Source organism: Anopheles coustani, chromosome 2, assembly GCF_943734705.1.
Source record: "Anopheles coustani chromosome 2, idAnoCousDA_361_x.2, whole genome shotgun sequence".
Taxonomy (NCBI): Eukaryota; Metazoa; Arthropoda; class Insecta; order Diptera; family Culicidae; genus Anopheles; species Anopheles coustani.
The window spans coordinates 52,259,134-52,369,049 of record NC_071289.1 but is presented as its reverse complement, the minus strand read 5'-3'; the positions used below and the strand labels follow the sequence as shown (position 1 = coordinate 52,369,049).

General features: G+C 40.6%; 6 protein-coding genes across 9 annotated transcripts; 3 read left to right on the top strand and 3 right to left on the bottom strand.

Annotated features, from left to right (window-relative positions):
* Positions 1-1,823: 1,823 nt before the first annotated feature.
* On the top strand, positions 1,824-5,094 carry LOC131264607 (protein toll-like). The gene is made up of 2 exons (XM_058266883.1): positions 1,824-1,846; positions 1,953-5,094. The coding sequence occupies exons 1-2, from the start codon at positions 1,824-1,826 to the stop codon at positions 5,092-5,094; spliced, it is 3,165 nt and encodes a 1,054-aa protein (XP_058122866.1).
* A 13,431-nt stretch (positions 5,095-18,525) lies between these two features.
* On the bottom strand, positions 18,526-20,749 carry LOC131264606 (chitotriosidase-1-like). Its single transcript, XM_058266882.1, has 7 exons — positions 20,695-20,749; positions 19,946-20,101; positions 19,742-19,839; positions 19,473-19,580; positions 19,276-19,394; positions 19,058-19,169; positions 18,526-18,960 (listed from the first exon to the last, which is right to left on the bottom strand). Exons 1-7 carry the CDS (start codon positions 20,747-20,749, stop codon positions 18,526-18,528), a joined length of 1,083 nt encoding a protein of 360 aa, XP_058122865.1.
* Positions 20,750-27,977: 7,228 nt separating this feature from the next.
* On the top strand, positions 27,978-30,827 carry LOC131264310 (muscle M-line assembly protein unc-89). Of its 4 annotated transcripts, none has more exons than XM_058266598.1 (3): positions 27,978-28,040; positions 28,248-29,859; positions 30,066-30,827. In XM_058266598.1, exons 1-2 carry the CDS (start codon positions 28,015-28,017, stop codon positions 29,791-29,793), a joined length of 1,572 nt encoding a protein of 523 aa, XP_058122581.1. In that variant the 5' UTR covers positions 27,978-28,014; the 3' UTR covers positions 29,794-29,859; positions 30,066-30,827. The 4 variants fall into 4 exon arrangements, with proteins under 4 accessions (XP_058122581.1, XP_058122583.1, XP_058122585.1 ...); XM_058266602.1 differs by having other exon boundaries at positions 27,982-28,112; XM_058266601.1 differs by having other exon boundaries at positions 28,007-28,112; positions 28,228-29,859.
* A 9,734-nt stretch (positions 30,828-40,561) lies between these two features.
* Positions 40,562-54,473, top strand: LOC131264344 (G-protein coupled receptor dmsr-1). Its single transcript, XM_058266648.1, has 6 exons — positions 40,562-40,648; positions 44,653-44,821; positions 49,236-49,362; positions 50,812-51,006; positions 52,341-52,542; positions 54,162-54,473. The coding sequence occupies exons 2-6, from the start codon at positions 44,713-44,715 to the stop codon at positions 54,471-54,473; spliced, it is 945 nt and encodes a 314-aa protein (XP_058122631.1). The 5' UTR covers positions 40,562-40,648; positions 44,653-44,712.
* Positions 54,474-58,979: 4,506 nt separating this feature from the next.
* Positions 58,980-62,957, bottom strand: LOC131264605 (Bardet-Biedl syndrome 4 protein homolog). Its single transcript, XM_058266881.1, has 9 exons — positions 62,870-62,957; positions 62,485-62,743; positions 62,083-62,356; positions 61,860-62,012; positions 60,475-60,597; positions 59,831-59,915; positions 59,619-59,705; positions 59,336-59,535; positions 58,980-59,198 (listed from the first exon to the last, which is right to left on the bottom strand). Exons 1-9 carry the CDS (start codon positions 62,955-62,957, stop codon positions 58,980-58,982), a joined length of 1,488 nt encoding a protein of 495 aa, XP_058122864.1.
* A 3,501-nt stretch (positions 62,958-66,458) lies between these two features.
* On the bottom strand, positions 66,459-107,900 carry LOC131264294 (protein qui-1). The gene is made up of 18 exons (XM_058266576.1): positions 107,786-107,900; positions 107,095-107,174; positions 106,851-106,985; positions 105,026-105,198; positions 103,723-103,925; positions 98,941-99,082; positions 98,400-98,559; positions 96,153-97,086; positions 95,878-96,078; positions 85,039-85,208; positions 84,825-84,971; positions 84,457-84,754; positions 82,650-82,767; positions 78,703-78,814; positions 78,439-78,621; positions 78,127-78,222; positions 67,103-68,737; positions 66,459-67,031 (listed from the first exon to the last, which is right to left on the bottom strand). Exons 1-18 carry the CDS (start codon positions 107,898-107,900, stop codon positions 66,459-66,461), a joined length of 5,475 nt encoding a protein of 1,824 aa, XP_058122559.1.
* Between the last annotated feature and the right edge of the window lie 2,016 nt (positions 107,901-109,916).

Sequence of the window (109,916 nt, the reverse complement as noted above, 5' to 3'; positions counted from 1 at the left end):
TAGCAGCGAACTCTAGGGATTGGCTTATGTTTCTTTCACCGGGGTGATTACCGTGAAGCGCTAATTATATTACCGTTGGGATGGGAATGGGTCCGCCCGCGTGTGTGTTTATGTGTACATTTACTGCCCTTGCGTCTGTTGAACAAATTACATCGGAGAGGCCTCCCCCGAAACGGGTTTGTACGGATGCGAGTGCGCTGGGATATTCTGAGATAAGCGAGATTTATGCGACGATACCGAAAAAATGGGTAGCGGGAAGCAGTTCGCGTAAATTAAATATACATAAAAGCCCATTGTATGTGCATGATTGAGAACAATTCCACCGAAAATCATTTGGCAGTTAGCCTTTAAGTGGAATTTTGCATCCATGTTGAAATATGAAACTTGCACCCCGAATAACTATAAATTTGTTTAATTTGTTGCTGAACAATACTACAAAACTCTGCTCACTGTTGATTTACGAATAGTTTGTCGCATATGTTGTTAGTAAGGTGATATGAGGCCATATGACCTCTTCAAGCGGAAAACTGTTATTTCTCGCAATCTCAAATAACGAAGATTCTTAGGAGCACTTTTTATCTCCAACAGAATGTAGAATATGTGTATAACTGTAATTTAATGTGATTTCAATCCAATTGTTTACAGTATTTGTTAAATAACATATTGAGGTACTTGATGAATGTGTACGTAATTCCCATATTTTATTTTGACACAGGATTTCACTCATAATTAGTTTTATCCTGTTTTATACTATTTTCTCGGATGAATCTTAGTTTCGAGCTGTGAAATTCATATTGGATGTATTAGACACGCCACGCTTTTTTTATTATGTCTTAATTCAGTGAAAATCATGCCGGTGCATTTTATCCCACCGAGGCATCTTGTTACACATTCCCCTGCTAATGTTGTGAACCATATAAACATTGTTATCCTCGTAAGGTTTCCGTTCGATGCAGGGCTTTGTAAACAACTGTAAAGTAATTACATTGAGAGGCTTTATTATTTGTTCCGCACAAACAAGCATCCAAGAAACCAAATTAATTCGATTTGATGAAGTATTTGATTCTGATCGCAACTTTTGAAACCCACCGTTACACTACCAACCCGCCACAAAATTTTCAATTTTACACGAATTCCTGAACGAGGCTTAGCAGCCCGAATAATGATTAGGGTTATATATTGATATCCTACCAAATCATCTCGTTATGTCAGATGTCAAACTGTACTCTTGTGGTCCAGAGATTGAAACCAGAGCTAGTTCCTAGTTCGCAAATTCCCTGACCAGCATGAGTTTTAGCGTTCGGGGCAAAATCCATCACGTGCCAGCGATCTATTGACCTGCAAGCTAGAGCTGGCCATCAGGAGATTAGTTCCACGAAAACATAATCAAATGAGTTCGTTAATTTCGACCAAAATTATCTCGAAACCTGTCCGTCCAGCCGGGTTCAGCCAACCAAGCTCAAGCCCATTGGTTGTGAAACAGGAGTAACAGGCACTATCAAGCCAGTTGTCCAATAATCGCAACCGCCCGGACATCGCGCAAAATTTCTCGTCCAACCTCGCGAGTTCAAGGGCGAAACCGAATCGGGCTGATAATTTGCGCGGCCCAACGTAGGCCAAAGAGTACTCTAGTAATTGCGTGCACGGGCTTGGTCCACTCAGTCGTTTGGCTGCCGTTGCCGACGTGCCGTGTCAATTACCACAAAGTTGGGAGTTAACGAAGCTCCAAAGCATTCCTGTAAACGACAGTTGCCGGTGCGGTGAATTTTGGGCCACTTGTAGGAAATCTCGCTTCCCGATTTGGTCGAGTTGAAGGAAGCAATATGCGGGGATCCGTTTTGTTGCAGTAAGTAATAAGTGCATGAGCGAGGTTTGTTCCTCCGACTCTTTGCCAACGGGGGTGATTTGGTCTGTTTATTTGTTTGTTTGTTATGTCCTAAACATTTCCGCAGACTCCGGCAGCTCGTGCTGATCGTGGCGTTGCTTGCCGGAAGCCGTATTTCCGCCGGCGAAGCCACAGGAACCGCGATAAGTTGCATCAACAAGGGCAACCGATGCACCGTCACCAACGCCACCGTGCGCGTTAGCGATCCGAAAAACTTGCCCTACTACCAGCTGGTGCTAACTGGTGGCGACGGCGAAACATCCGATTTCGGATCGGTTCTGTTCACCGATAGCGTGCTCGAGTACGTGCCAGGCCGTGCGTTCGCTCTGCTCGGGAATGCGACCATCATCCGGCTATTCCAGACGCACACGCGGCTGCTGGATGAAGACGCCTTCCAAGGTCTAGGGCGAGTGTCGGCCATCATGATTGCGGAGAACCCGCTGGAGGCGTTACCGAAAGGCATCTTCCGCGGGCTCGGAACGCTCAAGACGTTGAAATTGATCGATATAGGGTTGGACGTGCTGTCGCCGGAATGGTTCCGTGATTTGGTGAACCTGAACTACTTGACGGTGTCGAAAAATCGTATCCGCACCTTCGCAGCCGGCGTGTTTCAGCAGAGTACGAAAATCTGGAACTTGGACCTGTCGCACAACGCCATCGAGAGCCTGCCGGAAACGGTGTTCGACCCGTTGGTTGACGTGGAATCGATAAAGCTGGACAGTAATCAGCTGGAAGAAGTGCACGAGAACCTGTTCGCCAACAATGGTGACCTTAAGGTGTTAACGCTCAGCAACAACTCGTTATCGCTGATTCCTCCCCTACTGCTGCGAAATCTCAGCCGACTCGAGGAGCTACAGCTGCGCTGGAATCGCATCGAGGAGTTCCAGCTGCTGCTGTTTCCGTCCGTCGAGCCGTTCTCCCTTGACCTACGGAATAATTTGTTGATGGCGTTCAATCGCAGCACCCTGACCGCGCTGGAAAACCTTGACACTATCCTGCTAAACGACAACCGTCTCACGCACATCGCGCCCGATACGTTCCACGATGCGGTCAACACGACGCTGATCGAGCTGGACGATAACTACCTCGAGGAGCTGCCGGGGGAACTGCTGGCTGGACTCACGTATCTGCGAGTGTTTTCGGCAAGTAGCAACAAAATCAAGACCGTCCCGGAGGAGCTATTCCTGGAGAATATGGAGGTGAAAGAGATCCGTCTGCTGAACAACCTTATCGAAACGCTGCCAGATAGGTTCCTGGCCGAGCTACCGCTATTGGAGGAACTGGACCTGGGTCAGAACCTGCTGGGCCGTCTGTCTGAAGATGCGCTCGTCGATAGCCCAAAACTGCGCGTCATTCACCTACAGCATAACCGACTCGCGGCGCTTTCTGACCAATTCTTCAAGCGCCAAAACAATAGCGTCCAGACGCTCGAACTCCAGGGCAACCGTTTCTCGAGGATTGAATTCCTAGCCGGTCTGAAGCGACTGACGCAAGTGAACCTCGCCGGCAATATGCTGGAGGTAGTACCGAGCGGCCTCTTCGAAGCATCTCCTTTCCTGACGCATCTGCATATCGGATCGAATCACCTCCAGATGCTACTCTTCGACACCTTCGACGGTCTCGGCAAGCTGAAGATGCTGAACGTGTCGAACAACGCTATCTCCTTCGTCGCTCCGGGTTCGTTTGCGACCGTGCCGAGCCTGAACGAGCTGTACTTGCACGACAATCAGATCGAGAACCTTCCGGATGGAATATTCGCACCTCTCAGTACCCTGAAGAGGTTGACGCTGAACAACAACTTCCTTAACCAGCTAGACCCCACGATGCTGCAGAGCATGCCCAAGCTCCTAGCGCTAGATGTGTCTAACAATCCGCTCACCGATTTGCCCAACACCTTCCTGCTGCAGAGTGTCAACCTGGAGACCGTTTCGATGAACGGCATTCGCTTGCCTACACTGCCGAAACATTTCCTTCTCAAGCCCCGGGCAGTAAAGTTCCTAAGCCTGGAGGAGTGCAGCATTGCGGAGATCGACCCAGGAACGTTCTGGTTGTTCGGCTCCCTAAATCCGACGGTATTGTTTCTGCGGGGAAATATAATCACTGCGCTCCCGGAAGGATTGTTCCGCACCTCACGGAAGTTGGTGGTACTGGATCTATCGTATAACCAGCTGACACGGGTCGGCTCGGAGGCCTTCACCAACGATAACTCACTGCAGGAGCTTTACCTCGAAGGAAATCAAATCCACCAGCTGAAGGATGGCGATTTTGCCAAATTCACCAGCCTTAAAGTACTAAACTTGCAAAGCAATGGCATCGAGGAGCTGTCGAGTGGTTTGTTTGAGGGCCTCGAAAGTCTTAAGGTGCTTACCTTGGGTGAGAACAAACTGACCCAACTCCCGGCGTCCATTTTTGACAAATTGCAAAACTTGGAGACAATCGGGCTGAACTCGCTGCAGTTGACCAACCTGGATAAGGCCGTCTTTAACAACCAACCCAATCTACAGTCGTTGTATCTGCAGAACAATCAGCTGCACGACCTGGACACGGAGCTGTTCCGCAAAAATCCTTCGTTGATTAATTTGAACATTGCCAACAACGGACTAACCCGCTTCGTGTTGACCGAGTTCAGTCAGCTGAACGAATCGCTTCGACAACTGGATGTCGCTGATAACAAGCTTGAATCGTTCGCCTTCACCACGACTCTGCAGGATCTGCGAGCGTCGCGCAATTCGATTGCAAACATCGTTGCCCCGTCGGCTGGACAAGAGTTTTCGCTCGTTAACATTGATCTATCGTCCAACCAGCTGCCCTCCATCCAGTCCCTGCTGCCGTTCGTCCATCTCGAGTCGTTGGATATCTCCGATAACCCCCTAGATCCCCAGCTGGAGTTTATTTTGATCGGTCATTTTTACAACCTCACGCGTCTGAATGTCTCGTCGTTGCAGCTGACCGCAACGGATCTGAACACCGATGGACTGCTGTTGCCAACCATCGTTAGCCTCGATTTGTCCAGCAACGGTCTGCATTTTGTGCCAACGGAGTTTTTGCGTAGCTTCCCCAACCTGGAGGAGCTGCTGCTGTCGAACAATCCTTTCGGCCATCTTGAATATTCGACATTCTTCGCTGCGCTGCCGTCGTTGAGAGTACTTGGATTGGACCCGGAACCTGAGAACGATGCTGAGGTCAATCTTGTTGAGATAACCAAATAGCACGCAGATACTCGAAGTTAGCTTACAGCATCTTGAAAATGACGATACCGATTTCGATTTATGAATTGAACATAATATAAAACTAATAGCACAGACTGTGTGGCTTTTTAATTATCAGCTGTCTGGAATGCCGAATAACTTTCACCTAAACAATATTTCGTACGTGACATCGGTAACCGCAAAGATAAAATCACACAAACTTGAGTATTGATGAAGATTCAACTGAGCAAGGTACATGTTTTAGTCAGTTCTACCTGTGTCAAACGAAATATATCCGGTACGTACCAACTTAGAAATATTGCCGGTAAACGTGGCCATTCTCGGAACCCCAACCTGGTTGGATTGTAAGGCTGAGAAGTTTCTTATTGTTTTGACACCATGCTATCTGACATACATCTGCTAATTGAAAATTGAGCAACAAATTTAGGATGAACTCAAAGTTTGCTGCAGTGAAATTACCTATGTGAAATAGAACATTTGTATCTGTGAATAGCATGATGAGCAACAGTGGATACATCTTTTTCCACCATACTTCTGTTTTACACGTGCGTACCAGCGAACGATAAACGTTCGATCCGACGCTTCGTTAAGACAGTAGAAGTATTTCATGCAAGATATGGCGCTTTGTTTCGAGAGTTTCCTTAGAACTTCACCAGTTCATTTCGCAGGAAGTCCTTTATCTTATGCGACAAAATTTGGGTTGTAGGCACTAATCTACAGCCAAAAGCCTTCGTTCGTACCGTACCGTTTTTTTTACCCTGTTCTGTTTGTCAACAAATTCTCACCTTTTTACCATTTTTCTACTGGTGCCTGTGGTACAATTTCCTGTTCCCGTGAGGAAAACAGGGAAAACAATCACTTCAGTTCAAGTCAGGTGAAAAACGTTTATTTTTTTCCCTCTTCTTTTCGTTCGTAAACAGCCCGAAAAGTGTTGCTTCACGATAAATGAGCTGGACACTTCCGCGCTGGAAAAGGTATCCTTTGAAATACTTCCTTCTAATTGGGTTAGCTAGGAGAGGGCAAGAGAGCTAAAATGGGTCGTGTTTCTTGAGGTTCGTGTTGTTTCCGTTTTGGAAAACAATAAAGTTCCACGAAGGATAGGCCACAGATTACAGCGAGCAATACTTTTGTGGTATGGAGCGTTACGAAATTAAAGTCAAATTGTACACAATGATAACCTTTATTAAAGAGAGCGATCGACAAAGCAACGCTAACGGAGAAACAAAAATACCCCGTTTATATACACTGTGCATGATTACATTAAAACATTTACAAATTCTTGTAACGTGAAACAAATGGAAAATGCTACAGGCTGGGCACGTCTGTCTTTGACCTTCGATAGAATGTTTGTTTACTTATAAAGTACACAAAACAATTGTGCAAAAATTCAATCGCTGCTTCCTGTTTATCTTCGCCATGAATCTAAAACGTACGTATATTACCCAGCATCAATTCCACATTGCGTGGTACCGGCTTTTCCTTTTTTCTTGTAATGTTTTCAGCTTCTTCTCCAACACCTCTCCGGTGGTAGAAAATGGTGCTTCTACTTTCTGGGCTTTCTTATCGCTGACATCACGCATCCGGTCTAAGACGTATGAGCATCACGTCTGTTGCAAGCGTAGGAAAACGCCCACGACCTACGCCTATCGATTGCTTTTCCCTTAAGGTTTTTTTATGGAGCATACTACGGTAGAGAGATTTGCCAATCGACTTTTCATCGAAACGATCGATCTCAATTTTTCAAATATTTCAATAAACCATTATGAAGACAGTTGATGTGCTCCATGTCAGTGCCGTCGACTGCTTAGTAAATATTATTAAAACGGGATTTATGCACACATGTATCGTTGAAAAATCCAAAAAATTGAACAGCAGCAAGAATATGCAAGAAACCAACCCTCAGTCTTGTAAGTCCGGAAAGATGATTGTTGAACCACATCAAAATTTTTAATAACGAAAAACCTTTTATCTCGACATGGAATGCTTCCATGATTTCAAATTATTTTCTATCATTCTATAGAATGCGAAAGCTCACATTAGAAAGTAAAATCCATCAACTTAATAAATCAATTGTGGCATCTGCTGCAAAACATGCTTTTTAGGGAAAATTTATGGTAATCGAAGGTGAAATTTTACTGATCAATTTTACGATGAAACAACTTTTTCACAGAAAGACAAAATTAATCTCGACGAGCACCCGTCATTTTCAGTCATTTTATATGGATTATTCCAAACCGATTTCGCTAAGTTTATCAGGGAACGTTCGACTAGACAATGTGTCGGTTCAGATCGGCACGGATGGATTGTATCCACACGACATTGTGAGTTTCTTATCAATCATGCGCTGTTATGCATTACTGAAGCCGCCAGCTGGAAGCAAATCTATCCGTTGTGAATCCAATCTAGGCTTGCTGCTGGTACGTTCGCTCTGCTCATGCAGAAATAAGGCACCCGGTTGTTACACCAGGTTTGCAGAAAATTTTCTTACCAAAATTGATTCTTGCCTCATTGCAAAAGCATCAATCAAACGAAAGATTATGCAATAGAGACACACTTTATGTAAAACGCACAGTAAAAGGTATTGGCTCCACATTTCCGGTTGAATGATCTATTTTTAAGCATTTATTTTTACGTGACGAAATGTTGTTGCCCTTTGCCATATTTGTTTACTTTTTCGCGTTAACCTAAGACGGAGTACTGTGTGAAGTCAGCCAAAAATATTCAACGAATTAGTTGTATTAATTTTTTTCTAAGATAGCAGAATGACTTTATTCGGTTTTAAATAAACCAAACTATGCATTCCTACCTTTAAGCCGTCTCTCTAACCGAGGAGCGACTCCAAATAAACATAAACAACGAACGAAACCCGGCATTCTGTATCGTTTCTTGTCACTGTAATGCCCCAGGCGGAAATCCTTCAAATGGTGGGCAGGAAAACACTATCCTAAAAGCAGGAAACATTATTCACCTGGCAACATTAAGTATCAACCCTTCTTTCCGTCGGCGACGGTTGTGTTGTGTTGTCCGTAGAAGTCCATTAAAAATATTATTGCGATGTAAAAGAAAGGTTAAATCTAACGACCTCATCCGGGCAAAAAAGATTTATCACTTTTCAGAGAATTAAATCGACCGACAACCATCCATCGTGAGAAGGATGCTGTAGCGTATGGCTTTCTGCACCGCATCGCAGATCACTGGTGTAACGGAGCGGGAAAAAGATTCCCATGAAATGCGAACGAATTGCCGATTGAAATACTTTTAATACCGTGTTGCATGCTGGCGGGAACCAATTAACTATTGGAAATTAGTGCAAGCTTTGTTGTTGGTATCTTCTCGGAAACAGCTGGTGATGAGAAAAGCGTATCAGGTGGGCAGATTTTATCCTTCTTAATTCCTCTAATTAAGCGAAATGAGACGTTGTTGCCTTCGGCGAAGCTAATTGCCCCGGAGGGCTCCATTGTTTTTCGGTTTTTAGTAAACTCTAGATTCAATTACAACACAAAATAAAACATTGGTGAGGAAACCAGTATCTTTTAGTAGTGTGCTTCGATAATAAGGGTAAATATGATTCTTTGGATCTATGTGAAACATAGCCCATGGTTTATCATTCCTCCTTTATAGCACCCTTTTACCATTCCTCCTCAGTTGACTTGGTTGACGTACTGTAACGGATGCTCCTGCTTAGAGCCATGCATTTTAGCAATTCCTATCAGTCTCATAACTCTTCTTCTTCTTTTTGGCGTAACGACCTCTTGGTCATGCATACCCGTTAAGGGCTTACGAGACTTGTTTCCCTGTTTTACGTGGATAGTCAGTCCTCTCGTACAGGGGAGGGTCCGTTCTCAGTTGGGATTCGAACCCACGCCGTCGAGGTGGTGAGCCCCGGCGCTCATGGGGCGATTTTCTAACCGGCGCTACCGATCGGCTGTCGCGCCCCCAGTCTCAAAATTATACATTTTAATTTGGGTAGCTGATTATTTATTTTTAATTCTTCAGCATAAAAACTGTATAATGGTAATAAATAATTAATTTATATAACATATATATTAGTAACACACAAACAAACAAAACGGGGTTTGATATTCGGCTAATAAGCGCTCGTGCTTCATATACTTTAGAGTACCGAGGATTATTTCTTCATGGTGCATGCGTCTAGTGATGCCTACGATAGAAGTCTATAGTAATAAACTTATTTTATGGCAAAATGATGCTTTTATTCGAAATTGTGAATAAAATTGGGATAAAAATCACATCAATTTATCGACCCGCTCGCGGCTCTCATCGTCGGCCATTGAGCACATTTTTGAGTTGAGCCGAAACATATCCCATACAAAAAAGGGGAGCAATGAAGACCGGCAAACGAAACGTTTCCTGCAGTTTTCGCTTCGTCAATCCTTCTCACGGCAAAACCAGAACCATGAAGAGCGTCTTGCACTTCGCCAAGAGTCGCAGGTGTAAAAAGACGATGCTAGCGAGAGAAGTTAGCTTCTGCTTGACCAACCTAAGGAATCGTAAAAAAACACATAGCCAACCATAAAACCTTAAAAGGATGGTTTGATCTTCTTTCATCAGATTTCAAACATATTTGAGCATACAAGCGGCGAAATGTGCTCAAAAGTTCATCCAACGGATTCAAACGAAAGAAAGAATTTTGTGAAATGTTCTCATGATCCGCTCAACCGAAGGTTACTCTCAACGAATATATGATTTTTTTCAAAAAGATGTTTCAGATAAATCTTGATTTTTTCATATATTTTACAATTACAAATTTATTTCACAATGGTTTGGTGAAATCAAAATCGCAAAAGGACTTTTATCTAAAAAAAAATCCCCAAGTCACGTAAAGAACGAGTTTCAATAGTTTACGCATGTATAGTTAAAATAACTTATGTAAAAAAAGAAGGAGCGGTCTCGCTTATAGAACTTCCATCTTAATGCAAATGAGCTTAACGTTATGTATTACGCTCTTCAATGTCATCTGCTTCTGATGAATTACTTCTTCAAATACAAAACTGTCATATGCAACGACGTGCAAACGTGTTCACATGCGCGAAATTTGCAGTCGAATGGTTCCATTTTCATTCATAACGGAAAGGACACACTAATGAATTCACAGATATGATGAGCTTACAGCACCATTACTTACACTTGAATAGACAGTTTCTCAACACGCGCTTTGGTTAGTAAAAAAAATGTATGTAAATGTAAAAATGTAAGAAAGAATTCAGTGATGCCTTATACATCGTAAACTCAGGCAGCAAAATTCATAAAAAATAAACCAATTTTAATTAAATTTATGTCGAAACCTTTCATCTTCAGGCATTGTGCACAGAAAATGTGTGCAGTTGACTTCATAAAAAAATTATACGTAATCTCATATAACATTTGAATGAATGAATGCTGAGAATCTCGCTATTGTTAGTATGTACCACAATCAAGCATTAGTATTTTTAAAAAAGGAAACCGTTTCCCACATTGGTCATCTTGCCTATGCTTTGTGTGGTAGAAGTAGTAGGTTACGTATTTCAATCGGGTAACAAAATGAAACGTGAGTGATCAAATAATACTTTTTGACAATAGGATATTCGTTGTCTAAGTATACCATAGGTTTGTCAGGCTTAAGACCTGGAGCAAGAAAGAAACTAAATACACATATAATATACATATTCGACGTCGTCAAAATAAACATTTAAGAGGATATCTTAGGGTGATTTAAATCGTATGCCTATCTCTATTATTTGTATTCTGTTACAACATTGTCATGATACCAAGAATTACATTATTTACAAATACCTAAAGGGTAGAAATGCCGTCAACCATGCTTATTTACTTTTTTAGACGCTTCTCGATGTTTCTCCATTGTCTTCAACGGTTGCCTGTATTCAAAGTCAAATATGCAGGAAGAACTAGGGAATTTTATTAAATATAGGATTAACTATAAGTTTTAGTGTTGAAAGCTTTTTCTCGTTCATAAAATCGATTTAAAGCATGAATTTCAGTCATCAATTTAATAATGTAAATATTGTTCCAGGCAATGAAATTATGGTTTATCTTGGGACGGTAAAAAGCTGAACCATATAACAGAGTTAACTCATAGTTCATTCAGTTCAGTCAACTGATTGTCAGTGTATCACACCAAACAAATATGAACATTGTCTCTACAATAATACAATTTACGCAGGAAGCGTGTCATTACAATATTTTTTTCGATTATTTCATTGAATTTTTGTCAACGAACAACTATGATGCTCTGTATCCTTCAAGCAAATTATTCCATTTGCTTCCCAAAGCAACCTGGATTCGGATGAGTCAACCCTGTCACAATGCAATATTATCATGGATCTGATAGCTGGAAATATTTCTCTTTGCCAGGTGGTCAGTTGATTAGTGTCTAGGATGTGCTGGTTGGATGAATATTAAGTAGCCCAATCCGAACTGACACATGATCGGGAAAACTGGGTTGAACGAGTTTGGTATAGTGTGGGTTGATGAGGTTAGAGTATGAATAGAAACTTGCTACAAATAGTATCAATGCATTCTGCTTGACTTAACTATATGCGGTTTTCATTCCCTTTTAATCAATCGAAATCAATGAAATGTTAGCCGCATTGAATCATTTGACACCTAGAGATTACTTTTGTAGCTCTCAGGTATATGGCGTTTAATTGTCCAAACATGAAGCTTATATAAGCAGTATAAGTTTGTTTGTTAGCTATTGTTGCATGCCTTTCTATACTTCTAACGTAAGTTATTTCTTTATGGCTTATAAAGCATTTCACTATGTTGATTTGACTCGAATAGATAAACATATTTTTTTGTTTGCCTTTCTTTTGATTGAAGTTAGTCATATTGCCAATCCGAAAATCAAATTGCAATAAAGAACTTAATTACTCATAACTAATGGTATGCGATCGTTGCTTTGCTATTAGGGACATTACTACTCAATTTCATTTTCTATTTACACTATTTCAATAAAATAACTTAAATCGGCAAACAAACTAAGAAAACGGACTCTACTTTAGTACAGTTTCTCAGATGCTGCGAGCTTTGATTTTTTAATTATAACGTTCATTTCAATAACGAAAAAACATGTTAAAGTTTTCATCATAAGAGTGTATGCATCACACAGCAGCAAACTTCATACTAACTGGCTTCATGTTCAGAAAAAAATCTACTCTCTTCTATTATAAACGAGTTGCCGCCGATTTCAGACCAGCGGAAGCGATCCGGAAAATATTTTTATGAACTCTTTTCTGAGAATTCCAAAGGGTTTTCATGCGGTGACGCGAAAAAAATGCCTTTCCCCATATTTCGTTCTTTCCTGGAACCTTCACACCCATTTCACATCATTTTAGCACCGCATCGACATGAAAATGTTCATTTGCAAGTGTGAAATTAATAAGATGCCGCATAGGCACGTGCCTTCACCCCGCACTTGCAAGTTGAATTACATTTGAAGGATACCCTGTAGGTGCATAAGCGCCAACGAAATTACCGCTGCGTATATTAGGGGAATTGGAAGGATAAGAACGAGAGAGGTATGTGACATAGTACCTTGCTCTCCATTCGAGGTAGAGGAATTATGCTGGATGCGTGTTAATATAAGTAAGAGCTTAATTGGTCATTTAAAATAGCATTTTACCCTACGGTTGTGAATAATGTGGAACTTAGAGCTAGCACTGGGGTGTGCTAATGAAACTGTAGTTATGTAAATTTGTCATTACTTACAACCTTTTCTTAACTTTTTTTTCTTCTTCTGTGATTTGTATGTGTTGTAGAAGCTCATTTTCCGTAGAAGTTTAGTGCCATGTTTAGTGTATTTGGTAGCTAGATCAAAATAAATATGAGCTTTGATTTCACCGACTCCTGTATGTATTTTCTGGGACGTAATAACAATGAGGTATTGTCGCTATTTAATCAACTCTGGTTCTATTATCTTTTTCGAAACCATTGCTCGTAAATCAATGAAAAGTAAAACTATCAATGCTCTCAGTCGTAAAAATAAAATAAATGTTGCATGATTGTTAATGCATGATTGTTAAAGTCATATTTCTCTTGATTACCAATTTGACTTGATTACCATTTTTGAATTTCGACACATTAAACGATGAATTAAGTTGAGTGAAACGATGCTACATAGAAAGAGAATATTCATATTTTTAAGTATTTAATTTTCTTTTCATTTAGTTATTTTCAAAAAATGTTTAAACAATGTTCCCTCTCCGTTAGATTTGTTGTGCTGTGTACCTTCTTCAGTAAGCAATCTAACAGTATCTTGGCTTTTGAAGCTTTCGCCTGTGGTGCGGTTTCTCGTACCTTCGGAGCGATTTATCTATTGCCTTGGTAACTTTTAATACACAGCATGTGGCAAACCGACAAGGAATGCAATGTAAGAGCTTGTTCGTCCGTTGATTAGTAGACTGCCTCTAGCAAGCGTAAACATGAACATCGCACATGGGTTTATTTACGGCGTGGTTATGTACCATGACTGTGGAGTTTGCTTTTAAACGGGCAGAGTGTCTGCTATTTAATTGTAGGAAGAAAAACGATGAAAAGTTTTTAGAGTATCATTTGACATGAATTATTATTTACCGCTTTTATAAAGTAATGCACACTGTTTAAATCCAATTTTTAATGATTAGTGCCACAATCCATTCAATGCTTACAACTCGATGGTCATGGGAGTTACTATTAAAAAAATTTTTTTTTTGTTTCGACCCATTGACAATAACTTTTTACCGTGAATGATACCGGGATCTAGTAGAAGTACTCAGCGCTCATTATTATTTTTGTTAATTACTACCGCAAACCAACGCCGAAATCGACTCGGCTTATATATCTAACGTATCATCTAAATTATGAATGTGTTCAAAAAGATTATATTTGTTTATTTGTTAAACATTACATTGACATACTTCGAAGAAAGTACACATATATAAAAAATCCTCAAGAACAAATTTACACAATCTAATATTAGTTACTCTTTGTCGTAAATTATTAATTGATAATAAACTTTATACATCAAACTTGCTTGATTACTCTCCAAAACATATCATTACGGCTTCGTATGGAACTAAAGTTTTGCTATCAGCAATAATTAGCTCCACCTGCTTCAATCTACATCTTGTCAAACTAATGTTTTGGGGTACCTTTGGGCCTTCGCTATACCTCATTAGTTATTATCAGATTTAATAATATATTCTTATTCGTTTAGCTTAATCGTGAGAAAAGAAGAAACCAAAGGACTAGGAAGTTTGGGAATGTGATTGGTTGAACATTGCATACCATTACTCCCTACAAGAGGTGTCCATTAAAAGTTCATGGAAAAGAAAAAAATGATTTAATACAAAACCTAGAGTAGCCCTAATAGGATTAAATGGATTAATGAGCAGTAAACAAAGCCCTTAAGTGTTTCGGAAACACTGCTCGTCGATAGGAAATCCATAGGAATTACGAACCTTTGGTGGATTTGAGAGCGTGCAGGAAGCGTATTATGACTTAAATTGGCTGATTAGATGTGCTGGTCGACAGTGAATAATGAACCCGAATGACATTCATTAGTGTCGAAAGTCGTAAATCCCGACAACAGCGGAATCCAATCTGATAAGTTTAAATGTGTTATTTATTGATCACCTTCCGTTTCTACATCATGGTCGAAAAACAACTTTGAAGAATTGTGAGGAGTTAAGACACGTTAGTTTTTAATGAAGCATTTTCTCATTTATTTGATTTGAGAAAAATAATTTGAGATCATTAAAAAAAACTTTCATAAATTTTATTTCGTTAGTTACAAAAATTGGAATTGCCTGTAATAGCATCAAATTACCAAATATCTAGGCAAAAGTGAATTATGTTTTGAATGAAATAGTTTATTGAAGCGTGTACATTAATACACCATTATAACCAAATATTGAAGAAGGAAGGGTTTCTGAAAACATACAACGTGATTGATTTGCTTCACGAATTCCTGGAAAACACCCATGATTATAAACTGAGCCCTCTCCTGAGTGAATTTTGAGTGAATTCTTCGCCAAATGGAATTTTACAAGCTATTTAAGAATGCTTGTTTTATCCTTTTGGAATCGTTGGAAACCTTGTTAGAAGCCCTTTGATAGACGGAACATTTATTTTTCTAGATTTGGATAAAACATTGTCATGGAGATTTGAAGTGTTTGTGTTGAGCTCAAGTACTTTATTTATTTGTTGTTTTAGTGGTTTTTTTTCTTATTTATTCATGAATTCCTTTTTACGCTAGTAATTGCTAGATTAGTTTCGTGGTAAAAAATTATTGCATAAATATAGTTTTAAACTGTTTTTGCTAGAATTTTCAGCTTACTGGCTTTTTTATTTGCTGTACAATGTACGAGTAAATGTCGTAATTCAAGTCAAACACGTTAACTAAAATGGCCTTTGGTTGAAAAACGAATCTTATTTTCATTATTTTATGTAACGATTAAAACAAAATATTTCGTGTACTTTATTTGAAGGCAACACTTCCGATTTGCTAGAACGGATGTGCATGTTTGTGCACCTATGAAAATTAATTATTTTTCGTTTTAGTGTTTATAATTATACTACTAAATATAGTAGGCGTTATAGTGTTCACAAAAAAAGACTGAACTAAATTTTGGTTTTGATCTTACCATTTAGAGAGACTTAATATCTACTATTTTCGTTTTTGGTTGGAAAGAATGAAGTCCCTGAATCCTTTGTTTCCGTTTTATACATTGAGTAATTTTCTCTTTGTGCTAAACCTTGCCATCCATCAAAATGTTTTTTTGGGATTCTTTAAGAATAAATTTACTAAACATCTTTTTGATTAAATTCATGACCGCGTTCACAAAACTATGAACATGTAAACCTAACAGGACCGATGTTGTTGACGAGTTTTCATTGCTAATTGTATGAAGATAAGTAGCTCAATGTATAGTTAAATATTAAAAAAAAAACCTTGTGTCGACTCAAAAATAACTTATCTCATCCTACTAAGCGTTTTTTGGAATCAAACGGCTTCCTGTAAATTGATAGCCCTTTTTATTACCGATATTAAATATTCTCTCACCCTGACTGAAAGCTTTCTAACACGTTTTCATTAGCTTGAAACGGTTGAATAATTTGTGACGCCGAGTGTTTAGCAGCGTAGCTGATTAGAATGCTAATTCATCCCAGTGAGCAACCATACTGGCAATCGGTAGGAATGAGTTCATTATTTCCGAGAATCAAAACTTTAGCGTATCGCGACGCGCACACAGCGTCTGTGTCGTATATTTTACACCTGTTAGGCATCAAGCTACGTTAGATGTTAATGAAAATTGCCAAGGGAAACACTTTCGTCAGCATGTTATTTGTAGGGCTTCCCACTACTTTCCGAACAAAAAAAAAACGAAAGAAGGAAGATGAAAATTAAACCGCTTTCTAAACATTTCGACAAAAATAAACATGATTGCCCCTAGCTCGCTGTATAAAAGGGTTGGCCCGCATGATGCGTATCAAATGTTACACATTGAAATCATTATAACACGCAGCGAACCAAGCTGACACGCGTAGGAGAAAGCAACACATAATCCTCGTTTTCCGATGTTTCCGGCGTCCCAAACTGGTAGCATCATCGCCCCAAGTAAACGGACGGCACGGTTTCGCGTTACAGCTTCAATGGATCGCATTCACGAAAGGGAGTGTGCCGTCGAGAGGCAAATGGAAAAACAAAATCTAACATGTAAAAATATTAGACCTCGCTCGTCGTTCCGCATTCAACGGAGCCAGCAGTTGTCTGCTATGCCCAACGCTTTCATTGATTGTACGCGACTCAAAAAGTTCCCGTATTTCACTCGTGCGGGCTCTTGGGTTACACTTGGTGGCATGGAATTGATCACAACAACATTGCACTGTTTGAGTGTGGCCGAGAGCGCCTACAGCCTAGGCTTCGTTGAATCGGACCCTTTCGGTGCAGGTGTGACGGTGCAATCAGTATAAGCCAGCGGGTCCCACACAATCGTTGCCATGGTTAAGTATTATTACTTCACGAAATTGGCTATCCTTAAACTAACAAGCATGTCGATTGCCTCTAGAGGGCGAAGGCAGGTAAAAATCTCCAGTGCAGGGGTTGGCAAAGTCTGACCGGCGGGTTGAATCAGTAACGCACGGTAAAGCCAGCCCACAGTTCCAATTTGTTATCAAAAACACCATGGAGATAGGATGTATGATAACATTTTTTTTTTCAAAGTTTCCCGGGGTCGACATGAATATTGTCGTATTTCGTTGATATTCTAATGTTAGCTACTTTTAAACTACAAAAACAATATCAGCATAACGAAGTATAATGATACGAACATTGCTGTGTAGTCCTCACATTTGTTGTATTCATTTTTCTTCATAACGTTGTTTTTGCTTTGATATTTTCATAGCAGATTGACGATTGTGGAACACAGTAATTGAAGTTCAATTAAAATGTATTTCTTAGTAGAATTTAATCCTTTGCCATGAATTTTATTCTTAATGCAACGGTTTTTATGGAATGTGCTATACAGTTTAATTTTAAATTTGCATTTTAACATTAAAATCTTGCAAAGTCAGTTTTTTCTAGATATTTAACTCGTAAGAGATGTAAAATGTTTTAACCAGACGAACCAATACGGCCAGGCCGTTTCTTCTGAAAATAAATAAATAAATAAATAAATTAAACATGAATAATAATAATGTATGTAGTTACACTTCCAGCCAGAATTTCTGTATAATTAATCGTATCCTTTTTCTTTTCAGATTCCTGAAGGGCATTGAAAACAATATGTAAGTTTTAAATTGTCCACTACTTTTTACTTTTGGCTACATTTTCTCTCTATCCAACACTACAAAAATACATAAAAACACTTGTAAATAACAACCACACACAAATTACTTTTTCTCTTGTAAATATATGTGCCTTCGCACAGACCTTTGTAAATATATTGTAAATAAATCCCCTCTGCCCTTTTTCATAACAATAGATGTTTAAGAAAGTTTGATCAATTTTTGGTGAATACAGTTTCAGACAAATATTATCGGTATGCGTCCTTTATTTGTTGTGTATTACCGTTAAAGTACATTCAACCCGTTGGTGATGGTAACGGGTTTGGCGTAGAAAGATTTTCCCCAAATAGCTGTGCATATCAAAGGATTCATTATCGAAACATCAAACAGGATTTTCGGCCGAAGAAAGCGTATAAACTGGAATAACATGCAGCACCGGGTAGAGCCACTTAAGCTGTCAGTGGAGCTGTTATGGATGGAAAGATAGCTGGAATCAATTTTCATTAGCGTTATTTGTAAGGTTCCGATGGTTTTCGCCTGTCCTTTCCCGTCCCACGAGAGACGCCGAATGGTTTCCGAGTTGCCAGCGAACCTCTGTCGGTGTTTACCTTTATTGCCAAATATTACCCAACTGTTACGCCAGTGTTACGCGCCGTTGAAATACTGGTACGCCAGCTCCGCCACCCGGTACGCCCCCTTGGAGCACGCGTTGGTAGCGTCGTCCAGGTCGAGCGTGTAGATGCCCACTCCGGCCAGCCCATTATCCAGGACATAGGTATATTTCTGGACCAACGTGTCCTCCGTCTCGATGCTGACCCAGTTCTTGCCGCTGAAGAAGTACGCGGTGGCCGCATTCGCATCGGTTGCCGGGGTGTAGGACGCGAGCGTGCAGAATTCGTAGAGGGCGAGCAGTCCGGCCCGCTTCGTATTTGGTCCGGCCGCACCGGGACCGATGGCGCTAGCTCCGACGCCATTCTGGGCTTCGCTTGTCAGCACATACGTCTGACCGTACGCGGCCACCACAAGATTTATCTTGTTGCGTCGAGCGCCCGCCGTTAGCCAAGACGTAAGCGTTGAGTTCTGCAATTTCGCGAAAACCCGAAGGGGGGGAGAATGGTTTGAAATGCATCACTGATTGGCACTTGGCAAGCGGAAGTACACCGACGGAAAAACTCACCACGCTGACGGCCGAGGTGGCAGAACCGGCCGAAAAGAGTGGAGCAAGATTGGCGGTCCTGGTGAACGAGCCGGTGAAGTTGTAGGCGTGAAAGTTTATCATGTCGGCGTACCTAAGAATCAGTGAATCGTTAATCCGGTTAAACAAGTAGGCTTCGATACGCCAGTTCTCAGTCATCCTCCAGTTTGGCGGTCGGGGAAAAGTTCCAACCCACTTACAGGCTTAGGGAGGTGATATCGTACGCATCGATCAGCTGGGCCGAAACGGACACGGACAGCTGCTTGTTCATCATGTACAGCCGGGCCCGGAGTCGGTTGATGAATCTCGCCAGCGCTCCCTAAACGTTGCAGAAGGATAATAACAAATCAAACCCCAAACACGACGTCCAAGGCTTCAGTCGCAAATATCCCCCTACCTTATCGAAGTCATTGGTTCGTCGGTCGATTTCTACGCCATCGAAGTTGTACTGCTCCAGGAAGATGGCGACGCTGTTCACCAGCCTCTCACAGCGTCCAGCGATGGCCTACGCAAAAGCGGAACAAACATCGGAAAAAGTTTTCGTCAGATTTATGCCCCACCAGGGTCGAGTTCAGGTTCCCTTCCCTTTCCTCCTCCACGCTTTCCGAACCCTTCCGGAAGGTGAAAGTGGTGCTACCGTTTTATATCACTTTCGCTATACATTACGTTCGTCAAACTTTTACTGCCGTCGCGCTCCGAGCCGAGCTGCACGAACAGTTTGATGTTGGCGTTCTTGCGCAGGGCCTGGAAATCGGCAAACCCAGCTGTGGGAGGGGGCGAGAGGATAAGGACATGGGGAATTAGTAAGGCCCTAAGCAGCCCGGTCCTCCAGGGACGCTCTGGACTTCATTACGATCCACTGTGCGTTACATGATGTATCGTAGCTGCTGAGGACGCGCACATCCCCAAGACTCGTCACACCGATGCCGTCGTAGATGTAATGGGTGCAGTGTGTTGTGCTGAAATTGCTCGGATACGTCGGAGTGCTATAGCTGGCCGCACGGCTGTCGTAGTAGCACACGATGTCTGTAAAGGAGGGAACGAGACAATGCTTGTAGAGAAGCGAACAGACTTGGAGCCTTGACTTTAGGCAAGGCGTTGAGTTGCTGTCATAAATTTATGCTGATCGGCTGCTGACGTCTCTCCCTGCTATATGCAGCTTTTCCCGAACACTGCTCGGATTGACTATTATCCCTTCGCTTCGTGGAATCCCTCCTTACGGTCTTTAAATATTAAAGTGTCTCATTATGTTTCACCTCCCAGGAGGTGTTTGTATTGTTGTCAGAAGTGGAGCATACACCCTACACATTACAAAGAGAGCCCAAGGGAAACTAAGAAGGAGGGATTATCGCGGAAGATAAAGGATGTATCTATTTTTACTGGAAGCACAATACGCCAAGATTGCTAATTATTTACTAATCGTGCGTAGTCCCTGATCCTACCCTCAATCTGACACCGATATTTAGGGTTAACCCGAACACGCAACAGGCGAAAAAGGACCCATATTAAACGTGTCGTTAATGTTCCATTTTCAACGTCACGTGAGGGTGTTGGTGGTGGTTTTTTGACACACAAACACGCAGGACAAGATCGCGCGTCACTCAAAACTCTCTACTCACTCTGTGCCACGACTGACGTGATGCATATCAAAACTACTGCCAAAACCGCTTTCATGATTATTTTTCCCGATGTTTCGTACAGCAACTGCCGGCTGGTGTACGCGTGTGTGTATGTCTGTTTCCTGCGAGTTGCTTTAATTAACTGCCGTCTATCATGCGGTTGCGATCGACCGAAACGATCAAACTCTGTGGCAGCTCCACATTCGTTCTCTTTCTGCCCTTCTCCTTCTCCCAGCCTCCCTTCGTCCGACGAAGCGACAAACTTTTCGTCTTTATTGACACAGTTTGTCCGCAGCATCGTTTCGTTTGGTGTCATGGTTGAAGGTGTTGTATTTTTCGGCACATTACGGTACAATTTAGAGGTTCCTTTCGTCACCGGCGATGGCGTGCCAGTTGCAGCGGCCGCGATCCTAAGTTTTTACGTCACCGTCATGTGTCTTTACGGGCACGAAAACAACTTTCAAACGCACTCGGCTACAGCAGGAGCCGTTGCGACCCGTGAACTCAACGGTTCTGGCAAACGTAACACCCCGCCTGACCGCCCTGTGACACGGGAGTTCACCTCCGCCCCCATCGCCGGTTGGGTGAAATGTTGCTGTTTCCTGGGAAAATTTACATCAGGAATTCGCTCCCTGCTTGCTTCGGGTAAAAGCAGCATCAAAATGAGCTTTTGCCCGAGCGGCCAAACGATGGACCGGAAGCGAAGGTGCACGCAGTAGGGACGGGGAAAATTTCGTTTGGGAAATGACGCGAACAGAGAGCGGGATTTTTATAACACTTTTTTATCTGTTCAGCTTGTTTTTCTTTCAACTTTGGGCGTGATACTTTTTCATGGGAAACTTTTTTGTAAAAATGAGAAAGGGCGGGAGGGAAAAGTTGCATACATTTTATATAACGGTAAGGTTTTGCTCCATCGGGTAGCTTCCTATATCGTCTTTCGTTTCACTGCGCTAGAAGATGGCGGATGTGGGAAGGTTTCAGTGGAGCGACGAAGAAATTTGACCAATTCCAAAAATAGTTCACCATATTGTTCTGATTGAAAAGTACAATAAAATGTGGATCAATAAAAGTGCCTTTGGTTTCTATGGGCTGTTTGTTTTATTTTTATTCGAATCAAACGTTCGACGGATGAACTAGAAATTCATAAACAACCTATCTGATAACCAGTGCGACAATATTTGTCCGTACACGAAATCGTACAGGATGTTTAATATTCATCTAGAGTTTTCGGTCAACAGGCAATAAAAGAGCCCGCTCGCCGTTTAATGGTGCGACTGGAAAGTCGCGTGAAAAATGGTTTTATAATGCAAAGCAAGACAACCACGCTCCGGGTCGGGTCTCGTTGATTTGACAACACACTTCGCGGAAGTATTTTCAGTTTCCTAAGCAAACAATGTTCCAGAAGGAAGCACGCTGTTAAAACGGTGCACAAACAACTGCCCCTCCGTGGCCGAGGACGTCAAAGAATAGGCCCAACGGAGCTTGTTGGTATATTTGACCCAATCCGTGCCCGGGAAACGGGCACCAAACGTGACCTACGGCATCAAAAAGAGAAAAATATTGATGTGGCAGTGGGATCTATCAGAAACAGCCAAGCAACTCTTTTACCAAAGTTCATTGCACCTATTAATTTTCGAAACACGTCTGTTGATGAAATTGATACCAATCAGATCGTTGATTGCATTTACAAAAAAGGATTTGTTATAGAAATACTATATCAAAAATTTACATCATTCAATTTGAAATACATTAGTTTTGCTAGCCAATTTCCTAGGATGAATATTTTCTCTTGCAAATAACGAAAACGAAAAAAGCGCCATGCAGTTCAAGTGCGTTTACTTCGAACCCTATTTGTGCTTCACGAAGCAATCTTATCCGAGGACAACAAATTGAGTGGATATTGCCATGCCTCCCGTTTATTTTCTCCATTGGTTTTCTTTTTTTTTTTGAAAAAAAAACAAAAAGCAAAATTGGAATCCTTATAAATCACCCATCGCTAAACCCGATAATGTACGGTAAAGTAATTCAACCGCTTTGTGCCTTCGCACAGCTTCCACCAACATCGTTAGATTAAAGTATTAATGCGCATTTATCATCCATTATTTGGGTAGAAGCATTTGCTTTCGACATCCGGCAGCGGAAAGCAGTTTGTAAGGCACTTGCGATGCCGACTGCTTGAGAGCAGTTTGTAAGGCACTTGGGATGCAATGTGAACCATGTTTTTTGCTTATGTTTGTGTATGTACAACAACGAAGTGTTTTGCGCCACGAACGTGCTTCCATTTCCGGCGCCTCGAAACAATCCGCACAATGGTAACTGCCGATCTTTGCCATTCTTGGAAGGGAAACAAACAAATTTCGTATCGGCAGCAAACGTACAATGAGTAGCGATTTTTTTTAAATTTTCGACGGACTTTTTAATGCTTCAACTACACGTAAACGCAAGATTTCGCGTTAAAACACATTTGCAAAATGCTATTGATTGATATGTTCGTAAACTGTTTTGTTTGTAACAAAAAATGATGAGCTTTTGATAGAGGCTTGTTCGTTGGAAAAATAATCAAAGAAGGAACATAATACGATATAACATTATGAGCTTTGGAAAGGACGTTTTCATAAAACTATCATGAATAATACCACAAGCTCGGTAGCACGCGAAATAAATTGATTCCTTTCAATTCCGCGCCATACGCCGCATTCAATGTCGGCCCAGAGTTACAGAGTCGCCTTCCACAAGCTCGTTGGAAGGAAGCAACAAACCTATACAAGGCATACGCTTTCATTGCAACAACCGTACATCCGAAACATCAACGTCGGAAAAATCCCCTCAGCTGGACCGTATTCATTACGGAGACTTCTCTTAGGCCCCGGGGCTCTTAGTGTAGGGTTGGTTACCAATGCTCCTGCCAAAAAGTTCGTAATTGGGTGGTGAAAGTTTTATCGTTTCTTTAGCGCAAATTCACCGAAAGCGGAACGTGTTTAGTAATGTCAAACTGCTTCTGCGGCCGCAAGCATTGAAGACAGGAAGGACCTATGTGGTTGGTGATTAGGGTCAAAGTTCCAGGAAGAACGCAGATTGATCGGACCTGCGAAATTATCACTATCCGCTGCGGTTGATGTTTTCTCCGCCTGAGCAAGACGATAAAACATCGGACAACACTTCAACATCAGTGAAGCGACGAGCAAAACAAGGGCGTGCTCGAAATATTAAACATAACTAAGTACGTGTATAATGTGTTCGATGTAGTGTTCTATTTAAAAAAATCGATCTGATACATGTTACTTGTTCCCTTTCTTTGATGTAGTTGAACCTCCTCAATGATTACTTTACAATTCTTTCCCCATCAACTCTATATGGCCCCAAACAGTACATGTTTATTCATTTATCATACATGTTAGACCAGTTCCTGGACCTAATGTGTGCCCGTAGCCCTCCCTAAAAACTCGCTCATTTATCCATTACCCGTAAAGCACCCATGTACAGCATGTTAATCGTGTTTTCTAAGGCAATGTTTCACCGAACGACTAAGACTCTTTTTCTCTCAGTTCTACGAAGATACGTAATTTTGCTTGATCCTTGATAACACAAAAAAACTGTTAATAATGTTTATGTTTCCCAAAGCTTCGGTATTACGTAGAATTCAAAACATGGATCCTCATTCCTTCCGGCGACCGATGTTCGACGTGTAGTGATGGTGTTTCGATGGTCTCAATGTGCCTCTCACGGGCAGACTTTTCCGTTCATTAATCCCTTCGAAATCGTTCTACTTCACCAAACTCTCTTCCAGGGCGACTCCTTCATATACGGTGATTAAATCATTCAGTTCGGTCAGGTACGTACACCCGCAAGCAAACCGTTTGTTTTCCAACGAAACAATCCTGGTTTCGCGCAAACATCGTTTTAAAGGTTTTACTGGAAGTAGTCGTATTTCAATGGTATTTATGTAAAAAACGTTTGCCGAACTTAAAACTATTTTTAATATCGGGTTTTTCTTATAAACATATGTTCAAAATTTAGTATCTTCTTCTTCTTGGCGTAACGACCTCTTGGCCATGCCCGCCCGTAAAGGGCTTACGAGACTTGTTTCCCTATTGCACGTGGATAGTCAGTCCTCTCGTACAGGGGAGGGTCCGGTCTCGGTTGGGATTCGAACCCACGCCGTCAAGGTGGTGAGCCTTGGCGCTTATGGGCCGATTTTCTAACCGGCGCTACCGCTCGGCTGTCGCGGACCGCGTATCAAGCAGTATAGTGATGTCTTTTTCGAAACGCGTTAACCCAGCCTTTATTTTAATTGATGAGATGCTCATTGCTTCGCTTCATTAAGGAATTGGAGACGCTTTTTTTGTTCGTTGAAATTTGCTTCTCCTAAAAGAAACATTCCCCGTAGGCTGTGTTGCTCTGTGCTGACACTTAAATTAATCAAATCGTGGAACATTAAAAAAAAAAGAAGTTTCAAAGCTACTTAGTGTTTGTGTGCATGGACGAGAGCAAATATCACCAATTTCAAAATGTAATCTCGGTAAATTAGAACCGAGAAATTTTTGCTAAGCTAAACCGAAAGTTTCCGGCCTCGATGGTAGCCGGCCGCAACGTAGATATGGGTGTAGGTGTGTGTTTGTGTGCTGGAAACTCTTTCGCCTAAAGGCTGCGGATGGACCGACGGAGAAGCTACCGAAACTTCCGAGGGAAGTAATTGGACTTTTCGTTTACTTTTGCCAACATACTCACCAACCGATACGCGAGTCACGCTTTGTCGATGCCAAGGGACGGTCCTGTGGTTCTGCGGCAAGCAATCGCAGCAGATACAGTATTTACTGTGGCGCTGTGGTTGATTCTGAATAATTTACACTGTTCCATTTGTGACACCAACATTTGTGCCCTTCCGCCGAAAGCTTCTGGTGCGTTAATTGCGTTCCCTAGGAGAAGGGCTTATTTGCAGCTATTAAATCACTTTCCAAAGTTTCGTCTTCAGACAAATCAACTTCCAACATAAACATTAAAACTACTTCCAAACCACATCTTAACCCAGTGGTGGGTAAATAGCCCCTCATGGCTAGCCAAATAGTTACGAGAAAATGTTCAAGTTTTTTCTGCATTTGGACAGTCGATGAAAACTAACTTACTAATGAAGCTGCATCCTATCAATGATTTTTGAAAAATCCTCATATAAAACGAAATTGACCGATTTAAGTGTTTTTTTTTTACCCCTTTTCCCGTACAATATGGTTAGGACTATCGATTTGGTAGCTGGTTTCTTTTTCCTGGTGCGGGAAATGCGATCAAATATGGGAATCATTTTCTCTGTATTAGTCACCCGCTGCAGTGTAATTGAAGAGAAAATAATCAAATTCTCAGGAATACCTCACTCGAGAATCACTAATTGGATATCCGTGGGGATTAATCGTACGTATCTGAAGCCATTTTACGGATCACCGCGACGCTCAAATGGCGTGTGAACTTGCTAGCAACTCGGTAATCATGTATTGTGCGGACTTCACGTGCGAACCTGAGAGATGGTGAAACATTTTCATTTAACGCTGGGAATTTAGTTCGTTTCAATTATAATAATAATTGCTATTTTGCATGTACAGCTTGCTCAGATAATGATTTAAAAAATACTTTCATTCATTTTTTATTAATGATGAGTGATGTAAGAGTTTTATTAACTGCCAACTTTATATCGGTAAGTTTCTCTTACATATGGTTCATAATTTATGATTGGGTTTTCTGTCTGCTTATCATTTTAATTTAATTTAATTTAGAATGAAACTAAATCAAATGAGAGCGTGCTTAGTACTTTCCGACTAATATAGGTGCTTTGGGATGGCCGACAATCTAATGGGATGGCATTGTATGTTTGTGGCACAACATGCCCATGAGTAATGTTGGACCAATTCAATCTATAACCATTAATAATGGAGTTCGAAAATGTTCGTAATGAGGTTTATTGGTATTATTGGAATCAACTGTTATGATAGAAAAAAAAAATAGACTTACAGTAGATCGTAAATTTGTATAATGCTGAATAATAAATAACTAAACAAATAAACATCACATTAACATTGCTAACGCAGTTGTCTCAGATATATTTAAAATAATGTAATGTTACGCTATTATCAAATTTCATGTATAGATCAGCTATGCTGTTGACAAAAGCAGGAACACTCAAATAATTTCCAGCTCGCGTAAATACCTATTTGACATTATGGAAATCAAGTATGAATATAGTGAAGAGTGCACAACAATTGGGAAAAATTGAATGATGAGAAATCGGATTATGTTAAACAAGATTTAGTTTCAATGTGGGCTTAATCTTTACGATTAACATGATTCGCAGGTAACATTTAAATTGATTTATTCGATGTTATAGGACCAAACAAGTTGGGGCTATTCTTAAAAGGAAAACCAGGATTTTACGTTCGTACGCAAATTGATGGCAAATTGATGGTAAATTGAATCAAATTCTTAATCTCTTTGAAGCTATTTGTAACACATCTTGCGCAGCATTCCGAATGCAGGAATATTTGGCGGAATAGTCTCATTTTATCTCGTTTCATCAGTCCACTGTTGAATGTTGAGATAATCCTAGCATCAAAGAAAGCTTTCTTGAACCGGAAGAATAAACTCGTCTATCACCCTCGTTTATGCTTTTGCAGACGTCATGGTCGTGCTGGTTTTTCTCTCTATTGCAGCTGAGAACTACTTAACGATCAAATCGGCCATAAAACTTCCGGATGCTGTTCGGAGAACCCTGTCGAATATACGATAGTAGTGTAAATGACTGACTCACTGGAAGTGATTGGTTTCTCGTTGGTCGTTTTTTATTTCATATAAAATGTGCAAAATTGTATCATGCTTGCGACGCACATGAACTAAGATACAAGATTTATGAATGAAATACTATCTTATTGATGAATTTAGAACGTTCTTTTTATTTATAATACGTACGAAACGTGAGACATTTTTAATTTCTTCTGCACGTGTTGCAGCAGCATTTTGAAACATTTCACAAACCGCCTTACAGGCGAAATTGAAAAATTGCGTTTTCATTAGTTTGATTGTGTGCGTGAAATCTACGTACGGTTAGTGACCTACACATGCAACGGGCGGCTACGGTTGGTCTATCGAACCGGTCAAATGACCTCTGTTTCGAAGGGTTTTATTTGAGCAGATGTCATTGAAACGGTCAAACCGGTTCAGTTACCGTTTCACTTACCGGTAATAACCAAATTGGCAGCACTGCTTTTATTTAGTTGACTGACAAAAATGGCGTCCTAGAAAAAAATAGAATCGAATGCTATCTGCGCGGCACCGAGTGAAATGCAAATATTTAACCGTAATTGGTGGTAAAAAGTGTGATTTTTGTTATCATTTGACTACTTCGTTGCAGGTGAACGGTATCAGCAGTGAAAGTTCCTGTAGGTGGTTGAAAATTTAGCCGAAAAGAGTGTTTGCAAGTGCTCGGTACATTGTGCTCCGCGCGCTTCTTCTAGTTGTGTTTGTTTATAAACGAAAGTTGTTGATGCATTTTAGCTGAAAATATTCGATTTCAGCATGTACAACAACTCGAACGGTAGTGTTGAGCATGGCGATGCGGATCCCAGTCAGAAGGGGCCAGATTCTACGCCGGAAGGTCCCGATCCGAAAAATGTGGCCAACGATGAGGACAAGCCAGCCGAAAGTGAATGCACGGATGACCGAGAAGAAGAAAAGGAAGAAGATGCGGGTGCTACGGATCCGGTGGATAAAGAATCTTCCGTTGCGTCCGACCTGAACAACACGGCCGAATCCGTTCTAAACCCGGAAGAGGCTAGCGGAGGGGAGGACAAAGAAGAATGCATCGAAAAGAAAAACACAGATCCGGAGGTAAAAGCGGATGACGGTGCACCCGAAGAAGATGTTTCGGAAGACAAACCTTCGAAAGAAGAGTTGGAGGGAGAGAGCGACGTCAAGGATGAAACGGTGGAAGTGCTAACGGAGGAGCTCGAAAAGAAAGAAGAGGTGCCCTATACACCGGCTAAGGAAAAGGTGACCGTTAATCTGGACCTATGTCGGGTGTGTATGGGAAAAGAGGATTTGACCGACATCTTTCAGCTAGAAGGACCGGTGCGTATCAGTGATATCATTATGAAGGTGTGCACCAATGTACGCATCACAGCGCGAGATCATTTGCCGCACAAAATTTGCGAACGTTGCCTTGGACAGGTGCGGATCGTGAATGAGTTCAAAATCCGGTGCGAAGCTTCGGACAAAGAGCTGCGGAAAACTTTATCTCGTAGCTCCAACAAAACTCGCCGGCCAGTAATAGTGGTCAACTGCCCGATGTCGGATTCTGAGAACGAGGATGAGCCAGTTGACGACGACGAGTACCAGGTGTCACAGTCGGAGGTGGAATCGGAGCCGGCCACCTCGGACGACAGCTTCTCGCCACCCACCAAGCGGAGACGAACGCCAGCAAAGCGTGGACGCAAACCGGCGCAATACAGTACACCACCGGCTCGCAGAGGCAGACCCGGACGGAAGCCGAAAAACATGGCCATCGAAACACCACCCGTACAGACACCCACGCCTAAGCGTGGCCCTGGAAGACCACCGAAAAATCCGAAAACTCCCACCCTATCGAACATCGTGTATATCGAGGCGCCGGAGGACAGTTCGAGTTCCGATGAGGTTAGCGAGCAGAAACGGCGGCGCAGGAAGCGTGGGGACAATCCGTGCCCCAAATGTGACGAAGTCTTTCCCTCCCAGTTAGCCCTCAAGCAGCACCTGAAAACGCATCCTGCAGATGTGTTCAACTGTGACCGTTGCCCGCTATGGTTCAGAACGCAGCAAGCCCTGACGAACCACATAGAGCGACACAAAAAGGCTGATAGGATGCGGGATGAGAAGCGTAGGGAGCGCGAGCAGCGTCAGGATCAACGGTACCGGGAACCCAATCGCTCGTCCGATCCGGATGACAGGAAAGCCGGGACTCAATTTAGCTCGAGCACGGAGAAAAAGAAAAAACTAGATGTCGCCCCCACCAGTACCGGAAGGGATCTCTTCAAATGTGTTGCTCCACTGACGTCCACGTACTGGAGTGATAGCTTCTCAGAATAAGCGGTCTTTTTGGCAAACTAGAATCACCACGATGTAAGGAATATATTTTCCTTAAAAAAGAGTGAGGTAAGTTTTCCTTTAATCTAATAAAAATAATCTTTAGCTTTACGTTTTTTTTAACGTTAACTGCTGAACCGTATCAGAATCTTGATTTTGTTAATCCAACATAAATTTCCCAGTTTAACCCCTTTAGTTTGATTTTATTTATTAATTTTGTTTGCCTAAAGCAAAATTGTCTCCTGTTAATGAGCTTTTTTTCTGTGCTTTTTCAGGATCAAATAAAAGTTTGGAGTATGCGTCTTGATTTAGTGTAGGTGGTTAAGACAGCCATTTTTGCAAAGTAAAAATTGTCATAGCTAAGCAACTTTTTGGTAAAAGTAAGACAAATCGCTTATAGTCGAAATAGACAAACTTTGTTTTTCAGTTCGTGGAATGCAGAAAACACTACTAATTGTAAGATATAGAGTAAATTGAATAATATTCAAGTGCGGCCCCCATTTTTCAGCAGCTCCACAGTACTTTAAAGTTTAGACATACACCGACGGTTTGAATTTGAAAACCCAAACCAAAGTAGGGTTTTGAACAAATCGAAAGTCATCAATGCAATGCATCAATCGGTATGGGAGGAATTCATCAATAATGACAGGAGTTTGATCAAAAGTTCTTCGAGAAGCATCGGTTTTAGACAGATTTTAGGTTATACTATGCGTGCAATTTTTTTTAAATCAAATCTTATTTAACAGTCTTTCAACTCATTCTACTCACCACCGGCAGAAAAAAACTTTACTAACAAAACGAAAAATGCTAAACAATCACAGTTTAATTATAAATAATGCTATTATTACGTCCAGAACAACGTTGCAGTGTAAGTGTTCGACATATTTTACATACGGTTGATTGCGAATCGTATTGGAGGAGGTGATTGTATAATGTAAGTGTCCTTTTATTCAGTTGCGTCATGCAAGACATGATAAGGGACGATATTTTCTACTTTAGCTGGTCTGTACAATAAAAAAGGCTTGTCAATCTAACCCCATGGAAAACTTCTTTTAATGACCGCCCCTAGCGATACAAAAATGAAAGAACACGACTTTCCCTGACGGCAGATTTCAAAGGTAACACTTTCAGCGTTTTCGATTATCGCATTTATTTCATTGCTCGTCGCTCCACTTCTAGGTTGGACTAATAAATCTCGAAACAACAGTTGGTCGATCATCGGCAAGCTCGTGTGGGTATATATTGTTTATACTGGCCACTTGATGGCAGAAACTCTTCAAGGTCGGCCAGGCAAGATACAGCGATTAGGGTTAAAATCATCAAGGGTCCTATCTGCGGATGTCTGGTTCGTTAGTGGGTCATGCTTCTACACATCCTTCGATAGGTTGTCCGTTCATCCACAAAAGATTGTGAAACAAAAGCTGTTCTCGGTCGGACATGGTTAACATGGCCGCCAACCGAAAACAAATCTTACGAATAAAAGTTTATTGACCAATTTAGAACTGATGTTACCAAATTACCTTTCAGCCATGGAAACAGCAGCTTTCGTTCACTTTTTCTTCACTAACGATTCTGTCGGAAGAATATTCCGCCTAGGCGGTTTTACGTAATTTCTCAATCTTTAATTTGTTAGTTTAGATTTTTTTGAGAAATTAAAACATTACACGATAATTCTATTATTCCGTTTATGTCTTGCGTAAATGAACTGTTACATAACTTAAAAGCCATGCTAATGATAAATTATGTATTTCAATTTTGGCATATTTATTGACTGTACCCCTACTTCATTTCATGTCACTTTTTCTTGATACCATATTTCCATAGCTACATAAGCAAAGGATGAACAACATCCTTCCGAGACTAGTTACTCGGTATTTTAAGAGAGTTTTACTAAAACAACATATTTTTGCCATTTTATATGCCAAACAAAGGTTTGTTTCACTTTTTATGGGAAAGAATATCTTGATTATTAAGTTTGAATTTAAATTTATATTTGATTGTTAAGAAAGATTAAACAATGTAGCTTATATGTACAAAATCAAGTCGGTTTATGGTTTCGGCTTCAGACGTATAGTATTTGTCATTTTCTAAAAAACATGGCCAACAAATAGACAAGGTAGATTAAAATTGGATAAGCTTATAATTTTATAAAAATGTCCTGACTCTGTAGCTGCTTTGCCTTTAGTAAGACGCATTTGTACAGACGTGCACAAAGAAACGGTGAGCTTCTACTCTTATCCTGACACATACGAATCTCCTGCAAATGCATGTGTTGTTTGCACTGGTATAAAAGGTACCTTTTTGTTGCATGTCCTTAAGAGCTTTTCTTAGAAGCAATGCTAGCCAAGATTTGCCATCACATGCAATAAGCGTGCCATTATCCGTTTCTAAGAAGGTTAGATTTGCCCTGTAATAGAACAGCGAGTGGATGGGAAGAAAGGTGCGTTGCGGTGTCTCACTTTTCTATCCTTCTATATTTTTCCATGAAATGTGTGGCATTTGTTTTTCTTGTTGTACAAGTAAAACGATTGCACCTGCGAAAAGCGCCATTCTTCGAAGCAAAGTATCCTATCTGAGAGAATCTTTATTCAATCAACTAATGATGGTTCAATAGTTAGTGAGCGCGAACTTTCAAAAACACTGAAAAACGCGTATATTATTAGGAATGATACGATACACAATAAAAAATTACAATAGAAAAGATACTTAGCGTTACTTAATAGATAAATGTTTTAATATAAACACATACAGATATATGCCGGCGTAAAACAAGCAACATTCATTTTTGTTTTTAGCAGTGGCGTCTCGTCCACCTGAGCAACCTGTGCACTGCACAGTCATTCATTTATAAAAAGAATCACAAAATTATTTGTTTAGTTATGGTATTGTAATTTCCACCCGCAATAGTTGCGTTCAAAATCTATTTATCGCTTTACAACGTTGCGTTGGGCACTTCTGCTGGTGCACCGCTGCTACAAACGAGCATCTTTAATCAAATAAGAACATTTCTCTTAACCACAGTCTCATAATACCATCCTCATTACGAACGGTGAAGAAGCGCTAGTTTTCTTATTAGCAAGAGTCAAAATCCAGTTGGAAAGTCGATCAGTTTTGTTTACGGGTGGGCACTTCTGCCAGTGCACCAGCCAATCGTATATGTACACATTAGTTCTCTCGTGCATGTGTTGAATGCGTCCATGTGAAATTGTCGATGGATAGGTGCCTTTCCTGTGCACATTAGATTGTACCCAGGCCGGACCCGAAGTGAGTCTGACTTGCCAAATAAGAATTTGATTCACAGACATTGACTAACCGCGGATATATTTATCGAGTAGATATTGACGTTCGTGAAGTAAATTTGGAAGAAAATAAAACTTTGGAATAAAATCGAAGAAACAAACACGCAAATATAGCCAACAATTAAAAGCTAATTAAAAAATGTCTAAGCACTGGGCAATACTGCTGGTGCACACAGTTTCATTCGAATGATTTTCATGCAATTGTTCTATTTAGGGTGAAATTACCAGTCAATGTATACATCAACATTGAGCAGGACATCGTAGATGAGCTGTTAAACTCGTTTTTCATGTAGATCCATTTAGTAGCAATTAAAGATTGCAGAGCTAAATAGACCATTCACGGTTCCTCAAACTATTCTTTTACTTAACATCCTGACCAAATTCGTCCTCGTGTGTCGTGTCGTTCTGGTTCTAATAAACCATGTTATATGGTTTACCTAAGAAGGTATTACTTTTTTTGAAGGTGCACAACCATCTCATTTTCTCACGAGACGCCACTGGTTTTTAGTGAAAAACATGGATAACCTACAAAATACAGCTAAATGGGGGTGGCTCTATAAAAACTAGACGCTATAGGTATATAACAACAATAGGTAGCAAAATGTTGTCAGAAAAAGTCTTCTCGTACATATAAGTGTGTTTTATCCGGACGAGATGACCACGTGGTTTACGAAAACGCATTTTTCTCCTGTCGAACAGCAACAAATCTCATTCCTAATTTTAAAACAGTAGAGCAAAGTAAGGAGAGTGGATTAAAAAATGTAACTCATGATTTAATGAACGCGCGTTTGTTTAAAAAAAGTGTCATGTTATGCTTCCGAACTAAGCTGCGCAGCTTATTGTTGTTTCTCGATACAGAAGGGGAAAGTGGAGTGAAGTTGTTTCATCAGCGTTGATTAAAGTTCCACACGGTGTAGTGAATTCGATCGCTAAAGGACGGTTTTCTTTGACAACCATCAAACGTATCAGCTTTGTTCACTGCTGTGAAGTAGCATGATAATTATCTATTCCAATCGAGCCAATGGTTCCCTACGGCATAGCAAAGTTCGCAGGGCAAATCTGGAACATTAAATCGTCCGTAGCAAGTTTGACATATGTTTCCGATATTCCCGACCTCGGGAGGACATAAGTTGTCAGATTTGAGATATGAAGGATGATTGCGTCAAGGAGCTTTCACTTGGGACCAATTAATGATTCCGATCGGGGCGCTTGAAGCACACGAATGATGATAGGCCAACGATTATCTGTCGATGGAAACAAACCTCAGGCAATCTATTTCGTCTATACGTTCAACGGCCAACAATATATTATGGATGAATAATATCGGACGATGGAATGATTTGTGCGTGATGAATTAAGCACACAACAGTTGCTTTTGCTTATTGAGAGCAAATACTATTATGTAAGAACATTTCCGATGAGTGCCTCCATTTCATTTACACCAATTCTATGGAAAGAAAAACCATCAATCGAATGCTCAGACCATTAATACTACAGCCAGTGTTTATTGTGCTGTGTTTTTTCGGACATTTTTCGATTCTAGGGAAGGGTAATCAAATTATAAAAGAACAGTTTTATGATACCGGACCTAACCACAATCGAGCAACTCGTGTTAAATGTAATCTGTGTAAGGAAAAGGAATACGAAGACGTTGTGGAAAGAAAAAGGTAGCAGTTCTGTGATCTTCAATCAATCGTTTGGAGTTAATTTTACCGGTTAAGCTCAGCAGACCACCAGGTTTCATTGCCATCCTTCCGACGTACTAGAACAAGCCACTTCCGGGGTAGTAGTATTTGGTTCATCCATCAAAATCATCGCGATTTAAGTACTCGGGTCGAACATTTATCACCACGTCTGTTACACTTCACGCACTAACTGACCGTACGTGTTCGGCATTAAGCGGATGTGGAATGCAATTCGTTACCGCGATTGGATGCACGTAAAGGATTTTCGACACCTTTATGGGCGCGAACAAAGGTGGATGTTATCGGAGGGAAGGAATCGATGAAACAGGAATAGTATCGAGGTTTAACATCACTTCAGATTTCTTGACGGTTGAAATTACGCACTGACCAACACTTGGTTAAGTGGAACGCCGCAAGAGTCATTACGGGTCGTTAAGATGGGAAAGGAAATAAAGAGGGTAACTAAAAACATTTTGCTCCGCTTGTTACATCAAAACGGTGTACTCATGCTCGGTTTACGTGAAACGAGGTCAATTAATGGTTTTTGTTTCCGGTTTTAATTGTATCCTAAAGCGTAAAACATAAAATAGTGGTACTTAACGTTATTTCATGATTCAGTAGCAATTGGTTGGAATTGGGTTATATTGATGATCCAAACTATAAATAGTTTAAAATATCAGTTTCTTAAATTTTCACAACCTCGTTACGGTCCTAAATAAATATTGCATCAATAAATACTGGTCAGTAATACATATTTAGAGTTGTATTTTTGTATTGTGAGAATCAGTAAAGTTCAATGGAAATAAAAAGCTAAAGTGAAAGTCTTTACATTAAACTCTTCACAGCTGATGTGCTTGTAAACAACGAACTTCTTAGACTCTATCTCTTTCCCGACATAGTCTTTCTTCTATTTTCTTTGGTTTTCTCCTATATTTGTTTTGCCTTGCTATATCTCGGTCATAAATATCGTTCGAAACATTGATTCCATGTGGTCGTGTGGAAGATTGTTTCATTTTTTTTTGTCATTATGTACAATCAATTCAACATGTTACTGCAAAAATAGTAACCACCACGCACGTTACTGGCTGATGGTTGTAATTCTTTTTCTTTGTTACGGCGTGGACCTAAGGACACCCATGTCATGCAGAACATTATTTATGGTGTGGTATTTTCACGCTGTCGGTCAACCGATGAGCGTACACGAACTCTGATTCCCAGCGTGTTGGGCATGATGAATGGTTTTTGTCCCTGAAATCTGTGTCGCTAGCCTATAGCGCAGGAATAAGTAAGCGTACTTATAGAACTCTAAAATAAATCGCACAACGATTTTTTTTTTGGTATTATTATACATGCGTAATAATTTAAGAACATTTTCGAAACCCTCGAAAGTTAACTGGTTTAACTTCTTAATCTTGGGTTGTGATCACCTTATTCGTATTTGTAAGGTATTTCTAACCTCATCCGAAAAACGAGTTTTAATAGTGTTGTAAATTTGGCAATTGTCTTTTCTTTAGGTTAAACATTTTTTTAGAAATAAGGCTAATGAATTCAGTTTCTTTTGTATTCATATGTTTCTATTAATATTTCTTAAAACAAAATCAAATCAATCAACTTGGCCTATTCGCATTCTTCTGTTTTCCTATAACTGCATAAATAATTGTAAAGTTTGTTTTGAACAATGTAACTGAGTTTGGTTGCAATGTAATTTGGTTGTTATCTTCAAATTCTTCTATATTCGTATAGTTGCGTAAACATTTCTAAAGATTTTCGAAACAATGTAACTGAGCTATCTTTGTGTTTGAGGTTGTTATCATCGCATTCGCATTTGTATGATTTTTCTCGTCTCACGTCTCAAGAAAAAATCTTAGTAATGATGGCAATTTGACCGTGGTTTTTTCGATCTATTTCTCTCTTCGAGGTTTACTTTATCAACAAATAGCATTTTACGATTCTGCTTGCAGAAAGCTGAGTTTAATGTTGGTTGAGGTTGGAATGAAGCTGAAGTAAAAATGTCTCAAAATTTGCTGTAAATTACGCAATACAAATTGGTGACCTTTTTTCTCGCGGCATCAAACAATCAACCTCAACAATGATCCCTTTATGGACCGGGAGTATAAACGTCCGAGCTATAACCAGCAAACGACGCGCTGGGATCGGTAAATGTTTCATTTGGCGCGCGGCCATTCTTCAGTCCATAAATTGAGCGATATCTTGATTGACTGAAAATCTCCACCAAATTGAGCTTTATAAACACATACGAAGCAGCATATAAAAGGCCAGTATCCTGCGATAATAAAGGAAACAATTCGAAAATCCCCGGTTTTTTTCAGTTACCTTTTGCAGTCTTTGCTCCTGATTGCATTCAAGGGACGGTCGTCGGGTTAAGCGACCCTCGTTTTCTTCCACACTCAGGGAATCTTTTGTCGCATGAAATTTCATTGCAAAAGCTGGGGCTTGCTTTCCCTCGCCCGCAAAACATTGGGACCGTTTCCGTTGATTACGGAAAAGCATGCTTTTACCGCACACCAGATTGAACAGTATTTTTATTTTAATGTCTTTTATAGCTTTCTTTTCGCTTTCTTTATTACTGCTGTAGGAAATATGCTTCTCCGTTCGCTATCGTCGAGTGCAGCAGGTGTGCAATTGCTTTCCTTTCTTTGCCCTTAACCTTTACGAGCCTTTAAAGTTTGCATCATCAGCTTTTTCCTGTACGGGATGACTTTAAGCTACAGGGAACTTTTTCCACTTTCGTGCTTTATTGCCACGCACTTAGAAGTAAACTTAATCTTTTGCGTTGAATTACTTTCATTGTTTTATCCGGAACGAAGGTTTAGGTAGTCCTAGACTTTTAATAAAAAGTAAAACTACAGTTTGGAATGAGAAAATGTGTTTAATGAAGAAAAACATTTCATAAGCATTGAAAGCATTCAAGCTGATGAACTGGAAAATCAATTTGACTTCATTGTATATCTTGTTATACTTATTTTGAGCGTTTATACGCGTTTGTCATAGATGCCTTTACACATGGAATACTATCAGGCATTCTAGTAAATTCAATCTAGAACAATATAAACCGTATTATATTTCATGTTTTAACCACATAAATGCTTTAACTAACATCAATCATCAATTAATGTAAGGGGGTGTTTCTTTTTGTTTTATTGAAGTTGAGTTGAACAGTATAAATCAAAACTTAAAATGCTACATTGCGTGAAAGAGTTTTGAAGTGTTCTTGTTTACACCATTTTTGTTTAACAATTTATCATTTAAAAAATGTCCCCTTAACTTTGTGGTAATATTCATACATTAAGGAAAACTTTGTGCTTTTTTTCCCTTTAAATTGTGGAAAATCCCAATCCTAAATTCGTTTTTTTCTCTATGTACCGATTATTAGGAAAATGGATCATTTGTAAATAAAGCCTTCACCTTAACATTTTTCTTCTTTTCAAACCAAATCTGTCGGTCTTTACAGTAGATTTAATTAGCCAACAATCTCTCACAGGTTATAGTGCGGTCTAACGCAGTGTAGTTTTAGTATTTATCATATAAAATAGCTAACTAATTATTATTTATCATATAAAATAGTTATAGGGTAACGGAATCAATAGTGGTGCACTTAGTAATGTAACTAACAATATGATGTAATTTATAAGTGTTAAGAATACAATATTTTACGTATTTGTACCAATTATGATCGAAACACGACTTTTCTTCAGGAAAACATCTATTTTCACCGCAAACCATTGAAAATACACGAAAAAAGCGTATATTTCTTCCGAAGTTGGTTGCTTCTATAATGGTGGTATGGTTCCTATAGTTGTGGTATCGTGTTCCTATAGTGGTGGAAGTACTTGGAAATAACTGAATATATTTTGACTGTGACTTATTTTTGACACATATTAAAACAGAACGGTAAAATTACTCATAGGTCAATGGATTGTCTTGGTCATAGACCAATGCATTGGGCTCGTAGACCTCTCATAAACCAATGCATTTTGCAGTGATGTATAGTCTTAAGGAATCAAGGCATACCTGAAAAATTCTTAAGAAATCCTGCTTATTAGTACAACCTGTTCGGAAAATATTAATTTTGAAACCTTAATTTAATAGATGAGAAGGTTTATCGTTTAAACACTTCGCAGAAAATCAAAAAACATTTCATAGAAGAACAAATACCTCCATTGTATTTATTTCGTCGTAGAGCCAGAATTTTATTCTACTACATCCACTATTGGTACTAGCATCACTATAGGAGCACTTACCCTGCTAAGTTAAATTAAATTTTACATTGAAATGCTTAGTTAAATTAAGTTTCACATTCAAAGTGCGAATGATTATTGGTTTCTCGCAACAAATCATTTCAACTGTCCCATAAATACTATGATATGAATTCAGTTATATTTAAATGCCTAATTTATGCATATTATTTTGTTCATTAAAATTCACTCACTCCTTCAATATAAAATTTACCACTCACTTCATTTGCAATTACTTTGCAATCCTCTTGTCGACTGCCCTTCAATTTAGAGCGAAATTTATTATTTACCAGACAAGAGCTTACATTTTACAAGCGCTTTGTCCATTTCACGTTTTCCTTAGCAATCCGCTTAAGTAGCGCGTCCACTTCGGGATGCAGCCATCTCTAAATGATGTTCCCCCTTTTCGATTGGCGTACTTTCTGGATTCGGCTACTTTAAAATGCATGAGCAATTCGTTCCGGAATCAATTTACCCACAGCCACACAGAAGTGCGCTGCCTTCAACCTCGTCCGTAATCCTGCGGGCAGCGAGCAAAGTATTTCTCAACTTGACCGACTTTCCAAAGCAGTCGGGGGTGACCGACTCGATCAGTTACATCCCGCCGTCGTTTATTTGCCGATACCGCCTTCCCCGGCGAAGGAAATGAGCCCCAACGAACGAAGTGGGAAGCCAAATTGGCCTGGAAAAATTTACATCCCACGAGCGGATTAACTGTAAATACGAAAAGGCATGTCAATATAATCACTTTCGAGGCAGGGATTTTAGTAGCTGCCTGTCAAAAGTACTTCGAACCTTAGCCCGAGCGACCCACTTCAAACTGGGATCCTTCTCAGCTCGGCTCTGCACGTACACACACTCACTCACACTTCACACACACACACACACACACACACACACCACCAGATACTCAGGGCTATTTTCCCAAAACCGTCCAACCGACCGCAGCGGAACGAAATGAAACTCGCCACCGTATCGGATGGGAAAATGAAATTTGTTTGCCATGAAGGTTTCACTAACGATACGTTTTATTATTCGCTCGTTTCCAATCGTGGTCATCCTCGACGATGGTCCCAAAACCCCCGGGGGGAAACGGAGCGGAAACGGACGGCTTCTCGGCTGCAGACAATGGATCCTTCAGGCATCGGGAACGGTCGGTACGATCTAACGCCGCCTGGCGGCGTTGATTGATCCTGGCAGCATGGAGCGCAGCGTGGAAGAGCGTGTCCTAGAATGGTTACACTACATCTACAGCAACGATACCGCCACGGCCGTCGTGCTGAACGTCACTGAGTTTCGCCGCCGCCTGCTGTACATCCTCGATACGCGATTCGGGCCCGCCATGGACGAACCGGGCGTAAAGGCTGGCGCCGGGAGCGTGAACTTCTACCGGCACGCGTTCGAGTTCCACAACATCACCGAGCACAACATCACCCAGGAGTACGTGAACGACTTCCTGGAGAAGCTGTTCCAGTCGCTGAACCGCCTCAACCGAACGACACCGGAGCTGCCGGACGCAGACGACGTCGATCCGACGAACTGCAGCGACTACTGCAAGGGCGCCGTCCGGGAAATCCTGCTCGAGTACAAACTGCTGCACGGTTACATTTCACTTGTGGTAAGTTGAACGCATGATTGCTACGCATGATGTGAGGGGCTCCCTCTGGGCGTTCCGGGAATAGCCCGAGATGGTTTGCGCTTCGCTCGATCAATCATATTCCCGATCTAATGATGCACGAACTTAATCACCGTTGGTCGAAGCTTTTCCATTTGCATCGTGTTTCGTACTCGTCTCAATCAGATTCTCAATTGTCGAAACAAATTCCCGCTGCGGAGCAGGTCCTAACGGAAGAATCTAAGAACACCTACCGTTGGTGAAGAGGAGCTTTCAAGTATTTTGCTTGTGCCGACTAGGAAACATACACTTTACATTGATTTACCTGTCCAATTTGGGATGTTTCCACTAGCTTTATCCTTCCAAACAGGGCTGGTTAAAGAATGATTTCTACGAGATTCTTCCCCTGACTTCTTCTGCATTAAGTACATCTTCTTGGTAAATAAATGTAGTTTGAGACTTATTACGGGCTAGTCCTAACCCACTGTTGGTTGAAATAGTGCAGCAATTCTCTTCTCTATGGTATTTGTTCGCAGCGGCGGATTAAACGTTCTAGGGGCCCCAAGCAGTTATAAAATGAAGGCTCTAAAACATACGCTACATTTAACATACATTTATTTATTTTAATAAATGTTTTTATTATAATAAAAATTTCAATTAGGATTCATCCTAATCAATCAAATTTCAATTCAATCAAAATTTCAATTAGATTTGCTACAACTTACCTCCCTTCATTCAAATGTACTTTTATTTGGCTTATTTTATGCGAAATCATCAATAACTTTCCGAAAGAACCCATAATATAATTTTTTATGGAGAAAATATATTTTTTACTTTTTAATCTTCTTTTTGGCGTAAACGACCTCTTGGTCATGCCTGCCCGTTAAGGGCTTACGAGACTTGTTTCCCTGTGGTACGTGGATAGTCAGTCCTCTCGTACAGGGGAGGGTCCGGTCTCGGTTGGGATTCGAACCCACGCCGTCGAGGTGGTGAGCCCCGGCGCTCATGGGCCGATTTTCTAACCGGCGCTACCGCTCGGCTGTCGCGGACCCCCTACTTTTTAATAAAATACCTTTTTAGTCGTTTTAAAACTGAAATGGTCCTTTTTTGTGAAAAAATGAAAAATAATTTTAATATGTGCAGGACACTATTTTTGTTAATCAATCTTTTTATTTTAATCCAAGGAGTACATTTCTCCTTGAAATAAATTTTCGGGCAAACAAAATCAGTTCATGTCAGTTTTTTTTCTCACTCAAGTAGTTAACAATTATGTTTTACTTTTCAATTTTTGCAGTTTGCCTGATAGAAGGAGTATAATTTAGTATTTTACCTTTCAAAAAACAATAAATTTGATGAGAGTGATTGAATAGCTCAGTGCAGCAGCATGCAGCATTGGAAACGAAACAATGGCGTGAACGCGGTCAATCAGCAACGCTTCAAACATAGCTTATGAAATCCAGAAAATGTTTCTTTAATAACAGAAAGACTAATTGCATAAAAAAAAACTGAAATGCAGTATTTAAATTCGAATAAATTGAAATGTTCAATTTTACTCGTGAGAGCACGAACTTTAGATTTAAACAGTTCTTCAGGGTGTATCCATTGATGGACCATCGATGATGGTAATGATAATCCTATATAATATTAAAATAAATTTGTAAAGAAAACTTTGCTTACAAAAATATGCAGTCCGAAATGTCGGTAAAATGTTTGTGGCTAGTTTAGTTCATTTTGAAAAATTCCGAAGATGTTGGTTTAGAAAGCACTTAATATAGCAAATTTAAATATTTTCTTTTGTATTTATAAATTTATATTTTGTATAAAATGCGATAAATCAATCAATTGGTTCTGATAGAAGAAAGCATTTACATTCATTTGAAACTGTAAGTAGAAGACACCGAACTCCGTCGACCTAAAGTTGTGAAACCCTTTTTTATATTCTAACGAAAAAATATACATGTATTTTAGAATCAAACGCTTCTTTGAAACGGACCACATGTTTGACACCTTTGCTCTAAAGCAACCATTCTTGACTCTATCGCATCAAACAGTCGCTCAATTTAAATTTCATCCCTGTCTAAAAAAATATTGAGCACGATCGTTATCGTTTACATTAAAATGACCAACAAAATTGCCGTAAGACAAAATTATTAATAAGATAAAAATTCATATGTCTTCCTTTTTGTTTAAATTTATCCAAAATAGGTTTAAAATTATAAAAATATATGGCCGAAAAAAAAATGGATGCGTTTTGTCCAAAGAATATGCCTTAGGAACAAAATTGATGCGCTTTTGAAAAAATAGTACCATGGAGATCTGCTTTCGGGACCAAATTTACTGGTCACGGCTATGATATGATAAATAAAATGGTAGAAAAAACTCCATTGCAAAAGAACCTATGAATAAATATGCGCGGAATGAATGGACGTACGGCATTATGCGTCAGAACAAAATGAAGCAAACAAATTCCTCATGCCAAATCTAACTAGCTTTCCACCGGAAATGGTGTATGATTTGTCTGGCGATGAAGGGATTAGGAATATATATAGGGCACTGCTGCGTGGGCAAATGGTTTCGCGGTTGTCTGGCCGTGCTTGATGTATTATTTTGGTGCCTCGTAACCCAAAGGGATATCCTGCTTCGCGGAATACATCTAACGTATTTGTGCACTGCTGTGCGATGCACAATGCATGCGGGCGATTAGTCTGCTAGTTGTGCAACGAGTAAAAGCATTCGCGGTAAAAGCGCATTTGCCAATGGAAACGGATAGGGCAGTGCGAATTTTGATAAAGCATGGCCGTTCAACACGCTCTATGAAAATAAAACTAATGTTTATAACGCCTAAATTCAAGAAGCATTTAGTAGAGAATGTATTCATCTGAAGTACGATAACGTAGTTTATGGTTAAAGTTACACATCGTCAACAAATATCCAAAAAGGCTTACCTCAGCAATCCAATCAAGCAATCCATGTTTAATATACGATACATGCCATGGAATTGAACCTTTGAAGCGAACCCAGTTTAAAAATGAGGCTATATTTGTACATAATTTATGACACTATAGAAATGTTAATATTTATGCAGTTAGATCAAGAAAAATGCAGTAAAAGATGCGTTCTCGGATGATAATCTGTTGAGAAGGATAACGCAAAACTATAACAAAGCCTCAACCTAGCGCATTCCTTGTATTTTTCCTATTCAGCAATACACCATTACAGGCAAATAAAGTAAATCCTTACCCCGAGTTCGCCAAGTTGCTAAGCTGTGGGAAAATGCGAAATAAAACATGCTCCTCCCTGAGCTACAGCACGTCGGCAACAGCGAAAGCATAAGTCTTGAACTTACCCACGGTACCAACTTTACCATCAGCCGCCTCGGGGAATTAATATGTCAGCAGGAAGACTCTCGTGCACGCGGAAAATGTTACCGTTTTGTTTGTGTTGCTGGTGATGTTATTGTTGTTTTTTATTTGCGTGGCGTCGTTTTTCCACCAGACATAAATTTAACGTTTTCATTGAAGCACTCAATGATAAACCTCTCGTGATTCGGCGGTGCGCTCATGTGGGCGATGCATAAATAGCTTTCGGGCTACCGCCGGCCAATACCACGCCTCCGAGGTCGCTGAGGAGTGGGACGGTATCAACAGCAACCGAAATAAATTTGCCTACATCACGTTTAACGTAGTTATGCACGTTGTTTCGCATGAATTATGGACATTTCCCATTCTTCCCTTGAAAAGCGCCATGATCCGCAAGGTCCGGCATGGGAAAGCAAACACCACGACAAGTATGTTGCTAATTGGATTGGGTGGGGTTTTAATACTCGATCGAGACACATCGAACAGATCTCAACAACGAATCAATCGTGATCTGTCCGTAGTAAATGCAACTCGAGCGTCGCTGTGTACATAAACCATTTCGCTAGGTTTCAAAATTGCATTTAGAAAGATAAGAACACAACAAACAAACAGGCATAATCATATTTTCTTTTATCTTTGTTCTTCCAGATATGCTTCTTCGGTACCATAGCCAATATTCTCAACATTATAGTGCTCACGAGGAAGGACATGACCAAAGTGCCCATCAATCGCATTCTAAAGTGGCTCTCGGTGACGGATATGTTCGTCATGATTGAGTATATACCGTTCGCATTTTATATGTACCTAATTCTACCAGGTAAGCGTTGTGAACCTATCTAATCGTACTGGCGGTGACACTTTTACAAAGTAACAAAATGACCCGTCATTTTTCGTCCTGACCACAAGTTGCTCGTCCACATTTATTGGAATTCTTTTTTCACTTATTTTGTTTTGATTATCTACTTCATCTGCGTGTTTGTATATATGATAGGTAGAACAGGATAATGATGTGTTTTGATAAAATTCAAAACATTTAGACTCATCGCTGAAGCATACTTTCCTACAGAACTTTCACGTGCTTGTTTATCCTGCCTACATGAGATGTCTCATTTAGTAACGAAACACGAAACACTGCAATAGTCAAATCCTTATCAATGGTTCACTAGCTGAAACTGCTAACGGAAGTAGTAGCGCTTTGTAGGAAACGGAACATGACTGCCTGGAAGCTGGATTTTTTGAATAATTTACTTATCGGTTTTTTTTTACGGCCGTATGCTTTAAATATGCTAATCACAAGCGAGACAGCTCCCATCAGATGCTGATGCCATGATAAGCGTATGCTTATGTTTATTTCAATTTCGACTCGTGCCTTCACGTTCACCACGCGTTTAGCACAAAATGTATTTCACTAGCACTGGTCAATGGCAGACTGTCAAAAAGAAGCGCAATGCGATGTTATAGTTCAACTGTTTTCGAAAATGAGATTGACGCACTGGAGCTGCAAACCGTCGTGAATTTAAATATGCCAAACTACTTGTAAATGCACCAAGTTTAGGCAGTTCAAGTGTTCAGTATTGTTCAGTGCTTGGACTTTGAGGAACTCATTGAAGGTTTTAAAGTCCCTACGAGCTATTGTTGTATGTAACCTCCAATGATCAAATCCGCACTATATTTTCCGGTTTGTTTGTATTTCCAGCAACTATTGTGTTTTGACTTTTTCCTATTCGATATCGATCCGAATACAACTAGCTTTCCAAATCCATTGTTCAGTTTTTTAAAAGTTGAATTATCATCAATTTTCTTTTGGCTCATTCCTTATCATCATTCGAAGCTGAGATTTCCTTTGTTTTCCTTACGCATTATGTTGTGTAAGGATCGTCATGAATATGCTGCACTTCCTGCTGTACGCTACGTGTTTATCCATTTCATGTTTTTAAAGGATAAACATAATTTCTACGTTCTTTTCTCCATCGCTCATGTGCCATCCTCGTGTAGGAGCCCATAGGGCCGAGTGTTTACCAGATTAATGCAAATCCCTCGCGAAAATCTGGGGCTGCTTTAGGTAGAACAAAAAAAAAGTACTTCGGTACTTACATTCCAAGAATTGCTGATCTTGGTTCGCCCCGCTAAGCCTGTGATGGCTTGTCAGATCGAGGCAGCTTAGCAGAACAAACAATTTGCGCTGCACATCCACGAATTCACCGGCAAACAGTCAAGACTGAGGGCGGCATGTATGATGATGTTTGACGTCTCAGAAAATCTCACCGTTCACCGTACCGAAGACCGTTTGCAACGAAACAACGATCCACATATTTTATCGTTCAACGCCGCCAGGGAAGGAAATTAAGATTTCCCACCCATCATCCGAGCCGACCGGGGTAGGACAGCAAAGGTTTTCTTATCGATGCGATATCGATAGATTTTATAACCAATCGATGTCGGTTGTGGGGTGTTTGTTTCGAGACCCGAAAACCATAACAACATCCCGTCAACACGTCAATTTATCAAGCTCGATGACACGTGGAAAATAAGCGGACTTCCTGGAGATGATAAATGAATCAAAAATGACGCAATCCTCTGCGCGGGGGCGATAGGAAAACGAATAACACATTCTATATTCGTTACCATTCTTTTTTAGCGAACCGAGCGGAAAAGAGTTAAAATGCTATTCAGACAAACATATTTCATAGGTTTTTGCTTCACGCCAATCGAATCGAATTCGCAACGACTTTGAAATCGCTTTGATAATTTCTTTGCTCGAGTCTGAAGAAATCACAAAACGCTTGAGGTTCATTTGAAATTTGGTTAATTCCCACTTCGAATTACAGCTATAGTTTTTTCTGGAAACAAAAGGAAACGATCAGCTAAGAAGGGACCAACTCCCAACCTTGATCATGGTTATCGCATTTTAGAGCTGAGTTTTGTTTCTAAGTTATTTTGTATTTTTCTTATAAAAACCTTCGAAGATCCGTGTAATGCTACAGGTTTCATTCACATGTGCATTAGTTAGGCTTCTTTGAGTGTATTTCTTCAGCTTTTTTGTTTCCATTTTGTATGACGATTAGACAGTATTACGGATATGAACTATTTGATAAAGCTTGGTGAGGAAGACAGTAAACAAACATCATCAGAGATTTGCATGTTTTTGGTGTCTATGAATTTGCAAACAGAAACTACCAAAATTTGAACCGCCTTAGGTTGACCAATCGTACAAAATGCAGGAAGGAACTGGTGGATAAATGCAGACAACTTATATGAAGATGATTTACATAAAATTCGATAACATAAAAATAAAAAAATACATTATTTTCATATTAAATATATCAACATGCCTAGTACAACTTACATTCTTTCTAAAATAACTTTTTTATTAACACCAGACTTGACCAGAAAAATTACATGAAAATTGACAAACCGCTTGCCTTGAATGATATCTATTAAATTTGAGGGAGCACCGGGGAGCTTTATTGACTCCGTGATATGCAAAAACCCTCGGAAGGATGAAGCATGAGTGCTTAAAAAGTTAGAAAGCAACAGTTGGCAGTCGCCCGGTGAAAGGAAACGATTCTATTAATGGGCACGTGTGGCGTAACGTGGTTGGTTCGTTGGCCAAGTTTTTGACATTGTGGCTGCCCTTACAATAATCGAAGTTGGCGCACGAATAAACGAATAAAGTTCCATCATCCTAAAAACGCAGGTCGGTCCCAAATCGCTCCTTCCGATCGGAAAGAAATGTTTTGTTATGGATATCAGTAGCTCAGCAGCAGCAGCAGCAGGTGCAAGCCATTAGGGAGTGAAATGATACGATAACTCCGATAAGCATACAATAAATACGTGTCACATAGAGGGTGATGCTTTTCATCAGAATCCATTCGCAAGGGGAGCAACACTCTTCTGCTGAACGATAAGACGTTTTACTTCCAGGAAGAGATCTGAAGGCAATTATGAAGAGCTGTAGGGGAAAAGGGGTTAATATGTACCGACAAAGTAAAATGCATTCGCACATTTTGAGTTGACTATTCAATCTCTTAATTCACTTAGTTCACCCAAACTGATGTTTTAAGTATTGTATGGATATAAATGATAGATTACAATCTTGTTAGTTTATGAATAACAATAAGAACAAGTTTTCACACAAAATCAAAAGTAAGGTAGAATATCTTCTCCCATGGAAAATATAAATCATCTTTTGCTTGGCAAAACAGTCTAGTACGAGCATTCAAACCCTAAGCAATGAGAGAATGTCCAACAATAGTCCTTTACTGTCTTTTACTCAAAGTGATGCATATTTTACCATTATAAGCTACAATCTATTTAATAGACAATCTTTAATATTTATTTCTGATACCAGACATTAGATTATTCATTATTCATTGAATTATTTATTACAAAGATTGTTAGAAATTATGTGTCTTACGTCCAATGGATTTAGTACCTATTATGCCTCACCTTCCCCTTTTTGCAGCAATCAAATGGGTTCAGTATATCAAGGACACATCCAGGACACTTTTACCATGTGTACACGGTGTCCAATATATTATCATACAAATTGAAACATCTATTATTTCTTACCACCAAACAGTTTCATACGACACGCACGATTTCCATCACTATTTTCTCGCAATTTCGAACGAACTGGGCCAAAATCAACTAGTTTTGCTTGCTTATATTAGAAAGTCAAATTTACTCATTATCACATATGGATCAAAAAGTAGTGTCAAAAGATATTGAAACCGCTTCCTAACATGCTGAAAACAACCCATTACAGAATTTATAACGTTTTTTTTATATACACCTCTAAAACATGGGGGGAGCGGAGTTTTGGTACCATAACCATATAAAGTCCAAATATGTAATTTAGAACAGCCTGGGATTGCTGTAGAGAAATTACTTTCTTAGTGACAGACGTTCTCCGAGCATGCAGCGGAAGCGTTGTTCCGTCTCAGTCCGGCACTATTTCATCTTTCATTTAATATGAAAAATAGATGTAAATATTCAAACACAAATTTTAATGTCTTATTTAAACACATTAAACTGTTTCAAAAATATGTAGAAAGTGTAGAACTCGATGAAAAAAGTGTATGAGAATATATCGGACACCGTGTATACAGCTACAGCCATTTGTTACGTGGTCTATCTCGTTACTCTAAGAAAAAATCATTTCCTAACATGAAAATTAATGCATCAGCTAGCAATAGTATAACGATTCGCCTCAAACATCCTACTTTCAGATCGTCGGGACTATCCATACTCCTGGGCCGCATATCTGATGTTTCACATGCACTTCACTCAAATTCTGCACACCATCTCCATCCTGCTCACGGTAACACTCGCCATATGGAGATACATAGCAATTAAGTAAGTTAATGACCAGAATAATTAATTCGCATGACTTAGTACGAATATATTCTTCGCATCCTTTCTTAGAAAGCCGGAGGTTTTGAAATGATTTATGTTTGTTATATACCGTTAAGATCTGAATGTGCCAATCGACTTGCTATCAACATGTTTAACGACGAACATTGTAAATGTAAGTCTAGTTGACCTTACCGAATCTTTTGCCCTCGTTTTTATTGAAAAGATCTAGGTTATCTGCGGCGTTCAGGATTCACTCAGATCAAAGTCGCCATCCTAACCGGTCCCATTACCGAATTTGACAGTTTTTCTTCCCAGAAAGGGTTATATATGTTTGATTAGTATTTAAATTGAATTTCGCCTCGCTTCTACGACCTTCGGTGGGTTTTTGATGGATGACCGCAATATAAACGGCACTCAATTGCTTCACCTGCACCGCAATTTACGCCGCCCGAATAAAGTTTTTAAAGCCCCGCTCCGACCCCTTGCTAAAATCGTTATCAACATCAAACCCCGTCCGATCGCTGGGAAGGTTTGCATCGAGGCCATTGAGGCTGCCCGGGACTCCGTTCGATGTCGAAGCGTCCGGCGTAATGGCAGAAGATGAAAGCGAGCGCTACTGAAAAACAACAGGGTTTACATTATTTTCCATGCCTCCATTTCCACCCTTTGCCCACACGAATGAGGTTAATTGATGTCGTTCTGTCGTCGGAAGCGACTTTCCAACGATTTGGAGCGAACGGAAAAGCACCACTGGCACCGGGTTTTGTCCGCTTCCGAACGCCCGGCAAAAAGTACGAGTGAAATAAGAGGCTGCTAATGACTTCACGCTCGGTGTTGCTATCCTGGTCGTTAAAGTAGTTATTGCAGCCTTCCACGTGCCGATTCCGGTTTTCGCGTGAAGAGAAAAACCAAGGGCTGCTTTCTTGGTACGCTGTAAGGACCATGCATTTTAACGTAGCCTGCCAGAAGTTTACAGCTGGTCTTAGAAGTTTGATGCGTCTACGTTTTCTTTTTTCCGTTTCTTCGTTTGGGAACTTGGTAGTTTGCCCAATTCGCCCCTGGGATGCTTCAAAGATGATGGAGGAATAAATACATGAGAGAGCTTACGTTTGTAAGAAAAATAGAAATTTGTAGCAAAAGTCACAAGAGAATGGTTAGTTTTATTTAAATAAAAAACAAACCAAACAGTGGGTAAATACTATATTTTATAATGACAAAACTTTGGCAACAAAAGAACGTTTGTGGGAAACTACCGTGTATTTGAATTCAGCTAGTACCTGCATAAGAGGCAGCTTGTCTTATGTGCAGTAAAGTCCAGAAAGTGTGTACTTCATGCAGTTATGCTATAAACAAAGCGAACCCGTTTTTCACAACTTTTCCAAGTGTACTTTGAAGCACATTTCATTCGATGTCGTCGATTCAAAGTTCTCTCCTCCCCGTTCACATCAGACATCCGCACGGGTCGCTGGCCATTTACGCCCAGTCAAACTACGGCCAGGCCATCGCACTGTGCTACATTCTGGCGCCGATCCTGTGCTTCCCGACCTACTTCGTCTTCACGATACGGCAGACGTTCGTCTTCGAGGGCGACACCCAGCTGGTGCTGTACCACTTGGACACGGATGAGAGCGCCATCGTCTATCGGTGAGTGGGACAATACTCATAACAAAAATAAGGTAAGATGAGGCAATATGCACCCCGTAAGAGTGAAAAGTAACAATAATTTCTAGCAGTCTATTCGAGAAATGTAACCACAATTTTCACAGTTCGATTCTGCAACTTGTCTTCTATTACCAAAAAATAGAGGTTATCATGAGATAACGACGCAATCTGTCAGTTTTATCGGTGCTCGTCAGTTTTCTCGCGGTATTTTTCCGAATTGTAGGCGCTAAATGGCCCAAACTGTGAGGCGCAAACCCCGTTAATAATTATTCAGCAAGCACACAGCTTCATGTTAGAATTTGAAAAACTACGTAACATCTCTAAAAACAATCATGAAAAAACTGTTTATACTTCGGTCAACTAATTTTTTTCCCATTTTGATGCGTAGATTTCAAATAATCATGACCATTATTAAATTAAATGCTTGGTATGGCTATGTGTACATAGCCATTTGCATCTGTACATAATTTCCCTACACAACCGTCTCTCACAAATAGTGTACTGGTAGACGTGCTCGAGTTTTGCGTCAGAGGTTTGGTGTTCGAATCCCATTTGGAAAATATTCTTTATTGTGTCTTAATAAAAGTTTTCTTCAAAATCAACGTTTACCATTCACGAAGCGATATTTCCCGTTTCCACTTAGAACCATTTAAAAAAAAGCATGCTTCACGTATACTTTAAAAATGTAGGGTTTATTGCCTCATCTCATCACGGAACTTTGAAATTGAGAATTATAAAAGTAAAAATGAATGAAGAATATGTACAACCTTATGCTAATTTAGTTTGGACACTAGCAAATAAGTTTAGAAACATTCAGTATTTTGCTATTTTTGCCAGAACCGAAGCACTCTGTCCCACATACGCTGTCTCCATACAAAATTCCTCTTGTTGAGCATATTTATGGTTTTTCTCTGTATAACCAGAATGATTATGGATTATGAGTCTTATTCTTTTTTTATTCTTTGTTTTATATTGTAGCTTGATTGCAATATCGCAAATTAATTGTTTATACCTTAAACTTACGAGGCAATCTCACAAGATCGTAGACTTATCCTGCTTTATCCTGTTTTCTCTGTCAAATTTTAAGAGAAATGAAATTATAATAGGATGTACTAAACACTTAATGATATGTTCTATATCAAATATCACACATAACTTAACATATTTTAAATTACGTAATTCAACTTAAAACATGTAGGTGCATCTTGCCCCACTTTCCTCTTTAGAACCTAACCCCCTTACTTCCTTTTTCTGTAAGCGAAAGCTTAGGATATTTGTTTGATGATTTCAATGCTACCTTTTTATTCCCACATCAGGTACAACTTCTGGATCCACTCGGTGATAATCAAACTGATACCCTGCACCATCCTGACCGTCATCAGCTGCGTGCTAATACAGGTCCTGTGGAAAGCTAGTAAGAGGCGTATAAAGTTGAAACAGGGTGGAAATTATCCGAAAAACGGAGCCCCATCGGTTACGCCACAGAGTGGCGGTACTAGCACGGGGAACCCACCATCCGTCACCAATGGAAACCGGTAAGGATAGTTAGTAGTAAAGGAAGCGAACCGCAAGTGAAACAAGTTTCAGGCGGAAACCCTAGGAGAGACTATTTAGTACCGAATCTGGTTTACTCTGCTGTGGTAGTGTCTTTTCTTTTTCGTTTTGGCTATTTATTATTCAGTGCGAAAGGCGACATTGAAATATGAAACAAGGAATAAAACATAAAAGGCAACGATACAAGGAATAAAACATAAAAGGCAACAATAAACGCATTTCATCGTTTATTTTCAATTAGTATACAGTGACAGACATTTGAGGTTTTTTTTTCTATACCAACTGTAGTTTAGCGATCTTAGTATTAGTTAGTACAATAACGTTAATATTAGTTGGTATAATGATAGTTCAACATGTAATATTTTTTTAGGACCCGTTAATCAGAAAACATTGTTGTAAAATCGGAGTGTTATGAATACTTTGTATGCCCCTGTTTGTATTCCAACCATATTTTTCTTTCATAACTTTGTTATTTTGTTCATTCAAATTTTGCAAATTACTGAATTGACACCTAGCTCAATTTCTACAAACAACAGTCAAGTGTTTAACGTTATAACATTGTATATTTGCTGCAAAGTATCACAAAGTCAACCTTCCCATAATGAGAGAAAATGTTTGATAATGATTCCAATCTGTTTTTTATCACTGTCGGTCCAGCAATCCCATCCGATCAGTTCTAGGAAAACTTAATATACCATCATATAATTAAACCCGTGACGTCCCAGATCGCCATGCAGGTTTTTTCATTCTGACCACGCTTTTCATGCCGAGACTAGGGAAAAAGTGCGAACCCTGCCACAGCAGTTCGTTTTTTTGACGAGGGTAATACAATGAAGAAAGGAATATTTGGTCGCGCCACTTTTCGTGGAACTGATATTTTTATCCTTATTCACAAGCTGTAATGTTGCACGCGTGTGTTGTAAATGTGTTGTACAGATTGCGTCTGGTTTGTCAAAGCTAAAGTACAAAAATACCTACTTCCAGTTCCATGCCGAATGTCCGCTCATTGAGCGAAAATAAACATGACACTCTGCATTCAAAGGGAATTGCAACTGTCTGGCAAACATTCATCATTCAATCGCAGTAACTTTCTATTTCTGATTCGTTTTATTTTTAGATTGTTTATGGCTAGTATTAAGCTTAAAAACAGAAAAGCTATCTCAATCATCTATGAATATTGGAGATTTGAATATAAACGCACTTTGAGTTGTGAAATAAGCCTCGACTGTAAAGGAAAAACAGGAATAAAAAATACTTAAAACAACTGTTCAGCGGGATCTGCAACGAATTTTGCTTTTCCCCAAGATTCGTTAAAATGAACAAATTATTACAAGGAATAATAATGAAGTACGTAATCAAAAGTTTTAGAGAGGCAACGATGTTAAACTAGTTTACATTATTTTAACCATTTTTATTATTACTGTTGTTATTAGTTATTATGCATTATAATCACCTCGTTTTATCTGCTTCAACAATAATTTGCTTGTCGCGCGTGAAAAATCTATTCGTCAGTTAATTAAAATCTGGTTTTATCCTTCTCGCCTATCCGCATCCCTTTCTCGCTCCGTTCCAGCCACCCGAAGACGGATCGACGGGCGGATCGAACCACCACGCTTCTCGTGGCAGTCCTGCTGCTGTTTCTGTTCACCGAGTTTCCCCAGGGCATTCTCGGGCTGCTCAGTGGCATGCTGGAAAAGTGTTTCTTCCGCCGCTGCTACGGTCTGTTCGGCGAGGTGATGGACCTGCTAGCCTTAATTAACGCTGCCATCGGGTTCGTCCTGTACGGGCTGATGTCCAAGCAGTTCCGCACGAGCTTCAAGTCGGTTTTTTTCAAAACTCCAACCCATAGGGCCGAGAATACGCGTATGACCGGCATCACGACAACCTGTGTCTGATCGTGTCATCAGACCATGCACTTCCATCATCACTACCACCACCCGCACCACCCGCACCGCCACCATCATCATCACCAACATCGAAATGATCCAAATCGCCACTGCCTTTAAAGGCCGCAATCACATCCACAAATCGTGTAATTACTGCCTGATGCCGCAAGACCTGCTGGACTTTCAACAAATGCTTTCTCGAACGCTATCATTGCCTCGAAGCAACCGTTCGAGGTACAGTCAAACAATAAAGTTTCCGTACAGTCTACAATTTTAACTTTAACCCAGATTATATCAGGAAATACTTGACCTAGGACAACAATTTAACAGGCATGGTGTAGATAAACTTCTACTCTATCCAATGGGGTCACGTATTGTCCAAGAATGGCAACCGTATGAGGTAATACAAATGTAGACGATACTTCCAATGGTTTCGGAACAGAACTCTCTAGAATGATTGTTGTAACATGGTTTGTGGGCCATTAACTAAATCTTGGTAGACCTGTATGAACAAATTGTTTAAACATGGGAAAAAAACAATTTGAAATAAAACCTGGCTTAAAAGATGCATTGGTACTTGTAGGCTATCATTTGATGAAATATAGGCCACACCAAAATACTCTTCATGTACGGATACTTTTTAATAAGTAACTTTGAGTAACTTTGTCAAAATGTTTTAAACTTATAGGATAGAGTAGAAGTATATTCACAACATACCGTTTAACTGTTTGTCCTAGGTCGTGTTTCGCGGCAATAACCAGGTTTTAAAATCAAAATCGCACCCTGTGTGGATACTTTTATGTCTGACTGTACGTCTGGAATGCTTCGGTTTGTATTGAACCGTACCCTATGGGTGCGATAGGAGTAGCGGTAGTTTTCGACATATTCAACGATGAGGACACTAGGTCCCGGGCCGTGAAACGTTGTACAGCAACTAGTTTACAACGGCACAAACGAACGGAAAGGAAAGCATATTACACGCCCCGATCGCCAGCCGTGTGGGTTGGAGTTGTGATTTTTACCGAAAACTAGAAAATGAATCTTAGTGTACATAGGTTTCTATGCAGAAGGAGATGTCACGAAAGGAGGGTTAATTGATTGTAGAAAAGCTTACGAAGTAGACACAAAATATAACCGATTAAAGCGCAATGTACAGCGGTATAGAACATTAATTGCAGATGTTAGATTGTTAAGATTTTGTAATCATAAAAATAGATTTAACAAACGTTGGATTTGACGTCGTTATGTAATCGAGCTGTGTAATAACGGTTCATCACTTTTGATGAATTTCCATTCTAGGTGTTGGAGATAAGGCAATAGCTATATTTTGCTACTTATTGACAGTGGATACGCTGGAGGTTGTTTGATATTTCAGCAAATCAAAACGACGTCCATGATGACGGCACACACACTTAGAGTCGCCGAAATTAACGAAACTCTGACCTGCACTGTCCGTTGGACGCCTTTGAACCCCTTTAAGTTGTAGCAATTGTTCATTAGTCGAGCCCACTCGACTGCCCCGAACGGCAGGTGAAGGAACCCTGCCATCTGCTGTCCTCGGTCGCAGATTGCCGAGTGCGGACGATGGGTTTGGTTCATGCTGGCCGCAACACTAGAATATAATATCCTACACAAGGTCCACCGAGCCCAAACGCCTTTTCATGGATATTGAGTGACAGTGTCGTGGCAATATGAATAATGACAGATGACAACGAAGACAGGTTCATGGCCATCCCCACCCGTTTTATCCGTTCCTCCCACATCCACCCCTCTCCCTCCTCCTCGCCATCGTCGATCAACAAACCGCGTTATGTAAGTGAATCGCAACGATTTGGACCAAAAAAGGCACTTCCCATAGGGAGCCGTTGAAATTTCGATGAAGTTGGTTTTGCATCTCCTGAGAGCACGTGAATCTTTCGGTTGCGAAACGGATAAACTTTTACAAAAGAATCTAATCGCTAGAACCCTAAGAAAAGTCATTTGAATACGTTAAGATGGGTGGATTTCGCGAATCAAAAGGAAGCGCTAGCGCCTGTGGAATGTTTAGCAGAGACAAACAAAACAATTAAATTAATTAAAAATGTAAAGAGTAAGTAAATGGAAATTAGATTGAAGAAAAACACCGAACGCTCTGCCTCTGTACGCTCAAAATGTTGCTAGGTTACGAGCAAGAACAAACTTGACATACCGAACGTACCGATAGAACCGGCAGTTAGGACATGCACGCGCGTCGTATGCATCTCGTACGGTTTTTGCTAGAGTTTATACAGCAGAATGAACGTAAGTTAAAAAAAAAAAGAAAGCTTAACTTACCGACTCAAATTATTCAAGAGTAAAAGAGAGGGATATCGAATTTATAATGACTAATATACTAAGCGAACTTACGGTCATTTTGCGTCGATTCGAACCGGAAAATCGAAGATGGAAATGAGCAGAAACTGTGTATTTTAATTGAAATATAGTTGTAGCGATAAAACTAGAACGGTTTCGTTGAACATTTGAAAGAACTTCTTAGCACGGCGTCATCCCCGCGTTCTTGTACAGGTTTTTTATTGGAATTCTCTGCTTGTGAAGTGCTTGTCGTTTGTATCTCTTCAATTTTGTTTTTAATTTTAATTAGCAAGAAAAACGTGATGTTATTTGTTTGAGGTTAAAAGTAATCAGTTTTTGACAAGAATATTTCAATGTTCTTGCACACTTATTTTACTACACACAATTTAACGTTTACATTAAAAAATAGACAAATTTTAACGACTTTTCATGCACAAACGGAAAGCGCTGGTAACTTTCTGTTGAAAGCATACATAATAAAGAGTAGCATTTCTTATAAAATTTCAAAGTTTGACAAGTTTAGACATTTAAATTGTCGATCGAGGTCAGTAACTCAAACAAAACGGCTCGAAGCTCCTGCCAAACATGTCTTCGGAAAATCGCAACAACGTGACAAGCATGGATGTTGTAGCTTATTTGAAGCTATAGCTCATAGACGGCGGTGAGTGGTAAAAAAAACTGGTACTTTATGTTTCTCTTTAAGCATGTTACAGTATATTTCAAATGTGTTGGGGCCCCTAATTCCCATAGAAGGATATGCACAAAGTCGCTGTTCTTCCTATCAAGACTTCCGGCTAGTGATGAGTCTTACGATTCTTTTCACGGATCGACCCGGAATCGATTCCGTCTCTAGAAGAATCGATTCCGACCCGTAGGTGCAACGAGTTCGGGTCGACCCGAACCAACGGGTCGAACTCGCATATGGACAGCTGCACCCACTGGTCGACCCGGAGTCGTTGCACCTACGGGTCGACCCGAACCAACGGGTCGAACTCGCATATGGACAGCTGCACCCACGGGTCGACCCGGAGTCGTTGGAATCGGGAATAAGACCCGAACCGCTCCGGGTCGCTTACGGATCGCTCCGACCCGATAGGTTCGGGTCGACCCGCTCATCACTACTTCCGTCGTATGGAGAAGTGTATAGAGTGAAATGCCTTCCGGAATTAAACAACTTTATCAAAAGACATCATAGAGAGACGATGCAGAGATTTGGACATACCTGGCCACAGGAAATAATGCCCAAAGAACATCGGAGGAGTTGAACCAATCAAATATAATTAATATACCCAACACTGCTAACCCTCCTTACGCCTCTCAACTATAACCAATCGGAAAAACATGCTCAACTCTTAAAGGTACGACCTATTTCAGCACTTTAAAGCCCAAACGGAGTAGCATTTGGTCATGAATGCCTCACAACAACTGAAAAACATCCCTACAATAATGGTCTTGTCGGCTATAGCAAAAATTGCGGCCAAGTACCGTAAGGCCGCCTTAATGGCCGTCAGAGTATTTTTCAAAGTACTTAAAAGATATAACTTAGCAAAAAAAATTACTTCATTCAATTAGCTTTATTCTCTTTTTTCTTATTAGCGATGAAGAATTGTCGATATTTTTTAATGCAAACGTTATATATCAAGACAAATGTTTCTGCATCATTCGGATGAGAATGCATCGTTTCAGTTTATTGTAGAGATTATGCTTTCTTCTCATTTACCACGTTTGGCATAATTTATTAACAAAAGAAATTTGCTCGACATCTTGCCCTCATCAACTATCCGGACAGCGTAAACTCTAGCTCGATCCAAACCGCTCCAAACTTCCTCACCGAGAATATAACCGGGAACGGACACTTTTCCTTCGGTGTTGCTCGGCAGTGCGGAAGATAAGGATATAACCTAGTGCGTCCTTTATGAAAATTATCGCTCCAAATGCGCAAATTATGCATTGCCACAGCACCGACGCTGGACCCGCTCGGTGGCAGTTTACTTTATGCCCTGCCAGGAATCCGAGCCGAAAGTCGTCCGTCATACCAAGAACGATGACATGAAGGATACGGCTAGGACGAAAAAGGAAAAACAGGAAAGGACACGCGGAGTATACAAGGGGTCGGGGCAATCCTTTCTTGCTAATCCTTTCATGAAGTCTGCATCCTTCCAGTGGTTTGATTTGACGTCCACATCAGCAGAGATCGCCGTCAGTTCCGCTCCGGTCCTCGGCACCGCGTCGTTCGCCCGATTTCGGCTCCGAAGAGGCGGCTAAGGTTTCATCCGCTTCCTGGTGGTCCTTCTCGGTAGCGTCGGGATCGCCCGGGCGTCTTTGCGTTTCCGGCACCGGCAAGTTGTGGCTCCGGGCGGACATCGCCAGTGCCGTATTCAGTCTCTCCGCCATCTTCAGGTACTGCACACAATGTAATAATCAGAAGACATTTGCAAAATAAACCTTCACCGATGGTAAAGAAAAAGGAGCTGAAACACTCGTCCATTATGCCGACGGGTCATTCGGTAATGGTTCGCGCAATCAACTCATACACTTGCCTCGCGGTGGACGGTAATGTGTTGCGTCATCTCGAGAAAGTTACTCAGATGAAGTACGGACTGGTCCGATTTGCCGACCTCGTAGCAGTACAGGGCAAAGTTGAGATAGATCAGTGGGTTCTTGATGGCATCCGGCAGCATGGTTGACTTTTCCAGCGAAAGGTAAGCATTTCCGGGATCGTTCAGATGTCGCAAACACGCTGAGGTGGAGAAGTGAGAGAACAGATACACAAGCTTTACACGATACAGAAAAAAAGAGAACTGCACTTCCGGTTGAACTTACTGCCAAGCAGCATGTAGCATTCGGCGTGCTCCGGACGCAGACTGATGGCGGCCGCAAGCGTCTGAAACGCGCTAACGTACTGCTGAGCTGAAATTTAATTGAGAAACTGATCAGGTCCGAACCACGCGAGAGTGGAAAGCATATTCACCCTCCCCGTTACCCGGAAGAGGTTTGATGAGTTTTCTTTCGGTTTTTCCCCAGCTAAAACTTACCCGTAACAAGAACCAGGCCAAGGTTGTAGAGCGCGTTGAAGTTTAATGGCGATATCCAGGCAGCTTTCTTCAGGCACGATATACCCTGACGGACAGAAATCGTTATGATAAGCCCAGGCTTTAGAACTTGGAGCAATTTCTTTTCAACTCTTCTCTTCGATATGAAAAGTTTAAGCTGTGGAGGTTTGTTTGACATAAGTAAAACCTGAAGGGGGGCACGCAAAGAGAATAAGTCTGGTAAGCCCCTAAAGTAAGAAGAAGAAACCTGACGAAGAACTGAAATGATACACTTTTCGTTGATTATGTTCATGAACACTTTGCCATCTTAATGAGCGTACGCTTCTATTATTGTAGTTCAAGGAATACAAATCGGTCTTGAGCGCCTAAACCTACTTCAATTATTGCATCATCATTACCATCATCATGTTTGGCAGAAAGGCTGATGATCGGTACGAAATTAGTACGAAACAGGTCTATGAATTTTCAATTAACGCCAGGGATTACATGAACCCCGGTGCCCTGTTAATAGACTAGACGCAAGGCAAGGAATTAATTGCAAACCACGTTTGCATGAATGTAGCAACCTTGCCGCACAATCACACGGTAAAGCGTATTGCGGCGAGACTGTGGAGGAGCATACTTACTGCAATAAACTTTTGCTTTTTGAAGAAACACAGCCCAATGTTGCTCCACACCTCGGAGCTCTCCTCCGGGAGGTTTGACATTCTCTTGTATTTGTTCAACGCACCGTCGATATCGTTTTTGGACTGGAGGGGAAAATGGAAAGGAAAAAAAAATCCTTACTGGTCAAAGATTTAATAAGTTTGGCAAGTGCAAAGCGAAATTGAATTTAAATATGATTAGTAACAAGATCATGAATGTACTGTAGAATCGCTTATATGGTTTATCGTGGTTTCTTTTGAAGCACTCTATTACAAGATAATTGTTAAACGAATAGTGTTGATCAATTATTAGTGGCAATGAGAAATTAAAGTTCAGCTCTCGTCTGGTTTTAAAAATCTATCTTCGAATCCGTGGAGCAACTGCAGTTTGCTTGATCGAATTTCTTAGGAATCGCCAGCAAATATGCAGATGACTGACAGTTAATTTAAAACAGTTTAATTTAAAAGTTTAATTTTAAACTTAAGTTAAGTTTAAGTTGAAGTTAAAATGAACATCCACGGCATTACAATAATATTTAACGGTGAAAACAGGATAAAACTAATAATGCCAAAAATTATGTAAGATTTTACCACGATGGTTTATGCTATAAAAAGTGTTAAAACAAAATATTGAACAGCAATTGTGGAGATAAAAATTAAAACATCGTCATTCCCAGACATTACAAAAATGACTGACATATTCTACTTTGTGATGGAAATTTGGAGTATGTTCCATGGTTGGACTGTGAAAACCTCACATGTGTGCCTCACATTACCTTCTTTGATTTCTAGATTCGATTTTAAAATTAGAAAGGAAATAATATCCAATCGCGTAATCATATGTTTTGGGAGGGAAGTTGAAGGATCTACTTCGAATGAGACCCTCTAAATTTGCGACTGAAAGTGTGGAGTGCTAAATATATTAATAATTATTCAATATTAAACGGTACCAAAATTACCTTTTGGTTTTCTTTTTATGAAGTTTTTATTGAGTAAGTACTTAAGTATTTAAGATGAAATTAAAAGTTATGAGTGCAGTAAATATTAAAGTAAATGTTAAAAATATAACGAATGTGTACAAACGCTGAAGAAGATTGAGGATAAAATCATCAAATAAATAAGGAAATATAATAATATAGTATCAACTTGAAATAAGATTTGTAATGGGAGTTGATGTGAAACAAGAACATAAATATTGATTCCTCTATCCAGTATTATAAATAAAATCAACAAATTTTTTATCAATGCTGATTACAGCCTGTCCCACCGTGCAGAAATATTTAAATTAAATGTTCACAAAAGCAATAATAATTATGCAATTAAGGAAAATGTTTTGGAAAAAGAACAATTTAAACCAACATACATACCTGCAAAATGGAACCAAGAGCCAGGAGGGCGCTGGTGTGTTTGGAATCGGTCGCCGTGGCATCGAGCAGCTTCTCGAAGGCTCGCTGATACTCGTTGATTTTTAAATACAGTATACCTATTTGAGTCATCAGAGCCACATCGATCGTGGTAAAGAGCGAGGGAAGAGGAGAATATGTTTAAGCAACGTCTTGCAAATGATTCACGGAAATGGTTCAAGACTTACTGCAAACAACTCTCAATCATTTCTATCGCTTTAATGCTATCCCCTTCCTCGATGTAGATTTCCGCAAGAATCTTATAGCTGGCCACGTGTTTACCGCAGGTGATGGCTTGCTTAAGATATTCCTTCGCCTCGCCCCGGCCGGCCTTCGGCTGGCCAAAGTTTTTATAGTACAGCTCGCCGATGTGGTGGTAGATCTCGTGGTCCGGCCGCTCCAGCAAAGTTTCTGCCTTAAGGAACACTTCTAGGGCATTCTTGAACTTTCCCATCGAATAGCTGTCCAAAAGGTGGGGGATAGAAAATCTCAGTACCGGTGCGAATTCCCGTGCAGACAACATTCCACCTTCGGGGGGACAAATTCCCCTTGCTCCCCCCATCCCAATCTCTCGTCCCCTGACACATACAGCGTTTTGGCAAGCTCCTTGTAGTTTTCCGGTTCCTTCCTGTTCAGCGCAATGGCCTGTTGGAAACACTGTGTGGCTTCGGTGGCGTTGTTTTCCTCCCGCAGCAGCAACCCTTTCATGTAGTACAGATACTCCTTGTCGTAGCAGATGGCCAGCTGGCGATCAATCAACTTTCCACACTGCACAAAGTGCTTCCTGCTGTACAGCGCGTGTATCAGCCAGTTCATGTGACGATTCGTGACACTTTGCGGCTTCATGGCTGGATTGGAAACACGTTAAATGGCTGATGATATTTCTCGGGAAACGAAAACAACCCAACCGCCTCGAACCGCTTGGAAGGTTCGAGGTGGGAAAATGTTGTATGTTCAAGTATCGGAATATTTACCAGCCGTCGACGAAGGTTGTTTACCAGCTCCCACACTAGACGTCGCCTCGTGAGCTCGACCATTGCAGTAAACGTAGCGGTCGGTCATTCTTCCCCTTTTTGGTCGATAGAGAAGGTTACACAAGCTTTAAGGTAACTTTTTCACGAAACTGTGGACACAACTAACTTAGCTCAAGACTGGCAAAATAAATGGTAGCTTCAAGCAAGCGATTTGTTTGTTTTGTTTCTAGGTTACCCTTGGCAACCATACTGCGCAAGGTATCACCAACCACATCATAACTGGCAGAAAGGTGTTTTCAGCTGTCGAACACATATCGGATTAACAGAAAAACTCAAAATTGTGATAAATTTTTCTCACCAGCATATTTTGTTTTTGTTTCGGATATTTTGTTATTTTGTGTTTCTCATGAAAAAGGCATACTTTGCCACAGCTTTGAGGGTATTTTATTTATGATATCTCACTTTAAATGATTGACATTCTTCACTACAGGTTACATTGTTTAAAGTTCTTCGGTTCTTCTTATTCAATCTGAATGATCACGCTTCGATCCTGAAGTAACAGAAAATAAATTACTATAAATTCTATGCAATTATCACTTATGACTCGACCAACAAATGGTAAGAATTTCGACAACGAATATGTTTTGCTGCACAAATAAACAACTTAAAGTTCCAATCATAACGAGGAGTTTGGTAATCATTATAAATAATTTACAAAAAATGCTTATTGCGCCAATTAAGCAAAACAGTTACAATTTGATTTAATTTATTACACCAACTACCCATCACAAATTAGTGAAAAGTTATCCATCGTGTTGATACTTGACTGGAGTCCTACAAGTAAACAAATCTGGTACGACATTTTTCGGTTACTGTTCTTCAATTGAATATGTTATACATAATAATGCAGTAAATTTCTCTACACTGCTTCGATAAATGTGTTCGCGTATCGTGTGTATCTTCCAACGCTACGGTAATATTAAACAGCTCTAAAACATCTCATTTACTAGCCAAGATACAACGGGACAAACGATGCTCCTATATAATAATTTAGCGGGTTTGTTTTTTTCTTCTGCCTCAGAAAGTTATCGATTTGTAGAAATCGGTCAACAAACAATCATGATTGTCGGTGCTAGTAAAAGGTTCAGTACACTACAAAGACTTCTATCTCTCTTAAAAGGTATCTCAGATCAGTGCCGGTGAAGAAAAATATCTAAAACTACCCATGTTTGGTGGTTTTTCTTATACTGGAAGGTTACTTTTTACTCGCTATCTCAAAACGCTCGATTGGATTTATATTATGTTGCTTTAGACACCACACGTTGACACTACTCCATCGACTCGCGATGTCATTTTGCCGTAGTTTAACATGCACTCCCTCCGCAGTTCCTTTCAATAAAACCGTTAGACACTTATCGCCACGAAAGGACGTTTAACTCTACCTCAAACGAGCACGAAAACAAATATTGAGCTTTCTGCTCTATGCAATTATGTTATAAATATAGCCGGCTTGTATTGCTATCAGTAAGGAGCTTATCCTAAGTATTTTTCATTGTATTCCCGCCTTATGCTGCATGTTATTAAAGTTATCCGTTATGCTTGATGAGGTGTTTCAACCGCGTTTCGACGCCTGTTTAAAATTTGGAAGCTTCACACTGCATACTTAAAGATAAACACTCACTAATGTTCAACTGCTGGAGCTTTCACGAAGCATATTGAGAAGTGTTGACCACTCTGCAAACGGTTTGCTTGCTTGTTCACGGTTTTTCCCACATACGAAGCATCCTTTGCTCTGGAAATATTCCATATGGCCGCTTTTATCCATTTGGAAAAGCTTCCACTGAACGGCGCGGCTTTTGACTATCATCGCCAGTTTTTCACGGTGTATGAGCTTTTGTTAAACGATTAAAAAGTTTGATTTCCGAACGTAAAGGATACAAAAATCGAGAAGCTTTCTGACGACTTGCAAGCTCTAACTGGAACAATATTTTCAAGGAGGGTCGCTTAATTTAGTACACCGCAGTATCTCCAGCATCCTTGTAGATGGCGCTTTTGCGCTGGGGTAACAATTCCAATTTCCATCTCAAGGTTTTTGGGTTTTCCTTTTACGAGAAAATCGAATGTGCTGCAGCCACACAGTCTACAACGGGAATGTAAAAGAAAAGCAATGGGAAAGCTGTTCGGGCAAAATGTTTCGATCCTACCCTGCCCCGGGCTAGCACTAATTCGAGATGGAGGGGGGGAAGATGGAAGAAATTTACATTTTTGCTGCGGATTGCTTTTGTTTCTATCAACGTTACCACTCATTCTACGGCTCGATTTAATCAGCTAGAACATCTGCAAGGAAGAGAACAAGAATCACAATTGGCTTAATAATATATTATCTTTCGTTGGCGAAGGGACTCGCTGTAATGCTCTGAGGGTGTTGTTATTGTTGTTGTTAATAAAAGCAAGCAGGTATTGGCAGAAATAAGATTGGTCTAAACTGTGTATTAACTACTCTCTACCGACTATAGATAGTAGCAAGAAGGATAAACTACTTACGCAAAGCGGCAATGCTATGTTGTGAAGAAAAACTGTTGCTCTAAAGAAGAATGCAAGCAAACTGGTATACAAGTGGTGGAAAAGGTGTGCTACGCATGCATAAAAGTTTGTAGAAATTTAGTAAAAGCTAGGAAAAGCACTCTGAAAAGAACTTGATATATGTTCAATGGTGAGCAAAGAGATTATTTTTTACAAAGAGGCAAAGGTAAGACCATAACGAATCGTTAACAATCACAAAGAAGTTAAAATGCAACCTCGCCAGCAACTTAATTTTGGGAATGAGTATTTCAAAAAGTAATCTTGTTTGCCAATTAAGCGAATTGCAGTAACCATAACTTGTTTTAAAGTTAAATACCAGTATACAAAATCATTATATACAATACATTTCTGATTTCAAGAGCATATTTTGATTACTTAAAGTATTTAATTCCAATCGAATGAAGTCTATTAAGCTGTTTGGTTCTTTACAGCTACGGTAGTATCCGAAGGATTTTTCACAAGATCGGTAAAAAGAAATGTCACTGCAAAGCTATTTTTTGCTTCGCCATTATTTTGACAGTTATTTGCAAAATGGTTTACAAACATTCTTGCATAAAGGGGCCTCCTTTGCAAACATCTCTTAACCGAAATAGGTCAACGGAAATTTTGGATCACAGTGTAATAGTTGTGACCTCATGGATCATGTTGTAAAATAATATCCCGAGTAGTCGAAAGTGCTCCTTGGTGCGCAATCATGGGATATGGATGCGGTTTCCTTGCACGATATGGCCGAACTCATGTCTTTCTCACGTGCAACATTTTTCCTTAACATATATGAAACGCCTCAATTGAACAAGTGTATTAGTGAAACGATAAACCAAATTCAAAATAACTGTCAAAAATATGCCTACAGTTTCTGGCTTGTTGCATGGTAGGCTACTTGGTAGGTACTCTCTTTTCACCGATCTTGATTTTTCATAATCCTCCGCTCGTTAACTGAGACAAGGGAAATATGTAAACCTTGACCTAACGCGTCGATGAATCAATCGTTGATGGAAGTGCCATTCTACTGCATTAGACAGGATCTAGACATCGGATTGGTTCGGTACCGCTGGTTGAACACCGTCACCTCACACCCAAGGTTATCGATCGAGCGAGACTTACGCCGACGGACGTGGTACTGTTCGGCCTCAGAGGTCGGGCCATGCCGGGAGCGCCCAGAGTGGCAGCTCAGTGTCCCGAACGTACAGTGGCGGAACAGTGCGTGCAGGTCGGTTTCGGTAGAGGACAGTTTTAGGCGTTCGTCGGACGGATCGGATCCCGGATTGCCACCAGTCGGCACCGAGTTTTGCTTCCGCAGCAACAGCACCTCCCGCAGCAGGTCGGGCTGATGCTGGTGCTGGTACTGATGGTAGTGGTACTGTAGCTGTTGGTGGCTCGGTTGGTTGTATTGGGTGTTGGTAGAAGAAGTTGAGGAGTACAGACTAGAACAGGTCCATGCATCTACCGAAAGCGAAAGAGGGCGCCAGGCGTGACAGAGGGCTACTTTGTGGGACATACCTGAACGTTCCTCCTGGAACTCGTCCTCGTCCGAGGAGTCGATGCGATCCTCCACCAGCGAAGACTGACGTGAGAGCGACTGCAAAATGGTTAAGAGATAGTCAGATCTTTCGCCGGGCAGCTCTTCGACCTCACGTTGACGGTACTTACTGCGTTCATCCTGCGCCTCGGAGGTGATCTTTTGTTCCACAACGCCTCCAGCTGATCGAAGTGCTGGGACTGTGCGAGGGCTGCCTGCTCCGGACCTAGGTTGGCCTGTGACTCGACGGTTTTGGACTCGGCCAGCTTCGAGATCTCCTCCATGCTGGCGGAGACCGAGAAGCGCCGCTTCAGCCGCTCATCGACCTGCGCCATCATCACCGATGACGTCAGATGGGCGTACTTCTTCTGCCAGGTGTACGTATCCAGCGATACCTCCTTCTTCAGAAGTCGGCGTGCGGGTCGCTTCGGACCGGCCGGTCGCAAGTCCTCCACGTCTCTGGCCGGCGCGGAGTAGGTAGGCAGCTTCATGTAGCTTGCCGGCGAGTTGTGCAGGCAGATTATAGGCAGGCACGAGCTGTCGACGAGCTGGACAACGATTCGCGAACACTCCAGGCTGATGTCGAAGCGCGTGAACTGAACGTGCAACTGGAGGGAGGTCAATGCCAGTCCCCGCTTCGTTTCCCACACGATCAGCGTCTTGTCATCGCTGCCGGACACGGCCGTTGTACCATCAGCGGACACCTTCACGCACGTAACCGGCCCAAGATGGCCGGCGAGGGTGTGAATCTCCTCGCCCGTGTGGATATCCCAGATGATCAGGTTCGAGTCTTTGGAGCCGGATATGACCTGGCTCTTGGTCGTCACCGAAACGGCGACGCACGTGACGGCGTCCGTGTGGCCTACGAGAACCTGCGCCAACTTACCGCCCGTCGCCTGCCATACCTTCAGCGACATATCGCGCGACCCGGTGATGACGTACAGCGAGTCGGCCGTGATGACGAAGCAGGTGATCTCGTCCGAGTGCGACACCGTGTACTTCTCGTCCTCACGGGTCAGCGACCAGATGCGCAAGCTGGTGTCGCCGTTGGTGCACACCGCGAACTTCATGTTGTTCGTCACCGACAGGCACTTGTGCGGACCCTGGACGTTCTGCAGGATGATGCCCGAGTCGGCGATCCACACATACAGTGCGCCGTCCCGGTCGCCCGAGATGATGCGTCGCGAGTCCATCATGAACGTCACCGAGGTGAGGGACGTGGCGTGACCCTTGAAGGTAGCCGTCACCGTGCCCAGCGCGAGACTCCATACGTTCACCGTTTTGTCCTCCGAGCCGGACGCGACCAGCTCGCAGTTCGGGGCGAAACTCACGCAGGACACCGTCGCTGTGTGACCCTCGAGGATGCTCGTCAGCTCCGGGGTGTTCAGCTGCCAGATCTGCACGCAGCGACTGGAGGCTACCGCGGCCATGGTGGAGTCGCGCGACAGGTCGAAGCAGATCACCGGGCTGGAGGTGGACTGCAGAGCGAGTCGGTTCCGGTGGAACTTCTTGAGCGTTTTCTTCTTCTTCGGGTAGAAATTGACGATAGAATCTTCGTTGCGGAACGAGTAGAACGTGATCTTGTTGCCGCCGGCCGTGATGAGGTAGTCGTCCTTCTCCATCACGTACACCGCAGTGACGGCGCCCGGGTTCGGTGGCAGGGACCGGATCATCCGGCCGGAATGCATGTCGAAGATCAGCGCCCTCGTGTCCTCGCCACCAACGATCGCGCGCTGGCTGTCCATGGCAATACAGAGCGCCCGTACCTACACAAATTGAGGAACAGTTATAAACATTCTTAGACTCAATATTTTTTTTTAGGCAGCAGATTTTTCGTGTTTATTAAAATAAGCATGTTTATCCCTGAAACATTCCATAATATCAATAATACATAGGAGATCATGAAAACATTGGTTCTGATCAGCTCTACGAACTATTAGACAAGATGTTCAAAAGAATCCGCTTTGAGTAAGATTCCAGAGCGATAGAGAACTACAGCAAGAAGAGTCAGGTGAACTTTCCCTTTAATTAGTTTATGGATTGCAAACATGATAGTTGTTCATGACGCAGTGGTTGTGTCAAAACTAGTAAAAACCCTCCTCAAAAAGAGGTTATTGATGCTGAAAACTGGTCACACTAAATCATAATCGCTAGAACTGCTGCTAGAAAGCTGTGTAGGTAAAGTGAAGCCAATTGCCCAAGTAGTACTCTAAATGCACCTGTTTTTTTATCTAAGCTGACTATTGAAGGCATTATTTTGTGCACAATTAAAAATATTCTACGTTGTGGAATATGTATATTCAGCTGCAATATTGTGTATACAAACATTCACCTAATTTATTTTTTTAAACGTAGTTTGATAGAAAATTTATCAGGCAACACGAATAAATTTTTGTTTCTACGTGACTTGTTCGAATTTTTTTTAGTAAAATAATAAGTGAAAAAGGGCTTTTTTCATCATTGCAAACTTGAAGGTACAGCTCTGTGCACATCACAATCTAAGGGCCGGATTGGGATCAAATAAAAAAAAATTTAGTTAGTATTTTGGGTAAAAGAGTAAATGAGGCCCCGGGCTAGATTCTCCTCTTCCTGCTGGTTCACATTTTGCGCCTGAAGCTATGCAAAGCGCGACACATGCATTCGTTTCGAATTTTTGAACGCTAACGGTTCGCTTAAAAGACCATAACGGTTTAACTAATCACGTAGTGGAGGTTGAATGCGGATCAATATACTTTTACATGTTAAGTTACTAGTAAGTAAACTATACCACACATGATGGACAGCATGAAACAATGAGTTTAGCCGAAGAAATGATTTGGAAACGGCGGCGCGCCCGCAGCGAGCGCAGCGAGCGGACTGCGCTAGGTCTACCGAAAAAGAGAGTTTGTTATAGTTTTGAGAAATAAGGGGGGCCCGTGGGCCCCCCTCATACCGCACCCCCTAGGTTGATTGCGTAGCCGAAATTAACGGTACACACTACGGTTCAAATATTCGTAGGTTGAATTTAACGAATTAATGTATTACCAATTGCATACATTCAGTTTAAACGTCCACAAGAGGTGTAGCCACGATCGAAAACATGGCGGCCGGGGCCTCATTTACTCTTTTACCGTATTTTGTTTGAAGTTTGTATCGTTGTCCTACTGGAGACAGTAGTCACAAAGTACGATGGTTTTTTTAACGATAGGTTATTGGTCATATTTAAGATTGTTCAAATAAACTTTTTTGCCCATGATGGTTTCGCTAAACTAAAGCTAAAATTTCTTTCAGCTGCCATTGAACTTCATAGCACAACGTTGCCTTCAGTATGTTGGACTGTTAGGAACAAATGGTGAATCTATGACATCGAATCAGGTTGCTACCACGTCATCTGCCTATTTTAAGAGTCGAATAGATTGATTTAAGAATAATCGACGAACAAAACGTTTTATCAGAACCATTCATTATGTTACTTTTATCAAAAAATAGTGATCAAACAAACCTTCAACAACATCTGCAGTACTTAAACTTAATGTGTGAAAAGTTTCAGAAGCGACGGTTCAGTATTGGTTGAGTTTTTAGTGTACACACAACTCCATACATAAAAAAGCTAAAATATGTAGTAGATAAGTAGTATAAAAGCAATTTGCACTTTTCCATTTGTACTATAAATAAGCTACAAACGTAAATTTAAAAATAAATTTTATCAATCAAAAAATTCCAATTCTCCTTTAAATGTATGCTCAATTTTGGGGCCGACTGTATGTTGGTTAACATGTTTCTCAAATCCTGTGTGAATTCCTGTATTAAATAAAAGTATTAAAGTAAATTACCAAGAGCTTAAATCAGATATTGAAGTCGAGTCAGTATTCATCACGTACGAGAAAATTGTATTTAACGAATATTGAAACGAAATAAATTCACCATCAGTGTATTCTTGTTTTAAATAAGAAAAAGAATATGTCCTTAAGTGGTGGTAGCATTGATGAAAATGTTAGGCAAAACACTCAAATTTTCGCTATAAAACACTTTCATAATAGCTCAGCGCTAGCTTAGAAATAATGTCGTCCCAAAGATGTTGAAATTGCGTGAAAAAGAGACTATTCGAAAATCTTGTTTTTTGTATCTTTTTAAAATTCTGAATGTTATTTCGAAATGTTTTTTTTTTCTAATAGATGGGAGTTGTATAAGCGTCAAAAGGTGAAAATTATTGGTATATTTTATAAATGGAATCTTCAACTCAAGTTTACCTACACTTAATAAACGCTGCATGATTTTAAATATATTAATATTAATTTATTTCAATTTAACTTTTTAATTTCTAACACAATTCTAGTACATTTCTGGATGAGATTTCATTTTCCATTTGTTACAATAAACGTTGTTCATTTAAAAAAAAAGTACAATTAAACCAAACATTTTAAAAGATTTGCTGAAATGATGTTGCCATATTTATGAAAAATTATACTCTTTTGTCACTGAAAAGCTTTACACACATTTTCCAATTAAAAGGCATTCCTGTTACTTCACGAGGTAATTATAACGCTATGAACGTTCATAAACTTTTTCCGTTAGTCATCCAACTCTTATCCAACCCTTGCAAGATCCAGTTTTGCAGAAATGTTTCTCTTCAAGCTATCATAAACCGTGACGAATCTGCTTGATACAGACGAAACAATTAAATGGAAATTAAATACCGTGGGAAATATGAATGCGAGAACGTTCGACCGAACGACGGTGTTATCCTTAGGCTAGGGTTGTGCAATAATACTGGCATCAAACGTAAAACCATCATAAACATGCCACAATCACAACCACCAAACCCCAGTAAGCACCGGATGATCCTATCGGCTTGCGGTGAAGAATATTATCGCTTGAGTGGTTAACCCGCCTCGACCATGACCGGTTACATTATACTTACTATTGCTTTGGTCAGACCTTCTTCTAGAACCTCTTCAGAAAACATTCAAAACAATCCGAACATTTCATTCAAACAGATCCGTTTTCTATGAGATGATGTAATGCGAGTGCAAGTATTAGAAGTTCTTCAAATATACGTAAGGAATGTTTGTTCCAGGATGGTTCGCCTTTTTTATGCGAATGTTTGCAGATCATGAATCACTGCTAACATATTAAATAACGCTCCGTTGCAAAGCCGTTTCCAGATCGTTCCCTTTCTCGAGCTCTAAAGCGGAGAGTTGGCAAAATAGCTTTCACTATTCTTTTTCTTCCTCATCCAGGACACGAAAACAAACTCGCTTTCGACTTTCCCATGCATTGCCAAAACTGAAAAGCTCCGGTTTCGATTTGCTGAACACAACTCGGCGCAAACCACATCCGGCGTTCGCAACTCGGGTACACTCGGTTGCACTTCGAGCCTTACTCGAAACATTCAATATCCGCAAACCACGCGATTTCCTTCATGGTTCCTTGCTCTTTAATATATACTCTCCATCTCCGGTGTCGCCTTTCAAGCCGGTCGGGGATGGGTTATGCTTTGGTTCTATAAACAAAAAGCTTTTCCCTACGGAAACTGAAGACCCCGTCGGTAGACGCTGGCACGAACCGTCTGCTCTCACTCGTTTGGAGTTAATAAATTCAATGGTAACCAAAACAAGCCGAGCCAAATGGGATGTTTCGCCAAACGGAACGCCACACCGGAAAAACCACACGGAGCGTGACCTGGGCTCATGGATGTGTCGCTTCCGTTGGGGATCGGTGCCATAACTCGCTTTTTGTCTTTCACGTTTTGCCTTTCACGGACTGGTGGCTCACGTTCGCGAATGTCGGCGCACCACGAAATAACATTTAAATCCGCTTCCTTGCCATCATCCGAAACGTTTGGAGTGTGTTTACCCCGTGGCAGTATCGGAAGCGTATGCTGTTTATAGCGAGCCTACGCGAGTCAAGTCAGGGAAGCACTCCCAACAAACAACACGCAGGCACCAACCACCACTCCGGATGATGATTCCCGCGCGAAAACATTAGTCAATGTGCGAGTCATCGATCAGGATGCGAGTCGTGGAATCATAGGCGCTATTGCTGGGAGGTGTAACATTTTATGCATAGCTTTTGAAGGCATCGCACGTCCTTATGATCATCACATCCAAGGGATTTCTTGGAGAACTACAAGCGGAACGAGAACCAGGGTAGCAAGACACGACCGGAAGATTGTTTTCACCCACGGATTCCGATTATTGCAAGCCCTTGGGTGGAATGTCATCACGGCATTCCCGGCTGCGAAACTTCCTGCCAGCTTGAGATGACGAATTGATTTCTCATTTATATCGGAACCGGAAAGGCGCTCCCGTCTATCTCCTCTACCCCGCTCGTCATAATCGTAAATATTTATTAGGTGCCAGGATGAGTAGCGCAAGGATGACGCAAAGAATGGAGGCTGATTTCTCCATGTACGCACATTCGCTTTCCCGTTGGATAAGACATGGGACACTTGTCCTCAGGGCATGTCGGAAAATGTCAATCGATGCGAAGGTTCGATCGATGGCGACGGGGTAGAAGAAAGCGAAAACCCATAAAGCTGTTTCCCGTCCCGACAGGCCTTTGGAGCTACAGAGCACCATCGAGCAATCCTTTTTGCATCTATCCAGTATTGTAACATTGCCGGTATGCCACAGGTTCCTTATCCATCCAGGGTAGCCTGTTTCTTTTTTTCCCTGGCTGTCGTAAAATTTTTACACGCCCTCGCCATTGGCCGATCATCGAAATGAAATTAGGCAAATAAACATTTACGGAATAGGAGACGACGTGTTGATCAATGGGCGGATAATTGCCACCTCCGTGTAAAAGATACGCGTGAGAATGCGTTGCGGAGTAATGGAAAACTGCCCTTTTTTACGGCACACTAAAGAAAGCACTAACGAAATAATTATCTTAGATCTTTTATGTCGATGCTTTTCTGCGTACGTCAAGCGTGTGGCCAAGGGTTGAATTTGCTTGTTGGGAACTGAATCTAGGTAGAATAGAATGTCGTTTATCAGATTGCCCTGATCAAAGAACCCTTAATGTTTGGTGTAGGTAGTATATTTATACATTATACAAACATGCAATTGATTTTGATTGAATGGTTTTGCAAGGTTTAAGACCAATCTACTTAATTTAAGCCAATGCTGCGAATATTTTCTCCTTGGCCGTATTAAGGCTGGGTATAAACGAACCCCAATGGGTATAACCAAAATTCAAAATTATCATATTTTTCCTTTCATTACCTTTTCTTAGTTTATCAAAAATGTTTCTATCTTTTTTCATATACACTTTTTATTATTTCGTCCTGTCGCAGAAAATGGTAGGTTCTTTCCAGGGGTTTGACTTTACAAAGAGTACACGTTGTTTCACCGTAGCGTTTATTCACACACAGAGCAAGAATTCCTGGCGCGCTCGCCATTTTATATAATCCGACATATGTCACAATGACAGCTAATGTCCCATGTAGCAAACTGCTAACATAGAGGTGGTAACATTGTTGTTACCGCAACACTCCTCCTCAACGATTGTTGCCACCGCTCGACGAAAGTCCCATCATCTTACTGAATTTTAGTAGATTGACTGCACCTAGCGGCTTAGTCAGAATGTCGGCGGCCATCTCCTCAGTGGGGCAGCACTCCAGCTTAAGCACGCCACGGTCACCCAGCTCCCTGACAAAACGTCCACGAGCTTCGATGTGTTTCGAGCGACGACTGGAACGTTCAGATCCTACGAACGCCATACAGCCTTGATTATCCTCCAGAGTTTTGGGTTCAATCTCCTCCTTAAGCATAACTCCATTAGCATATGCTTCCTCGATCAGACGAACCGGAGGGATCCCTTTCGTTGACCGGGTCGACCGTCTATCGGTCTCACTCAGTCCAGGTTCTGCAGCTTCAACCTCTTCATCGGCCATACAGAATTCCTCTCCACTCTCTTCCGCGTTGCTGTCCGGATGAACCTCAGGAACCTCTATTAATGGTGCCTCACGACCAGGATCGTCATCAGCATCTGCACATGTATCAACAGCAACCTCCTTTATTTCCCCCTTTTGCTGTTGTACTTGTGGGACTACTAATGGAATGAGGGGAATGTTGGCTTCAACCTTCTCTTGCGATTTGAACGGAAAATCTTTTTCGTTAAATCGAACATCACGTGCCACGAATACTTTCTTTGACACCTGATTCCATAGACGATATCCACACGGCGCATATCCAAGCATTACGCAACGTTGGCTGGTTGGATCTAATTTGCTCCGTTTCTGTTTCGGTATCCATGAGTAAGCCGCGCATCCAAAAACTCGCAGGTTTTCTACCTTTGGCCTCACACCATGCCACATTTCCGCAGGGGTCTTATTCTTCAGAGCTTCTGTTGGACTTCGATTTAACACGTAAACAGCATTCAGCACCGCTTCACCCCATAGTGATTGTGGTGCTCCAGATTGAATCAATATAGCTCGCATTTTCTCCGTTACTGTTCTGTTAAACCTCTCTGCTACCCCATTTTGTTGTGGTGTGTAGCCTACCGTTGACTCGACTTGAATTCCACGATTCTTGTAATAATTCAACTGTTCGTTGCTGAAGTATTCTCGTCCTAAATCGCAGCGTATTTTCTCGATTTTGGTACCGAATTTTGCTGTTGCCATAGCCTCATATTCCTTAAAGTGGTCGAACAACTGGTTTTTCGACTTCATGAGGTATACAACGGCAAAATGGGTGTAGTCATCCACAAAAGAGGCAAAATATTGGAATCCATCATGTGTCGCTGGTGTGATTTTCCCACAGATATCTGTGTGCACCCTTTCCAGTGGTCTTCTAGTGGCCGGTCGTGTACCATTGAATGGTGAACGAATTGCTTTACTTTCCGCACACGTTTCGCAGAAAGTTTGTTTACGTCCTATATCGAACTTCAATCCATCCACCATGTTCAGCTGCTGCAACTTAGCCACATTTTTGTAGCCCAAATGGGCGAAGCGCCGATGCCATAGTTCCATTTGCATACTGCCTTCTCCTCGGGTGGATCGGAGGTTAGAACCTCCTTCACACCATGGGCGGCGAGTTGGGTTTCCACTCGAAACTTCCATGTATCGAACCCTTCTCCTGAGAACTGCACAATACCAGCTTTTCTTGCACTGCTGGCCATTTCCGTGCTTTTTCTCTAACTTGCCGATTCTCACAATGCTTCTTGTTCTAATTTCGTGTTTCCCTGGGCTTACGCAGCACTGGGCCCATAACCTGTCGCAGAAAATGGTAGGTTCTTTCCAGGGGTTTGACTTTACAAAGAGTACACGTTGTTTCACCGTAGCGTTTATTCACACACAGAGCAAGAATTCCTGGCGCGCTCGCCATTTTATATAATCCGACATATGTCACAATGACAGCTAATGTCCCATGTAGCAAACTGCTAACATAGAGGTGGTAACATTGTTGTTACCGCAACACGTCCAATAACATAATCAATTTAAAAAATAATGATAAAATCACCGAAATATAAATAAGAGTATTAAGATTATTTTTAGTGTAACTGAAGAAATCTGAAGAGAATCAGGAATAATTTGAAAGCATAAAGTACTGACTGTATTGATATATATTCCAATTGGATATCAACATATTGTGTCTTGTAGGCCGGGGTTCAATAAATAAAATAGGTTTACGAACCATTTTTCTAAAAACTCCGAGCGCCGTACTTCAAAGGTACATAGTTACAAATTATATCGATTATATTCAAATGTTTAAAGCCGTCGAGATAAAATATAATGACAGAACATTTAAACTCTCAAATTGGGCTCAAACGAATTTGTTTGCCCCAGGCAGTGCCCCACATAAATCGGTGCATGTTGTCCCCGTGTGACGATGGTTTAATTTTGTCTTCACAACTACAACTTAAAAATTATGGAATACAATTAACTTCAGTATTCGTTAAGAAAAATATTAAGGTATTTATGGTACTTATGAATGACTATTTGATTCTAAAATATGATTTTAACATTTGTTATAGCTTCAACTATCGCACGGAAATCTTACATGATTTCAGACATAATTAGCTTCATGTTGTTTTCTCTTTTACATTTTTTGTAGGGCCGTGAAATTAACAAAGGATGTATAATATACGTTCAATTTACCCCAGCTAGCAATCTTGCCCTTCTTTTCTCTTATTTTACAGCCGCTAGTATAGTTGTTGCAAACGCAACAGACTTTCTTTCATTCCGTTATCGGCTCCAGCATGCGTCACGCGACAGCCTCGGTCCTTGACCCTTTGCCGAGTTTCGGGGATCGGCCGTTGCCCCACGGCGGTGATCCTGCAGCGCCCTCTTTTTGTCATCCTTGGGACCTTTTAATCGGATCGTTGCAAATTCGCAACAAAAGTAGAACATTCCAACTCACATTGACAATGAATTTCAGAGTATTTACTATCTCCAGGACCTTTGTATGTTTTAAGTAATATGCACTTGTATTCCACTATACTTTAAATGGGTTCATAAATGTAATACAGAATTGGAACAAGAGAAATTAGTTTCCTAGCTTTCTTTTACTGTTTTGACACAATAAAAAAATCGTCGATGCTTAAGGGGGTGACAGTAGCAATCAACATCAGCCCTTTACACTATTGCAGTAGTACACTAATATAACAGTAAGCTGAAGTTATTACAACCGAAATTAAATTTTGTTAAAAATTATTGTATCTAAAACAGTAACTTATAATCAGCGTAGAGATAAATTTAGGAAATTAGGTAAAACATTTAAGAACGTCCTATTGAATATGATCCTCATAAACTTGATGCCAATTGATAGAAACCGAAGAAAAGATTGAGTCCAAATAACTTTTGAAACATTACCCTCAACGTTCTGGTGCTTTCCTTACGTTTAAACCCGCTACGGACGGACGTGACGAACTTTTTCATCAATCAACGTCTTCTTCGACCGCCGAGAGTTTGTTTATTTTTATTCTACAAACCAAATAGTTGCACACAGCTCCGAGCCAGTGAAAAGTTAAAACGATTTCCACGGGACTCTTTCGCTTGCCCACAGTAGCGGGGGGTGAGGAGGTTGGAAATCTTTTCTTGAATTCACCGAAGCCACCGTCCCCGGCGGTACCCTTTTGCTTCGATGCTTTCCACGCACAGCGTCGCCCTCGAGATAAAAGTTTTCCACGCAATTTCCGTTTATGGGATTAGTGCCACCCGTAAGCTGCTTACCTTCGATTTGTGGCCTTTCAGGGCGTGCAGCTCCGTCCCCGTGGTCAGCGACCGAAGATACAAACCGTTGTCAGCGCAGTGCACCAGAAGGAATGTCTGTGCGGTTCCGATGTTCCCGATGGCGGCGAAATGAGGAAAGTTACCGGCGAGCGAAATGAAAGAAGAAACGATAGGGATAAAGAAAATGGGCACGGATTGAAGGACATCCGCCAGGAAGTTGGCAGCGTTCGAGCAACCGGGATGGGGGTTTCTCGGAAAAGCGATGACTGCCAACACCACCCGCCCTTGCTTTGTCCGTCGACGAATACTTACCGAGTCGCTGGAAATCTGTGTGTTGAGGACCGGTTGCGCCAGCTGAATGCAGTTGAGAAGGTTGAAATTTTCCAGCGACCACAGACAAACGGTAGCGTCATGGCTGGACGATACCAGCACCTCGCTCGGGTAGCTCACGTGCAGCGACGTCACCGGACCGCGATGATGATCGATTTTCGTCACCTGTTGGCATTATTTAGTTCACGTTGAAGTCTACGCTGAACAACACAGTACGATTGCGAATGGTGTTTGTTTGTGACTTACCAGTTTTCCATTTTCGAGTAGGGCAATAATAATACTGGAATCATCACTTCCGCTGATGACGTATTTGTTTTCCAATGCCAACGTAGCGCATAAGGCAGGTGCGATGTGCTCTCTGCTGGGAAAAGGGCAAAACATTTTTATGAAACATGTTCTATGTTTAATATTTTGCATATAAAATTCTGGTGTTCTAATACAGTTTGAGCGCTTGTCGCTTAACTTCAGTTTGGAAGCTATGTTTAGGTGTTGCTTCACGTAGTATGTTGTAGTGTACTTATACAGAAGTAGGCTACAGAAATTACACACATATATCCTTTGGGAAGTATTTGGTTTTTAGTCTATGCTCGATTTCCTAAAAATGTTAGTTTAACAAATTTGATAACCAAAATTCGTCCAAAAATGATTGTACCAAAAATCTGTACTAAAAGCAGCGTGGCAGTCAACGTATTAATTAAAATTTATCTTTTTTTTATCGTTTTTTTTTATTTTTTATACATATTTTGACGGCTAGGCCCTATTGTACTCCTTTTATCGTTTTTGTAAGTAATCAAATTTTATATCTTAATTATAAATCATAATTGAATCGTGAAGGACACAATAATGGCAAATTAGTTCACAGAGTAAGTCACGTTCTGTGCTAACTAACATTCAGTCACTCATGGGAGGAATCCTTCCGGGAAGGAAATACAGTCAAGGCCGAGAGTACTTTTATCGCTAGCAAAATTACCATTTTCCTGTCGGAGAAAGGTTAATTGAAAACTTTACATGCAATTTTCTCCATGGTCTGGGGCCTAGATGACGTACAGTATCGCTGTCTGTAGAATTCATTTTCCCGCTCCCGACCTTGCCAAAGGACGAGAACGAGCTTGCAGCAGCAGCAGCAGCTTATCAATGCGAATGGAACGGCGTGCTTTGACACAAGCGACTGCCATGTTTGACACAAGCTGCTTCTTATGCTGCTGGAGCACGCTCGAAGATCCTTCTGCTCGGTCAACGCAACCGACAATCATATCACAACAGCTACGCTGAACGGCTACGTAATGAAGTGTCCGTTCGCTTGCTGGGCACGATTTTTATTCTCCCACTCCGAACATGCTCGAGCTCGGAACGTCGCTTCCGTTTGTTAAGTTAATCCCTTTGCAAGAATCTTTGCAAGCATATGCAAATGAAAGAAAATAGTGCCCCCATTTGCATCACAAATGACACTGCTGGGTGGCGTTGGGGTTCTTTCATTCTTTACGATTTGCACCATATGTTACAAGGATATTTCTTCAACACACTGGCACGAACTTTTGGAACTGCTAGAGTCGGTCAGCAATGCTTGTACGATTCCATAATGTTAGGGTAAATCATAGTCTTAACGTTGTTATAGGGACTCTGCAACGGTAGAAAACCCGACATTGTGTCTCTAGCTGGCAGACGAGGAATCAAAACAAAAGCCTCCCCATCGAAAAAGCTACAAATTTATTGCACCACGACGATAGTTTCTATTTAACACGTTGACTGCCATGGCTATCATTTTTGATAGCCAGCTGTCATTAGTTCTAAAAAGTTTTTGTCCCATAAATAAATGAAAATGAAACATAAAGAATATAGTAATATTAAAAATAAATTCTTTGGGAAGCTAAGTTTTGGTTTAGGCTTCGAAAATCGTCGGTTTAATAAATGTTATATACAAATTTTATCATAAAAGATTGTACTAAGAAAGTGTGCTAAAAACGCTTGGCAGTCAAGGTGTTAACACGTTGTGTACCAAGCGTTTTAGCACACTTTTTAGTACAATTTTTTAAAATAAAATTTGTTCATAACATTTATTAAACCGACGGTTTTTTAAGGCCAAGCTAAAACTTAGCTTACCAAATAACTTATTTTTAATATAACTATAAATTTTATGTTGCATTTTCATTTATTTATGGGTTAAAAACTTTTTAGAACAAGAACTGCTGTCACCCATATTTGAGTGACGCGGTACAGAACGTGTTAACACGTTGACTGCCAAGCGTTTTTAGCACACATTTTTAGAACAATCTTTTTTAATATAATTTGTTCATAATATTTATTAAACCAACGATTTTTGACGGCTAAGCAAAAACTTAGCTTCCCAAAGAATTAATATAAAGTATTACTATAATTTTCATGTTGCATTTTCATTTATTTATGGATCAAAAACTTTTCAGAACTGATTTTTGCTGTCACCCACTTTTGGGTGACATGGCAGTCAACGTGTCAAGCAGGGAATTTAATTTTTGACTCATTATACCTCATCTTTAAGACGTTGACACGTTTTTAGCACAGCAGCACAAAAAGAGCAGCTAACATGACCTCTAAAATAAATTAGTCACTAAATACACAGAAAAATCTTAAATTTTTTTCAGCTTTGGATTTTTAGAAAAGTTTTTGTTTTTTCTTGTTAAATAATATTAAGCCGTTATCAAGGTATTATATCGAATATTTTGCATCGATCAAAATGACCGCTATTTGCCTTCTAGTGTTAAGATTAAGTGAAATATAAGCAGTTTGTTTTAATTTAAAAATTTCGTTTAGTAAACGAGACAGCTTACGAATAGCTCTGAACCTACAAATTGTATAGTGTTTAATGTATTGTTACTCTTTAAAATAAGTTTCCCATTTTCCTCCAAACGCCACCTGAATTTTTAAAGCCCAAACATTTATTTCAGGAAGCGAAAAAATCAAATATTTAGTCAATCAACAGATTGTATTGTGTTCCATAAAAGGGTTCATTTCCTCAAAAATAACACGATATTATCTTTCACAAAGGTGGGTTCTTTTGTGCTCCAAAAATCACGTTCGAACCCATATCATGCTCAATTTATCAGATCATCATCGTCGTCATTTCTCAACCCCTGCCACATACCGATACCAATCGATTTTTGATAACTAATCAGAGGTGAACACACCACGAATTGATTTTCTAAAAAAAAAAAGAAATGTTCCCCCATTTGATCAGTGCCGTGTCATCTGGCTGTTAAAAGCAGCTTCTTTTAACATGCGTTCCTTTTTGGCCTGCGCAAGGGATTTTTTCTCTTCTTCAGTGTTCTTCCTACGCAACACGGTTGTGTTAAACATAACCGCCCGGTAAAGCGCGAGGAGAAAACCGGCAATGATACTCCCAGCGGCAAAAGGATATGCAAATTAGAATCCTGACAACGGGAAACTCCCTGCTGACACGTTCAATTGCTATCCGTGGTGTGATGGGTACGAGCTTAACGAACGAAAATTTCCCAACCGTACAGATGCAGCCGAGCCAAGATGATATAGCGCCATGTTAGGAACTCATTAATTTCTTAAGTTTTGCTTTTCCTTCCCCCGTTGCGGGCTTGGGACGCGGGTCCACAAATCTGAACCCAGCAGCAGAAGGAAGCAAATGCCTATGATGGGTGGGATAGAGGAAAAAAAAAGCAACTGCTAACAAACTTTTACCACGGAATTTGGCTTTAGGGGAGAGCCAGGACTTCAGGACGCTGCGAAGTGTTTGGGGGCAGAAAGGTGGAAGCGATACATAGCACGCATGTACCTCAACGTCGTCGGATTTTGTTCTGTCATTTGCATATCGGCCACATAGGAACGGGAGGACACGTTGAGCCCCAAGTTGAAAGCGTCTCGTTTACCGTGCTGGATTCTCGTACGCCTATCACGTAAGAGGGTTTGATTTGATTTTGAATGCTTCCAACTTGAGCCCATTGCCACCTTATATCACTGTGTATTTATTGTTTCCAAGCATCGTACATCCTCAGAAGCACACACAGAACCGATGAAGCAACTTTCTAGCCACGGAACCCTTTACCCGACACAAACGCTTCCACATTACTTTTATGCAAATATTTGCCCAGTTCTGGCCAGAACTGGACGCAAAGTTCCACTCGTTGGTCATCCCTGGTAAACCCCTGTAAATATCTGGGTGGGATGAGCATGCTGGACAGCTACATTACCGTAATCTCAACTTCATTGTCAGCGTCTTCATGTCCCAGACAATAACGGATGTGTCCTCCGACGCCGTGATCAGATACTGCGACTGGACCTTCATGTACGTTACTGGACCACTGTGACCTGCGGGTGACGAAATGGAAGAGGAGAAAGGAAAAGTAGCAAAACACTAACTAAGTAGATACAAACAAACACAATATACGAAGTACAAGTTTACTGAAATGAGAAGAATGTACGTGGTGGTGACAGATGGCTAGAGTCCTCACTCGTTTTGGCAAGCTTTTAGCTCGTTTGTAGGTAGTCAGAAGCTTAAATAAAGGGAACTTTTAGAATGTTTTTCTTGTGTTGTGTTTTCTTGTACTTTTCTCTCTTTTGAATTGGAAGTCACTTGTCTAATAAAATTGGAATTCTTTATAAAACCAAATGAAAGGGATTGTCTTATTTACTCATTAATGCGTAAGCATAACCTAAGACGGTCGTTACGACAGAGAAAAGGGAAAAATAATGTCTGAGTTTGAGTTTGGATTGTCGCTTTGTGTTTGTGCCATGAACGATGTTAAAAGTAACACACTTAATCATAAACGACGGCATTGACCTTAACATAACCTATCGTAATGGTTACAATTCAAATTATTAGTTTTGTGATTAATTTAGAACAATTGAAAATCTATGCTAATAGCTTGGTTTAGTTCATTTTCCTGTATATATAAAATATCCGTACAAACCCCTTAGCCAACCTCTACCTATATTGAACGATGCAGAACATCACAGATTAAACCTTGCTTAGCTAATTATTATTTTTTTCTGTAATTTTGTGTATTGAAGTCACAATTCGATAAAGTTCTTATTATTCATTATTAACACGTTGAATGCCATGTCTATCATTTTTGATAGCCAGCTGTCATTAGTTCTAAAAAGTTTTTATCCCATAAATAAATGAAAATAACCTTAAAAATTATAGTAATATTTAATATAAATTCCTTGGGACGCTACGTTTTTGTTTAGCCTTACAAAGCCGTCGGTTTAATGAATGTTATAAACAAATTTTATAGAAAAATATTGTACTAAAAAAGTGTGCTAAATACGCTTGGCTATAATTATTATTATATATAATTATAGACGCTGTAAATAATTATTATTATTTACCGAAAGACTAGTTGCAATTTGTTCAACTCAATTTGGCATAATATCCCGAACTAAGTTTTTATCTAATTCTATCATTTAAATTTATTCTTCTTTTCTATTGTAACTTACCATTCATTTCATATTATTAATTATTTTGCAACCAACAATATTTTCCGTTTCCAGCTGCTCCCAATACGATATACAAATTACTCGCTGGACTAATTTCATAACAGAATGCATAATTAAAATAATCCGTTCACGATATTCATTTGCACAAAAAAGTCTTTACTGTTAAATTTTTTTTTTTTTCGTTTGACCCTTACTCTTACTAGCCATTTTGCATTATAAGCCAAACAAAAACCCAACGACAATCCATCCGAAACGAAAGACGTTGTTCGTGGGCTAAAAGAAAACGCAAATAATCCCTTCGGTGGATAAAGTCAAACCAAACACTCTTTTTATGGATCATGACTTTGTGGATGATTTTGTCGGTGAACAGAAAAAGGTAAAATATTTAACTTTTTCCTATCCTCTTGCCTCGAAGAGATTAGGAAGTATATAATTAAAAGATTTTGGTCAATCTAGACGTGGTGCGAGTCGAAGTGATAACCACACGGAATCTGTATACCGACGAAAGTCTCTGGCCAGTGGAGTTTGTTTGTCATATAACGATGGAAAGCCACTTACCTTTGAACGAATGCACCAGGCTGTTGCTCATGATGTGCCACAGCTGTGGATCGCCGACCTTTGGCGAGAGAATCAGATGCTGCTTGGACGGCGACACCTCGATGCAGCGGACTGGACCCGGCCCGGGCACGGTCATGCAGCGGATCTGGCTGGGCAACGGAACCGGAAGCCAACCAGTCAGCGGAACCAGCAAGGGCACAGTGTAGCCATCGCACCAGGCCGTCGCCGACTGCACGGTGACACTCAGCAGAGCCTGCGGCCCCTCGTGGGCTGATACCGACTTCAACCACGAAATCAACTGCAAGGTGCGTCAAACCGAACGAAATGTAAACTCGCTGTCGCACTGTTGGAGCGGGATCCATGCTTACCTGAGCCCCGAGCTGCATGGGGTCGCGAGTCAGTACGTCACTGGACTTCCGGATCGTGTAGTACACCAGCTCAATGTCCCGGTCCAGGATGTAGCAGCGGACGTGCTCGATTAGGCAGCGCAGATAGCTGATGGACACCGTTTGAACCTGCGGGACGGAGACGGTACGCATGAGGCGGCGGAGAAAACCAACAACATCCCTCGGCTACACTTACCGCGGCGAGAAGGAAGTCAAAGTTGCACACGGCAATCTCCTTAAGCTTTTTCGTGTCCTCCGACTTGATCAGATGATGCCAGGCTTCCTCCACGTGCCGTATGCTGTAGGAAATGTCCAGCCCCAGGCTTAGCACTTGCGTCACATTGTCGTCCTGCTGTGTCTGCATACCTGAGCGAGGCGACATCAATCAGAATGTAATCAAACAACAGCTGCAGGTCGCTTGTGAAGTCAAGAAAAATGTGTCGCCATACGAACAGGAGGCCACATTCCAACGTGAGTGTTGTCTGTTGTCATGATTCCAAGAGCTCTAACGGTAAGAAGCCGTAACGGAATCAAAAACATTGTTTAGGTTGGCTGTCAGGTAATGTGAGGGAATATGCTCCTCTTAAGCGGAAACTACTTTTATGTCCCGCAATCCATTCAAGAAAAATAATGCAAATCTTCACAAATCGATACTCTACCCTCTATTAGAATATGCGTGATTTTAATTTATGGGGCAAAATGGCCAACAAAGTGGAGTGGAACGTACACCGTAAATAATTGTTTAATTTGAGGTTTTTTATCGATATTTAATATTTGATACAACTTCACCACGAGATGGACTATGTCAAGAAATCTAGTAAAATGAACTCCAAATAAAATTTGAAATTGTTGTTGTTTTGGAATGAATTTTACAGAATATATTTCAATATACAGAATACTTAAGGTAATTGGCGTTAAGGAGCCCTCCTTAAGCGGAAAACATTAATTTCTCGCAAACCATTCAAGGCAAAACCCCCAAAAATTTTCACAAATCGATTCTCAGCCCTCTTCGCTACTACCATACAATAGTAAAACGGCATCAAAACTCTTATTATTGTTAACAATAGAACATGCGTATGCAGAATACGTACAATCTTGCTTCAATCTAGCTGAAACAGTATCATACTGAAAAAAATATAAATCATGAGTGTTTTTCCTAACAAACATTACATTTTGCTTACATAAGCCGATGCATATTGCCCCCTAATACCCTTTTTAGACAAGGGCTTTTACTGTTATCTTTGCCCAGAATTTTACTGCCAAAATAGGCTTTTCACATAACAATGCTGTCCGCTCGTGTAATAACGCAAAGTTCCATAAAATAGGTTTTGCAGTAAATTGACAATTTTCATGTTTGAATTTAGCGTATTGTTCAACCTAGAGTAAAGAAACAAAATCTGCTGCAAACAACAGAGGAAAAAGTAAACAAATCGCCACTTTGACATAAAAATTCTAATCGAAAGAAAATCGGAACCGGGCACGAGCAATAAAAAGGCAATTGCTGCCAATGGCCATTTGACACTATCTTCCAAAATCGACGGACAGAAATATTCCTCGTCTAATAAGGGTACAATGAGGAAGTTTGTCTCCAAAAATAGAATGAAACGATTTTAAATTCAATTCGTTCAACCATTCGTTCATTAAATATTGAGATGATTTATGAATATCTGCTTCATTCCAATATTTTATTTTAATGCTTAGTTTATGTGAAGCAGAAAAGACGTAATATATATATATATATACGAAAATATCAGTTTCGATGTTTTTTTTCATTTTGTGTAGTCGTTGCTATTAGTGCGCAGTGTGTAAATGAAAGCGCACTCAATATTGATTTGAGTGTGTTACTGTAAAAAAATACAGAAGAGAGGTAACTTGTTCACCGAAATACTATACATAATCACAAACAACTATTTTCCATACGCTCACACAAAAATCCTATTTTTTAACTACATTAGTATGGTAATAATTAAAGTATTCCATTTTAAAATTTTGGGATTTGTTAAATAAACTTATTTGGACTCAAAGTTGATGTAATAACAATTTTTACTCGTCTGTTAATAATTAAAATGTTCAACATGGTTGTGCAGTGTCTGTTGGTAGACCCACGGATAATCCGACCCCTGGTTACTACTATGAGGCAGTCTTACATGATTTGTATGGGTATTTTGTATCATCCTGTTTTCTCTGTTAATTCATAATTTAAAGCCGTGAAATTCACTAGGACACTTTCCTTAACAAACATTTTTTGAGCGTTCAAGAACTCGCTAAAACTTATCTGCTAGAACGCGAATATAACATCGATGGTAATAAAGATTGTTGATGTAATGAAACAAAATGAGTTTGATGAACCATAATATCTACTTCCGTGAACGGTTTCAATTCACATTGAGATAATTAATAAAGAGGCTATTATGATACCTCTACGCCTAAATTACAAAGACGAGGAGAAAAATTGAATTTGATAACCAAACCTTTTTTCTCTTCAAGGGAAACATTTACTTTTCTTCTCCTTCCACGCCACGCGTAACGAGCGTAATGAGTGAGCGGCAAAATACCTTCGGTGCTAAAATGCGCGTAAAATATGACACCACGGTACCTGGAGAAACCGAAGGACCATCGTTCTGCCATTTACCTGGCATCCACGCTTTCAAACAACGAGGCCTACGATACCGGGCAACGGGCCATAACATCGCAAGACACTGATGCGGACGCAGAAATGGGGTATCTTGCTCCACAAAATGTCATTAACTAGATTCGCCGTAGGCCGTTGGTACAAAACTGCGTCCCAAACGTTCACTAGAATGTTTCTCACACACAAACACACACGCACTATCTCGACAAGAGTGACAAACGGCTCGTGTCGCTTTTATGATTTTGGCACGGACTCACTGTTAAAGGGGCACACCAAAGTGGAAGTCATGGCTCGAGGATGCGTCGCTCGCTTTCGTTTGGGTTTCGGGTTTTTAATGTCACTTCGTTTCCAAATTGCCCTGTCCGGTTTGGGACTTGCGTTGCTTCATGCTCAAGGTTGGGTTGCTGTTTAATTAAGATTCCCTGGAGCGGAACCGGGATGTAGGAAAACACGATCCATCACAGACGGGGATGAATTCGAGGTCAGCATGTAGTAAAATGTCCGGCACAGGATTTGGTTTTGATCTTCCTGCTCAGCTCCAGGTTCGCTTGTGGCACCGAAAACGGCGGATCAAATGTGATCCACGCCGAAAAGGCACCGGACGCGCTGTGTTATTTGATTTCATCCGTGTGCGTGTGTATGTCATAGAAACGTAAGGACAACAATATGCTGCCATCTGTGTGATTAGTTGCGCAATCAACTGTTCAACGAGACAGCAAATAAAGCTCTGCCCATCTCACAGCACTAGCGAAAAGATGGACAATCTAAATCCAAGCATAATTTGATTTTTATACATTTTCAATCAACTGATTTATGAGGTTCCTTCAATTACGGTGATTTTAGATTACATTACCAAATGATTTCCCTTGTTTTAAATACACTAAAATGCATGTACTAGGTGCAGTAATTTAAATTACCGGTTTTGCCTTTCAGACCTAACCTTAACGTAGCCTACGGTTTGCAAAATATATTAGTATTGTTGTTGGACATTAAGCTATTGCAATAAGTTAGCTTCCCTATGTTAAAATTAGAGAAACTAGGCCCGTAATCGGTTCGAAACATAACATCTAAGCATCTACCATCTGTGACGGCCGTAGTGTGTGTCAAAATTGGACCTTGTCCAAAAACATCAAAATTTGCAATCATACTGAATGTGTCTCTGAAAGAATTAGCAAACATTTCAAGCACTACAAAACATTAAATAGCTAAGATCCTGGGTGCAAAACATATTGCAATATCTCAATTCAAACGAAATACGAAATTAACAAAGGGAGATCTTTTGTAAAGGTCATATTGAAATTTGATTAACGTGGTCTTGTCGGACGACAGTTTATCGAAAAGTCGAAAAGTGAGTCAAAAACCCGGTTTGGACGGAACTAATATTATTATTATTACCCAAAATTTGTCTGAGTGATGGAAAAATTGCATTTGCACATACAGTGACCGGCAGGAAAAAGTGCCCACTTCGAATTTTGTTGATTTTCGCTCAATATTTTTGTCTCAATTAAACTAAATATTCTGCAAGTATTTTTCGTATATTGATTTACATATTTCATATAAGATCCACTAATGAGTAAGCGAAAACAAACATATTTTGATTTTGAGAAAAAAATAATAAAAAAAAGTATCTAAAAAAACAGTGACAAGAAAAAGTGCCCACTTCAGTTATTCATTATTATACATAAAAATAAGAAATAATAAATGCATTTTGATATTTTATGTGTTCTCTTTTAGCTTTTAAAACCTGCTGAAGGGGTTTTGGCATACTTTCTACTAGGATTTTTAGTTTTTGGAGATTTTATTCTTCTCAAGCGCGCATCAGGGCTTCAAAATTGTTGTTTTTATTCGATACATCAGTTTTGTCCACCCTGGCATCGAGAATTGCCCACAAATTCTTAATCTCCGGGCTCTGAGGCGGCCATTTCAACAGTTTTGTCCGACAAGACGTCGAACTTGGCCCCGCCGGGCTGCATCAAACTTGCCCCCGCCGGGAGAACGAACTTCTCTTCAAGGCCCGTCAGGATCAGTGAAATCTCCGAGTGAGTGATTTTGTTGCAGGATGTTTATGTTTATGTTGTAATCTGCAGTCTTAACACCGTTAATGTTCCCAAGGCGCCCCACTCCACTGGACGAAAAACAACCCCAGACCACCATATTGCCTCCTTCATGGCATACTGTGCCCTGGATGTGGCGAACCTGCAGCATTGCCTCCTTCGATCTGCACTGTATACGTTCATGCCATCTTCGATTAAATCGTTCAAATTTTGATTCGTTAGACCACAGAACCGTTTTCCAGTACTCTAGAGGCATAGCAGCATGTTCCTCAGCGAGCTTAAGACGCTTGGCCTTATTGGCCTTGCTGATATAAGGGCGCCTCCTATCAAATCTGCTCTTTAACTCGTATGCAACAAGCCGGCGACGGATAATTCATTCAAAAACGGATGGCTGAAGTATTTACATGATCTCCCTGACAGTTAGTTTTGAAGTTTTCTTGTCTTCACGAATTATTTTAGCGTCCATGCGCGCATCTGTTTCGCGCTTGTCTCCTCTACGAGGGCGATCCTCCACCGATCGGTGCGTTTAAAATGTAACTATGAATTTTCCTACCGCTGCGTTGTGGATTTCGTACTTTGAATAAGTTACTTTAATGTAGATAAGTGCCATAAAAAATATTTTATGCTATTTAATTTCTCGTAACACTCAAATTAATGAGATACCAAAACCTAATATAAACAAATTGTATATTTACAACCAAACATGAATTAAAAACGTGATCATACGTGTATAAATGTCAGAAATAGTGCTAACAAACCTAAAAAATATTAAAACGCAATAAATTGGTTAGCCCTCAATGCAAAACTTTATGCAAAACTCGAAATTTCAAAGTGGGCACTTTTTCATGTCACTGTTTTTTTAGATACTTTTTTTTATTATTTTTTTCTCAAAATCAAAATATGTTTGTTTTCGCTTACTCATTAGTGGATCTTATATGAAATATGTAAATCAATATACGAAAAATACTTGCAGAATATTTAGTTTGATTGAGAAAAAAATATTGAGCGAAAATCAACAAAATTCGAAGTGGGCACTTTTTCCTGCCGGTCACTGTAGATACTACTTCTTCTTCTTCTTGGCGTAACGATGGCGCTACCGCTCGGCTGTCGCGGACCCCACAGATACTACTTCTAATAACAGTATTTTGATGCTCAGTTCAATATTTTATACTGACTTCCAAGATGTTTTTAGTTATTACACCTGGTAAAGCGAATGTGCAAGATTACTGGGCAACACTGGGTCTATGCTTGTATAATCTAAATCGGTTATATACTTTTATAAAAATCAGCAGGATTTTTTCCATCCGTGGGTTATGAAAACAAATCTGAAATTCCATATTTTTTACTTTTAGTGCGTTAACTTCTTACGAATTAAGTGTATAAATACCATTGGTGGATAGTATTTAACCGTAAATCAATATTACACGATGATACCATCAATGAACACAAATTAGAACATACCAGTTTACTTGATATGCCACCAAACAATTCAATTATTAAAAAAGTAATCCATTAATAGCTTGAACATGAATGGTGTCGGATGAAGCTTAGGCGTTTCGAAGCTTAATGTTGAATATGCATTTCTAATTTAACGACTTTTGCAATCCACATTTATTACTCGTTTTTACAAGGTTGCTCATGGGAAAAAAGCTCTTCCAGTCCAATGGCTTCATTGTTCCTGTCTATCCACGAACCATCCGTAGCTCATGAATGGAGTAGGTTAATTGGCTACCCGCCCTTTGGCCAAGGGGGATTCCAATGCGAGCGCTATGAAACAGGGTTTAACAATGAATGTAAGCGTAATCCATGAATGATATTTTTCTCATTCTGTTTTTGTTTCCACTTTAAAGCCCTACACAAACTGTACATCCATGTTTTTGTTTCGCCGTAAACGGGCTTTTGCACCGATCCGTAACCATAGTTTGGGATGCACCGGCCCTCAATCAATGGCGCCCAATTTTCCGGATATCCCCACCGTTCGATAGGACGACTATATTATCAACGTTGAACTAAAGCTTTCCTAACGTTGCCATCGGTACGGTACGTTACGCATAAACGTGCGCCAGAATCCAGTGATTCAATTAAAATCAATTCTAGCAATTTGCACCTTTGTTGGGTCAGCTTCCAGAAACGCTCTTGCTTGAAAAAAGAAACATGATAAATGGACCAACGGGGAAGAAAAATCGAAAGCAACTCCCCGCCCTCCACACCCTCGCACGGGGTTGATCGTGAGAATCTGAAAGTAATTCCTTTGCGAACAATGGCGGGACAACCCCTTTTGTTTGCGCTACATCATGGCGAAAGCTGAAGAACGCAGTTACGAAGCACTCGGGCAGGCCGTGGCACTGAGTGCCGACGATAAGAACTGTGCGCCGGTGGAAAAGTTTTCTTACGCCTTTGTTTTGCACCTTTTGTCGAACGGATTGCATGGCTGATAGAACTAAAAAACCGTCTTCCCTGACGGACCTTGCCTAATGGCGGACGCACAACAAATGTCGAAGTTCTTCTATCACAATAAAGCAAACTTTTAAAGTGTTTCATTGTATTTCCCGCTGACGGGAAAGTGCCTTTGGGAAGTGAGCATTGGCTACTGGGAAGTATAGCATTGAGAGAAACTACTGGAACGAGAATCGTCTTAAGATACCAAACCAAAATGATTGTTTTGAAAATAGTTAATACACATTAAATTTTAACCAACATTACTCGTATTCAGCCCATCCTTAGCATAACATTCATGAAAATTCACTTCTCATACATTTTCTTTTAAGAGCCGTTGAGTTGATGTCACAGTACACACACACTAATGTGTTTACACAAGATATAAAAACTAATTTGTAATTATTGCTACTAATTGTTCACATTTAATGAAAGATGAATAGTTCTGGGCCGTGGTAAAAAAACGCTTCCAAGACGCGCTGGCAGTGCATTTGCCTTTTCCGTTGAAAATTATTTGTCCTATACCAGTCCCAGACTGTTCAAAACTATTGATTGTGGTCTCATAGTTCTACGGATATTACGTACAAACTTGAGGCCCCTGCAATGCTTGTTTAAAAAGAGGTAGAGTGTTTACTCCTCACTTGAGAGTTTTCTAAAGTTATGCTTTTACTCTTTCTGATAAAACTTCGTTTGAAACACTTCCAGGAAGCACCGGTCAAAATCCGGTTCTGTAGTTGTTTTAGTTGTTTTCAGAGGTCTTATTTAATAGTTACAAGTATGGCATATTTAAAATGATTGATATTTCATAGATTTCCACATAGTGTATAAGCCCTGTTGTATAATTTTTTATTAACCCACCCTACCATGTCGGTGTCATTGGATCCCGCTACAAAGATGCATACACACGCGGATTGAGGATTATTTTCATCAGATCTGTGTATGAATGTAAATTTGTGGTAATATTAACCTTTTCACAGTCCGGTCAAGTCGTGAAAATGACATAAAAAATTGCTACACTGTTCTTACATTTTCGTATAGTTTTTAATTTAAAACCGAAGTTTTTGGTTTAAAAATGATACTTTCCTAAAAAAAATTATGATATTATTGATTAAATGATGGTTAGTTTGTATATATATTATTTGTAATTGTGATCAGCAATAATTTGCCAATAATAAGCAAAAATTTGGTTCAATTGCATCGTTTAGAGGCAATTAAAAACATTTACAAACACATCAGAACGTGTTTTCGAAGCAGGTGCACTCCAAATAATCGCCGCGCAACGAAAGTAGCAACAAGGCGTCCAACAAAAAACGGACAAAGCAGTACTAATTCCATGCGCTTGTCCGAGTCAGACTCGGGCAAAATTAAAAACCTCGAAATTGATGCTAAAAATTATTGTTTACGGACAAACTACAGGAAGTTGTCGACAATCTGTGGTTTGTGCAATTCTCAACCAACATTCTTGAAACAGTAGAACAGCATTGACGTCTTCATGGTCGGTCATGATGCGCTTTGTTCTCGCTTTGAAGTCACTAACTTGCCGCGGATGGTTAGTATTTTCATTTTGTCCACAATTATGAAATATGAAAAACATAACTAAGTGCATTTACTTTTGACAAAAACTACTAAACAGATTTTCCCATTACATAACATTGATTGCTACAGCAACCAGCTTGATTTCAGAAATTGTAAGGATACTTGGATTAACAAAATACTTTTCTTGTTGAAATTGTGTTTTGAAGCAATTTCAAATTTTCGCGCTGCACCGGGTCCGGGCCTTCCGGGGTTCAAATGAGTCAAGTGAAAACAAATGCTCGATACCGGGTAACTAGCAATGTCGTTCGTATAATTTAACAGAAAAAAGCAAATCAAATTGCAACACTAGCAGAAGTGATGGCGAATTTCCTTTACACTGTCTTCTCAAACAACGGGATACACGATTCTTCAAGTGTTTCACAACACGTTCAAAACACAAATTCATATAAAACACAGTCACTAACAAAACTAAAATATCGCCATGATGTACAAACCAACCACAACGCATTCTAGAATTCACTCCGTTGGACAAAACGCGGAAACCGGAGGAGTTAATTGATCGACATTTCTTAGCAATAAATATTTCAAAGCTTCCTAAGATTAATAAGAAGTCGAACAGTACCGATTTAAATGGTTCGACAAGTGACTTGGAGGACAAGTGAACAAGTGACAACTGGACTTGGAATAAAACGTTGAATGAATGTTATAGGTATTTGACCAAAATTTCATATTACACCTCCTAGAAAATGCAGAGTGTCCGTTTAACCGGGCCAAAATAAAGATATGTGCGTTTTTTTATGTATTGTTTTGTTGCAAAATAGTGTAGAGATCGTACATGTTTATTTTGTTTGTGTTAGTAAAACTGACACACACTTTTCTCAAATGTAAAATTTAGAAAAGCAGGAATCAAACAAATGTTCAACAATATCGGCAGTGCTTAATCTTAACGTGTGATATATTTCATAATCTATGGTGCAGTATTGGCCGAGTTGTTAGTGTAAACAAAACTCTATACCAAAAGAGGGCAAACATATATGATGAAAGATATTATTAATAAAGTTTTGGGAAGTGTATACCTACAAATGGTCAAAAATACCAGTTTGTTTTTATATAAAAGATCAACGTTGCAAATTTTCTGATTGGTTATTTGCAGCACGTTAGGAAGACAAACATAGAAACAAACGTTGAAGAAGAATGTGAAAAGGAGGATTGGATTAAATACATGTTAAAACCACCAATTTGATTCATGTCTGATAACGTGAAAATGTGTCCTTTTTTCCCCAACGACTGGGCTCCTAGTTTAGCAGATCTCAATCCAATAAATTGTTTATGGTAGTCAAATGAACTTTAAAATATAAACAAGGAAAACATGTTCACTTTATCCCATTTCAATAATTTCTGCAATTCTTCGGTGTTGAGAGAAAATAGCCATGGAAGTCTTGCGCTTGGCATAAACCAATATAAATAAAGACCGCAAAAGTTAAGAAATAATGTATGTTTGAATTTATATGAGAATATATTGGACATCTTATAGACATGAGCAATATGAAACATCTTTAAGTAGTGTCATTTTCTAGATTTTTTAAAAGATTCAGCTATTCAAAATAATAATCCATTCTTTAATTCCACACTATTATCTTGATTTTTATTACTGACTTAATAAATCTTAAATGTCTGAACGCAAGTTTTAAATGTTCGAAAAATATTCTTGGGTATTAAAAGTAAATGTGTCTAGGTACATTAAAGATAAACCCATGCTCTTCTCCTCTTTCAGTTAAAATTCTATGGCACAAACCACAAGCTAGGGGAGCAATTTGATGAGTTGTTTTGTTTAAAAAAGGACATCCTCAACCCATCTTCGTTTAATCAGGTTCGATATTTGCTTCAACTTTACTTCTTGATAGTTTGGAGGTACCTTTGGTTATTTTAAATCGTCTTTGGAACTTTGAAATTAATCAAATACAAATCATAATATGACAAGACAAAACAGCTATGCACTTGACTCTTCCTGCCCTCGAGATCCAGTTTTAATCAGCTTACAAATCATCCCAGTGGAGTTCACGAATAAGCTCTAACCAATGCACACTCCTAAGTATACCGAGCGCGAGGACGTGTTTATGACAACTTCCGTTGTGCTCGCAAGCGCTTTGAAATTAACTCTATTGATTTTTCAACAACCGATAAGCAGCCCTTGAACGAGCTCCAATTAGCTGTCCAGCACTCTCGAGACCGTTTAAAACGTAATGGCTGTGACAACGAACGAAGTTTCCCTACTCGAAACGTGAAGCCATGCGTCGAGTTTTTATCCCTTTGAAATCGTGCAACAATGCGTCGTGGTCCGTTTGGGTAGAGGAAGGATTAGCCGACAAGTACTTACTCGATTTCCTACTGTGCTGCTCGGTGGAGATGTCGTCGCTGTCGTCGCCGTCCGGCGGGAAGAACAGGTTCACCAGCTCCGAGTGGATGGAACGGGCGATGTCCGGCGTCATGTAGCGAGCCCGGCTAATCTCCGAGCATATGCTGTGCCGCCAGACAATCAACAGCTTACCGGACATCAGCTTCTCCCGCAGTACCAGCCCTGAAACCGGAAGCGAAAGGTGAAGGTGGAAAAAGGGGGTCCGCAAAGTGGTCAGCGTACAAGTGTGTACGTACTCATCTGGTTGCGGATGGTACGGAAGGTGGAAAAGTTAAACTCCCCTTCGCTGCTGTCGATGGCCACGTCCGCGTCCTGCGTCGGCATCAGCAGCTCCAGCAGCTCCGTCTCCGTTAAACCGTACTCCGAGCACGTGATGTAGATGGCCAGCCGGCTGAAGCCCTTCACACCAAACCGCTGCTCCATGGCGTCGAACACGGCGTTGACGCGTTGAGCGAAGCTTACGTCCGAAACCTCTCCGGGACCGGCGGACTCCGCACTCGGGGCCCAGGGGTGGACCAGCGTTTCGTTCTGCTCCAGCGACAGGTCGAAGAAGTAGTCCGAACAGCGGAAGCGCTCCTTCTGCATCGGCGTGAGCTTGAGTGACTCGATCGGCACGGTGGTGGACACGACGAGGAACACGTTCCAGGGCAGGCTGATCGGGAGCCAGGAGAGGGCGGCCACGATGTCGCAGTCGAGCGGGTTCAGCCGGTGCAGGTCGTCGATGAACAGGAAGAGTATCTCGTTGTGCAGGTCCTCGCAGTGCTTCAGCAGGTTCTGGAACCAGTTGTTGATGTAGAGCGGATCGAAGGAGGCGTCCTTCGGCAGGTAGCCCTCCGGCAGATTGAGGATGATGGCCAGCTGCTGGCAGACGACGCGCAGCAACTCCAGGTTGTAGGCCGAGCGCGGGGTGGCCGCCGCGTACCGTATCACCCGGTGCACCTTCGTGTGCTCGAACCAGTCCGTCAGCTGGGCGTAGACGTGCGAGAGCAGCGTGCTCTTGCCGCTCCCGTGCCCACCGTGGATGAAGTAGGGCGGGTGGCGGCTGCCGGAGCGGAAGTTCAGCAACACGTTCTGCCGTATCCGCTCCGGAACCTTGGACGAGTTGTATCTGTTTGCACTCAGGTGCTCATTTAAGTACATGATGTGCGTCGAGTGTTCGTGGAATATTTCCTGGGTTTCAATGGGCCGGGGGAGAAGAGCAAAAAACGATGGTAACGATCGCCATTAGATTGAATTGAAAGAAAACAATAAAATACAGAATGTTTGTTATCAAGGATAAATGTTAATATGAATTATAAAACAACATCCGTCAGGTTAATATAGTGTAGATATTAGGTGAAGCAAATTATGGAACAATCTCTTTAATGGATTCCTTCCTTAGTCTTTTTTATTCGATAACATAACTAAATCCAATCAAGATCAGGAGATACTGTTTGAAACTGTTTAGAAATTACAATTTGCCAAATTTATAGTCTCTATGTATCAACCCTTGAAGAAACGACCTAATTTGGTCAAATATTCACAATTTTATAGATCTTCTCCATCTTCTTCTTGGCGTAACGACATCTTGGTCATTCATGTCTGCCCGTTAAGGGCTTACGAGACTTGTTTCCCTGTTGTACGCGAATAGTCAGTCCTCTCGTATAGGGGAGGTTCTTGTCTCGTTTGGGATTCGTAAACTTCGGACTATGAAGGAATATAAATTACCAAAAAACCTATTACAAAAACTTTAAAATAAAGCTTTTGAGTTTCGTTTTCGTTTCGAGAGGATAGGCTACGTTCCAAGCAGGATAAAAAACGACACACATCACAACGCGCCATCGTAGAGCGGAAATTCAGTTTTCTACTTTCCAACCGCACGCTTCCGGTGCAGCGTTTCGGTTTATGGGAAAATATGTACCTTCCAAACAGAACCGTCTCTGCACGCTCACATAAACCGTACACTCGACGTGAAATGCAGTTTGTGCATCGGCGATAGAGTTCAATGGAAACGATGAGCAAGCGTAAATGATGGAACACTATAGCAAAAACAGAATCTCTCCTTTACATAAGTTCAATTGATGGCGTAAGCAAAACGAAAAGGATAATTTATGGTTTTAAAGAACATAAGGATAATTAAAACTCCACTGCTGTTTATTGTTCACTCGTTAATTTACATGAAAATATTATCTGCAGTGAACTATTGAGTTTTTTTCCTTTTGTAATAAATGTTAGACGAATAGTAACGCTGTTGGAAAATGTTCCATACTGATAAATCCCCCATTTTTTAATAATAAGAACTGGCACGTGACTTATCGTTCGAGCGAGTGCCACTTGTTTCTAAACAAACAAAATGGCACGGAAACACCGTCATTTGTGCGGCCTACCGGAAACCATTCCATCATCATATCGGTGGATTAGAGAACGTACGTACGTGTGTTGGGAACGCATGCTTATTATCTCTAAATATAGACGTAGCAGTGCCGGAGTTTCGCATTACTCACCTGTACCGTCTTTTTGCGCCCCTTGCCGCCGTTCGGGTCCTTGGCCAGGTCCTGATCGATGGCAGATTTCATCATCTCGAACATTTTGTTCTTGAAGCCCACCAGGTAGAGATCGTGACACTCCCGCTCCGGGTCGATGCCATTTTCCGCCCAATCAACGCTGCCGCACACACCGCATGGGGTCGATAATGAAAACATCCCCCAAGACCGGCCCGGGGTGGAGGTTCAGGGAGGGTGAGAGGAGTTGGTGAGGGCAGCCGGCGAGAGGTGGACGAAAGAAAGCAAGAGCAAACAGAATGGTTACGGAATGAATATTCATTTTGTTTTACCTTTCCCTTTTCCACAGCATCGGGACGGGAAAGCACCAGGTTGGGCCGGGAAAATCGTGCCCCGAATCGAGGGGTTTTGGTAAAATGGCCGACATGGGAACGTGCATGGGAGCGGCCGGCGAGTAAAAAACCCTGAGGTCTAGGTGTTTGTGGAAAAGGATGGTGATGATTGTCGCAACAGCAGGGGGTAGAAATCACTCGGACACACTTACGTGAGCGTCTGGCGGTTGCTGGCAGGTAGAGTGGCGTCCAGGTTGGCCCGCAGCTGCTCGGTATCCGGGTCCGGGTCCTCGTGCTCGGTAGAACCGTTCTTCCATTGCCGGAAAAGTGCCAAAATGCGTCCCGGCGAGCACGCTAAGCGAGGCGGCAAACGAAGTAAAACGAAACAATGAGACGGAGAAAGGACGACGAAACCGAAAAAAGATGGATGAACGGTTAATGGCGTGCAACACAGCGGTGCTGATTATCTATTTATTTAGGTCGGTCTTTCTCGCGCGTGTGGTTTTCCGAGGTACACTGCGGGAAAATGAGGAAACTACCACCGCGGGTCGTGCGCGATAGTTGAAGAAGAATCCTGCTAGAAGGGGAACCGCCGCGGAGGGTCAATGGAAACAGAAAAACCAAAAACCGAAAGTTACAGCAACATGCAATGTCCACATTAAGGAGACCAAATGATGGTAAACATGATTGTTTTGTAAAGTTAGAGCGCATCTTGTGGACGACTTCTTTGTCTTCGAACAAAAAGCCCAAACAAAATCAATTAATGCTCCCACAATCGAAAATGTCCTTGCTCCATTACCTCACGTATTTTCTTGTGCTGTAAACTGCCAAAAAATACTTAATTATGAAGACACATATGTTTTACGCATCAATTACAATTTTCATGTAAATAACATTTCAACTATGAGGTCCAACGTCATGTAGAGTACATTTAATATTTTTTCATTATTAATTTAGCATCCGAAATGGTTGAACACTCCAAAAAGTTTTATTGAATTTGTGTTCTCCTTAGAAAAAATGTTATAATGTGTTTTTTCTCGTCTATCTAAATACGGGGAAACGCAAATCAATAAATGGAAGGTTATAGATGTAGAGAATATTTACACTCAGTTGGTTTGAACAAGTCCACATTGCAATAAGGTGGAAAACCTTAGCTGATTTCTCACATTAGGATATTTAATTTTTTAAGTTTTCGGCCTTACATAGAATGTTTTTAAAGAACCAGGTTTTTGGCATTTGTGAGATAATCTTTCCACTGACATGATACAAACTTGTTTGCTAGTTCTCCTTGTCGTTTTGACTACTACATGGTGTCCAATATATTGTCATACACTTTTTGCATCGCACCGTAGTGGAGACGTTTAGAATGTTTCTTATAAAAAAGTTTGAAAAACTAGTCTTTTGCTAGTATCCATTTTTCCACTGGTAGTTCTAACCTATTCAATGGCTTCCACCACGGTTTAGGGAGGTATATTACAAAATTTTCAAAAATACCTCTTATTTATATCTAACAATGGCAAAGTAAACGCTTTACATTCTGCAACAGGTATGTTTGTAGCGTTTTGTGAAGACAAGGGGACGGGATGATAAGCTGTTTGAGTACCTTTTAACAATTCCAATTTGATCCATAACTGATAAGGTGGAAATGAGGCTGACTTTCTATCCAGAAAGACTGGGCTTCCAGTTCCTCAGATCTCATTCCATTGAATTATGTTGAGTGGTCATATTTGTTATCAAACAAAACATGTTCAATTTGGCCCAGTCCAATGCCGCAATCCTTCGACCAACTTTTAAGCCTGGTAAAAAAGCCGATAAGAGTTTTATTCAAAAACATACGCATGATCAATAGAAACATAACTTTGCAAATAAAAATGAGATCAAGAAAATCCAACTTTGTATTGCGAAATAATTCATTTGAATTTGTATGAGAATATATAGGACAGCATGTAAATAAAACTGCTGGACCATGGTATTTACTTTGAGTGTACGATACACGATTGTAAACCTACTTCGGTCAACGACGCAACCATGAGAGGCGTCAACCCGAACAGGTCCTTCTCCAACTCCGAGATAAGTCGGGAGGGAAAATGCTGGGAGCTTCCAGGGAGTGCTTCGGGAAGGTTTTTAGGGGGTAGTAAACGGGAGTAAATCAATTGGTGGGCAACCATGTCAATTGTATCCCGTTTGAGTCCATCGTCGAGAGCAGGATAACTTTGGTCTGATGATCCAAAGGTTGTCTAGAAGCCTCTCGGCGACATTCGCTTTCCCCCTTCAGGGGATCGTCGCGTGCCACAACGTCCTTAAAAGGAGATTTTTGTCCTTCCGAAACCCTCCCATCCTAGCTCTACCTTATTGGTGCACAGGCAGGATGGGGACAAAGGGTCAGAGAGGTCGCCTTAGAGGTCGATCATACAAAAAAAAACCTATTTCGGTAATTAATACATTTTCATTAAAAGTTAAGCCATTAACCCAACACTTTGCCGAGAAATTCGCCTCTATACCCATTTTAAAATATTTTCTTGTATAGCCTATTTAATTAATGCTTCCACGATACAAATTTGATATTCAACTTTTCTTTTTCTGTATGGACCGTGCTTATGAAATGTGAGCTACAGTCATCCATTTATTTTGGTTTTGTTTAAATTGATTTTAATTAATGAAATCTGCTTCAAAATCTGCTATTAACAGCTTTCAGGCTGGCAATTGGCAAGCACCAATGGCCATTTTTCGCTTCAAGCTTATGCGCAGCACAGAAATCAAGCGTAAAGTAATCGATCGTAAGCGAGCGATTATCGTAGTTTGCCGCCAAAACAGACTGAAATTTTCCGGCCGAGGTGAGTGAGATGTGCAGGAGCTTCCCATTTCAATTTCCATCGTATTTATCTATCACAGCATTCGCAGTTCGAATGAGCCACGATGCGCCCTACAACCGAACATGGCGAACAATCTCGATAATGAACGCTAAGTGGGCACGTTCGGTGCAACGAGGAAAATGACAACTGATTTCCATTACTCTCAATTAACCGGGCGACGTGACGAGGATGCTTGATTGAAAGATAATCTATAACGAACCGGCGAAGCGTGATCGCTGCAAAGGTCAGGTCGACCGACCTTCGATTGCCCGGCTTCGGTAGCGATAGGATGCAATCAAATTGTACTTTCACATTCGCTGAGAGTACTTGTTGTTACTGGGACTGTGGTCATTTTCACATTGCTATTGATATGTACCGCAGGCGATTTCAATTTGCTAGTCAAACATGGGTTGCCTAATTTGTAGGAATATCGTGCAAACACAGCTTAACGGTATGATAATGAGTAAAACCAACTTCTGTTTGGATTGCTCATACTATAATGTTATTTTAACGAATTGTGTAGCACAAACACCATTGTTTGCCAGCTGCAAACCGAGACTTACATGAAACGTAAATCACAATCGCAAATGCTGAAATGATTTATCTCACATGGAGTAATCATCAGCAATTCACATACCGGTCATTGGACAAAAATCGATTTGAATGATGAAATTGTACTACGGAGGGAAGAAAGAAACCACGCCAGATGATAAACATTACTTCACATATAATGAAAAAAAAGAGTAGCCGAAATTGCGAAACCTAGAAACGTTATGTAGCACCTCAATGTTGGTTTGAATAAGAAGTATACAGGAATTTCAACAAAGAACGGAGCGACATAAGATGAAAAGAGAAAAACTAGATTTGATTTGATAATAATAGCACAACTCTCAACTCAAATGTGAAAGTGGCGCATCTACGTAATGCGCAAAGTTTTCTTTACTTGATCATATCAAACAGTAAGTTTCGTTATGTTCTCATAATACAACCGGTGCCACTAAACATACAAACTTTATCTTAAAAGAGGTTGTGTTCTCTCTAAAGCACCATGTTCATCTTCTTTTGTCTCTCGCCAATTTGAGTTTGTCTCTAACTTATCAGCGTTAGAACTTTTGACTCTATCCGATAACATAAAAATGAAAATGGTTATTATATTTTATCTAGATATTTGCACTGCAACAGCAATAAACATTAATTAAATGACGCTTTAGAATTCTTGTATCTATTACCACGAAAGTTTTTACTGATTTTCGGAGTACATTTAAGTTTGCGCTCTCCAATACTGCACAGAAGCGGTGCATACGCTAATATGAACTTATTTTCAAAGCTGCCAAATGTCACTTATTTTGTTTGTTTGTTACAACCGCTGCCGTATATTTTGCAAATTTTGATCAGCACCATTCTTTCATTTTGTTCACAATTTTGACTCATTTTCTGTTAGTAGCAGGTGCATGAAAGAAATTTAAGTACAAGTAATAATATTTATATCTACATTCATTCTAAATTCATCTAATTTTTAGATTGGAACAACATTGAAATCAGAAGGTAAAACCAGATGAACACGAGACAAAAGTTGATCTGAATCTCAGCCCCTTTGGGACAAAAGTTGATGCGGGTGGGTGCAAAGATAGGAGACAACAACTATTTTATCTGCTTAAAAACCTCAAATTAAAAGACCAGAAACAGTAGTTTCAGTTGGCATGACGAAAATATATTTAACATCTGACCAGCAGCAGTTTCAGCAAACTAGTATCTATGTTTCATGTGGCAGTGATCTATAATATTCTTTAAATTTATGGAAACACTACAAAAAATACGGATCAAGATTATGTATTTGGGTTTTGGTGAAAAGGAACTTCATTGGCCCTTCTAGAGCTTACTCTCTTGCTTCGCTTTTGAAACGATATCGCTAGGTTCAGTGCTTTTATATCTTGTCAATGGTGTGCGGCGACGATAAATTGTAAGAAACAACGAATTGAAAATTAAGCCCCAACTTGGAAACGAATCAAAGCGGTTGCAAAGCGTCAAACCCAGTGAATGTACAAAACAAGGCTTGTGTAGCCTCGTGGAAACTCCCCCTGGCGAAACCGCAAAATCGACATCCACAAATCGTTGACGACCGAACTCGAACAATCCACTTACCTAAACCCTTTTCAATTTCCCGTGCGATAGCTCTGGTTTTCAGTCGTTTCAGATTATCACAGAATTGCTCCCCGCCGGACGCGCCCTCCGTTGTCGCAGCGGCGTCTTCAGATATCCCCGCCAGAAGAATTTCGTCAATTTTCCTCTCTAGCAGCTCGCGCAGCCGTTGGCTTTCCGCCGTCCACTCGTCGCGTGCCAGCGTCCTGCAAGCGAAAGATGAAACGGTTAACACGGAGCCTAGAAAAACCGATTACGTCACCCGGCCTGATCGGAAGCGGGTGATAATGTAAGGGGAGGAAAAAATGAAACGGTGAAAAGCCTTCGAAATCGTCAGGCCACCCGCAATGGCTGACGTGAGCCGTCGGTGGTAATGGTTTTGATGAAGCGGTTCAATTTCGTTTGGAAAACCACCGACGAATCATAACTCAGAACTCTATCAAATCCATTTTGCCGAGCGTGAGCTTCCTATTTCAATGGAACGGAGCATCATGTTATTGCCAAGGGAAATAGTTGACGTAGCTTAGTTAATTAAACGTCTCACTTTCCAACCCACTGTTCGCTTTGGGTAGGAACCGTTTTTTTCTGAAGACCGCAGCAAACGTTGCGTCACCTTTCTGCGAAATGACAAATTTCGGATTTGAATGTTTTTAGGCCGAGCCCTCGACCGAAGTGATTGCCGAGGTGAGGTAAATTTGTTATCCAACTTTTGTAATGAATAAATCTCCAATCAGAAAGCCCGTCCGCAGCCGAACATGCTATTATATCAAAAATAACATTTCACGCCAATAACAGAAACGCCAAAGGGAAAGCGTAGAAAATCGTAATTATGTATAACATAGTTTAGAAACTTCGTAATAGACGATATCTCGCCTTCATAAATAAAATCATTAGTAATTACTTGAAGGATACTAAAAGCGATGCAAAAAAGCCATTTCCATACAATCAATATATTTACAACGATACCAAATATCACGCACCGTATCGTAAAACAACTCTCGAAAAGCAACAATCAATCACACACATCATCACAAACAAACCATTTTAACAAAAACCCCGCACATTGAAGAACGTTTGCCTCCAACAGCAAACCTGCTCTCCGAGACCGATAATTAAAATATTTTCGAGGAATTCCCGCGGAAATCGACCAATTCCAACACCAATAAAAATAATCAATTCATCATTCATCTCCCACCCGTTACGGCTCTTCGCGCTCTCAACTTGAAAAGGGGTCACTGAGAGGGTAACGCGTCCGAAACAGCCGGCATACCGAAGAGCGAGGAAATTGAAATGGAATTCGACCCACCTGTAGTCCGTTGCGAGCCGGTAGCATCCTTCCCCGTCCGTCTCGAGACTCCGATACCACTTCCGGAGGCACTCGTCTTCGGTGGCGCTGGATCGCTTCGCAATGGCCGTCAAAACGCCTGGGTCGACTTTGGTTGGCAGTAAAAAATTACCCAAACGTGACCCAAGCAGTACCTGTTGTTGTCGATGTCGTCGGTTGGTGGCGCGTAGAGGGCCGGCAATGTTCCGAGTGATGAAATGGAAAAGCAATAACGAAAACGAAATGTTAGCGATACAGGAAACACCAATAACACTCGGGTTCTGCGGAATAGGATAGTCGTCGAGGGGCTGCTGCTGCTGAAACCAACACATTTGGCGCTTCACCTGTCATTCCGGAACTTTTCCAATCATTCGTATTAATCAATGAATGTCGAATATCCTCTAATAAATCCTCTCAGATAATTCGCTGTCCATGGATTTGCTTGTGAAAAGGGTATCGCGAAACAAGAGTAATCCCATGAACATACAATGTGGTTGCTCTAAAACAAACTTAATAACAAAAAACAAAATAAAGTAATTATCCCCTATCTTTACCTCTAACCCACCCAGGATGGAAATAGCGCTTCTGTCTCTTACGCACCTGAGTTTATCTATAACTCATCAGCTTTTGGCTCGTGTTCATCTCGTTTTGTTTATTTTAAAGCATAAATGGATTGATGTTTATTGTTGTTACACAGTAAATAACATGCGGAACTATAATCACCATTTTTATTTTTATGTTTACGACAGACTCAGACATTGTAGAGACAGAAGCTGATGAGCAATTACATGGTGGCTTAGAGACAACACAACATGCTTTCAAGATGAGTTTAGCGGAAATGGCAAAATGAAGAACTTCGAAGGAAAACTCGATTAGATTCTTTGAATAAGTAGGTTTGAAAGCATAATGCACCTTTCCGTTGTTGCTATAGAGCACACAAGAGCGTATTTATTTGAATCATATTTTTCAAATGATTGATTTTCTTCAAAACGGCTTCGGCCTTTTAACTGAAATTTTAACTCACAATCAATGAATAAGTCAAAATTGTGTTTGACAATATTGAAATTCTAAAAGCGAATACGATGGTAAAGTTTGTTTCTGCATGTAATAAAAGTATGATGCCACAAGTGTTTTCCAATCGTTGTAAAATTTCAAAACTAAGTCTTAAACAATCTGTCCGAACATCTTTAGATCTACTAACATTAAAACTTATCAAGCCTATTGCACCACCGATACATAATGTAAAATTAAATGCTTTACAGAAACTTAAATCAATCAATAAATTGCTTTGCAACATGCACAGCTTCACCCGTATGTGTACAACGGACAGTTTCCAACCGACTTGGCCTGGCTGGCGCAGAAATACGTAGTTCAGCTTTGTTGTGTTTTCCCGGGTCATAAATCATCATTACGGAACCGTATACATTTCGTTTGGAATATCATCGTATCCGTATGCACACCTCTCCGTGCGACCTTGAACCCAACGAACGTTTGGGGGTGATGAAGCATTTTTCTTCCCCATTTTCCGCGCGCCATTTGCCTCGCCTACCTTCGCCAACCTGACCTGGCACTTGACAAGGTGGAAAACGGCATCTCCTCATCTCCAGCGTTCCCTTCGGTACATTTGCTGACAAATCAATTCAATCGCTCGGAAGAAAAACATGCCATTGGCCATCAATCCCTTTCTTTTGGAGTGAACAATCCCATTCCCGGGATGAAACAGATAAACTGAATATGTTATAGCGAAATGTTCCGAGAACGGGAAACCGTATGGACGAGAGCGGCACTTCGCCAGTTTGCTACTTACGATTAAAAATACGCTCTTCGACACGGCGTGGCACGTTTCGATCTCCTCCAGGTGATCGTCGAGCACGTACGGGTCCAAATCGACGGCCGTCCATCCATCACCTCCGGTGCCGAAGTGAATGTCCACTATTTCAACCTGCCAGCGATTTGATTTGCGGTAGAAAGGAATGGGTTTGGTTAACGTCTTCGCTTTGAACGGAACTCGTTCGATGCCGAGCGCATTCGGTTTGACACGAATTAAGTACCTCAATTTGTCGATCATCGTACAACGATTGCAGGTCCGGACCGATCACTTCCAGCAGCAGCCGACGTTCCTCTTTGAAATCTATTGCAATAATAATAAACGTTATCTGAGTAGCAGCTTACGAAATGTTGAATGTTGGATGTATTTATTTTACGTTTTTTTTTTTGCAAGAAAATGTTTGTATGGTTCATGATTTCGTCGTTATCGGTAAGGCGATAAGGTTATTCAAATTAAATTAATTTAAAAATGCAAAAGAATATTATCGAATCAGTTATCTGCATGTTTTGAAATTAGATTGACTCATTTTAGCATTGTTTCCAATGGCATAACAGTGATAGGAAAAGTGTATAATACTTTCAAATGAGTATAATAAAATTTACTTTATTTTTAGAATATTTCGTTTTGCCAAAGTATTGACAGGCTACCTGTTCACAAGTATGCATGTTTGCATATAAGGATGCTGCCTTCAAAATCTATACTACGATTCATTCTGGAAGACAAATTCAAAAGAGCATCCAACTACGTCATAATTCCAACGATGTAAAAATGATTCAAGAATTGGTAATATTTTAAATTAATTAGAGTCTCATCGGTTTCTCCATTCGTTAATTAATTAAAATTAAACGCTACAGAAACGAAACGTACCCATATGCAACGCGGAAACGGGCTTGCAAGTGTTGCATTAAACTTACCATCCTTCAGACTGGCAACGTAGATTTTTATTATGCGCGGTGATGGAAGCTTCGTGTGCTCATTGTGATGGCCCCGTAGAGCGTTATACACTGCTTCCTCTATCGCCGTCGCCATGATGGGTGCATTTGTATTCGTTTCCCGCAGCGTGTATCTTTGAGTGTGCGTCAGAAAATCTAGCCACGTTAAAGTGAGGCCGGGAATACAATTTCCCTCGCGCCGTCCTTCGCGCGTCGTAATCCGGTCGCAAACGGATTGATGAAAATTACATCCTTATAACGTCTCTTCAGGTTCGCATCCTCGTGGTCGGTCTGCACTAGTAAGAAAGAAAAGAAATAGCGAAGATGGTAGAAAACGGATGCAAATCAAATAAAGCAGCGGCAATTGATTTACGTTTACTTTGTTCTTAGCATTTGGTGTGTGTGGGTGTGTGTGTGAAGTCTTTTATTAAACATTTCCGCTTTTGTGCACTATGTGGCAGCCGATTGGAGAGATCAGTCGGTGACCGGACATATGAATGCAATAAATGTCTAAATGTCACAGCATAATATGAATTTTTTTGATCTCCATCTAGATTGTTCTTCCAAGCTTATATTTAAGTATTGGAGCCGTATTGCTTCGACAACATTCTGTTTACCAATAACAATACCAAAAAAGGGCAGTATTATACACGAATCATTCTTTATTTTCATTCGGTCCAAACTTATTCTTATCGTTGTACTTTCTTACAATAAAAATTTATTTCTTAATTTATACTAACGAACAATTCGTTGTACAGATATGTCGTCAAGTTGTTAGGTTTAAATGTCATTTAGATTAATTTGAGCAGACATTTCTATGAACATCAATTTATTTATTATTAATATCTAGTCAAACACACAGTTAATACTTAAATAAATTTAACATTTTCGATTGTTTTGTGGACCGAGATTCAAGTAGTGCAGAAGTTGTAAAATAAAAAAATAATACCGCTAAATGCTGACATGTATGTGGTTCTTTAAGTTAACCTATTTATTGTAGCGCTAGTTATTATATATTTCAATTTTTTCAAAAAATATAATAAAAGAGGTTATTTGATTGATCACCTGTTTAATGAATCGAATTGAATGAAAGAATACCAATTAGGAAAATTTTCCGAAAAATTCTATTGCTTTTTTTCAAAACCATTCATTAGCAAATATTCTTTTCAATCGTGCTGGATATTTGAATGCCAACATTCTATCACGCACAAACTATAAAGGAACCGAACGAAAAACATTTCATGACTAACCAACACGCCACGAATGAAACGAACCAGCGGCTACCGACTTATGAAATGTTGACCATTTGCTCCCAAGTCAAAGTGATGAAAAATTGCTCAAGGTCTAACTGGTTCTTGCCTTTGATTATGATTGTGTGAACTCATGCGAAAAGCGACCGCCGTCAGGAAAAGTACTCGTCCCTCTGTAAACCAACACAAGAGTTTAGCCTTCCAGTGAGCGCTTCAATAGACAATGATAAATGAATCCCGTGACAAGAGCACTAAAAGGCGAACACTTCCTTCATTAGCAGTATTGCACCACTGCACGAAGGAATGTAGGCAAGTATCCAACTGAAATGAAACAAAAGCTCTTGAATTTCACAAATATACTTCAAACGGAATGAAGAAAAGGGAAACATGATGATGGATTTTCTTGATGATTTTTTCCATTTTTTTTTTTAGTAAAAGAGCACCAACGATAAAGAATTTACTACGACGGAGCTGATAATTTGTTTCGTTTTTTCAAACATTTCATGTTGAAAAATTAAAAACGTTTAAATACGATAAAACGAATGATAGCAAAATTTTCTACAAAAAACACCTCACACATGTTGCTTTAGCGAACGATTGCACTCTCTGCATTAACAACGAACCATAAACAGGCTCATGCATGGATAATGGGAAAGTTGCGTTCGATTTTCAATACATATCTGATGCTGTGTTCAGTTCACAATCATATTCACAACTCAACCTTACGCGGGAGGGCAGATTGAAACAGTAAAATAATATCCAATCATTCAGAGTTATTCAACATTCACGATGCTTCCAAGCTGCAAAGCATCATTGAACGCATCAATGCTCTCAATGCAATGTTTAATAAAATCCTGCATGTA

What these genes read in the sequence shown, in the direction of transcription:
- LOC131264607 (XM_058266883.1), top strand. Translation starts at nt 1,824, where the DNA reads ATGCGGGGATCCGTTTTGTTGCA. An exon ending in CGGGGATCCGTTTTGTTGCA is followed by an intron (nt 1,847 to 1,952) that starts GTAAGTAATAAG and finishes ACATTTCCGCAG; the next exon opens with ACTCCGGCAGCTCGTGCTGA.
- LOC131264606 (XM_058266882.1), bottom strand. Translation starts at nt 20,749, where the DNA reads ATGAAAGCGGTTTTGGCAGTAGTTTTGATATGCATCACGTCAGTCGTG. An exon ending in CAGCAGCTACGATACATCAT is followed by an intron (nt 19,840 to 19,945) that starts GTAACGCACAGT and finishes CCCCTCCCACAG; the next exon opens with CTGGGTTTGCCGATTTCCAG. An exon ending in CCACCTCGGCCGTCAGCGTG is followed by an intron (nt 18,961 to 19,057) that starts GTGAGTTTTTCC and finishes GCGAAATTGCAG; the next exon opens with AACTCAACGCTTACGTCTTG.
- LOC131264310 (XM_058266598.1), top strand. Translation starts at nt 28,015, where the DNA reads ATGCAAATATTTAACCGTAATTGGTG. An exon ending in ATATTTAACCGTAATTGGTG is followed by an intron (nt 28,041 to 28,247) that starts GTAAAAAGTGTG and finishes ATTCGATTTCAG; the next exon opens with CATGTACAACAACTCGAACG.
- LOC131264344 (XM_058266648.1), top strand. Translation starts at nt 44,713, where the DNA reads ATGACCAAAGTGCCCATCAATCGCATTCTAAAGTGGCTCTCGGTGACG. An exon ending in TGGAGATACATAGCAATTAA is followed by an intron (nt 49,363 to 50,811) that starts GTAAGTTAATGA and finishes CGTTCACATCAG; the next exon opens with ACATCCGCACGGGTCGCTGG. An exon ending in GAGAGCGCCATCGTCTATCG is followed by an intron (nt 51,007 to 52,340) that starts GTGAGTGGGACA and finishes TTCCCACATCAG; the next exon opens with GTACAACTTCTGGATCCACT.
- LOC131264605 (XM_058266881.1), bottom strand. Translation starts at nt 62,957, where the DNA reads ATGACCGACCGCTACGTTTACTGCAATGGTCGAGCTCACGAGGCGACG. An exon ending in TGGCCTGGTTCTTGTTACGG is followed by an intron (nt 59,706 to 59,830) that starts GTAAGTTTTAGC and finishes ATTAAATTTCAG; the next exon opens with CTCAGCAGTACGTTAGCGCG. An exon ending in ACATTACCGTCCACCGCGAG is followed by an intron (nt 59,199 to 59,335) that starts GCAAGTGTATGA and finishes CATTGTGTGCAG; the next exon opens with TACCTGAAGATGGCGGAGAG.
- LOC131264294 (XM_058266576.1), bottom strand. Translation starts at nt 107,900, where the DNA reads ATGGCGACGGCGATAGAGGAAGCAGTGTATAACGCTCTACGGGGCCAT. An exon ending in CGGCTCGCAACGGACTACAG is followed by an intron (nt 103,926 to 105,025) that starts GTGGGTCGAATT and finishes TTTCGCTTGCAG; the next exon opens with GACGCTGGCACGCGACGAGT. An exon ending in CCATGCAGCTCGGGGCTCAG is followed by an intron (nt 84,755 to 84,824) that starts GTAAGCATGGAT and finishes CGCACCTTGCAG; the next exon opens with TTGATTTCGTGGTTGAAGTC.